The sequence below is a fragment of the Poromitra crassiceps genome (assembly GCF_964638095.1).
Source record: "Poromitra crassiceps genome assembly, chromosome: 11".
Classification (NCBI taxonomy): Eukaryota; Metazoa; Chordata; class Actinopteri; order Beryciformes; family Melamphaidae; genus Poromitra; species Poromitra crassiceps.
The window spans coordinates 37,493,775-37,601,274 of record NC_139643.1 but is presented as its reverse complement, the minus strand read 5'-3'; the positions used below and the strand labels follow the sequence as shown (position 1 = coordinate 37,601,274).

The window sequence follows — 107,500 nt, the reverse complement described above, 5'->3', positions numbered from 1 at the left end:
ATAAATGGATGCAGACAGACAGACAGACAGACAGACAGACAGACACACACACACACACACACACACACACATGCACACCCAGACAGACAGACAGACAGACACACACACACACGCACACACACACACACACACACACACACACACACACACACACACACACACACACACATGCACACCCAGACAGACAGACAGACAGACAGACACACACACACACACACACACACTCACACACACACACACACAGACAGCAGACAGACAGACAGACAGACAGACAGACAGACAGACAGACAGACACACACACACACACACACACACACACACACACACACACACACACACACACACACACACACACACACACACACACACACACACACCTCTCACCTCAAGATATCTGAGTGAGAATGGATTCTATGGGTACCCCCATACCCATGAGTGCAGAAAAGTGAGATATATGAATACTTGAAAAATGTAGTAGGAGCGGAGGGCAGAGTAGAAATGCATTACAAACATGAATATAGTTGTTGCACTTACGGTGTTAACTTTTGTACCATTAGCCTATTGAATAATGATTTTTAAGACTCAATTGCACTGAAATATTGGTATATCATTCAGGAATGTGACACCCCCCCCTGTTAAGTTCATTAAATTAATGGAAGAATTACTAAGCATTTGAATATGAAAAATATAAATGTTGATAACAATGGGTCAAGTGGGCGGGGCTACATAAGGTGAATAGGATTTCATGTAAGGTGTCTTTCTCTGGAAAGGCGCTAAACAAATTAAATGTATTATCTCTCCACCTAAACAGCACAGCACAGAGATCCCCCTATCCCCCTTCTCTGTGGGAAGCATATATCTCAATGGTCGAAAGGCAAAGGCATTCTGGGAAATGTAGGAAATCACCACCTTAAGTAGACCTACTTAGCGAAGGCAGGTCAAGGGAAAGTGGGTACAACAAAAACACAAAAGCAAAACAAATAGCAAGAGATTCAAAGACTGTTAGGGACCAACAATGTATTCTTCTTTATTTTAATTTTTATCTCCACTAGGGGGCATGATAGTTCACTGTGTATGAGTCCATCGTTTTTCCTTCTTTTTCTCATTATCCCAGCTATGATTTACTACAACCCAACATTTGTAAAAGGACAGGGAAAAGTACAGGGAACACGCCTACCTAGTCCTAACTAATCGACAATCAATGAAATCCATGTCTACAATATGTAGACGTAGATACATAAATATCTAGAATAAAATCACATTCCCTCTGCTGATAGTTTGGTGACACGTCTCTAATAATTGATCACCTTGACCAATTAATAATATATCATCTCAGTCCACCGTCATCATTGCTCCAATTTATCCCTGGAAATCTAGTCCATATGACTGGAGGTTTTGGTGACAAATAATAGATGCAGGGACTAGTCACTATATTTAGTAAATTGATGCCGCTTGTGGTTAAATCATGGGTTCCCAACCCTTTTTTAGTCAAGGACCCCCCTGGAAAATACACTTACAGACTACAGACCCCCATCTGATAAAGATTTTGTCCTGAGGAACCCCATCTGAAAAGACTATTGTTGTTGGTCTGCACTATTTGGGGAGAGCAGCGGAGAGATGAAACCTCTCATCACACCAGTCATACATTATCTCCCAGTGCTATTATCTCATAAGTTAAACTAGCTCTCATTTTGCTGGATCCCACTGGGCTAAATGACTTAATGACTTAATGACTAAATGACTTCCAACAAAGAGAGGAAAACTGGGACAGGTTTTATTTTTATTTTATTCTGTCAGTTGTAGATCTCTTATGAACTACAGTAGGGCATAAGCTGTCAACCCTGACTGCATAGATACTAACTCAAACTCAAGCATTTTTTTTTACTGTATCAATTTAGAGCATTTCAAAATTAAAGTCTCAGATCTGTATGTTGAAATAACTACGTATATGTCTGAAGGTTGGGCAGCTGTAAACACACATTGCTAATTTCTGACAATGACTGATATATTTGCGTTCACACTAATGTGACTAACCCAAAAGGCACATGTACAGTATGCACGACGGTAAACATGATCATGCTTAGATTACTGTTGTCCGTAGTCACCCCCCAAAGGCTTATTTTGAGACAGGAAAAACCCTGGGAGGATAACGTCTGTGTACTGTATGCAAGCAACTGAAGCAAGCCTTTTGGAGACTAAGTGGCAGCTGACCATATGTTTAAGAACTCTAAAGTCAATAAAAACATATTTTATATATTGATATTAAGTGGTTTTCCCCTATAGGGGTAAACACTACAGTTGGACTCTTATTTATTGATTTTACAGGGAACACTACACACCCCAAGCCATTTGCTCAAAAGCGTTGGTCACAAATATGCAAAACCTTTCTCTCCAGGCTATCATTTCATAACAGCCATCAGAAGCCCATTTTCTCCAGCCTGCTCTTAAAGGAGAAATTCACCAAAAAACAACGCTGATTTATTTTGCACATGTTCTCACACAGCGTAAAAGTCTAAAAATACTAGAGGACTGTACGCACACTGCCAACCCCCTCTTCATAACTCTCCCCCCAGGAAAAATACTCAAAGCCATTAAAACCAAGACATCTCGTTTCCTCAACAGCACTTACTGTGAAACCATCCAAATAGCCTACTGAATGGCTCCGCAATTCTGAAAAATCTTTATTTTTTGGCATTTTGCCTTTGTTGGGTGGAGCCGTGGGTGGGCGGAGGGTGGCATGCTGCGGGTCGGATTCGATCCCGGGTTGGCCACACGGGGGACTGGGCCTTTGTGGTACACGTTCTACCAGGTGAGCCACCGGGACGCCCCCTGGCTCCCCAATTTTGCACCAGCACTTTACGAAAAGCACCTGTCACTTTTAAGCACCCGGCACTTTAAAGCATCTGTCACTTTAAACTTTAAGTACCGTAAATTGTACCATATACCGAACACTTGACTCTCATGTTTGCATTAGCCCTTCCTCCTGGACTATAATCCTTGGATGTAATGTTTTGTGGGGTGCGGCTATGTGTTATGTCATATTTTGACTGTTATGCTGTGTTTGTATGGTTTTGGTCATGAGCATATTGAGACAAATTCCTAACAGTTGTATGGCAATAAAGTATTGAATCTTGAATCTTGAATCTTGACATATCCGAAAACTGTAAACAGATTTGCAGTCATTCATTTAGTTTGACAGTTATTGGGAGTTTGTTTGAGTTAAAGTTGATGCCAGTGATGTCATTTGTGCATGATTGACAGTTTTTTGACATGTGTGAGATCATGTGCAAAATAAATCAGCATTGTTTTTTGGTGAAGTTGCCCTTTACATCCATCACCAGCATTGCTCTACATGCAGTTCAGCATATCAGGAAAAGCCCATTGAGCACCGTGCTCTTTTTCCAGGAACAACCTGCTTCACGTTAGAGTGCCACACGTCCAGCTGAGAGCTGTCCAGCACAACCACTGTCTTCTGCTTCTGTAACCAGCTGAGAGCTGTCCAGCACAGCACAACCACTGGGCTCTATCGTCCCACTGGCCTTTAATTAGCGCTTAGCGCCAGGCGCAGCCCATATTATTAGGCGTGGACCGGCGTAGTCGATATTTTCGTGTCGGCGCTACACGCGGCCTTAAGCATTATAACCACGCCTTTTAAGCGTAGAATTACTCATAACGTACTCATTGGAGAAGTGCAGTAAACAAATCACAATGTCCCTTTCATGTTCCATTCCACGGAGCGATCCAATCCGGTCAGAAAAGCCCAAAGCGCTCTGAGCTCCCCCCCTCCTGAGCTCCCCCCTCCCTCTTTCATCCCCGTCTGTCTCCATATGCAGTATATTATTCCATATTATTATGCTTCTCAAACCAATCTCACTGCAGTTTAAATACAGCAAGCATGTAAATACGCTACACTATAGCAAGATCAACGTGAAAAGAATGTTCTAAACGCATCGGCTAGAAAAATATAGCCTATCCCTGAATGTCATGATGAGATTAGATTGGTGAAAGTTTGGGCCGATTATATCGTTTTCTCTCGCTACCTTTTCTTCTCCCCCACGTCACTGCACAGGTAGGATAATGCAACAGCCTCTGAATGACAGGGGCTGAAAACTACGGTATAACAACTTTTTTTTTCATCGGTCATTGTGCTTGTCTGATGCGCGAGAGAGAGGGAGTGAGAGAGAGAGAGAGAGGGGGAGAGAGAGTGAGATGGCAGAGGAGAGCTATGCGTAATTACGCACAATAATAACCCCGGCGCACTGAATAAGGCCTGGTTTTGAAAAGCGCTAAACGGTAAATTAACGCCAGGGGGGAAGATAGCGTTAGGCCGGTATTTAAGGCCGAAACGCCCATTCTGGCCTATTCTGGCACTGCGCCACGCCTCTTCGGCGTAAAGCGCATTTCGGGGCCTAAAAACATGATGCTATCTTCCCGAGGCACACGCAAAGCGTGTTTTTTTGCGTTTAACGCCAGTTTAGTGCCTAAGGCCAGTGGGAAGATAGGGGCCACTGTCTTCTGCTTCTGTAACCAGCTGAGAGCTGTCCAGTACAGCACAACCACTGTCTTCTGCTTCTATAACCTGCAACCTTTCTGCTCAAAAGCTTGTTTCTATATCCTCTCTGCCAATATTTTAATCTGCTTTCACCGTCAACCTTCTCAATTTCTTTTACTTGGCTCAATCTAAACTTCTGCTCTAGGACACAAATTTGGGTCATACCACTCTTTATCCAATATTTCCCCCCCTTTTGGTTAAATTGATGCTCCTTAAATGCTTTATATTAGGCTTGTAATATTTGTAAAATATACATTACTAGGCATCTCGTGCTAAAAGTTATTGCATCAGTGATGTCACAATGTCTCCTTGTGTGTGTGTGTGTGTGTGTGTGTGTGTGTGTGTGTGTGTGTGTGTGTGTGTCTGTATGTGTGTGTGTGTGTGTGTCTGTATGCCCCATGATATCACTGATGACATCAGTGTGTGTGTGTGTGTGTGTGTGCCCCCCTAGGACATCACTCATCACTCTTGTCACAATGCCTCCTTGCGTGTGTGTGTGACATCACTGATCAGTCTTGTCCTCTGCGCCCTTATGACATCACTTTTGACATAGAGGCTAACAGGCTCGTTTTGACATAGGCTAGACATCACATCATTAGCTAATTAGACTAATTAAGAAATCCGGCTACGTCAGGTCACCCACATGGGTGCCCTTTACACACCCTGAAGGTTTCAGTCCGATCGCACGTAAAACGTCATAGCTGTGGCCGAACACAGAACTTGAAACAAACAAAGTCTACATACTAAATTGTACATAGATTTAAGCTATATTTAAGCTGGAAACAAGCATAGTTGTCTGAGTGTATACTAAAGATCTATAGTCATTAGCCAATAAGTCACAAAAAGGGGAATCTGAGAGAGTTAAGGAGGATGAAGTGAGGGAAAAGGTTCATAATAAAAACAGGCTGACATAAGTTAATGCAAACAGTAGGCCTGCAGTAAGTTAGTGGAGCAGGATAATGTAACGAGGAGGACAAAACTGTGGGGGTAGACTCTTTATTATCTAAGTGGGATCATATGAGACACTCCACTAACTTAATTTGACATGTACGGGTCACAAAGGTGACTCCATTTATCTCCGGGGTAACTGAAAGAACAACAGTAACATGGACAAACAGGGTGACGGTGAGTTGATTTACAGTAACCTCGCCAGGTGATCAAAGCAAACGAGAGGGGACGAAGGGATGAATGGCTTGGAAAGATGGCAGAGGTTACGTTAATGTCAAAGTGAGAAAACACTCCTCCAGATGGAGCACCCCATAGAGTTCCACACGGGGCTTTCAGGAAGTGTGCAGCGGGTGGACAATTACATACGAGTCGGTCATATGATATGACGCTGGTTATTTGTTGACAAGGTTTGAGGAACAGTTTGTCCTTTCAGAGCGTCCAACACGGCCTCAGGCCTGAGGTGACCCCTCGCCAGGAGGAGATGTTAGGTTGTGGTGTTAACTTATTTTAGTTCACGGGCCACATGGGTCCCAATTTGGTCTCAATTGGGACAAAGAGAATGAATGAACAATAACCTATAAATAACAACACATCCAAATGTTTCCGTTTCTGGGGGCGTCCCGGTGGCTCATCTGGTAGTGCGCGTATACACTAAGGCTTTAGTCCTTCGTGTGCATTTTTTTCACATTTCATGTCATGGCCATCTCTGGTCCTTGCACACCGGTTCTGGGAGCGTTTTTTTTTTTTGAGTGATTGATTCGCACGCCATTATTTTTCTAACCTATCCAGTCAATGCAACCGTGCATACCAACGGTGAAGTTTCGCTGAGCGATATTGCAGTTTTTATTTTTTCAGAAATTCGCTTCCGACATATGTACACATCTGTTGCTGTGATTGACAGGTGGGTCAAAATTCGCCTTGCAATGTTGTGCTGTTTACTCGTGTCGCTCTTGGTGTATAACGGCCTTTCGCCTATCCACTTTGACACTTCTTGTCTTCTCTTTCACCTCTGACAGCTAGCCTAATTATGTGAGATCTGATCTCAGAAATTGTATCAGGGTGGCCGTGGCCACACCTGGCCACCCCTTGGCGGCGCCCCTGTGCTCATGTGACATATTCCTATAGAACACTGCTCCGCCTGCCTGGTGGTCCACCAGAGCATTGCATTTTTATTTTTTATTTTTTGACAAACAGTTTTTACATACACATTAACCCTGAGGAGTAGGCTTCGGCCAATTTTCGGAAATGTCGCGATATTTGGGAAATATCACAAATTAGAATTTTTACTTTCAGAGGCTGTATAGCTCATAGCCTATATTGGCAGGTGTGTGTGTGTGTGTGTGTGTGTGTGTGTGTGTGTGTGTGTTTGTCCATTTTGAAGTAGCCTGTTTTTTAGCATTTCTGATGCTATAGCCTATTGCATGGTTAAATTAGCAAATTTGATTGGGGCGGGGGGGATTGTTGGTATCAGTGAAAGTGGTCCCAGGGAAATTGCTTTGGTTGGTACATAATGGTCTGCAAAGTTTGGGAACCCCTGCATATAGAAAGATATCATTCAGTAGCTAACGCTAGTTAAAAACTATCTTAAATCTTTTGAAATTCATACTCTTACTTAAGCTATTATTAGATTGTCAATGTCATACTTTTTTCTGCTTTGTTTTTTATATGATTTTGGGTCATGAATGTTTCATCCTTTCATTGCATGTAGGCCAGTGATATGAGTGATACTCAACTTGCGGCCCGCGGGCGCCCCCTGTGTGGCCCGCAATGGAATTGCATTTTTTCTTTTTCTTTTTTACAGTGCACCTGAACGCAACATGTTCATGACCAAATGTTCATGTCATTCTGGCCAATACTCGACTTCTGTTATAGCATTTCAGTCTGGAATATGGAATATCTTTCAATAATCTATGATTTAGCTACTAAATTGTCAAATACTGCCGTCTGCTCGCTACCCAGGCAACTTAACCTAACTAACTATCCGGTGTGCACATTGTCAGACTAAACTCCGGCTGACACCCCAAAAACCTACAATCCACTACATAAAAAGGTATATTGTTTGTTTATTAACTGGCCCCTGGCCTTCTATCCTTTCACGAAAGTGGCCCCCGGGCAAAGCAAGTTGAGTATCCCTGATGTAGGCTATTTGTATATAATTTGAGTCTGGGAAACAAAAACACACACACACGCACACCCCCCCCCCCCCACCCCCCCCCCCCCCCCCCACACACACACACGCACGCGCAAATACACGCACGCACACACACACACACACACACACACACACACACACACACACACACACACACACACACACACACACACACACACACACACACACACACACACACACACACACGCACGCACGCACGCACGCACACACACACGCGCACACGCACGCACACACCTCCCCAGTCAGGCAGGCAGGGCGGAAGTGGGTCCATTTTTTTGCTCAGTCGGATAAGAGCGGCTGGAGGAGCTGCTTGCAGCCCGAGCACCACGCGCCCACAGAGACGGGAGCGCACACCGCTTGTTTACGTTCATATCGCCGAGCGAAGACAACGGGAACAACAAGGCCACGGAACAGGGGACGTATAGTAGAGATAGACCTATTCGGTCGTCGCAAACCGAGGGTTTCCGTTTAGAGGACGGCGTTTTTTTCCCATGAAAGCCCTCGCATTCCTCCGCGCAGAGAGCCAGCCAGAGAGACGGAGCGGGGAGGGAGAGCTGGGAAGCGGCCTCTTTACAACCGGGGAGCCCGGTGACCTCGCACGTAACGTTAACATTAGAAGCTTGTATCGGCGGTGTGACGGCTGTTTTCGTTTCATTGGAGGCTCCCGGGCTGGTGTTTGTTTTTGACGCAACACCCACGGACCCAGGGCATACGACGATGTCGGTGCTTTGATGAATAATTTACGGTCTCTCCGCCCGAGGCTAGCGCGAGCTGCTACTACTGAGAAGAGCGACCGTTGGCTGCGCCTGACGCCGCCTGGACGGGACAACCCGATGGTGGACTAGAGAGATAAACCACCACGCAGACCGAATCGGAGCAGACAAAATAACAATTGGGGACATTTTTCGTTAGTCGGTGGGGTCCCGTTTAGAAACGCGGAGCCCCGTAGTCATGTTGAGTCTGTGGGGGAGGAGAGACGGAGCTCCCAGTACTTCGACGCCGATCCAGTGTCACTCCAGTCTGGGCTTTATTTGATGAGCCTCCGCCACAGCAAGACACCAACGGACACTTTTCACCACAGAGCAGAGGCGCTGGGCTTGGCTCCTTCTCATCAAGTTGGAAAGAATGACGAGGATGCTCCCCTTATACGCCTTACACAACTGAATTGCTATGATCTTTGCCGACCAAGTATAGATTTATTTTATTTTTTACCTCTGAAATAATCTTCAAATTATTTGTTTTGAAGAACTGGCTACCTCCTTATTTTGCATCAGGTCAGTGTTATATTTACAGAAAAAAAATACCCGTCAAGCCGATGAGCGCCGTTTTCACTGTTGAACTGACTTTAATGCCCCATGTATCTACCTCAAACACCAGATAGTTTTCTACAGAACACAACAAACCGATGTGTCCCCAAACTAATACCTCAACCTCATTGCAGCATTGCATGTTGTAAAGTGTGTTTGTAGCGCTGCAGATGGCTTCGTTTCCAGACTCGGACCTGCAGACGTGCCCGCTCTGCAAAGAGCTGTGCGGCTCCTCCGCTCCCATTTCCTCCAACTCTTCTACCTCTTCCTCTTCCTCCCATACCTCCTCCTCCTCCAGCCAGACCTCCAGGAGGCTCCACGTCCTCCCCTGCCTCCATGCCTTCTGCAGGCAGTGCCTAGAGGGCCAGCGCAGCCCCGGGGACCCGCTCAAGCTGCGGTGCCCCACCTGCGACCAGAAGGTGTCCATCACTGAGGCCGGGGTGGACTCCCTGCCCTCCTCCAACTTCCTCTTCAGCAATCTCCTGGACGTGGTGGTTAGCTCCGAGGAGCAGATCCAAAACAAGAACGGCCACCACCACCGGGGAGGCGTGGGGGGCGGGGGCTCCTCCGGCTTCCACCACCCCCATGGGGGCCTGCTGCGCCCGCACCACCTGGGAGAGCCCCAGTGCAGCTCCTGTGACGAGGAGAACCCGGCCAGCTCCCACTGCCTTGACTGCCAGGAGTACCTCTGTGACAACTGCGTGCGGGCCCACCAGAGGGTGCGGCTGACTAAGGACCACTTCATCGAGCGCCTGGGGGAGAGCCTCCACCTGGGAGGACGGGCCAATGCCAACAGCAACCCGGGCCAGCCAGGGGTATCGGTGTCCCTGGCCCAGTCCCTACAGAACAACTTTGCCCTGCTCTCCCTCTTCCAGGATCGCATGAGCTTCTGCCAGCACCACGACAGTGAGGTGAGTTCAGTATAAAGGTGTAACACAGAAGGGCTGCACAACCGTCGTCATATGATGAACAAACTGTGGAAATGAATGGGAAAATGTATGCAGGCTGCAGTCTGTCCCATTGTGCCAACTCATTTAGCGGTGGCATTTAAACTTGCCCTACTGGTCCTGTAGCGTTGGTGTTGTAATAGCATTATGTGTGTTGTACAATGTATACACACACACACACACACACACACACACACACACACACACACACACACACACACACACACACACACACAGACCTATATTGTAATAGCATTATGTGTGTAGTATAGAACCATACTGGAGGCCATATGGCCTTAAGTTCAAAGGCAGCTGAGTGGCTCTTCACCTAGTTCCCTGGAGACGACCAGGCACGTGTGCTGAGCTGGATTTACACACACCCCCACATGCACGCACACACACACACACACATACATACACATATGCATAGACACACGCAGAGTCTGGTTAATCTGTACCACACCATCCATCCAGGGCAGAGAGAGGCCCCTCTGCTAGTAACTGCACACATGTTTCTATGACTGTTAGAAGTCCTATCCATGGAGATATTATGGCGCTCTAGTATTTCTCTGATAATGGGAGAGACAAGTTGGAGCTCAGACCCAAAGTTATTTTTTCTTTTTCACGTCCATGTGATCTGAGCAGGGTAACTACAAAGGCCTTTAAAACAGGAAACCACGTCTCCCCCCCCCGCCCCCTTCGTTTAGTCATATGGTCAGGAAAAATAACAAATGGCATTAGTAGGGGGTCTTGGAATGTCGTTTTTTACCACTCCTGGTTTCTATTCAGAAACTCCAGGAAATTCCCTGTGCTGCTACAGAATACAGCACTCCACTGTTAAAATTGAAAGGAGAAAATAATAATTTAGTCAAAGTAGTCCATCAAAAGGGCCTGGGAAATGGCTGCCGTCTGTAGGCGTGGCACAGTCTGACAGCTATGGTAACTCATGTCAATGTCTAGCGTTTCACGCAGAGATCAGCAATATCATCGTAAACAGAAATTCAGCTGGGCTAGTAAATGCCTAATTCCATCTGTGGTTTTCAAAACATTCATTTAACCCTCGCTCACAAAAGATTTCAATTTCAACTTCCTCCTTTGTGGGGGGTGGGTTTCCCTCTCCCCGTCCCCTCCTCCCCCTGCCCATTGCCAGTAAATAGGTGGCTTCACTTTTCCAGTAAGGGCTCCATTTCCCAGTAATGCCTCACTCCTGCCCTGGGGGAGGGAATGACACAGGAGAAGGCTTGGCTTTCTCTACCTGTGAGCACAGAGTCATTGTCCAGCGTACACCAGCCAGGCGTCTGTATGGTCAAACTGCTCTGTGGTTCCTTATCTAGCCTATACTAGGGATGGGCATTTCTAGCAAAAACACTATTCACTGGGCCAAAGTCGACCTTTCATCGAAATTCGCCCACTTTTTTCTTTTTTTGCGAGACAAATGTTGTTTTACGCAAGGTCTATGGAAAAATGAATGGTGGATGAAATCCCATCAAGAGGGTGACTTTGGCACTCTATTGACGTTCAATAACCCAGACTATGTTAGCCACGTTAGCTTAGCTTCCAGAACGAAGCCGAGATAGCCCATGGAGCAGCAGACAGAATATCAGCTGTTCTTCATGCAGTAACGAGCCTTGAAACCTTTTCCTTGTGGCTGAGTGCTGATGTAATGTAGACACCATTTCTACTACGTTTCTACCAAGGAGCTGCTGGGTGCTACTGTCGCTAATGCTCCTTGCGTGAGTGAGTGCGCAGTGTGCAGCGGCAACGTCACATGGACAAACTTGCTGCTCTTAAAGAGACAGGCGCCGGTAAAAAGAATGGAAAACATACTTTTTAAGACAAGATTGTCAAACGATTTTCGACTTTGAATAATAAAAGTCAATCTTGATAATAAAAACAATTACCGTAAATTCCGGACTATAAGCCGCGGCTTTTTTCCCGTTTTTTGGCCCCTGCGGCTTATATAACGGTGCGTCTTATCTATGGATTTTTTCAGAAAAAAAAAAAAAAATACAAATAAAATCTCTCTTTTTTAGCACTCTTTCTAACTATAAATCCACTTCTGTTTTAATTTCCTCTCTTGCCCTCTTTTCACCACACCGCGGACACTGTGTGCACTGTAAAAATAAACAACGGTGGTGTTGTGTTATGTTGTTTTGTTGAAATGTTACGGTAATACGGTAAATGGGAGCTTCCTCAAACAGCCATTCTCTTTCCCGACAATCCCCTCTGTGCCTGACCACTTACATATGGTAATTACGGTAAGCAAACGGCCACTCGGCCATCAACTCCCTCCCCCGACTACCAGGAGAAAATCACAAACTTCGGCGAATTCACACAAAGGAAGATCAAGGAATATTCCATCGAACCGGAGCAGATCATAAATATGGATGAAGTGCCTTTGACGTTCGACCTGCCACTCACTCGGACTGTTAACAAGAAGCGCCCTGGAGGATTCTTTCACCAAAAAAAAGCTTTGCTCGTTCTCGACAGCATGAGAACGAGCAGTAGAAGCAACACTCTCACTTACCATGGGGAAGGTACGACGCAGCTTTCAAGTTGAAAGCAGTCAATCTCGCATTAAAAGAGGGAAACAGCAGCCGCGCGTAACCTGGGCATCGATGAGTCAATGGTGAGGCGTTGGACGGTGCAGCAGGAGGAACTGTCTCAGCACGGAATATTATAGGAGTGTGAAAACATCCACAATCACCAACGGGTTCCAAAACGCTGGACTGCTGCGGGATGAAGAGGATGACGACGCCACAGCTGGCGCTGAGGGCCGTCAGAGGCTTCAGAGGCTGTTCGATGCCGACAGTGACGAAGAGGAGTTCGTTGGTTTTGAGTGACAATGAAGGAGAGAGGAGAGTGGTTGACGAAGCCACCCTGAACCTGTTCGTTTCCGACACTGAAGATGAGGACTTTGGTGGTTTCAGTACGCAGGAAGAAGAGGAAGACGAGGATTAGTGACTTGACTTCTCTGGTTACAGGTTTGCTGCACATATAGCCTATTGTTGTGTGATTTTGTCTGGGGATTAGTGACCTGACTTTTGTTTTGTTTTGTTGAAATGTTAATAAATGGGAGCTTCCCCAAACAGCGATCTCTTTCCCGACATTCCTCTCTGTGCACGAACCCTTTCATATGGTAATTAAACATCAAAACACCCGCGGCTTATAGACCGGTGCGGCTTATAGAAGAAAAAAATAGTCAATTTTGGTCCCGCGGCTTATAGACCGGTGCGTCTTATAGTCCGGAATTTACGGTATATTGAAAATTCAAAATTCATTGCCCATCCTTAGCCTATACCTGGCCTCTCTGATGGGTAGACCAGTTATGGCCTGTCCGCTCCTATCTAGGCGGTTCATGTTTAGTAATGGCGTGTCCAAGGATGCCGTCGAGGGAAAAGCCACTCCAACTCATTTTACCCACTTTTTTGTTTGTGGAAGGCATACACACACTTTTTCAACGCAAGTGAGTCTTACATTAATGCACATAATTCAATATACTGTAATGTTTGAGTCATATGATAATAAAGAGACATACGTTTATTTTCCTGGGGACAGTTTCGAGGAAATTAATGAAAATCACAAGTTTTTAAATTCATAATTGAACAACTGCTGTATTTTTATTTACCACAACATCTAGCTGTCACCCCCTCTTGACACTATGGAGGTCAGAGCATTCACTGCAAAGCTTCTATTGAGAGTTGACACATACTGGAAGACTGTGGTCCTATTTAGCCCCAATTAGGCCACCCCACACCAATTTACTAGATACACAAGATCCCACATCGTAGTTTTTCTTGGAGGCTTTCCCAGAACCTGATGGCTTAGACAGCAACTTGGCATTCCCTCAACTTTGTGCACACCCCTGGGTGTTGAGGGTGTTTTCGTTTTAGCCACAAAAGTTCACATTGTCTTATACAATTGCATGAGGGGTAAAAAAACAACAACATTGTAAGTAACTAATAAAGGCTTTTGCCTGCAAAGCCCAGGACACATATTCTTCTCATCAGGTTTTGTGAGTTGTGGACAGGGTCCAAAATTAACTTGTTTGTCCACCGGCCAAATATGGCCAGTAAATGTTCAATTTGATCAGCCACTCAATAGATTAGGGTTGTTTTTTTGGCTGGTGAATGAAGCAAATCTACCAGCCATTTGTAGATTTTACCAATGCTAACTTTGGACCCTGGTGGTGGGAACTGGTTTATGCAGAGGACAACGGAAGCTTTTCCTGCGAGAAGCAGTTTATCGTACACAGTGAGGGATATCATCAAAGTGTCACATTGTGTGTCTGTGTCTGTTTTCAGGCCTGTTTCACTTGCTGACTCCGGCATCACACTAGCTGAGTTTCCCACCCCATCATCATCAAACACATTTTGTGTCAAATATTTCACAGAGTAAAATATCCATCAGCTGGTTTTGAAGCTAATCAAATCAGTAGGCTTACTCAGTGTAGAATAGAGGTGCTTCAGAAAAAACACATCCGTGACAAACTGGAAAATGTCTTTCAAGAATCGATTAGTCTTGGACAAGTTGTTATTGTTCTTTGGTGTCAGGCTAATGTTGGTCCTATATTTCACATTTATGAAGATGAACATAAAGATATTCCAATGCCCTCAACTACGCTAATGGTCATTCATCCTGGTCGGCGGGGGTGCCTTTTTACAAACATTACAGCATAATTATTTATTATGCATTTACATAGCTATCTATTAATGTATTTATTTATGGGCAATACATACTGCTCAAGCAGGGGTGGGGGCATTTTTGCAAAAGTATAGACATTTTATAGATATTTTCCATTTCATTCATGTACATGTGACATGTACCAGATGGTAGGCTCAGGCTGTGACAGACTAAACAGATGTTCTTGGATGCTAAAGAAAGACAACGTCAACTAATTTACTGTACAGTTGTAAAAAATGATGTGCCCCCACCCGCGTTACCTCCCAATACTGGGGACCGCGCCGTGCGAGTTAAAGAGCTGCATTTTCCAGGAGCTCCCCTCGGAACTGTTATGTAACTCTTCCCAGGAATTCCTCCTGGCTGCCGCTGCAGTAGGTCAGGACAGGAGGCTGGTGCTGGTGATGGCTGAAGCTCAAACACCTATGTAGCAAGTGCGCAGCAGAAAGACGTTTGTCTGCGTGTCCTGTGGGAATGGACTGTTCTGTCTTTTGTACGTATGCAAGAGGGACACACGCACATGCGAGAAACAAAAAATATTTAGTCAACAGTTTTCGAATTAAAAGGCTGTTCCCTTCTGTAGTGAGGCTCTGGTTGGACGGCAAATACATAGTCTCCCATAAATGTGGGTGGGTGGGTGGTGATGGTTATGGTGGGGGAAGGGGTCCTGCAAGGAGAAATGTAGACGGTGTGGAGGTCACAGGGGAAAGCTGCCCTGGCTGCTGGATCCCTTTCCTCTCGCAAGCATTCCTACTGGAGCCAGGGAGGGAACACACATAGAACAACACATACATGCATGCATGTGAGCTCACAGTACATTAATTTATATCTCTCCGTTACCCTCCCTTGAGCCAAGCGATGCATGTTTCAGGTTCAGTTTCCCCAACTGTAACAGAGACGGAGGTTCTGTTTTTCCTGTATGGAGGCAGCTGCAATGAATATCGCACTTATTTACCTTGGTTTTCTCCCAATTCTGTGCATATAATCTAATAATTCACAGCTAATTTACCATTAGGGTGTACATTCCAGTTGAGGTCCATTTGGGAATAGAAGGTAAGGAAAAATTCATATATATATATATATTTTTTTTTTTTGCGTAACTCTCAGATAATGGAACCAGAAACATATAATTGTTAGATCTTTTTGTGTCCACTGTGGCCAGATAGCTGGTGAAACTAAAGGTTTCAGTTAGGAGATAAAGCTTTGTGGGCTGAGCAGGGAATAAGGTTACATCCGGGATAAGGATACGTGTGTTTACACACATGAGTGAATGTGGTGCCTAACGTGCACAGCGTAGATGTCAGTTGTCTCTGGCAGCGGCGGCGGGTCTCACGCTGTGTGTGAAGTGGAAATGGAAAATTGGATTACATCAAAGCAGTGCCCTCCCCTCGCTGTGATGTCACCCCGCCTACAAACAAAACGCACACACAGCTCCATCTACCAGACGAGGCTCTGCGCTAATGATATGATAATCCTGCAAAATGTGACTCCACGCCTCAGATTAAACTGTTGTTGTCACCATGACAACACGCCTGGCTGTGCACGTGCATGGCTGGCTGTCCAGGCGCACGCACACACACACACACGCACGCACGCACGCACACACGCACACACACACACACACACACACACACACACACACACGCACACACACACACGCGCACACGCATGCACACACGCACACACACACACACACACACACACACACACGCCCGTCTTCGTATAGTAGGAGTAGTGGGGGGTTAATGAAGCAGGCTTATAGAGGGGACAAAGTGGTTGCGGGGCGTCCCGTGCCTAAAGCACGGCACACTAGGAGGTTGAGTTGATGGGCACAGTTGAACTAATCACTTTTGACAGTCTGCCTTGCTCTTCCATCCAGTGTAGGAAATGTAAAAAAATATTTCGGGGGCAACGTTTGCCCCCCACTGTCTAAAAGATTGGGGGCATTTACACAATTTTGGGGGCATAAAAAAAAGTAATTGGTGCATAAAGTAGCTCAAGCGTAGTGTGAACAACAGCACTGTGTGTGTGAGTGTGTTCTTTCTTTGTCGTCTTCTTCTGGCAACCGGATTGCAGGTGCTGAGTGTGTGTTAGGGGAAATTAGTTAGGAAATGGAAATTAATTGAATGGAAAGAAAATTATCAAAATCTTGGAGGCAAAGGAAGAGGAAAGAAGAGAATATAAGGTGTTCAACTGCCATGGAGTCTATGTGTTTTACCCATTGATAGTAAATAATGTTAGCCCAGTATAAAAGGTAAAAAAAGGCACGCACATCCAAACGCTAAAAGACCAGGTGCAGGACCGAAGTGCAACTGAAAACAACAAAAGAGAGTCCGCACACTGGTTAACTGCTGTGATGTTTGTGGCGTGTCTGAGGAAGACACTGAGCAAAACGTCACACACTTTGTGGTGATACCATTACCAATACATGGTAGGAGCAGCAGTAACCAGTGCAGACTTTGTGGTTTTAGCCCAGTTTGTCACGTATTTCCTCAATTTCAACTTTTTCATTTCACCACTCTTATCAATCCGTAGGAAACAAGTGCGTGCGTCTAAGTTCCTCTTTTAGCTTGCACTGAATCTCCTTTGATGCTCATAACGGGATGCAGAATTTGTAGAGGTACGCTCTCACACCTCCATGTGCTCGGGTTTGTGATGACCAGTTCTCTCCCTCTCAGGAGCTCGGAAGCACAGAATGTTTGTAAGGAAACCGAACCCAAAGCTGCGGCCGATACAAGGCCAGAGGAATGCCTGTAACTTGAGTTTATACCTCCTGGGTTCTCGGTTTCCCCTCTTGCTCTCTCTGACACACACACACACAGACACACACAGACTGGGTATTTCCTCTGCTGGCTTCTGTCTTTCTCATCAGCGCTCTCTGTCTGCTCTGCTCTGCGTCGGAGACAATAGACATTATGGATGGAGAAAGTCTCCTCAGTGTGATTTAGCAGCTGTTGCCGTCGAGGGCCGAGCCATTACATTTCATCACTTGTGGAAGTATCTGCACGAGTGTGTGGCGGCGGCATTTTCCTTTCTGAGAGCATCTCCCATCTGTGGGTAGTTATCCTCTGAAGAGGTGTGTGTGTGTGTGTGTGTGTGTGTGTGTGTGTGTGTGTGTGTGTGTGCGTGCATGCGTGTGTTTCCAAGCAGCCAGCAGAGTTAGATTATGTGAAGTTGGACTTCCAGAGATTTAATGTGCAACATGTGCCCAGTAATTAGAGAGAGCAGTCCCTATGTTTCCTGTGTGTTGTGAATGTGTCTCGTGTAGAGGAAGGGGAAGTGTGTGTGTGTGCGCGCGTGCCCCCCGGCTTTGATGTCCATCTGAGGACTTTGGCCCGTATAAAGTTTAATGGAAGTTTAAGGAAGGCATTTGTCACATTTTGTCGATGGTCTTATCGCCCATTCAAAAAGTGTAATCCAGTAAATCCACCACTTCCTACCTAGAAGCTGTTGGGCAAGGATGGGGGTTTTAATTGGCCATGAGCCTATTTGACCGCAGTTAGCTGCATTGTGCTGGTGAGACGTTTGACGTTTCTGCCCTCAACGTTACGCCGGGGACACGCTACACACGGCTAGCAACCACCATTTGTGTCTAAAAGGCAGGAAGTAACGCAGGTGTAAGCAGAACATTAACGAGGGCCCCGACACTGGGTCACCGAATGGATTGGAAGTTGGAAACCCTCATTAAGGTTGTGCTTGCACCTGTGTTACTTCCTGCCTTTTAGACACAAAAAGGGGTAAATTGGGTGGGAAGAGAAAAAGGCGAATGAGTGATTCTTCAGGATAGTCGATGGTAGATTTTGTAGTGTGTGAGGGTTATGGACTCCAGCTTCAGAGTCAGACCAGTTGCTACAGTTACAATTATTATTTGTTTTTTACTCATGAAGTGTGAGCTGGTCAGCCACTTCAAATCTGGGGGGCAGTGGTGGTCAGCTTCCAGGTGTGAATGTGTGTGTGAATGTGAACAGGGCACTCTTGAAAAAGATTGATCTCAGTGAGACCCCCCGTGTATAAATAAAGGTAAAAAAAAAAATCTATCTGAATGTAGGGAGGATGTCAATGGCCAATGAGAAATGTGTGTGAGGAAGTCTAGAAACAAAAATGATGTACCTGGTTGGATTGTTCCATCCCCAAATCTAACCCAGTGTATGCTATCCACCATTGGCAAGACAAAAAAAAAAGTATCAGCAAGTTATCTGTCCAGTGATCTGTTTGACCGAGGACTTGTGGGCCTCCAGGTAACTCAAATGTCTTAAAGACATCTTGGACATCTTTGCGTGTTGGACGATACTACATGTCTGAGGCATTTGCTCATGTGGAAGTCTCAGCGTGCTTGTGTAAGCAGGCCATTTCCTCATAAAGGTCATGCTCTTTAGGCTGCCACACTGGTATGCCAGCCATCTGTGTGTGTAGCAAACAATCTGTGGATATATGAAGGCTTCAGGAGGGAGGTGTGTGTGTGTGTGTGTCTGTCTGTGTGTGTGTGATGTCCTTTCAATGCACTATTCAGGGTATCCGCGGGGTCTTGAAAAGTATTAAAAGTTGATAAATCAATTTAGGGAAAATCTATTAACACCCCCAGTATTAAAAAGTCTTAATTGCCATGTGAGATGTATTCAATTTTGTAGCTAATTTGCTGATGGTGTTAAATGAGCATATGATATTGTCCCATATCGATCGCAGACCCCTGAATTGAATTGATATGGTATCATAGCAGACTTTGTGATATCGGAAAATATCGTATCGTTGTCCAAAGAATCTATATAATATTGTATCGTGATGAAACAATGAATTTAACTTCAACATCATTGCATAATATACCCTGACTATTGAAATGAAAACATAAGACTTTTGGTGGGATAAAACAGTTAAAAACAAAAAACCCAGGATGCATGAGATTGAAGAGAACACAGAGAGAGCTCTGTGAGAATGCACTGTGTTGGAGGCTGAACAGAGCGCCGTGTGTTACCTGTGCCTGGTGTCATGGTGGAGGGTCACTAAGCATGTGGGCCGTCCCTCAGCCTACGTGGTGTCACAGTAACTAAGGAGAGCTGGTCCGTGACCGTACACACACACATTTGGCATATGTGCAAAACAGAATACGTCTCGGCCGCCTCACATTTCACTCACAGGCCTTCTTCAGTTCCTCTCTCTGTCATTTGCCTTCTATAGCTCTGACTGACTCCTCCTCTTCTATAGCTCTGACTGACTACTCCTCTCCCCGGGGTGCCAACTTGTCACAGGTTGAATTTAAAAAAGAAAAATCAAGCACTTGAAAGTACTTGGATTTGTAAGAGGTCCTTACAAATCACACAAAAATCTCAAAATTGCCGGGCCAAGCTTGATGCGCTTCCTTCCTATTCTCCAGTATGTCTCTCTGTGCTGTGTCACTGCTGCTCACGATTGCTATGAGTTTATGTTAAGTGTTAATGATTCATTCCGATGTGTAAGCATGACTGGAAAGGAATGTGCATCAGAGGACTTAAGAGACTCGTATATGTGAATGTCTCTGACTGAATTATTGGCCAGTAATTTTGCAATAATTTGCCCTTGAAAAGTGCGTGAAATCTATTTACAAAAGAGTAGTTTCTGCTCTTCACCCTCTCGTTGTTGCTCAAACTCCTTTTTTCCTCTATTCTTGTTCTTGTCTTTTTATTCCCTTCCCTTTCTCTTGGTGCAGTGGTGCAGACATAGCTCAGCTCACATTTCTCTCCTCCCTTTCACTTCTTTTTTTCTCAGGCGCCGAGCGTTTGAGCACACGACACTCCGTCACATGCTCTGCTCGCTGGGTAAGGAAGCCAGCTGACTGTGGTTTGTTTTCCTTCTCCGCTGCCGGGGTCAGCCAATCAGATCGCTGGCTTTCGGCCACCGCCCCCACTCCATGTAGTATCTGGCAGAGTTTCAAAACATCGGCAGGCGTGTCCGTGTGTGTGTGTGTGTGTACATCCGTGGCAACAAGCCAACAGGGGGTTGCCATGGGAGAGGGGCGGGGCGCGGCGGAGGAGGAGGAAGGAAAAGCAGGGATGTGAGAGTAGAAAAAGAGCGATAGAGGGAACAGAGAAGGACTTTCTGCCAGAGAGGAAAAAAAAGTGCGCGCGGGCCAGAGGAGAAGTGAAACGCAACAGGGAGGGAGGTTGAGAAAGAGGAGAGAAACGGGACATGGAGAGAGTTTGAGGAAGAGGAGAGTTGGTGCTTGTGACATCCATGAAAGGAGCTTTGTCTGGCAGATGGTCTTGCTGGGATTGGTAGGAATGTTGGGATTGGGTATTGCACAGATTATCCACCCTGGACATTCCAGACTGGATTTAGCCTGGCGCTGTCTCTTTGGCCTTTTATAGCTGGAATAACACCACATCGCCCCCCTCCTCCCAGTCTTGCTCTGTTTCCTCCACTCCCAATCTCCTGCCCCAGCTACCATACATTACATGTCCCCTGCCCCAGCTAGCATGCATGTCCCCTGCCCCAGCTAGCATACATGTCCCCTGCCCCAGCTAGCATGCATGTCCCCTGCCCCAGCTAGCATACATGTCCCCTGCCCCACCTAGCATACATGTCCCCTGTCCCAGCTAGCATGCATGTCCCCTGTCCCAGATAGCATACATGTCCCCTGCCCCAGCTAGCATACATGTCCCCTGCCCCAGCTAGCATACATGTCCCCTGCCCCACCTAGCATACATGTCCCCTGTCCCAGCTAGCATGCATGTCCCCTGCCCCAGATAGCATACATGTCCCCTGCCCCAGCTAGCATACATGTCCCCTGCCCCAGCTAGCATACATGTCCCCTGCTCCAGCTAGCATACATGTCCCCTGCCCCAGCTAGCATACATGTCCCCTGCCCCAGCTAGCATACATGTCCCCTGCCCCAGCTAGCATACATGTCCCCTGCCCCAGCTAGCATACATGTCCCCTGCCCCAGCTAGCATACATGTGCAGAGTTGAAGTTTGGTTATTGGCAGCCAGATAAAGATGGGGGGGGGGGGGGGGGGATTTTCCTCAGACGTGAAGGAGGCGCACGTGTGTGGGTGTGTGTGTGTGGGTACGTGGGTGTGGGTGTGTGTGGGTGTGTGTGAGTGACTGTTGATACCTAACGCTCTTGACACCTGCTTCTGCCTGATTTGTTGGAATGGGGGGTGTGGGCATGTGGCTGTCAGGCCGCCGCCCATGCTATGACACTACGCCACGGCCCTTTCTCTCACAGCAGAGACTAACACAATGCCCGGCAGTCTCGTCTGACAAGACTAATCCATTTTTAAAGTGTGATGTGAAGCCTGGAGCCTCGTGATATTGATCAGAAACCATCCTGAAAACTGCAATTGCAATGTGAATTGTGATACATGTGGCTTCTTTGATCTAATTTCCCCCTTCAGAGCTTAAATTATGCTTTAAAATTTGTGATAATGAGGCTAATTATTATGAATACCTTACTTTGGTTCAAACGGACAATTCTGCCTTTTTCCGGAAAGCTAACAGAAACATTGTTCCTTCTAAGAAGCAGCATCTTGTGATTTGTAAATTGCTATCATTATTGTCTATTCAATTAGTTTTAATTAATTGTACAGCCCCAGTGAAAACTAAAACAGACAAAAAAAAATCACTTCACAAATTTGATTTGTCATTTTTATTGTACTTTTATGTCATTAACGCTGGTTAAAGCTCTCGATGTGATTCTCTGTGGATGTGATTCTCTGTGGATGTGATTCTCTGTGGATGCGCACACCATATACAGAAAAAATAAACAATCTGTAGTTTGAACAGCCGCCCCCGAGCAGAACTTCCGCCTCCGAATGATGCGTTTTGCATCATTTGGAGGTGGAAGTGCCTGGAGTGAAATGTCGAGCTATCTGCACAGTAAACATGAAGGGAAGGTAAATACCATCTACTAACTACCTACATCGTATTGATAAAAAGCGGGTTGAAAATCAGTAAAGCCTTCGTTACTACACTCTATTAAGCAGGAATCTCAAATGCTAAAACAGGAACTCCCATTCTTCACCGTATATGGCTCAGGCGCCGAGCGCACTGACATCAGCTTCCAAGAATGGCCTATAGCAGGGATACTCAACTTGCTTTGCCCGGGGGCCACAGTCATGAAATGATAGGAGGCCAGGGGCCAGTTAATAAACAAACAATATACATTTTTCTGTAGCGGATTGTAGGTTTTTGGGGTGTCAGCCGGAATTTAGTTTGACAATGTAGTGCACACTGGATAATTAGTTAGGTTAAGTACATGACAGGGCTCCAGAGTGCGTGTATTTACACACATTTTCCCACCTTAAAATCTTCCAGTGCGTGTTATGAAAATATTTATATGCACTGGTGCACCCTGGAATTTGTAGCTTCTTGTTGTAGCGTATTTCTCTCTCTCTCTCTCACCCTGCTCTTCTGCCAGCGTGCGGCGCGGTCAATCAAGATCTCTCACATACTGTAGAAAGACAGGGGAAATACAAAAATAAAACGTTTCAATTGCTTCTGAGTGCTTTAGACTTGGGCTGAATTGTTTTACTTTGAAAATCCGACTGGAAGTCGTATCGTCCTTATCGCTAGTAGAACACAGGACAGTCCGCAGCCAACCATCCAGGTGATTACTCGTGTGCGGCCAGACTCACTCGTACCGGAATCGGAGTCACAAACAGATGGAATTAAAATGTGTCAGATGGTGGTTTTGTACGCGGGAGACAAAGCTACGGCTTCAGCAGACAAGTTCTGACTAACGTTAGGTTGGCTGGCATGACAATGACATCTTAGCGTCTAATGTTAGCATCGCTAGCGGGATGCTAGCTAACTACCAAGCCAATTCTGGGATTACTAACGTTACCCAACATGTAATTCAAGATCGCTAAAATGTGTTGTTGACAATATGACTATGCTGTCTGTTAATTTTAGACCATCTAAGAGCAGCTATGTGCTACGGTTTTTCACTGTCTGCAGTGCACAGTGAGACTATCATTAAACAGCACACTGTGGGATATGTCACTAATCACACAGTAATCATGACCACCATTACATAATGTTAGGCAAACTACGATGACTAAATAAATGGTTATCGAGTCATTCTTATCTGGTAAGACATTCATAGTGCATCATGAGAATGTTAGCCTACTTTAATTGAATTAAACTAAATTGTAATGTATCAGATTAATCAGTGTCCTTAAATGTGCTCCTAACTTTTTCAATTTAGGAGCATAATGTAAGGTGATAATCACATCACAGACACCCAGTTCATAAATGCTGCAATACTTGAAATGCAAAGGCTTCCATCAGTGGGCCATAGGCTCAATTCCCACTGTGTTAACTCGGTTGGTGATAGTGACTTTAACAGACGTTTATTGACATGAAAATCTTTGATCGTATCATTTAATAATTTGCCAATATGTATACAAAATGACAAAGAAGGTAACGCTTAAAATGTATTATTGCTGTGCCAAAAGGCGTGGTGAAAAATGTGGGTGCACCTAAATTATGTGCTGGTGCACCTAAATTAAAATGTAAGGTGCACGGTGCACCTAGTGTAAAAAGTTAGTCTGGAGCCCTGCATGCATAAGTGCCTGGGTAGCGAGCAGACGGCGGTATTTGACAATTTAGCTGGAGCTCAGTCAAACTTTATTTCATGTTAGTTTTTATTGTGAATTCGATTCTAATTCACAATGAAAACTAACGTGAAATTATTAGAAAATGGTCGGGAGGCCACTCTTCACCCTGTCGCGGGCCGCATCTGGCCCCCGGGCCGCAAGTTGAGTATCACTGGCCTATAGTGTGTGTGTATAGCCGTGTTTCCCGCATAATTCAAATCTATTTGCGGTGGTAGGTGGGAGGCCAAATATACTTTGGCGGCCGTTAATATACCTGGACTTCCTGCTGAAGTGAAGTCGTGTAAGAAACAATGAATGCATTTCTGCCCTTTCTTGTTTCTGTCTGTTGAAAGGCACATGAGGAAAAAGCACACACATTTGTGCCTGAGGCACTGACATGCTCTAGAATGGGTTATGAAAAGTCTTCCACACATTTAATCCCCATAATGCCAAAAATGCATGTTTTTTTTTAATGAATGGCTGCAAAATGCATTTGTACATGTAGATGATGTCCTTAAATATATATTCTGGACACTGGAAAGTGGAAACACATTTGCCATTACGCAGATAAATCTATTATGTTTAAGATGTTCAAAATATATTTTTTAATTAATCTACAGTACAAATAATCTTTTTGACAGTTTGGTATATTTTCAAACAAGTAAATAAAGGATTTCTTTCTCTCCAATATGTGACTGCAAATTATTCAACGTGTTCTCTAGCTTGAAGTGAAAAGCAGCCTTCATTGAAGAAGTAATTCACAAGTGGTAGGTAGCATAGCTGAGTGTTCACAATCAGGGAATGTTTGAAGTAGGCAATGTTTGATGGGCATGTTACCCTTCTGAGAAAATGGGGTCCAACTTGCTATGCAGCTTAACAAGGAAACTGCTGCAAAGTGGCATTTGGAGTGGACAGAGAGCCACTGCTGATCTCAGATCTTTCCCTTTTCACAGAAACCCTGTCTGTGCAGAGGGGTGTAGTTCTGTCTGGGCAGTGAGGTGTAGTTCTGTCTGTGCAGAGGGGTATAGTTCTGTCTGGGCAGTGAGGTGTAGTTCTGTCTGTGCAGAGGGCTGTAGTTAGTCTGTGCAGAGGGGTATAGTTCTGTCTGTGCACAGTGTACAGAGGGCTGTAGTTAGTCTGTGCTGAGGGCTGTAGTTAGTCTGTGCAGAGGGGTATAGTTCTGTCTGTGCACAGTGTACAGAGGGCTGTAGTTAGTCTGTGCAGAGGGGTATAGTTCTGTCTGTGCACAGTGTACAGAGGGCTGTAGTTAGTCTGTGCAGAGGGGTATAGTTCTGTCTGTGCACAGTGTACAGAGGGCTGTAGTTAGTCTGTGCAGAGGGCTGTAGTTAGTCTGTGCAGAGGGGTATAGTTCTGTCTGTGCACAGTGTACAGAGGGCTGTAGTTAGTCTGTGCAGAGGGCTGTAGTTCTGTCTGTGCAGAGGGGTATAGTTCTGTCTGTGCACAGTGTACAGAGGGCTGTAGTTAGTCTGTGCAGAGGGCTGTAGTTAGTCTGTGCAGAGGGGTGTAGTTCTGTCTGTGCAGCAGAAGGGTGTAGTTGTGTCGGTGCAGAGGGCTGTAGTTCTAGTTCAGAGAACGTGCTTTTACAGTTGCCAGAGCAGCCTGGATGTTTCTGGCACCACAGTGTGATGTTACTTGGGCCTTGTCCCTTCCCCCCACTCGGTGTGCATGCAGGCAGCGAGTGCTCCAGCGAGGGATATTACTGGCTAGTCAAGCTCGTGCCCTCTCCCCCAGTTCCCAGTACCTATGGAGCGATGGAGGGAGGGATGGAGGGAGGGGGGTGATGATCCCACTGGAGCCTGCCCTGCCGGCACAAGGCCAGTCAGCCCATAGCCATCATGCATTTTGATCAGAATTTAGATCTTTGAAAATGTAACGCTGGGGGTTTGGCCTATATACTCATTTTAGACACAGCAGACATATTACGGGAATATGGGTTTATTATGTTTGACACCATCGGAAAATCACTTTTAAGATTCCTAGCGGGACTTACTGTATGTTACTTTAATAGTGAGTCTATGGTAACATTATTGTACTTTATTGTATTTGTTTTTTTATCTCCTATGGTGTCACTGTAATATTCCTGCAATATTCGTATAGCGACGTATCCCTATAATAGTACATCAGGGACCTATAGCTTTGTTGTGATATTTGTATAATATCCATCTACATGTTTATTATAGAGGTAGGTAGATTCTAGGGTTACCATAGTTCTTTTTCACAAGAGACTATATTAAACAAAGATAAATTACTGGCCCAAATTTGAATGGGAACCAATGGAAATGAGATGGCACTCAAATAGTCATATCGTTCCTCAAGTCCGAAATCCCCTTTGTGCGTTTGTCTGACATTAAACCAGTAGCCAACATAGGAGTGTGTGTGTATCTAAAGCTGTTTCTATACATGCACTGAACTCCTGCTCATAACCGCACCTTAGAACCATTTGTCCGTTTTGAGCGCACTCCTGCGACTCCGGAGCATATAGCACCTAGTCCTAGGCCCTACTCTAAGCTCTGCATCTGTTGTACTACGGCTGTAGTTTAGCAGGTCGCAGCAGAGGCTCCAGCGGGGCCGGGAGCATTGATGACTGAGCGAGCACATACAGACCATAATGTCCCCGTGCTATTTAATAATTTCATGAATGGACATAATTACGTCTTGGCTGGATTATTTGGAAGAGAGCCAAATGGTGAGTAAACAAGTAGCCCTCCCCTAAAAGTTTAATCGTTTCATTTCTTCCATCTGCCAGTTTGAAAAGGAGATACTGCGCATTATAGGTTATTGGGTGATAAGTGCCCGGTATTAACGTTCTCGTAGCCTATATTAGACTAATTAATCGTTCAGCATATCAATCAATTAAACTGCAAACTCATGATCAGCGAGTGAGGAGACTCAGGAGGACAGCCCATAGACATAAGCCACAGCCAGGTTGGAGAGATGAGAAAAGCAACACACCCGTCTCTCCAGCGCATGCTCCGTTAAGGTGGAAATTCGTTCACCAGAAACACATGTTCGTTCTGAGCTTTTAAAATTAGTTTTTGCTGAAATTTTAACCCTTAAGCCAACATGGGTCCGTGTATAATTCGTTTGAGAATTGTTGTGAATATCAAATTTTTTTTTCTGCCCGTGTTCGGAGACACGTGCGCGGCCCTCACATTGCACTCCTCTCTTCTCCGTGACTGAGTTTAGCCTATATTCCCCATGCCAACACATGTTTTAAGCTGCATTGTTTTCTCATCGAGGCAATGTCGAGGAAATATCGGCTCATATTTGTGTCCACAAATGCAGATAGGAGCGTGCATGTTGCCTGCGTTTATGCGTCCCAAGCTTGCCCAGAATGACGTGCCGAACAAATAGGCTATATATAGGCATATTCCCACTGCAAAGTCGATCTCTGAGAATTGAGAATAAAGATCGACTATAAAGGTATAAGAGTAGAATACTAGAGGAATAAATGCATTTGAAACATTTATTTAGATCCAGAGCAGAGAATTGTAGCCTATTCTGTAGGCTACTTTTCATGCGCTGTCCTCTGCAGTAGCCCCAAACCACAGAGCCTCTCCCTCATGTTTAGGAAGTGATAAAGCAGTTTATTGAGTCATGTCTAGAAGGGTAACTGCGGGGGATAGTCGGACCTGAGTCTACGGTTATGATCCACACTACAGTTGATGTTTGGAAGAGGCTTAAGTGTAAAGTAGTGGGGGCGGAGCGTAATGGGGAGCGGGGAGGACGAGTAACATCCGGTGCACTAATGAAATACAATAACTCAGTCCACCCCCCCCCCCCCCCCAGTGTCGCCCAGCACTGCTGCACAGAGCTTTATGGCTGATGGCGACATGTTGGATCCAGCCCCCTCCCCAACAGCCAGAAAACACAGCACACATGATAATCAGGTTTCCTGTGCTCAATGTTTCAATGTCTTGTATGTTTTGCATGCGAGTGAGTGAGTGAGTGAGTGTGCGTGTGCGCGCGCGCGCATGTGTGTTTTGCTTCAGTGTCTTGAGTGTGTGTTTTGCATGCACATGACGTGTGTGTGTGTGTGTGTGTGTGTGTGTGTGTACGTGTACTAGTGTAAGTGAATTGTGTAGGTGAATCACCACCTCACCCTGAAGGCTTCCCCGCCAGCATGCCTTCTGTGGAATTTACAACTCCTGTTAGCGTGACACCACACCTATTTCATGTCTTTTTAAGTTGTTTTTCACATTTCTGTGTGTGTGTGTTAGGGATGGGCGGGAGTACTCGGGTACTCGAGTACTCGTTCATAACGTCAGTACTCGAGTAATGTTTCCGCTGTTCGGGTACTCGCCCCACCCCCCACCCCAATGGTTTGCACGCATCGTCATGTGGATCTGGCTATACAGGCAGCATGGCTGTGTTTCAGACAGGCATAACTGCACGGGCGTCAAGTCAGCCAGAATGTAAAAGTATGTCATCTGCTTTAGGGCTTTCAAAATAAAACCCTTATTGTAACATTGGTTACAATATTAATTGTGAGTAATGCTTTACAGCCACAGTTTCACTCGTAATCGTAACATCACGAGTATTTTGATGCTTTGTTCGTTGAAATACCTTTTTCTCATCCAACGTGCATCCATAAGCTATTTACTTTTGTTTAAGTAATATTACTTTGAAAGTTTTAACCGGAAGTTTCCCAGCTCATCACGAAAATTGACTGGTGGAGATGCCCTCCCATTAATGACACGAGACAGACGCAGCTTCTCCATAACGCACGCCCGATAAAACTCATTGAAAACGTGGCACTAGTTTACTGACTACACTGTCATTGTCCCATAACGTTAGCCACAGGAAATGTGGAGAACGAACCACTTTATTGCTTCATGGTGATCAATATTAGCTGCAGCTAACGTTATGGTCACTGGTCAGTTTTCACTTTTTGGCAGAACACCGGACCTTGTAATCCGTGGATTTACGTTACTATAACACTGATCATAAAGCAGAATGGATTGTACCGGACATGTAGGCCTATTGGAAATGAGCTTTCGCTTGTTTCACAAGTCTGCTCGAACGAAGCGCTAACCAATGCTGCCATCCAACCACCGGAGATCTGAGGTAGGGACAACAGTTGCAGCTAACGTCACCTAATCCCTGTCCTAGTCCACCCTGTCCTCACAAAAAGTGCTACAGTTAGTGCTTTTTCCATGCAAAAATGCAAACGTTATGTGTGTGAACAGCCCCATACACAGCAGATTACTCCTGCACCGTCATTAGCATAGTAATAGATATTCGAAATTAACTGCTTAACATAGCCAAACTTGGGTTAAGCGTGTTTCCACACGGACCCCCCCAACACCCCCTCCCCCCCAGCGTTCATAATAGAAGGAGAGTATTCGAGTATTTAAATTGGTTAAAATGCCCATCCCTAGTGTGTGTGTGTGTGTGTGTGTGTGTGTGTGTGTGTGTGTATGTGTGTCTCGAGTAGAGCTGGGTATTGGTTCAAATTTCAAGAATCGATTCGATTCCGATTCACAAGGTTGCGAATCGATTAATTTCGATTCGATTCGATTCGATTCGATTCGATTCCGATTCGATCAATTTTCAATATTGATTTGGTTAGTGATACCAAAACATGGTTTTTGAGCTGTACCCTGAATTACATGACTGTCCAGTTATGTAACACAGGGGTTTCCAACCAGCCAAGTAGATACATGGGGGAAAAAAGTTGCAGACCTGTTGTCAATTTTAATGGTTTTAGTTACACATATATTTACTCACCACGTGGTGACAAAGGGTAAATAACAGCCTTTTCATCTGTCAATAAAGACACTTTCACAATTATGCACAGTGATTTGATTTCAGCCTATATACCGTAATTTCTAAAAGTAGATATTAATAATGATCAAACATTTCCATTCATGTAGCCTACAGTATTTATGTTTTTGTTTCAACTACAAACATAATTAAACGTCAACTTGAAACTATGTTTCAACTACCACACACAGCACAATATTTTAGCCTGTTTAGTAAAAAAAAAAAAAAAAAAAAAATTTTTTTTTTTTTTTTTTTTTATTAAAAAAAAATCGATCTCTGGACATATGAATCGATAATCGAGGATTAAAATGAAAATCGATTAAAAATCGGAGAATCGATTTTTTGAACCCAGCCCTAGTCTCGAGCGTAGCCCAACGTATGGCATGCTCATGAAATGCCTGGTCTATTCTAGGAGGGTGTGTGTGTGTGTGTGTGTGTGTGTGTGTGTGTGTGTGTGCAATGGTGTAGCTGTATTCTTGGATTGAGAACGTAAGATTTTCCCTGTGTGCGCACAATGTGTTGTTGCTTTTAGGAAGTTTGTGGCATGCTATCCGAGGCTCCTAAATGATGGCTTTGACAGCGAGAGAGAGATTGAGATTCTTCCTTGGAGACCTCTGGGAAGAACCAGTATCCTCCTGTCTCCTGTGCGAGTCAATAATATTGACCAGCGTTCCAAGTGGCCAGTGTGTTATGTAATCCACAACCGTGTATATATATGTGTGTGACACCTCAAGGACTCTGGAGCTGGTGATGACACATAACGCAGCACGTAGTAAGTTTATCCTTAGCCCATTGCTGGAATCCATCATAGGATCTAGTGTCAGTGAAATGCTACTCCAGTGTTTTCAAAAACAGGGCCTCAGGTCATCTGTCGTTTTTCATCTCACCATGTCGCCTCCGTCACCTCCGCCATCAGTGACTGAACACAGGAGAGGTAATGAGAACAGTAATGCTACTTTATCGATGCCTGTAGGCCTACAGGCAGGTGATGCAGTTGGAGAGACGTGGTGGAGATTGGTAGCTGCTTGTGCTCATTATCTTTTTTATGTGTATTTTATGGTTTGTCACCAGAATTAGACGTGTACCAGTGTTAAGCCTACAAACACAATTGCAGCGATTGTGTTTATTCATTTGATCAAATTATGGAGTGAACATTGAACAGTCTTCATTAACAAATATATATACGGTAATAAAAACCATAAACTTGAGTAAAATAGACTAGAACATACTCCAGCTCCCCTCTTTTTGTTTATGCTGGTCAAACACAGCTTATTGACAGACTCTCTAACAGCTCATTCAGACTGGTTTAACAGAACTGTGCGGTGGGTTAGGCCTAGTAAAACAGCAGGAATTATACCATGACCTAACCGCCAGTGCTGCTGTGTGGCCGCAATGCCCCTTCTACCCACACGACCAGTTTGGCATGCCCGGTTTTGAACTGGCCGTTGTGCCTTTAAAAGAATGTTGCAGATTTCCTCATTTAAAACTACATGCGATCGGGGTGACGCAGTAAATAAACAGTCACATTTCCCAATGTCTCCATCATCACGCTGGACGATTGACATTAGCTTGAGATTTCTCCCATCCCTACAAATATATGCAGCTAACTCTTTGGTAACAGCTAACCCACTAGCCAACATTAGCTAACAATTAATGTTATGTGCAAGCAGCGAGACAGTACAGTGTATCAATAGACATGTGTTTGGGCTGGGCCAGACCTGGGCATTATTCGGCCCGGGGCCCAGAACCGGCCCTCATTTTTTCCTTGTTGAGGAAAAATGACTAAAAAAGGATTTTATTAACCATTGATTTTGCCTTGGTGACCTACATTTTGGCCCCAATGCCCCAATACATTTGTATTCATCAAAGGGCCAAATAGTGGCCTTGCCCTAAAAATGACTTGCTTCCAGCACTGTGAATAGTCAACAAAGGCTTTACGTCTAAACAATAGGCACTGTGCCTAATCTGCCTATTGTTTAGAAGTGTTTAGAACAATTCCACAAACAGCAGCACTTTTAAACATTTTTGTCATTAAGGTATCGAAAGGTACAGCTTCAGTTCTGAGTATTTGGGAGCTGAATTGGTTATCCTGCCGCTACACATGTGGTCGTTAGACCTCCAACCAGAATCCATCCCATCTTTGCACCATCAATCCTTCACTCCCCCCTCCTTAACCTCCCCTTGCTTCAGCCCTCTGTCCATCATCTGTCTATCTACACCTCGCTCCACCTCCTCCTCCAGTCCAGCCCAGCTGCATTCCTTCCTTTTGTGTGTCCCTTCCCCTTGGAATTTGGGAGATGTGGAAGAGGGGCGGGGGATGGAAGCGGAGGGCATTGAGTGACGGAGTGGTGCAGAGACAGAAGTGGGAGACAGGGTTCAATAGACGCAGAGACGGCAGGAAGGGGCGAGAAGAAAGAGATCCAAGAGGAGCTTAAGGAGGAGAGGGGAGAAAAGTGGAGCCAGTCAGATAGAGGGGTGTGTGTCTCATTAGATTATTGCGCTCCCCTGGGGAACCACCATTATTGATGGATTGATTGCAGGACCCTCCCCCTCCGCTCAGGTCTCCTGCTATTGGAGGCCATTGATCTGGTGTCTCTCTCTGGGATATGATGGTCAGCGCATATTTAATGAGTCTCCCGTTCGAACCAATCAGCATTCAGACACAGGGTTTAAAGCAAGGCTTAGGTTTGAGCAAAAAGGTTAACGGTGACATTTTCCCCTTCTTTCCTCAAGGGACAGAGGGACGTTTTTGCTCAACCATGATAAGTGCTTCTTCTTTCAGCCGTGGAAATTCCAAAAGTATAATGAAAAAGTAATGTGTTCATATGGAAAACATGGCAATAAATAGGTATTAAAGATAAAGGAAAACTTTAAATGGGAATTCTCAACAAGCATGATACTATGATGGTTTTAGTCTTTCCAGCGGCCGGCCCGGGTTCGAATCCGACCCGTGGTCCTTTGCCGGATGTCATCCCCCTTCTCTCTCCCTAACTTGCCTCTCTGCCTACTGTCCTTTCCACTAAGGGTGAAAATGCCTGAAAAGAATAATCTTAAAATAGATGTAATGGGAATATGAAATCCCTTTAGCACCCTACTCTCCAGATGTGAAAAGATGGTCCAAAATCAGTATTGATCTGTGTTAGGTTTTAATCCCTGTGTGCTTCCTCAGGCATTATGGTTAGGAGTGGGAGAGAAGCTCTCTGGGGTGTTGAGGCTTATGTGTCCCTCCCAGCCCATGCATGCATATGGATGGCCTGCTTTTCATTCATGCTCTTTCTCATTCATTAGCTGTGTGTGCGTGTGCGCCTGCACGCTTGTGTGTGTGTGTGTGTGTGTGAGAACTATGTAATGCATGTATTGATTTGGCGTCAGATGATGGGGACTCAATACACTCAAACGCATACAGCTGTGTTGACCTAGTGAAATCATACATTACACACGCACACGCACACACACACACACACACACACACACACACACACACACACACACACACACACACACACACACACACACACACACACACACACAAATAAATAAATACATAAATATTATGTTTGTGTGTGTGTGTGTGTGTGTGTGTGTGTGTGTGTGTGTGTGGGTGGGTGTACAGTCATTGGTGTATACATACTTGCATACACGCACACACACACAGATGGAGATACATGTTCAAATACAGTTCATTAATACAGTAGAGAGGTTGCAAACACAATCATTTTTTCCCAGTATTTCAGGAATTTATCCAGATTTAAGCTAGAAACTTGCTTCAGCGTAGCCTCGAGTTTAGGATGTTGTCGGTGGCAGCTAGACCTACATTATCTACTCAAACGTCAGCTTGACGAGGGGGTCCCAGGGGACAGGGGAGTCCCCAGCAATTGCAAAATGTGTAAATTGTGTCATTTCACTATGATTTCAATGACTAGAAGTTAGCCCAAGGAGAGAATATAGTGCATATACATACTTGGTCATAGCATTCTCACTCTCGCCTGTTATCTCCCCATCTACGTACATTATAGTATAATTGCGTCAGCTGCGATGAGTCACATTTTGGGGGAGCTGCACGCCACCTACGCTGGCAGGCTCTGAACATGAGTCACAATATTTATCCAGTCAGTCTTTGTTGGAGGTTCGGTCTGTATCTGTAACCATTTTGTTGTTACGGTTTTCTTTTTGGCTGTTAATAATATCTTTAATAGATATTTGTCATGCACCAAAAAAAACAGCTACAATATTTCCCAGACTCTTTCTCCCAGGTTGCACATCCTTTCATTCAGACATAAGATGGGCCAAGTCAACATGCATCCATTGTGCTGGTCAAACACAGGAGCACTTTCAGTGCAAAACTCATCCCACCAGATGCACCACACAGCGCCACAGGACGTAATTCCTGCCTGTGGCCACCAAACTCTTAACTCCTCCCTCAGAGCGTCAGACACTCTGAGTCAGTCAATAGTATAGCCTCGGACTACTCCACTCGATTATAGAGCAAAACCCACTTTTATAACGTATGCCTGATCTGTGCAATAAAACTAAATGTGCAATAACTGTCAATACTGCAATTTGTGCATGTGCAATAATCAATGCAAAAACAAAATCCACACAGGGATGTTCACTTTTCCTAACTGGAACTTAAAGCAGCTTACTCATTTATTATTATTAGTACTGCTGTATATAATATAATGTTACGAACCTAACCTCACATATTCTCACTTACTACTCAACAGTACTTTGATAAGGATTGTAGAGAAGGCACATATTTTTGACACTTTAGTACTGATACACCCACTGCAATCATTTCAACAAGGGATGCCTCCGTCTGGGAGACTGTTGCTAACTTTGATGGTGAATGATGGGACAGTATTTACTGTGTTTTTCAAAGCTCTTTAATCACGATTACATGGTAATCATGGTAACACAGTTTTAAAGATAATGAAAATTTGAAATGGTGCTATTACCGTATGGGAATTTTATCATGGTTTGTCATTAAACTGCTTAACGTTTCATCCCTACCAGAGTGTGAGCAAATGTAGCATTACTCAATTTCTTCTCGGGGATCAATAAAGTCTTTCTGGTTCTGATTACCTAGGAGTAAGGCTGCCACAATTATGGGATCCAACTGCAATTATTTTTCAATGACACCGGCCAATCAAGAATTTTCCTTACATTCAAATCAAGGGAAATGATGTTTGCCAATAGGTCAAAGTTTATATGCTGTGGCACACTGGGTCATTACTGGGATTTAGGTCACGCTGGCTGTTAAATAGCGTAAAGCCTGGGTCAACTACAAGAATGTTCAAGTCCTGCCCGACTAGAGCAGTTCAGACTCAATGCTTTTACCCTCCGGTCAGAAAGCTGTTCATGCTGGGATGGGACAAAGATAGGCATCATAGATGAAGACATGCGATCACACATAATAAATAATGTCATTCAAAAATGTTTACCCATTTCTCCAGAAAGGACTTCACTGTCAATATATACATGATGGCTGTTTGTGGCTTCATTGTGGAGGAGCTACATTTTACATTCACAATCACATTACAGATCTGTCTTTTGAAATGACATCATTACAAGAATAATGTTGATGGGGGATTTTGTATGAGACTTATATTACTTAAAGCCCCCCTCCAGCCAGTGTTTCTACCTGTTATGACAGTGTTTCTCTTTCCCCTACCATTGCCTTGCCTTGGGATGATGATGAAGACGTATTGTACATCAAAACATTAGTCTGATTTCTCCACACCAGAATAAAAGGCATTAACAGTCTGCATTGCAGGACTTCTTCCTGACTTACTGAGAATACAATTATTTAGTAGCCTAAGTAGGGAAGCACCGAAATGAACATTTCTGCCGATAGCTATAACCGATATTAACATTGCTGTTATGGCCGATACCGATATTTACCGATGTCGATGTGATCTGTATAAAAACAAGTTTCTATGATAATCAAATTTAGTACATGCTGACATACATACATGTAAACACTGTGAATTTGGAAAAAGTAATGTCTTTATATTTCTAAAAGACTAGGAAAAGCCCATAAATCATATTTACCAGATTGTTTCCTTTCAATATGAAAGTTTTGGCCGATACCGATAACCGATATTAACATCACTGTTATTTTGCTCATCAGATCGATACGGTATATTAAAAAAATACCAACATCGACTACAACAGTAGATATGGGATCGCTGTGTTAGGTGTTAGGGTTTAATCCCTGTGTGCTTCCTCAGGCATTATGGTTGGGAGTGGGAGAGAAGCTCTCTGGGGTGTTGAGGCTTATGTGTCCCTCCCTGGCCATTGGCCTGTTTGTCATTCACGCTCTTTCTCATTCATTAGGGGGTGTGTGTGCGTGTGTGCGTGTGTGCGTGTGTGTGTGTGTGTGTGTGTGTGTGTGTGTGTGTGTGTGTGTGTGCGTGTAAGACACTAAACTTTGGGATGTATGTATTGATCTGGCCATCTCAGACATGTTTTGAAAAAATTCAAATCAGTCTTCAGCTCTAAACACTAAAGGTTAATCTGACCGACCGTCAGGCCAATAATAAATACATTTTATAATAATAAAGTATAAAAATACAAAATACTTCCAAGATGGATTAAATGGCCTGAGCTAAGTATGAATCTATATTTAAATGTCATCTTATTTCCTATTATTTTATACAATATTATACTGCAAGGTATCAGAGGAAATGTGAGCACTGAAAAGTGCATAATTCCATGCTGCAAAATAAATTTATAATGATTGAAAAGGCTATTCCACTTTTACAGCATGACATTTCATTTCCTTTGTATATGAGGTTATTTGGTTGCTGTGGATGCAGACATCAGCTGTAATGCTGTGTTTTCTATTAGCGTATCCACTTTTGGGCCTCTGCACCCATTTTACACATCCAGCCATGGCATTAGGTGTTCAATCACTTGCTGCTGTTGTAACCTGCGTTGTGTTGACAGTCCGCACAGCAACCCATGTTAAGGGCTTGCCCAGGGGTGGAGGTGGGATTCGATCCCACGATTTCCTGCTTGCAAAGCGCATGTGCTAACCGCAATGCCAAGGGAGTTGGCTCCCTTGGCGGTGCTGGTTAACGGGCCTTTAAATTGGGGAGTCAAGTCAACTCGCTACCACTCGGGACTCACCAGGTTCTCACCGATCTCACCGATTCACTCGGTTACACTATTTTGAGCACATCAGTAACGCCCCCCCCCCCCGCCCCCCCCATGTTTCCCCAGGTGTTCCTGTTCTTCTGTGAAACCTGCTCGGTGCCTATCTGCAGGGAGTGCAGCGTGGGCCGTCACATGGGCCATAGCTTCATCTACCTGCAGGACGCTGTGCAGGACTCCAGAGCCATCACCATCCAGCTGCTGGCTGATGCACAGCAGGGCCGGCAAGCCGTGCAGGTGAGACACACACACAGGAAAAACAACATAGATCGACATCATTTATTTGGTTATTTAATATTTATTTAAAGCTAGAGTGTGTAACTTTTGTAGTGCAGAGCCTTTGTCGTCGTCCGCTTCTGGCAGTGAGAGTATGTGTGCTGCATTTATTTATTTGTTTATTTGTCACGCAAACCCTGGAAACAGCTATCAACGTGTTGCTTAAACGCTCTGAGCAAAGCATCCACGTTGTTTCCACATTACCATTTAAAAGCTCATGAACACACCAAGGAAGAACAACTTCCCAACTCGGGGGAAATGGGAAAATCCGAGCAGCACGTGAATGCAGCATTTGTCAAAGCCAAAGCCTAGCCGTAGCCTTCTCCATTGGAGCTGTAAACGAAATGACTCGTTTCACTTCAGAATGTGGTGATACTTGTTGTCCGATAACTTTTGGAAGGTCTAAGAGAGGCACACATTATTTATTCCCATTCAAGTTAGCAGAAGGTTAAACCTGAAATTAGCCAGCTAGGCTGGGCGGAATTAAGAAGGAATGTCGCCGGACGACAGCAGATTGAAAACTCCAGTCTTCTTTGGAATACAGAGAGTTATGTGGTGCTGATAGGCTTCATCAGCATTGTGGGAACTCGTTTAGCAATGGCTTGAATGTAACGGATGTTCATTATGTAAATGTTACGCACTCCAGCTTTAAAGAATTTTGGCACTGTGCATATGATCATTCATTAAAACTAGGTCAGCTAGGTAGTTAAAATCTGCAAAAAAAAACAAAAAAACTCTAAATCCGAGCCGTATGAGCAGAGAAATGGAAGCAAACATTATAGAGCGTTTGTCACAGACTTGAGTTTTACTTTCATGGCCCTCTGAAAGGTTTGCAGAGACAATGCCACTTTGTGCTACTCTTCACTGGAACTGTAGTAGCCAAGGAAACGAGGACGAACACTAACTACAGCCGGCACAAAGGTTTAATCAATACGGACGGCATCGAACACTATCTTAATACAGAAACAATAGCGTCTTAACAGCTGCTCCATACAAAACCCCTCTCTCCCCAGCATTTACATTTTTAATAAAATAAAAATATTTGATAAAAAAGAAACCCTGGCCGCCGTAGAGCAAAACGGAGCTTAGCTTAACTTCGCTCTGCTCGCCTAGCTCACTAGCCTGTCGCTGTAGATCAAAAATACAGCAGCATACAAAGTCAAAATATCATACTGATTTAACAAAGCAGAGACAGCTTCTGACTGAATAAAGATCCTTGATTATCCGTTCAGATTATACGTCGGAACAAAACGGCATATTCCCTCAAAACATCTAATCAAACTCCTCCATCTCTTTATTAAGTCTCAGCCAGAGGGTGATGCTAGCAGCTGTGTAATCCATCTTCCATCAGCACAGTGCATGCGGCTATTGGAGATGATCAACTTGCATGTGTTTGAGAGTGACCAGGCCTAGGCCGCTGAGAAGCCTGGGGTTAGAGGTGGCCAGCTGGCCTGAGAAGGGGGTGGGTCGCATGGGGTGAGGTCTGGAGGGGGCAGGGCTGAAGGTCAAAGGGGAGGAGGAGGGGGACTGGGGGCAGGGTAGATGAGGTATTTAAAGGATTTCAGAGAAAGGAAAAGGTCCCCTCCTCTTTTAAAGGAGTAGAACACTTGGCCCTCCCCCTACTGACTCACAATCCAATTCATTTCGAAGGGGCTTTGTTGGCATGGGAAACATACGTTTACATTGCCAAAGCAAGTATGAAATTAAAATAAAAAATGTGCGTACAATTAACGATAAACTAGAAATGTGTCAACAGAGCTGTGTAACATTGCAATCAAATGTATAAATAAGAGTAGGTACAATTAACTTACAAATACAAACCGAAAATGGAAAATAAAAATGGAAAAATGGGGACATTGCCGTTAAAAAAATATAAATGCAATCAATCACTCAATCTCTCTCTCAAGCCCCCTGGAGCCTCTCCTCATTTACATAATTGTAGATTGTGTGTTGGCTTCCTAGACCCCCCCCCCCCCCAGGCTCCAGCTGTGTTGTATAAAAGGGGCTTATAGAGAGAGAATGATGAGAGGGGAAAGAGGATAGTTTAACTGATAACAGCATATAAGACATCTCAAGGCACACCCAGAGCCGTATAATAGAAGAGTTCCGACATCTCCATTCACTCCAATGGACCAGTTTTTTTCCAGGAAGTAGAAAGTGGAACTCTTCAGTAAAAAAAGCAGCACTGTCGAGTTGCATCAAAATAGACAGTGTTGTACTTTGAAAGGGTTTTTCATCCCTTGAAATGAATCAAATTGTACATTATCGGCTTTATTTTAGCATGCAAAAGTAGCGCGAGACCTACATATCAAAGAGGCAAAATAGCCTCTATAACACGTGTTATCAGTCTTAGCACTCTAAACTTATTTTTTTATTTTTTTTATTTGCTAATGCTAAATAAAATTTGACAAACGATGGTATTACTCGTGAAATGTTTGTTAACAAAATAATACAGGAATTTGGAACTGTAAAATTGCTACATGATTAAAGCAGAAAAAATGAATAAAAAGCTTGCACACTGCAAGGGCTCCAGTTTCACTGTTTTTTTATTGAAACACTGAAACTGGAGCCCTTGCAGTGTGCGAGCTTTTTATTCATTTTTACTACCGTAAATTCCGGACTATAAGACGCACCGGTGTATAAGCCGCGGGACCAAAATTGACTATTTTTTTCTTCTATAAGCCGCACCGGACTATAAGCCGCGGGTGTTTTGATGTTTAATTACCATATGAAAGGGTTCGTGCACAGAGAGGAATGTCGGGAAAGAGATCGCTGTTTGGGGAAGCTCCCATTTATTAACATTTCAACAAAACAAAACAAAAGTCAGGTCACTAATCCCCAGACAAAATCACACAACAATAGGCTACCGTATATGTGCAGCAAACCTGTAACCAGAGAAGTCAAGTCACTAATCCTCGTCTTCCTCTTCTTCCTGCGTACTGAAACCACCAAAGTCCTCATCTTCAGTGTCGGAAACGAACAGGTTCAGGGTGGCTTCGTCAACCACTCTCCTCTCTCCTTCAGGTGCCATGGCACGAGTCCGATACCTCACGAGTCCGACACCTCACGAGTCCGAAAAAAGAGGCTAACTTCCCCCAGACCCTAACCCAAAACCTAACCTCTCCCACCCCCACGCCTAAACCTAACATCCCCCAGACCCTAACCCAAAACCTAACCTCTCCCACCCCCACGCCTAAACCTAACCTCCCCCAGACCCTAACCCAAAACCATGAGGTGTCGGACTCGTGAGGTATCGGACTCGTGAGGTATCGGACTAGGGGGCAGTCCCCGTGGCGTCATCCTCTTCATCCCGCAGCAGTCCAGCGTTTTGGAACCCGTTGGTAATTGTGGATGTTTTCACACTCCTATAATATTCCGTGATCTTCCTTTGTGTGAATTCGCCGAAGTTTGTGATTTTCTCCTGATAGTCGGGAGGGAGTTGTTCAGTAGTTCTCCCCCGGACGGACAGTCCCTTTTGCCCAGGTTACGCGCGGCTGCTCTGTTTGATCGGCGGCTGCTCTCTTTTAATGCGAGATTGACTGCTTTCAACTTGAAAGCTGCCTCGTGTGAATTTCTGCGTACCTTCCCCATGGTAAGTGAGAGTGTTGCTTCTACTGCTCGTCTTGTTGTGAATATTCCTTGATCTTCCTTTGTGTGAATTCGCCGAAGTTTGTGATTTTCTCCTGGTAGTCGGGGGAGGGAGTTGTTGCCCGAGTGGCCGTTTGCTTACCGTAATTACCATATGTAAGTGGTCACGCACAGAGGGGATTGTCGGGAAGAGATGGCTGTTTGAGGAAGCTCCCATTTACCGTATTACAACATTTCAACAAAACAACATAACACAACACCACCGTTGTTTATTTTTACAGTGCACACAGTGTCCGCGGTGTGGTGAAAAGAGGGCAAGAGAGGAAATTAAAACAGAAGTGGATTTATAGTTAGAAAGAGTGCTAAAAAAGAGAGATTTTTTTTTTTTTTTTTTTTTTTTTCTGAAAAAATCCATAGATAAGACGCACCGTTATATAAGCCGCAGGGGCCAAAAAACGGGAAAAAAGCCGCGGCTTATAGTCCGGAATTTACGGTACTTGTTCACCTTTGAGCTCGGCACCTGCCCAACCTGGTTTTGGATGTGCGTGTTTTCTCTTTGATACTGTTACATGATTAAAGCAACAACACACCCACTTTTTATATAGTTTTAGGCTATATTTGCAACAATAATGTATTGTCACAAAATCCCAAGGCACACCTGCTGGATTTGCCTCAAGGCACACCAGTGTGCCTGGGCACACCATTTGGGAACCTCTAATCTATTATATCATGGTGTTTATCTGCGTCATCCTGTGTGGCACATGTGCTTATAGCTGACATCTATACATCTTGCTCTTATTCACCTTATGTAGAAGAGACAGTCTGGCTTGAGAGACTAACAGGAAGTATAAACACAATCGGAAGTTCTGATTGTGTTTACACTTCCTGTGACTCATAAACCTAGTCTGACTCATATGAGGAGTAATGCTGCCTTCCAGACAACTGGGACCTTCAGATTTTCTGGCCTCCTATTAGGAAAAGTGCGCTGGAACGGCACTCAAAGTGGGAGCTTCCACTTGAAAACTGGGAGAAAAAAAATCTACCCCCACTAGGCTGGGAACCAGTTGTCTGACGTCACACAACAATGGCCGCAACATGGAGTATGTAGTCCAAAGTATTAAGTGCCTTAATAAAATGTATAATAGAGTCTGTTACATTATGTGTCATTGCTGCTCCTCATTTTCATTTAAATATGTTAAATATGTCTACTCGTTGTTAAGCTGTCTTGCTATTTGCCAAACAAAAAAAAGTTTGTCGCGGTCCGCCATGTTTCTTGGTTGCGTTTTGCCTTTGTGCTCTGGAATGCTTTGAAGGTGGGGGGTGGGACTTTTCCACTGGGAAACACCCACGTCCCATGTGTCTGGAAGGCAGCATAAGACTAGTTTGAGCAGGTAAAACAGCTGGCATTTTAAACAGGAAGTCGTGACACAATGAGTCAACTGGGCGGGGCTACATAAGGTGAATAATGTTGACAGGAGCAAGCAAATATTCTGTTTATATATAAATCTGTATGGAAATTAGACCTGTTTTTTTGCCCGTAGATGGATATCTACATCTGGTGCACAATTCTTGAAATTGACGAACCATGGACCTCCATATTTGCGTGACGCAACTCGTGGGTGGTACATTTTGAACAATGCACCAATGCACGCGGAGAGCCGGACTTCCGCCATGATACTATTGGTGCCGCCATGATACTATTGGTGCTAGGGCTGGGCAATATAATCGATACGGCAATATATCACGATATTTTATTTCACGATACTGTATCGATACTTGGACGCCAAGTATCGCAATGTAATTTTTTTTTTTTTTTTTGCAGGCCATGCCATGCCAGGCCTCTGCATCTGGTGATTCCCACCCCTAATCGATATTTCCCATATCGATGCGTTCAGTAACACTCAACACTCAGTAGTTTTGACTAAATTTGTCCACTAACTTATCAGTATAAAGTGATGTACATATTATTACACTACCTGGGTGTTACACAGTGTGTTGTATCTTTAGCTCTATTATTTAATTTTGAGTAAATTCTGTAGAATATCGCAATATGTATCGCATCTCAATATATTGTGATACAATTGTATCGTGACCCAAGTATCGTGATACGTATCGTATCGTGAGATCCTTGCCAATACCCAGCCCTAATTGGTGCCGCCATGATACTATTGGTGCCAGGGGACTTTCTCTGACAAAACCCGGAAATGCTGACTTGTGATTCAGACCCAGAAGCGCGCTGACGTAAGACGTTGGGTCTGACCACGTGAGACTAGTTTGAGGTTAACGTAGAAACCACAGCTAATTGGGGGCAGGTAACCAGTCACTGGTGTTGTATAACTGGAAGGTGGAGCAATGTTGTGACCTTGAAGACTCACCTGAGGCCTGAAACATTGGCCGCTCCACAAAGGTCACGTGACACGCTAGCATGTGGTCCGTCTATCTCCTCCACAGGCTTTGAGCCCCGCCAATCCCTCTCTCGCATGACCTTTGTGTGATTGGGCCATGCTCTGTATCTGAGTGGGTGGGTGCAGCTCTGTATCTGAGTGGGTGGGTGGGTAGGTGCGTGGGTGTGGGTGCATATGTCAGCCAGAGTTCTTAAAATTCCAATACCACATTTCACTTTGGCCCCACTAGCACACCTTACTCAAATGACTTCCTGTCTTAGACTGTATCTTGAATAACTAACTAAAAGTAACAACACATATCTGGTTGGTTGGTTCTATGCTGGACTCTTAACAAAGTTTAAACTCACAACCGTGGTTCCATAATACACATTTGCACTCAACCATTGGCAATGGCCAGTTTATCTGAACTAAAAGCACCAAAGTCCACGCAGGCATAGGAAACACCGCCTACCATCTGGCAATGTGTTACGGTGCTGCTGGCGCTTGGTGTGTGTTTGTCCATTTTGTCCAGGTCACCTCGGGAGTAAACGCTGACGCCAGAGAATGTGTAAACACACACGTACACACCTATCCCCTGGGGTAGGAAATTTCCGCCCCCTCCACACCCATTATCTTCCCTGACCTCTGACCCTGAACTTGTGACCTCCTGGTTGGCCAGAGCTCCCTCTCTCTGCGGTTTGATTGGTCAGTTTGACCTTCTTTGTGTTCCAAGCTGCCACTCTCATGAGAATGTTGAGAGAGAGAGAGAGGGAGAGAGATCATGAGACTGAATGAGACCAAACAAGAGACAGAGAGCACATAATGAGAGAGACAGAATGAGCTAGAATGAGAGAGAGAGAGGGAGAGAGAGATAAATGAATGACAAAGGACAAGGCATTAAGATTGAGTATTGGAGATGGAAGATGAGGAACCTGTCCCGAAAAAGAAAACACTGAGGAAGGACTGAGGAAGGGGTTTGCTATGAAATTTCACCCAGCCTCCTCGCTCACTGTGTATTGATAACAGTCCTCCACCCCAACGTTCCTCCAGGATTCCCTCTCCGCTGTCCCCTTTCTGGGGGCCTGATTTAGCTGACCCTTTAGCTGCCTGACCTCAAATGGCCAGGCGAAAGAGAAAAGAGCCCTGCTGCTGCTGCTGGGCTTTGTCCTCCTGAGGGTGGGGGTGGGCGGTATGTGTCTTAAGACAGGGGTCACAGATCGTGACCTGTAGGGGTTTAGGTGACCTTTGATCCCTGCGGCTGATATCACAAAGGCAGCCTTATCCCACCTCCCCTTCGTCCCTGTGAGGTCCGGCTCACCCCGTGACCTCCCGAAAAACGCCAGAGGAAAAGCTAGATAAAACAGATGGGTTAAGGGAAGGAGATACAAAGAGGGAAAACATGCGCAGTAAAGGCTCAAATCTAATACTATAAAGTTTCTCAGATTTATATGAAAGAGTTGAGTACTGAAGAGTTGAGCACTGAAGAAACTCAGACACTCACTATTTCTCAAGCAACCACATCTAAATTCATAATTTGTAAGTGAATCGGGCACACGGTGAAAGAAAAATTATTTTCAGCAGTACTATACATTACTAGCTATAAGTACTATCCATACCAATGTTACCATGTATGGTAGCATGTACTATGTGGGGAGGAAACAACACTCTACATGACAATTTCAGCACACTACATGCAAACCAAAGTCCAAACTCTAATGCATGTTCCATCTCACCTTTTTCATAATTGATACACTTTACCATCACACAGCATCTTCAGTAGTTTACTCTATTTTCCAGATAATCTTTGTAGGTTAACTATAGAGACACTGCATGAAATAGGCCCCGCCCATCACGGGGGAAATCGCTCCGTTCACTCCCATACACCAGCGTCATTTTCCTTGAATTAAACATAGCTAAAAGGCAAGCTGTTAAAATCGCCTGTTAACGTTTTTTGTACTCCCAAGCAAAACAAGGAAGCCATTGAGAATTGGCGAGAAGAAAAATGTGGATCTAGCTGTCAAGGAAGTAAGTTGGAGTGTTCAACGTCGGAGTGTTCAACGTCGGAGTGTTCAACGTCCGTATATACGATCTTTGTGTGCATCGATCTTTGACCATGCACGCGACATAGGAGAACGCCAGGATTGGAGGGGGGTTTCTGTTTCCCCTCGTTTTGGGCGTGGTTTCTGAATGATGACGTGCTCCGCAGTGTCTCTATTCACCTTATGTAGCCACGCCCATTTGACCCGGTTGTGTGGCCGTATCAAAACTTCCGGCTAAAAATAAAATAAAATAAAATGGCTGGCTGCTCCAATATCATCTAACTCTGAATTAACTAATAATTTAGCCAATTGTATGTAACATACCAAATAAAAGCAAACGGCAATGTCTAAGAATGCAACGCCATGTAACTGGCTCATTAAAGCCCCACTCAGTAAGTTTTCCACTGCGCCCTCTGCGTGCATTAGTATCGTTAACGATATCGCCGTTCAAAGTCAACAAAACACAGCGCCAGAAAGCTCTATGTACATGTTGTGACATCGGGTACTCACCACGTGATGAAATAATAATCCATAGTCCCGTGAAACATCATTTTCGTAGCAAATCCGAATCGAGTTACTTCCTTGTATTCATTCAGACAGCGCTTCCGCTGTACAGCGCATGCGCGCGTCCTGTTTTTTTTTCTTTTTTCTTGCTACGGGACGTGGCAGACAACTTGCTTAGTCCCAGTGCTGGCCAATGGAGGGCGGTGTGGGATAAATAAAGACGAGGGTCTCCCTATTAGGGATGTCACGATACCAAAATTATGAGTTCGATACCGATACCTGCCTAAATATCTCGATACCGATACTGAAACGATACCACGGCAAAAAACTAAAACATCAGGAAAAGTAGTGGAATAAATAGAGGGGACAAAACATGGAACTTAAAACTTATTTTATTGATTTAACAAGGTAATGCACAGCCATGTAGTCATTTTACTACATGCTGGTAGTACTGCCACCACGTGTGGCGCTGAACATGCTAGAACTTTTATTAGTTCTAGCATAGAACTAATACATAGCCCAATACATGTAGGCTAGGTGTTTTTTACAATTAATTCATATATCATTAATAATTGGGATTATTGTAAATATTAGGATAGGTGACATCAGATGACTGCTTACCATGTAAAAGCTTTAATAACACTGGCATTGAGAGCCATAGTGTTATTAAATATTGTACATGGTATGCAGTCATCTGATGTCCCCTCCCCTAAACGTTACATGTCATGACTTGCTCCTTCCTTGGCAGAGATCTGTGCTCCAGCACATTGCCTCGTGTTTTACTGTAAACGAGTAGGCTATTGTGACAAGCGAACTTTTTCAGTGAAACAAGTTCGCTTGTCACACAATACTCGTTGGACTTATTTGAGGGCATGTATGTTTATCGTTCACGTTCGCTAACCTGTCGGTCTTTAAACTCTTTGAACAGGTCGGGGTGCCTGTCGGCAAGATGTTTAGCCAGGTTCGATGTGTTTGATCCTTTCGCTTGCGTCACGTTGAAGCACCTTTTACACACTGGTTTGGATGTGTCCACGGGCTTGCCTTCGCTGTCGGCAACGTAAGCAAAATATTTCCATATTTCGCTTCGTGCATCTGCTTTTTCTACAAGCGTTGGTCGGCTTGCAAGACTAGAAGAAGCCGCTGCCATTTTCGCTGCGTCTGTCCTGTGTGTCGGGGTGCTGTAGTGAGGACTGAACGACTGTGGCCAGAGAGCGAGCAGAGAGGGAAGAGAGGAAAGTCGACACGCCCCCACATGAAGCAGACAGAGTCAGAGACGAGCTTTTTTTCACTTTTCACGAGTCACCATTGGTTCAAGGCAAGGCTGTGTTGCCTTCACGTGAGGTGGGAGACAGGCTCTCAACTGTAATGCCGCTGTGTCTCTCTCCTCCGCTAACAAACACCACGGTCGCACACTGACGCAACCCATGACATTTTTTTAAGTATCGGTACTAAATTAACGTGGTATAGTATCCTTTTTAACGGCAGGGAACCGCGGTACCATACTAATACCGGTATACCGTGCAACCCTACTCCCTATTACAAGTCAATCTACCATGTCCTGTGACTAAAAAGCTCTTATATTAATGTAAAAAATGTCAAAAATCTTACTGATTGGGGCTTTAAGTCTCGCATTCCAGGGAATTACGTTAACGTCTGCGGGTCTTATTGACGTTAGTGGCTCGAGCGCAACTCGGAGGAGAGAAAACTATCTGAAGCTTTCTTTGTTGGAGTCCAGGTATGTTTTACAAGAAAGTGCTCGTCATTGTTGACGATAACGTTAACCTGGCTAACAGTGGATACTCGCTTGCTTGCTGTGTACCGGCTCAAAGTAGTAGGCTACGTTCTTTATTTTACCCCCTTCACTGTCCTCTCCAAAAACAACTCTCTTATTTTGCGCCGTGACCGCCGGAAGTGTTAAAAGGACCCGGAAGAATTTGGCCCATTGTAAGGTCTGAACATAAGGTGAATACTGCACTGGGAGGGGGAAACCATCTACTACTTCTCCCTCTCCCCCATTGTAGCACTCTGACATGCCTATAATACTTCTGATACACAGTTTGGACACAGAATGAGTCGTTTTGGGATTTAGCCCCTGCAGGAAGTCACTGCGTATTGTGTGCTGTGAAGTAAGTGAGCTTGCTATTCTTGACCTGCGTGTTTCCTATTTCCCCTCTGAAGGAGCGGCCCAATGTGAGAAAGGAATAGGCCACGCCCACAGTAAGTGAGCAGGTGTCACTCTGTGCGTTCACTTACCAGGAAGATGTGACATCTAGTGTCCTTGCGTTTTAATGTTTCCTGTCCTCCTGCATCCTGTTCCCTGTCCTCATCTATATACCAGCTGAGTAAGGGAACAAGCCAGGCAGTGGTGCATTAGTACATTCAGAAATCCCAGTGTTTCTCTGTCCGCCCTCCCTCTTTTGGCCTGTAGAGGGAGCTATTTATGTGTCTTTATCAATCTACATCTATGTGTCCTGACTGAGTCGGACACTTTTGCTGCGATTGTCCTAACTCGAACAGCTTCATTTACTGTTATAAACGACCATGTACTTTTTCCAACTGGCTCATTGCTTTGAAAGTCAAGTATAACTTCTTATCGTTGTAGCGATATATCATTTGAATCATTTCCTTTAGTTTTGTCTTTACCAGAGGCACAAAAAGGACGCTTTCCCCCGGTCATTTAGCATCACGCTAGGCTGGCCCTGAGTCAGGACACCGTGGCTCCATGCCAACGCAAACAATGCAGTTGGAGCATTAAAAATCGATTGTCGAATGTCGCCCAAGCACGACCTACGGGCTTTCTCTCATCAAAGTCACTTTCCTAAAGTAATTGGGCATTTAAATGTCCATGTATTCATATGAAATTTGACATATAGGCATGTCTAAATGAATCCCATAATAACACTACAGTAGCTGGCGTTCGCTGAAATGGAAAACACCACAAAAAGATGCATCAGAGCTAGGGCTGCTGGGTTAAAAAAATCGATTCTCCGATTTTTATTTTAATCCTTTGATATCGATTCATATGGCCAGAGATCTTTTTTTTTTTTTCTTCTTTTTTTTTTATATAAACATAGACTATAATATTATAGGCTGTGTGTGTTAGTTGAAACATAGTTTTCAAGTTGACGTTTATTTATGTTTGTAGTTGAAACAAAAACATAAATACTGTAGGCTACATAAATGGAAATGTTTGATCATTAATATCTACTTTTAGAAATGATATAGGCTGAAATCAAATCACTGTGCATAATTGTGAAAGTGTCTTTATTGACAGATGAAAAGGCTGTTATTTACCCTTTGTCACCACCTGGTGAGTAAAATATGTGTAACTAAAACCATTAATATTGACAACCGGTCCACAACTTTTTTCCCCATGTATCTACCGGTCCTTGGCGCAAAAAAGGTTGGGAACCCCTGTGTTAGATAACTGGACAGTCATGTAATTCAGGTTACAGCTCAAAAAACATGTTTTAGTATCACTAACCAAATCGATATTGAAATTAATCGAATCGGAATCGAATCGAATCGGGATTAATCGATTCGGAACCTTGTGAATCGGAATCGAAACGATTCTTGAAATTTGAACCAATACCCAGCCCTAATCAGAGCGGATGTGTCCGACTCTGGACACAGTTCCGCTATATATACAGTACATCTCTTTCTATCTCTAATCTGCAAGTTACTGCAGTGGACTTCCCAGGTTTTTTCCAGCTGTTGCCACATTTGTAAGCCAAATATATATATACCGTATATATATATATATATATTTTCTTGTTTCCCCAGCTGAGCATGGAGAAGGCCCAGGCCATGGCAGAGCAGGTGGAGATCAAAGCCAAGGTGGTGCAGACCGAGGTGAAGGCTATTGTCCTCCGACACAAGAAGGCGCTGGAGGAGAGGGAGTGTGAACTGCTATGGAAGGTGAGCTGCTCCCCTCAAGCTTCCTCTCCAGCCTGCGCATCATTCCCACACTAGGCTGGTTTGACACTCTCATCAATGTTTCCTTCTAGCTTCTTTCCTCCTCTTGTCTTATGCTTAGTGCACCGTGGCTGTAATATCTTATGCTTAGTGCACCGTGGCTGTAATATCTTATGCTTAGTGCACCGTGGCTGTAATATCTTATGCTTAGTGCACCGTGGCTGTAATATCTTATGCTTAGTGCACCGTGGCTGTAATATCTTATGCTTAGTGCACCGTGGCTGTAATATCTTATGCTTAGTGCACCGTGGCTGTAATATCTTATGCTTAGTGCACCGTGGCTGTAATATCTTATGCTTAGTGCACCGTGGCTGTAATATCTTATGCTTAGTGCACCGTGGCTGTAATATCTTATGCTTAGTGCACCGTGGCTGTAATATCTTATGCTTAGTGCACCGTGGCTGTAATATCTTATGCTTAGTGCACCGTGGCTGTAATATCTTATGCTTAGTGCACCGTGGCTGTAATATCTTATGCTTAGTGCACCGTGGCTGTAATGTCTTATGCTTAGTGCACCGTGGCTGTAATATCTTATGCTTAGTGCACCGTGGCTGTAATATCTTATGCTTAGTGCACCGTGGCTGTAATATCTTATGCTTAGTGCACCGTGGCTGTAATATCTTATGCTTAGTGCACCGTGGCTGTAATATCTTATGCTTAGTGCACCGTGGCTGTAATATCTTATGCTTAGTGCACCGTGGCTGTAATATCTTATGCTTAGTGCACCGTGGCTGTAATATCTTATGCTTAGTGCACCGTGGCTGTAATATCTTATGCTTAGTGCACCGTGGCTGTAATATCTTATGCTTAGTGCACCGTGGCTGTAATATCTTATGCTTAGTGCACCGTGGCTGTAATATCTTATGCTTAGTGCACCGTGGCTGTAATATCTTATGCTTAGTGCACCGTGGCTGTAATATCTTATGCTTAGTGCACCGTGGCTGTAATATCTTATGCTTAGTGCACCGTGGCTGTAATATCTTATGCTTAGTGCACCGTGGCTGTAATATCTTATGCTTAGTGCACCGTGGCTGTAATATCTTATGCTTAGTGCACCGTGGCTGTAATATCTTATGCTTAGTGCACCGTGGCTGTAATATCTTATGCTTAGTGCACCGTGGCTGTAATATCTTATGCTTAGTGCACCGTGGCTGTAATATCTTATGCTTAGTGCACCGTGGCTGTAATATCTTATGCTTAGTGCACCGTGGCTGTAATATCTTATGCTTAGTGCACCGTGGCTGTAATATCTTATGCTTAGTGCACCGTGGCTGTAATATCTTATGCTTAGTGCACCGTGGCTGTAATATCGGCACTAGTTTCCGAAGTACTCGGATCGGCCATAGACGTTGGAAGTGGGGGTGCGAGCGGGGGCGTGTGGCAGCATGATGCTTTGATATTGTCCAACAAGCCATTTATTTATTTTTATTTCTGTAATGGCAAATCACTAGTCCTATAATATTCCTATAATACTCTGATATGGACTTACAGTGTCCGTGAGTTTATAGTGACCGTATCATGGTATTCTTGTCTTCTGTAGTCACTATATCACTATAATATTTATTTTTTTATAAATGTTTTATTGATTTAAAAATTTCAACATAACAAAAGAAAAACATAAAAACCACAAACATCTAAAAAAAAACCTATACATATACAAACAGATTCAGTCAGAAAATAATCCCCCTCCCCGTAGGACCCCCCACCCACAAACCCACAAAGATAACTCACAGTACTATCTCTCTACTATCACTCTCCACACAGCAGTTCAGTAGCCCCTCCCCTATTTGTGTGCTATTATTTTGAACAAAAGATGTAACACAACAACTGGTTCCCTCGACACATTTTGTCCATTGAAGGCGTTTTAAGGTAAATGTGCCATGAAAGGGTGTCTGAGGTCATATTTTCACATGTAACACTAGCGGATGTAACGTGAGACAAATGTATGTGTGTTACTATGGTAAGTGTGTACTATTGAGTGTGTGTGTGTGTGTGTGAGTGAGAGGGAGAGAGAGATGTGTGTGTGATCGCATGACCAGCAGGAAGCATAGTCTGAAATCATGGATACAGTGAGGAGGATGCAGGTCATATTTCTTGATCATTGCAACACTGGCTGTCTACTATGGGAAGCCCTTAACCTGATTGATTCTAAGCCGACATTTTAATTGGATTCCAGTCAAGTATACATGAATAGTAGTAGTGGTTGTAGTAGTAGTAGTGGTGGTAGTAGTATCCTGTGTTTTCTGAGTGTCCTGTGGTCTAAATTGAAATTGGCACAAAATATCATCTTCAATCCTAAAAGAATTGTATCAGCCTCCGAAAGCCCATATTGGTCCAGCCCTAGCAAAATGTAGGACTGCACAAGAGGGATTTAAGTGTGTGTGTGTGTGTGTGTGTGTGGGGGGGGGGGGGGGGGGGGGGGGGGACTGAGCTGCACTAACTGGAAAGCCACACAATGCAGTCAAGATATAAAGGGGTGGTGTGTATATTATGAATGAGACACCTAGGGCCTCCCAGGTTTAAGGTTACTCAGAGAGAAAGAGGTTTTTTGGGGGGAGAGTAAGACCCTCAACCCTGAGGCCACTAGCCCCTGGCTAAACCATGCGTCAAAAGTTTGGCTCTCATAAATTGTCACAATACAATACAAAATACTTCTCGTAGAAATATATACTACAGAAAGCCTGAGAATGTACTATGACACAGGCGCCCGCGCGCACACACACACACACACACTAGGGGTGTCACGATACACTCAGTTCACGATACGATACGTATCACGATACTGGGTTCACGATAACGATACGATACGATACGATTTTAACAATATTTTTTTAAACTTGAATAATGACAATATATGACTGGAAAAGTAGTATTTTATTTGAAATGCACAAATACAAAACATGCTGTTGTGGGAAATTGTTATTACAATAACAACTAGAAAAAACATGAGATTGGAGATAAGGCTTATCTTGAAATAGAATGAGTTACACCGTCACTTAGATTTACTTTGAACTAAAAGGTTTCTCAGCAGTATAAATTCTCATTATGCATCTTCAGTTTTTCTTCAAACTCAAACAACAAGACTTTTCTTAGTCTATTTTTTATGCATCTTCAATTTTTCCTGTCAAGTAAACAGTTTTGCCAGAAACTCAATTGAATGGTTTCTCTCCTGTATAACTTCTCATGTGTCTCTTCAGAGACTTGTTCAACTGAACTACTTTCCACACATTGAACTTCAACAAACAAAGACGTTTCTTTGTCTATTTTTGAAAAAAAAAAAAAAAAAATGTTTTTTTTTTTTTTTTTTTTTTTTCACGATATGAGATTTCATCTCAACGATACATATCGTGACGTTTTACTATCGCGAAATTTCGTGGGACGATATATTGTGACACCCCTAACACACACACATACACATAGCACACACAGACACACATACACATAGCACACACAGACACACTTATGTGGATTAAGGTTGTCAAAAGTATCAATCGATACTAAGTATAGATACTGGTACAATACTCATTTGCAAGTTGCAACAGGTCTCAATAGTATTGATAATTATCCATACAAAAATTTTGAAAAGGATACAATACTTATTTGCAACAGTATCGATTTCAGCAGTGCTTTCTCTTAATGAAACATCCCTCCCTATCATTGGTGAGTGGGTATCTGTTCCTTCGACTAACTAAAATTGTTCTGATAGGCTGATGACTAGATCAGGGGTAATCTTTTATCGGGTCTAGATTATGGAGAGGCGTGTGTCTGTCCGTCCATCTGTCTTCATTTATTTTTATAATAATAATAATAATAAAGTTTATTTGTATAGCACTTATCCAAACCAACGTTACAAAGTGCTTAACAATGAACATAAAACAACAATAAAATATACATTGTGTGAAAAAGCAGGTAAAAAAGCAGGCAGTAAACACGATACATAAGGGGGGAAAGTAGACTAGATAAAGAATAAAATATTAAAACGGAGTTTATAAAAAAGCCTTTCTGTATAAATGCGTCTTAAGAAGTGATTTAAAAGACGATACACAACTGAGGAGCCCTAACGGCGAAAGCTCTGTCCCCTTCAATTTTTAAGCGCGATTTGGGGACAGCGAGAAGGTTACTGCCCGAGGAACGAGCCTCTTGATGTGTTGTCACACCCCCCCTCCCCACTACTTTCCTGGGTATCGGTATCAAAGTGAGAGATTCTAGTATCGTGACAACCATAATGTGGATTTAGAGTGCGTGTGTTGCTTTGTGCTGAGACGAGGGGGAAAGCTGTTAATTTAATGTAATACTTGCCAGTCTACCATTAAAGAAAGCCCTTAGCTCTGCCCTTTCGCTTACAGCGGGCCTCAGTGACATCGTAAATACTGCCCTACGTCTTACTCCCTCACATCTGACAGCTTCTGTGTGTGTGTGTGTGTGTGTGTGTGTGTGTGTGTGTGTGTGTGTGTGTGTGTAAGAACTGAGGTCAAAGTGTGACACTGGAGGTTTTCACTTACCCATGTTTCCACTTTAATGCCTCATGCCAGACTTGCAGAACACACACAACACTGATAAATTCATCCCTGTACGCACACTGAGCTTCTCGTTCTTTCTTACTATCTTTCTTTCTTCATTTCTTTCTCTCTCTCTTTCCGTGTATTTCAAATGAGCCTAACTTGGGTCTTTGTCCTCGGTTACCATAAAGTGTAACTCTAGTCCCACAGATGCTAATGACAGTTCTACTTACACCGAGGACTAACAAAGGACCTCTCTCTCTTGTGGACACCCCTTTGTTTCATTCAGGACTCCGTCTCAACCATCAAAAGTCCTTCACCCAAAGACGCCGTCGAGCTATTGTCTTCTATTCTTTTTGTTAGGTGACGGCAAGTAAATGGCCAAGCCCTGCTTCTCAGGTCCTACTGCCCACTGCTTTCTTCTCTCTGCCTGCGTCGTAACAGTATCTGTCTTTTCACTCCAACTGAAATGTATAGTGCTTAGTTAAGTGAAGGTCTTGTTTTGTTGTGATCGGAGTTGAGCCAAAAGAAATGTCTTTCTTTGTCTCCTTCTTTCTCTCCTCTCCGCCAGTCCCCCACCCTAGTGACGTCTCATTGTGTAGTCTGTGTCCAACAAAATACACTATTTTGTTGGTCAGATGATGTGGAGATGGTTTGTAGGAGGGTTATTATTGATGATGTGATGTATTCTATCTGTAAGCCTGTTGCACATTGTTGCCTTATTGTCGGTTATTGCTTTAGGTAAGCAATAACCGCGCCACAATAATAGAAAAGGCCCCTCAAATTCTACAGATATTACTAACAGAGTTGGCCGGGAGGTAATGTAGGAACTATTTTCCTTTGACCGAAGTATACCCGCTAGCTGCTAGCTAGCCTAGTTCCAATATGAAACCGCAGCTAGCAGCAGCTAGTGAGAGTAGTTCGGTTGAAAGAAAATAGTTGCTAGATGAAACCGCTCACAACAAGGTCTGTGGCTTATCTTGAGTAACCGGTTCATTATTTCTGGAAAGAGACATTGCTGTTGATTTTTTTCATATGTATTTTCTTGGCGCTTTGAGCACCACAAGCCGAGTGCCCTCCAGGTCCATTGTATTGGAGGGAAGGCAGGAATCTTGAGGGCCGATATCGCCAAAACTCACACAAAACAATCTAGATAGATAAATAGCACTACGGGTAAGAGGAAGAATACGTATTTGGGGATTTTAGGGTGAGCTCTACTCTCGTGTTCCCTCCCTCTCAGGTGGAGAAGATCCGTCAGGTGAAGGCCAAGTCTCTGTACCTGCAGGTGGAGAAGCTGCACCAGAGTCTCACCAAGCTGGACAGCACCATTGCCGCCGTCAGCCAGGTGCACTACCTTGCTGTGTTTTTATCTTTTATTTTGGTTGCTCTTTTGTTTTTGTTTGCTTGTTCTTTTCTCTCTTTTTTTATATTGTATGCTTTGTTGGGGTTATTATTAATATTGTTATAATTTCTTAGGTAGAGACCTTGAATAAGCCCATTAGGGTTTCCTGTCTCTACCGGCACTATCCACTTGTTTCCTTTTGTCTGTTTTTGATTTTAATATGTGCAAATCAAAACAAAACAGGTGCTGGACGAGGGCCGCCACCTGGACGTGCTGCTGGCCCGGGAGAGGATGCTCACCCAGATCCACGAGCTGAAGACCCTCAGGGGCCTGCTGCAGCCACAGGAGGACGACCGCTTCATGTTCACCCCTCCAGACCAGGTAGGCACGGCAATGACACCAGGGGATCGTCTCCACATGACAAAAGTAGCCTTACTGATGTGTTTAGTGAGCCTGTTTGTAGCCGTAGAGGTTCAGCCACACCGAGTGTTTCTGTTCGTTCTCTCAAAAAGGGACATTATGGTACTGTGGAAGTTAAAGGGACATGATGGTACTGTGGAAGTTAAAGGGACATGATGGTACTGTGGAAGTTAAAGGGACATGATGGTACTGTGGAAGTTAAAGGGACATTATGGTACTGTGGAAGTTAAAGGAACATTATGGTACTATGGAAGTTAAAGGGACATTATGGTACTATGGAAGTTAAAGGAACATGATGGTACTGTGGAAGTTAAAGGAACATTATGGTACTATGGAAGTTAAAGGGACATTATGGTACTATGGAAGTTAAAGGGACATTATGGTACTATGGAAGTTAAAGGGACATTATGGTACTGTGGAAGTTAAAGGAACATTATGGTACTATGGAAGTTAAAGGGACATTATGGTACTATGGAAGTTAAAGGGACATTATGGTACTATGGAAGTTAAAGGAACATTATGGTACTGTGGAAGTTAAAGGGACATGATGGTACTATGGAAGTTAAAGGGACATGATGGTACTATGGAAGTTAAAGGAACATTATGGTACTGTGGAAGTTAAAGGAACATTATGGTACTGTGGAAGTTAAAGGGACATTATGGTACTATGGAAGTTAAAGGAACATTATGGTACTGTGGAAGTTAAAGGGACATGATGGTACTATGGAAGTTAAAGGGACATGATGGTACTGTGGAAGTTAAAGGAACATGATGGTACTATGGAAGTTAAAGGAACATTATGGTACTATGGAAGTTAAAGGAACATTATGGTACTATGGAAGTTAAAGGGACATGATGGTACTATGGAAGTTAAAGGGACATGATGGTACTATGGAAGTTAAAGGGACATGATGGTACTATGGAAGTTAAAGGAACATTATGGTACTATGGAAGTTAAAGGAACATTATGGTACTGTGGAAGTTAAAGGAACATTATGGTACTGTGGAAGTTAAAGGGACATGATGGTACTATGGAAGTTAAAGGAACATTATGGTACTGTGGAGGTTAAAGGAACATTATGGTACTATGGAAGTTAAAGGAACATTATGGTACTGTGGAAGTTAAAGGAACATTATGGTACTGTGGAAGTTAAAGGGACATGATGGTACTATGGAAGTTAAAGGAACATTATGGTACTGTGGAAGTTAAAGGAACATTATGGTACTGTGGAAGTTAAAGGGACATTATGGTACTATGGAAGTTAAAGGAACATTATGGTACTGTGGAAGTTAAAGGAACATTATGGTACTGTGGAAGTTAAAGGGACATGATGGTACTATGGAAGTTAAAGGAACATTATGGTACTGTGGAAGTTAAAGGAACATTATGGTACTGTGGAAGTTAAAGGGACATTATGGTACTATGGAAGTTAAAGGGACATGATGGTACTGTGGAAGTTAAAGGGACATTATGGTACTATGGAAGTTAAAGGACATTATGGTACTGTGGAGGTCAAAGGGACATTATGGTACTATGGAAGTTAAAGGAACATTATGGTACTGTGGAAGTTAAAGGGACATGATGGTACTATGGAAGTTAAAGGGACATGATGGTACTGTGGAGGTTAAAGGGACATTATGGTACTATGGAAGTTAAAGGAACATTATGGTACTGTGGAAGTTAAAGGGACATGATGGTACTGTGGAGGTTAAAGGGACATTATGGTACTATGGAAGTTAAAGGAACATTATGGTACTGTGGAAGTTAAAGGAACATTATGGTACTGTGGAAGTTAAAGGGACATGATGGTACTATGGAAGTTAAAGGAACATTATGGTACTGTGGAGGTTAAAGGGACATTATGGTACTATGGAAGTTAAAGGAACATTATGGTACTGTGGAAGTTAAAGGAACATTATGGTACTATGGAAGTTAAAGGGACATTATGGTACTATGGAAGTTAAAGGGACATTATGGTACTGTGGAAGTTAAAGGGACATTATGGTACTATGGAAGTTAAAGGGACATTATGGTACTATGGAAGTTAAAGGAACATTATGGTACTGTGGAGGTTAAAGGGACATTATGGTACTGTGGAAGTTAAAGGGACATGATGGTACTGTGGAAGTTAAAGGAACATTATGGTACTGTGGAAGTTAAAGGAACATTATGGTACTATGGAAGTTAAAGGGACATTATGGTACTATGGAAGTTAAAGGGACATTATGGTACTGTGGAAGTTAAAGGGACATTATGGTACTATGGAAGTTAAAGGGACATTATGGTACTATGGAAGTTAAAGGGACATGATGGTACTGTGGAAGTTAAAGGGACATTATGATACTGTGGAAGTTAAAGGGACATTATGGTACTGTGGAAGTTAAAGGGACATGATGGTACTGTGGAAGTTAAAGGGACATTATGGTACTATGGAAGTTAAAGGAACATTATGGTACTGTGGAAGTTAAAGGGACATTATGATACTGTGGAAGTTAAAGGGACATGATGGTACTGTGGAAGTTAAAGGGACATGATGGTACTGTGGAAGTTAAAGGGACATTATGGTACTATGGAAGTTAAAGGGACATTATGGTACTATGGAAGTTAAAGGGACATGATGGTACTATGGAAGTTAAAGGGACATTATGGTACTGTGGAAGTTAAAGGGACATGATGGTACTGTGGATGTGCGCTAGGGAAACGCGGTGGAGACAACTCCTTGTTGGAGGGTTAAAAGATCACCCTTCATTTATATCAACACAACTTCACTTCCTAGTTGCCACAGACCACAAAACGTAATCACCCCATAGGGTGTATGGAAAACTTAGTTAGCTAATCTACTAATAGTGCCATGATTGTGTTGTAAACACATGAGAACATGGGCTAGATCGCCATGAATTATCCATAGTGTTGTGAAATAAATTAATGCATAATAATCATGGAACAGTGATTTTTCCACAGACTATAATCGTACCATCAAAATCTATAATCATTGCATACCAGTAGTAGCAAAAGTAGTAGTTAGTTAATAGTATCAGCAGTACTAGTAGGAGTGGTAGTAGACCAGTTTGCCCATGAGGATAATCAAAGTTTCATATAATCTAGTTATGACCTTGACCTTGAAGATATCTGTTGTGTTGATGTTGGGACTGTTATGCTTAGTAATGTTATTGTTATTGTACAGGCTCTGTACATAGCCATCCAGTCCATGGGCCTGATCAGCAGCGGAGCCTTCGCCCCTGTCACCAAAGCCCACGGCGAAGGTCTAAAAACTGCGCTTTGTGGCAAGCCCTCCTCCTTCACTGTGATTGGATATGACCATGACGGAGAGCCGCGCCTTTCCGGCGGGGACACGGTGGCTGCCATCATCATGTCGGGCGGTGACGGTAACCTGTCTGCGGGCGAGGTGACGGACCATCAGAACGGCTCGTACACCATCAGCTACATGCCCAAGTGCGAGGGGGAGCACCTTGTGTCGGTGCTGGTGTGTAACCAGCACATCCAGGGCAGCCCCTTCAAGGTGATGGTGAAGTCAGGCCGGAGCTACGGGGCCCTGGGCTCCCAAGTGGCCGCCTTCGGGTGCGAGGGCGAGGGAGACGGTCAGCTGTGTCGTCCTTGGGGCATCAGTGTGGACAAGGAGGGATATGTGGTGGTGGCCGATCGCAGCAACAACCGCATACAGGTAGAGTGCTAGCTTATTCTATTAACACATTAAAGGGGATGTATTATGCTCATTTCCATTTCTTTATGTTATGCTTTTATTCTGGGACTCCAAAAAACTGCTTATTTATCTTGTACTGCCCCTTTGTGCAAAAATATGGAAAAGCATAATAGTCCCCTTTAAGGCAGTGCTGTGGTTATCAAGACATAAAGTCAGGTCAATCCCTCTGTTCTTCCCACATTCTTTTATCTCAGACTATTATTAGTATAAATCACTGGTGAGCAATCTATTATTAGTATAAATCACTGGTGAGTAGGGGTGTCACGATACACTCAGTTCACGATACGATACGTATCACGATACTGGGTTCACGATAACGATACGATACGATACGATTTTAACAATATTTTTTTAAACTTGAATAATGACAATATATGACTGGAAAAGTAGTATTTTATTTGAAATGCACAAATACAAAACATGCTGTTGTGGGAAATTGTTATTACAATAACAACTAGAAAAAACATGAGATTGGAGATAAGGCTTATCTTGAAATAGAATGAGTTACACCGTCACTTAGATTTACTTTGAACTAAAAGGTTTCTCAGCAGTATAAATTCTCATTATGCATCTTCAGTTTTTCTTCAAACTCAAACAACAAGACTTTTCTTAGTCTATTTTTTATGCATCTTCAGTTTTTCCTGTCAAGTAAACAGTTTTGCCAGAAACTCAATTGAATGGTTTCTCTCCTGTATAACTTATCATGTGTCTCTTCAGAGACTTGTTCAACTGAACTACCGGTACTTTCCACACATTGAACTTCAACAAACAAAGACGTTTCTTTGTCTACTTTTGAAAAAAAAAAAAAAAAAAAAAAAAAAATTTTTTTTTTTTTTTTTCACGATATGAGATTTCATCTCAACGATACATATCGTGACGTTTTACTATCGCGAAATTTCGTGGGACGATATATTGTGACACCCCTACTGGTGAGCAATCTATTATTAGTATAAATCACTGGTGAGCAATCTCACGTTTCTTATCCTCCTTTTGTTCCACTGTCCTTCCAGATCTTCAAGCCCTGCGGTGCCTTCCACCATAAGTTTGGCTCTCTGGGTTCTCGGCCCGGTCAGTTCGATCGTCCCGCCGGGGTCGCATGTGACAGTCAGAGACGAATCATTGTGGCTGACAAGGACAATCACCGTGTGCAGGTATGATAATCCACCTGAGCAAAGAGATGCTCCAATGCGTTGCAGCCACTATATTCTATTGATTTAAATCATTGTTGGAATTTCAATGCATTGATACCATTGACTGTATGTCAGTGATTGATACATGCATGGAAAATCCCTCAAGCCGCAAGCTTGAGGGCATGTGAGAGCATGTCTGCTCAGGCTGCTCAGGCCGTTGTGCTCCACTCCAACCAGAATGCCACACGTCTCCATCTTTACATCGATACTGTATGCTAGGGCTGGCACGGATCAGAAAACCCACGGATCGGATCGCGTGACGGATTTTGAGCCACGGATCACGGATTTTTCGGATCAGCAAAAATATATATATATCAGATTTTTTCTCTCAAAATTAGATTTTCGATTAGATTTTTTTAATACTTTTATAATTCTCTAAACATTTGTTGCCCTGCACAGCTCAAAAAATATTTTTTTCTCATAAGTGACACAATGTATGCTTTTACTCTGAAGGCAGAACGACCCAACTTCCTGTTTTAGGTGGCACTGCTATGCCTAACTTCGTGGCTGTTGCTTGCATCAGTCACATGACACGGGTACAGACCTACAGACCAGACCGCAGGTCAGTCTGGAAATATAACGTTGATGCTACGTTAAGCTACTCAGTGGCCCCACGTGTTGTTTTGTTGTTATGTGTCCTAAGGCAACATTTCACCGTCCGGTGATAATGTGTTTGTGAAACATGTGCGCGTGTGTGTGTGTGTGTGTGTGTGTGTTGTGGCTCTCGTTAATATCTTGTGCAGCCCGCAACACGCTGATCGCATTCCTGTGCTTTTTCAGAGGTGTTGAAATAAGTTTGTGTGACGCTGTCTTTACTTTAGTAGCCACTAGCCACAGCCTTCAGACATACTTTACAGCAGCGACAAGGGATGAGGAAGCTCACTTGTGCTTGCCATGATTATGCCTGTCTGTGTCTGGCTGCGCTGGGCGTTCGCATAGACTAACGTTAAACGTTAAATGAAACGAAAGGGGGGGGGGGGGGGTTCCGCGGACCATTGACGTTCCGAACCGCGTTCCGAACCGTGGGGGCTGATCCGTACGGGTCACGGATTATCCGTGATCCGTGCCAGCCCTACTGTATGCTCATGTTAACAGATAATCAACCTATTCTATTCCTTGTGCTTTTCCATTGCAGTCACTTTGTTTATGTTTGCTGAGTCGATATAAATAAACAGTTACTTTTGCTGAGTCAATATGAATAAACAGTTACGCCTTGTGTCTTCTCTGTCCAATATCTCATCATTACATTATTAAGTTCTTGCACACCAGTGCAAAAAAGCGTTCTTTTCCAAAGTGAATTCTGTATTTCTGTTGTAGATGTGACTGCTCTATTTTGACCTTCTAGAAATGTGTTAAATTCTGTGCTATTTAAAACTTGAGATACAGGGATAGCTCCGGCCGGGTTAGCATCACCTTTAACACAAATAATTAGCGTTTTGGACCCTAAGCCATTTGTTTTGTCTGACAGGTGTTTACTTTTGAGGGCCAGTTCCTGCTGAAGTTTGGGGAGAAGGGTACAAAGAACGGGCAGTTCAACTATCCCTGGGATGTGGCCGTCAACTCTGAGGGTAAGATCCTGGTTTCCGACACCAGGAACCACCGCGTGCAGCTCTTCGCCCCCGACGGCTCCTTCCTCAACAAGTACGGCTTCGAGGGGGCTCTGTGGAAACACTTTGACTCTCCCAGGGGGGTGGCCTTCAACCACGAAGACCACCTGGTGGTCACCGACTTCAACAACCACCGGCTCCTGGTCATCCGGCCGGACTGCCAGTCGGCCCGCTTCCTGGGCGCAGAGGGCACCCGCAACGGGCAGTTCCTGCGGCCCCAGGGCGTCGCCGTGGACCAGGAGAACCGCATCATTGTGGCCGACTCCCGCAACCACCGAGTCCAAGTGTTCGAGCCCAACGGAAACTTCTTATGCAAATTTGGCACGCAGGGGAGCGGCTTCGGACAGATGGACCGCCCCTCCGGCGTGGCAGTGACGCCCGACGGAGTCATCGTGGTTGTCGACTTTGGAAACAATCGCATCCTCAAGTTCTGAAGCCGTTACCTGTCTCTCTACTTTCACATTCTCGCGCTCCGTTTGCCCTTCTGCATAGTAGCCGGCGAAGGAAATGGAGGGAGAGAGTGTGAATCAAACAGACACAACGGGAGGAGAGCTCGAAGGGAGAATTGAGAGCAGGTATAAATGAAGGGAAAATAAAACTATAGATATTTTTTTTGCCTCGATTATATGAATATTCTCTAAATCAGATATCTGTCGTATGTATGACAAAGGGGACCTCTACAAATTGATAATCAGTAGAAAAAGAGCAGTTTTTTTCTTCCCCAGTCTCAGCTGCTCTTAATTCTCCATGGAAGCTCTCTTCAAGTAATCATCTCAGGGAATTTCTCACTTTTCTTGAACTCTTGTACCCTCTGCTCCACACCTACCTCATTTAGCTCTTTATGAATGTACTCATAGTCACTGAGCAGAGGTTTAGTCCGTGAAGTTTTACAAAGAAGAAATGAAAAAGTCTACCTCAATAGTTTATTTAAGAGAGACAAAAAAATAGACTCTTCAGTTGATATTTGCACAGGATTAATGGATTGTTGCTGTGCAGTTGGAATATGAGTTAAGTGAACCTCCTGAATGTTGTTGCTGAGACAATACTCAGACCGCTGTAGAGGCTGCATGATTCATTCTGATTAGAAGGGTTTGCTAGGGTACAGTGGTGTCCTTTGATGTTTGTAGGCTAGTTAGTGTATCTCTTTTTGCGTATGCATCGACCCGTGTCTCTGTGTGGCTCTGTGCAGTATGTGCTGTCACGGTAGCCCTTGTCTCTGTGTGGCTCTGTGCAGTATGTGCTGTCACGGTAGCCCGTGTCTCTGTGTGGCTCTGTGCAGTATGTGCTGTCACGGTAGCCCGAGAAGAGTGCTTGAAGCGATGCCAAACTTGATAGAATCAAAATTAGCTCAGGTCATGGTAGAGACTGATAGATTGAAATGATCAGTAGTTTCCAGGATCTCCCTCTAGCTTTACTGGCTAATTGATCATAGTGGATGCTGACTTTTCCAGGATGAATTCCGTGATTATCAAAATTATAAGGTTAGGGAAACCCCCAAATTATCCCCAAGATGATCCCTGAAATAAGCCCTGTAATTAAACTTATTCCTTTTATATCCAATGTATTCAATTATCCATGCACCCCAACCCCATGCCTGTCCTATAAGGCAGCATGACCAACTAATCTTAGTGACTTTTCTAAAATAAAACAACCTGGGTCATTACTGTCCAGTTTGTCGCATTAACAACTAAAATGCAAAGATCAGTATGCAAGGAGAGCTTTGTTTCCTCCAAAAGGGAGGACCCACCAAAGGATTTAGAGATGAATTTCCCAAGATGTGGATCTGATCGGTGATCGATGTGATCATATTTGAACGACACCTTTGTTACTGAAGGCTGTCAAAAAGTAGTCATCTCAAAAGTAGACATCTGATTGGCCGTCCAGAGGACATAATTGACATGAAATAAAGGCCGATCTAAACAATCTGTTGAATTAATATTGTGGTTGAAAGCCACTCCATTGGCTCTTGGGGCCAGTGATTTAATCCAATCCATTGAGAGGGCATGATCGCCCTGCCCTATTTATTGATGCTTGGAATTCAGGAGTGATCTCCAGATTGAGTGCTAGTAGACCAGTCCTCTAAAGATGGAGGTCTATAGACCAACTAGTGGAATCAACCAAAGGTAGAATTTCTGCACAATGGCCAAGTGTAGATTTGGCATTTAAAGAAACTATAAATCCCCTTTAAATACATTTTTGTTAAATAATCGATGTTGGGAGGTCTAAAGCTCCCAAAACTCAGAGTTGAGTTCACAGTACTGTCGTTAGGCTTAAAACTAGAAGAATAACTAAAGAGAGAAAGCCTGCTGGGGTCATGATGGCTGTTCACATGTCCTCTCACATCTTGCTCATACAAGGTCACTGGCCATGTACGGCTGGTCTTGAAGGAAGACTCTTCTGTCTTCCTTCCAGAGATGTTCCTCTGTCTGCAGAGATGTTTGCTGAGAAGAGAAGAGAGAGCAGATCTCACTGCACCAAAGAGAACCCCTTTACCCCACTGGCCTTTTTCCACCCCAGCCCATCAAATGAAGCCCCTGTTATTCAGTTAAATCCCCTATACTCAATATTAGCATAAATAGCATCTCAAATTAGCCTTTGCATCCAAAACTAATAACCATCAAAAGCTAATAGATACTAACCCTATCCTTACACCTTTGTGGTGCATGCATTGTGGGGTTTTGAATCCCCTTACCCTTTGCTCAATATGTGTCCCACTCAAAGCACTAGACAATTAAGGTTCTGTTAGCCACTTCCTTAGCTTAGCAAAGACTCATGGGACCTATTAAGATTGACTGACTGACTCTCACCTCAGAGGAGGGGGCCAGTCTGCACATGATCAGGATTTACATCCTCATATCTCAGATATCCTTTACCTCAATGGTCATTTTATTTCTTTTCTCTTTTTTTCTCTTTTTTTAATACCTCAACTCTTAAATACCTCAAGTATGTCACATATACCTACTGTGCGTTTGAACCTTCAAATACCTCAACTTGTAACTCTCATATACCTCATTCTGTATACCTCAATTTTTACTCTTCTCTTATTTAAACATACCTCTTCAGATATTTATAAATTACGAATATACCTCATTCTTTGAATCCTCCTGTGTAACAGTACATGTCCCATACCTCTTGGACCAAAGATCTCAGTCACGGTGGTTCTATTTCCAGTTGAAATAAAAGCTGCGTTGTGGTCGTCGCTCTATCTCGCATCCCTGAACAGTTTGTGTTTGTTCAATCTACTGTAAATTGCCTGGTAGACTATGCCTTTTATCATCCAGAAACCAAACGCCTCAGATCTCAGCATTGTGCCAAAAAAAGATATCTCTGAAAGTTCTGTGCCAAACAGGGTTGGCACTCGGACCACACTGTTATAGACAAACAAATGTCATTGGACCATTATATCATATATATAATAATATATATGTAAGTGTTAAATCAGAGTACGCGAGGATACTTTATTTTCTCTGATTGGATGCACTTAGGGGGGCTGGGCCCCATTGATCTTTACCTCATTATGATGAACATGTAGATTCCACTTGTACTTTGTTACTGTGCGCAGGGGGTTAGGGGGTGGGGGGGAGTGGCCTCTTTTAAAGAGTTGAGAAGTTCACCAGTCCGCCTTTGAATGCACAAGAATTACCTCTTACCTCAGCACAATTGACCATGATTCCACAGCAAGGAGTGTGGATGTTGAGATGCTTGGTGTTGGTTGTGGAGGACTGTAACTTACCTTGAGACGAGTCTAAACTCAACCTTTTTGACAATGCAAGCTGTGGTTTAAACAAACACATCGAGTGATTTCGCCTCATGCATGACGATAAGCCTGTTTATTATGAAGTGGAGATATTGGCACATGAAAGGCAAGCCAGTGTGAGTCCACAGACCCTGCTGCTTTGAACCCAACACCTAGCTTCACCCATACTTTATTTTTTGTGTGTGTTTCAGTATTACTCTATGAAATGTTCAGTCATGTCTGCATCAGTCTTTTTCTTTTCTTTATTTTTTCTAAGGTTGCAGAATTCTATCTTTGAGATCCTTAGGTCTTCGCTCTTAAAGAGGAAAAATGTATTTTAAACATTTTTTTTTTTTCATTTGTTGCATGCTTTAAAAAGTCCTTGTATTATACCGACGTCTCTCAGATAGGTGTTGAAAACTCAGACGGGGTGGGTAGCTGGATCTTGGGATGGTTTTATCAAAATATATACCCAAAGATGTGTATGTGTGTGTTAGGGTTGCGCTGGATGGAATTAACCTTTTGACCTTTGCGATTGTATTTCCTGTTCTCTAGAGGCTCTGCAGAGCACAACTTGCTCAGCCAGCCACACCTCCATTCCTGAGATGGGATATAGGCAGACTTTTCAAAGCATTAAATACAGACTTTAGAGATGCTAGTGCCCCTCGACCATTAGTGCTTAATTATCCTTTACTCCCCCTAATATGCATATTACGGATAGACACATTAACATGCTTTGTCCTATCACACTGACCTGCAAGTCTTCTATAGGTACAGCAAGCTGTAAAAGCACTGCTTCCTATTCTCAATCACTCAGTATAGATTTCCTTTCCAAGCAGGATGAATGCATTTAGTCTTTGACCTAGTTATGGACACTCTCTCTGTGTCATGTGAGGAGAAACTAGGTGGTTCCAGCACAAACTTAGCAAGTTGGACTGGCTTTTCTCCCTCCAGTCTTGTAAGAATCCCGGAAGTGTAGTGATGGCTGCTGAGCACATGATTGGGTTACTGCACTCCTGTTGGGCGGGTTTTTATTGGGCCCCTGTAGTTTTGTCCACCATTTTATTTCTGGCCTCTCATGGCTTTAAGAGGAAAAAAGAAAAAGCAAAACTGCACCAAGGTGACGTGTGCAAGGTCATAGACCTCTTTTAATGATTGTATACTCTAAAGAAAAAAAAAGATGGAAAATTTAGAAAGGAAAAAAATAAACTCAGGTAGTTCTCAGCGGCCCTGCCCTGCAGGCGTCTCAGTGAAATGTGTCCCGTAGTGATGATGTAGTGATATCTTTTTTCTGTTATGACCTCTCATTACTAGTCTGATTCTTTTCTGTGTGTCCATTTGCATATTATGAAACACATTATTTCTCAATCGGAAAGAAAAAAAAAGAATAATGCTTTCGATTAGTTTTCCCCAGATTTTTTTTTTTTTTTTTGCCAACTATTTTTCTTTTTTTTTCTAAACACAAAAGTACAAATACTCCACACCACTTGATGCTCATTGGCCCTTTTAGAATGTATTTTTTTTGAAGAAAAGGGCTAAGTGGGATCTTGTTGATGCTCACTCGCCACAACCAGCTGCTCGTCGCAATACAAGACCAGAACAGAGGCCACATGAGATACTCCACAGAATAAACGTCTGTGTAGCTCTTGTTGCTGCTGAATGTTCCAGACCAGCGGTGATTTAGCTGTTTGGTTTGGAGCATCTAGCACCGTCTTCACATTAACGCCAAGATGGGAAGCGTGTGAAAGTCTACTTCTGTATGTTCTCACAGCAGCGGGTTGTGTGTGGAGTGTGTGTTGTTGTGTTTGTGCGCTGCATCTGTGTTGTTGAGCAGAAATCCACTGAATGTATCCTCCTCACAGTCCAAGGCGGGGCGGGCCAGCGGGGGCCAGCTGAGTTTAGATGGGTGCTGCTGGCGCTTCCACGTCCATGCCGCCACGTGTGTGTGTTTCCTCCTAATCTGTAATGAAGCGTGTGCTTGCCACCACACCCTCCCTCCCTCTTAACACACACACACACTAAAAAACGCACACACTGTGCAGAGTGGAAGCGCAGATGTCAGGTCTTCAGTCTAAATATGGCAGAGGAGACTATAATATATCGGCCACCTGCTGCTCTCCCCGTCTTCTGTGGACTTTAAACATTTCCTATGCAGTTTTTTTGTTTACACTTAAATAAACTTGTATTTCTTTGACTCCAGATTGTGTGACTCTTTCTTTGCTCTTCATCACTTACACACATACTAAATGCACTTAATGTATTCATCAGGGTTCCTACGCAAGTATGGGAAATTATGGAATGTGATTTTAGTATTTTCCAGGTCTGGAAAAGTATGGGGGAAAAAATCGTTTTCAGACTATTGTCTATTGTGACTATCTGACTCTTCATTTTTGTAAATAATTAAATTCTGAATTTAGACAAAATAAATTGATAATACAAGCAAGTGTTTCATAAGTCTCTGACTGAGGCTCGAACCCTCAACCTCAAAACTGTCATTTAGTGGTCAAATGTGTCAGACTCTGTAAGCCAATAGTCTCATAAGGTCAAGTAATTTCTGTCAGAGCTTTTCAGGCTTCACTTGAGAAGTTCTTCAAAGTCCAAGCTTTCACTGAGGCTCAACCCCAAAACCTCCAAAGTGTGGTGTGGTCATAGGTGTCATTTACAATGGGGACATGTCCCCACCACTTTTCAACACAAAGTGACACCCTTGTGTACGCCGATGTCAAATATGACAGAGAATTCTGGAAATTTGGATCTGGAAAAGTATGGAATTTTGAAATGGAAAATGTGTAGGAACCCTGATTAATGTGGCTGTTTGGCTGAGGTGAATTGATGCATCAAGTCGTATTTGAGCACAAGGACGTCATTCTTGGGTTCAATCACTTCAATGCTGCCTTCATGCCCCATGTAGGCTTTGAATGTCTCAAGTCTCTCTCTCTTTCTCTCATACACACACACACACAGGAAAGAGTGAAAAGCCCTGAGAAAACCTTGGTGGCGCAGACAGGTGACATCCTGCCCTGCAGTATTAAGGCCTCGGTTACTTTTGAGGTTGTGGGTTCAAGCCTAGTAACTAACTGTACTTCTACTTAAGTAAAAATAATGTGTGTACTTTTCCCATCTGTTTATTGATACCATCTAAAATTTGTTCAAATGCATGTTGACAGATTACATGTGGTTAGAAACTTACAACCACTTGCAATCACAGTTATCATGCCTGCTACTCTAAAAGAAACTTCTGGACTTGCTGAACTAGAAAGTTTACCACAAAGGGACTCAAAGCCTCAGTCTTCTGATCCAAAATCAGACACCTTGTCCATTAGGCCAGGTGGTTTGACTACCGGAACAGGGTAACTTCTTATTCATTTGCCACTAGAAAAAGGTTTTTGTTAAGTGTGTAAGAGCCCTTAGCCTCAGTCAAACCAGCCACACCTGAACAATCACACCCAGGTGGTGCTAATTAAGTGTCTTAAAGTGGTAATCCACAACAGCTGGGCTGCAATGCTGGATGAGGTAATCTCAGTCTTCCTCAGGAAACCTGGGTTACATCGTAACCATCCGTTCATCTCTATGCAATCTAAATCCCATAGAGATAGGCACAGTGCTTATCTCTATGCAATCTAAATCCCATAGAGATAAACCCAGTGTTATTCTATCAAGTCTGGCCCGCTGACTTAAAGATGGATGCAATCAGATTATTTAAACAATCTTTGAGCAACAGTTGTACCAAAGGTTTGTGGCTTTGTGTTGTTATTATTGTGGAAGAATCTTACAAATTGGACCTTGATGGTATGCAAACACGTGGAAAAATGCCCATGGATTCTGTGACCATTGGCCTATTTGAAACAATGTAAGATAAATCAAGGTCCAAATGATTGCAGTAGCTTTGAATTTAGAAACTGAGAATCATGCAGTCTTATTGAGATTGTTTTAGACTAGGGTTCCAGCCCCAAATGTGGCCTCACCCGCAGCTCAGCTGCTGCGTCTGTGTGGCCTCGCCTGCTCTATTGGCATGCGCAGCACACAATTGCTCAACTTTGCATCACTGATGACATCACAATTGCTCGAGGACATCACTGATGATGTCATGGACCTTATGACATCATTACTGACCAAAATCATCACAAATCTCACAATGCGGGACCAAAAACATGTCCAAAATCATAAACAGCCAATCAGAAACAATACTTCAACAACAGACAGGCAGGTCTGTGGGTTTGTCTGTATGGTCAGTGCAGTCGGCGCCCTCCTTTTCAGTATAGTTTATTGATTGATTTATTTAAAAACTTTAATATCTTCAATTAATTAGAAGTGTAATAAAAACAAAAAATTAGTTGTTACTGTATGCCTATTGCCACTTTTATTTAAATACAAATCTTTTTGCTACCCAAAGATGTGGACATCCTGGACTTGACCTCACAAACCTTACCTCAGTAGGCAACTGACATACGCAGTGTGCCACCAAGGCACTGCCACTGCTGCTGTGTTTCTCCTTTGTTGTTGGACAATTTGAGCAATTAATCACCAGAAATGGTTGTGCAGTAATATAACTGAGCTTCTAGCAGTTTGGAGCTTGTGGGTTTGAGCCTCAGTGACTTTTGAGGTTGTGGGTTCGATCCTCAGTCAGTTTTGAATGTGACAGCCAGAGGAAAGAGTCATTTAAAGCCCTGAGAAAACCTCATTCAATCAGTCTGACTTGGTGGCACAGAGAGTAGGTTTGCTGCCTGGCAATATTGAGACCTCAGCCACTTTTGCGGTCATGGGTTCGAGCCTCAGTCACTTTTGAATGGTGACAGGCAGAGGGAAGAGACAAGAGCGCCCGGAGAAGAGCTGTGAGTGTGAAGGGCAGTTGGTGGTGTGAAGGAATAATACACACAGAGACACCGGGGCCAGAGGTTGTGGGTTCGATTCCCGCATTGAATGTGCAATACAGACACAGATGTTTAAGTTCTTCTTCTCTTCTGATTGGATCTCTTCCCAATTCGTCCCTCCCTAACATTTTTAGTCGTTTTCACCAGTGAAAACAGGTAGTCGACTAACATTTGTCCTCATAGTTTTCATCTACGAAATCAACAGTGCTATGGATGCATGTCTCCACCTAGTGGTGCACTCCTCTTCCAAACTCACACACTTTTCCACAACTACACCATGTATCTGAAACAATGTTTACTTACTGTCAATTTCATCAAAGTTTCTGAAGACCATCTCCACGTGATCCCACTCCATAAAGCTGCATTTCCCAATGAAGGGCTGGGCAAACATCACATACTACTGATACATATTTCAATTCAAATACATGTCACTCTTGTGTTAGAATGAGTAAATGGGCATTGCTTGACAGTTTTTAAATGACCCTTGATCAATTCTCATTAATCTTTTTATTTGTCTGTAGGCTACATACGTGCACTGCCAAGAGTAGCGGCAGCATTATAAACAAGCTAAACTGCATTCTGACCAGACTGTAGAAAGAGAGCAGGATATAGCGAATGTGATTGGATGAACGTTTGACGCTAGGCCAATCACAGGCAGAGGGTGCCTCCAGCCTTCGCCATCATCCGGAAAAAAATCTCACGTCAGGGTAGGGTTAATCCTCCCGTTCTCCCCATTCAGCATGGTTAGCTCCTAGCCCAGCCCAGGCACACAGGATCTGTGATTCAACCACCGCAGTAAACACACATCTATGTACCTGCTCTAGAATCTCCAGTCCTGTAGTGTAGAGCCACAACACCGTCCCTTGGTGAGTCAGCCCATTGTGATATATGGGGGGGGTAGTAACATACACCCCCCCAGTGGACAATTAAGAAACTACAGGCTGCCACAAAAAGAACCATGTGCCACTCATGTGAGTCAAAGCATGTGGAAATTGCTATGCAGTTTGTCAGTTAGAGAAATCTGTGGTTGAACTCAATAGTGGTTATTTTTCTAATTCTGGCAAGAAACACTACACAGCCAAACATGTTCTAGTAGAACAATGTATTTATAAAAACGGAACTGTTTTTTTTTACATTCTCGTATTAACATAATACAGACTTAACATAAATTGTATACATCATATACAAGAACATTTTAGAACAAGCCTTATGATTGGACTATGTTCCTGAACAGACTTATTTACAAAACTGTAAAATCGAATGTCAAACAAATTACTTTTTAAGACAGGTGAGAAAAAGAACTCCTGACAAAGCAACAACAATAAAGCTAAACAAAAATATCGTATCCTTTAACACAGATTTCAAAATAAATTCAAAGAATAAAATATCATTTTCTAAAAAAAATAAAATATTGTAAAATTAAGTTCTGGCATCAGTCTTTTTTAAATGGCTTCTCTGCTGACTGCTATGCCATTTTGCCACATGTTAATACTGTATACAGACAGGTGCTCACATAAACACATACATATGAACGTCAGTTTTCCTGATTTCATTGGTAGTATTCCAAGCATTTTCCAAATACTGAAACATGAGTATTTCAAGGGGTTGTGGGGAGGGGCGAGTGCTTGGAGTGTGTCCACACCTCGTTGGCCCATAAGTGGTTGTGGCGGAGCCAGCGTCGAGCCGAAGACGTGTCCATTGTGAACACTTGCTCCTGTGAAGAGTTCACTGCTGTGAAGTGCACAGTGAGTGTGGGTTGGGGGATACCTGCTGCAGAGAGGAGGCGGCTGCCCGCGGACAGGTACTCACTCTCACAGTTCTGAGTCCTGGAAGGGAGGGGGGGGAAGCGTCATGTACATACAGATCACATACAGGCAGTGTAGGAAATAAAATAAAAATATTTGGGAGCAACTTTTGCCACCACTTTCTAAAGAATGGGGGCATAATTTTGGGGGAATTTGAAAAAAGATAGTAATTAGTGCATAAAGTTGCTAAAGCATAGTGTGAACAACAGCACTGTTTGTCTGAGTGTGTTCTTTGTCGTCTTCTGACAACCAACTTGCAGGTGCTGAGTGTGTTAAGAGATGTAAATGGGAATTAAATTAATTGAATGAAAACAAAATTATCCAAATCTTGGGGGCAATTTTTACCCTTTGATCAGTTTTTAGGGGCATTCTGAGATATCTTGGGGCATTTTTGCTCTTGCTCCTGGCTAACTTCCTACACTGCATACAGGAATGCACCAGGCCCTAGTTTTTATACACGTTACCTATTGAGAGTGATGGTGAGAGAGCAGGTGGCGTCTGTGAGGTTGAGTATGTCCGTTGCGTTGATGGTGATGAACATCTCGAAGGTGAGCGCCAGCTCGATCTCTCCCAGTCGACAGGGGACGGTCAGCACCAGGAAGCCGGGGGGAGCCAATACACCCGGGAAGTAGCCCGCACTCAGGGAATCTGAGGAACACGCGTTGGCACAGCCATACAAGAGAGCACATTTTCATACTGTATTCATCTTATATGGCAGTGGTTCTCAAAGTGGGGTCCGTGGACCCCCAGGGGTCCTTGAGGGGGCTCCCCAGCAAAAGGAGAATACTTTATTTTCACTATAATTCCATACGTAACAATGGCAGAACGTATGACTATTTTGGTCATGGGTTTCATACACTTACTCTTAAGAAAACATCGAAAAGCAAAGATCTTATCAGATGGGGGACCCTGGAACATGATCTTAACAAGTGAGGGTTGGTGGACTAATTTGTATCAGTTTAGGGGTCCTTGACATGAAAAAGTTTGAGAACCACTGTTATATGGGACTAATCACTGGAACCAGTTGACTGTTCAAAAGTAACTTGGATTTTTCTTTTTTACTTTATTGTTCATATAAAGAGTAGAAGCATTTTTTAAATATAAAATATTGAGCACTTCACAGTATAAAAATAACATGTAACAACTTGCAGGATGAGGTTAGGCGCGCATGACTCTGATGAAGACACACTTGTCGAAGCGTTAGCCAATAAAGAAACCTCTATACACTTGATCCGTGTGCTCCAGTCTCCTTTTGGATATCCATCTGAAGCCTTAGGGTGTATTCACACCTGTAGGTCATTTGCTTTGCGCCGTGCAAGGACAAAGAGAGAGAAAGAAAGAGGGAGGGATCGGGGGAGAGAGAGAGAGAGAGAGAGAGAGAGAGAGAGAGAGAGAGAGAGAGAGAGAGAGAGAGAGAGAGAGAGAGAGGGAGAAAGTTATTTATTTATTTATGTAGGCTATGTAAACCTATGTATTTATTTAGCCTATTTAGGCTATCGGGAATAGATAGATATCGGGATAGAAGATCAAAGACCCTCGCAAAAATTCTGCTATTAGGCTACTATCACGGAGACAGGATTAGCCGAGACATAGGCTATATTAACACCTGTCCCGTCAGGAATAAAATATTAATAAATAATTTAATAATAACGGACATTTCGAGGAAGACATGCAATCAGTCTGATTGAACCAGACAATCTTATCACAAAGAAGGCTGGCTCTGATTACCACGACTAGTTTTCATTTATTGAATGGAGACCAGAGGTAAGTTGATTTAGTTCAAACTGCTGATGTGATGATGAACAACTGCTCCAAACGAGATACGTAGGTGTGAATACACCCTCAGTCAACATGTAACAACTATTGCACGATGAATTGGGCATTCATTTTCTTCTTCTTTTTTTTTAAGGTACACTATACACTGAAACTTCACATTCTGGCGGCCCCAAGTGGTAGTGAGAGATAACTTTGAATCTTTAGGGTCCATGAAGATGTTGAAGAATAATCTTTCACAGCAGGTTCAACTACTATTAATTATTTACGACTATAATACAAGGCCACCTACAGGGCCTCAATGTATGAGGTTGTTACAGCCCAGTGATTTGGGCTAATAAGAAGGGTGCAGTTTTACATAGAAGTATTGCCTAGACCGTGGTCAAACTACATCTTTGGGTTGGCTTCAGTAGTAAACGGAGATCATTCTGAGATGTGTGCATTCATTCATGTCAATGGTAAACTGGTGTGCATTGCCCTTTCATCTTTGGTAGACAGATGTTTCCAATGGTAACTATGGTAAACATGGTTTGGCCAGGAAATAGATGCCTGTTTGATTTGAGATTTTAGTCTAATAGTGGATGCACTCGCCTATACAAAACATACTAGCCCCTTAAATTCTTTAAATGTAATTTTAAGGAATCTACTCTAACATAACTACATTTTCCACATTTAACAACAGTATATGTTCCCCTGTACCAGCCATGTCCTTGCTGCCGACTTTAACACATTCACTGCCAACAGTTTTTTTTTTTACTGTAGGTAGCTTCTGCCAAGGGTTTTTTTGAGGATTCTGGCTCATCTTTCAAGAGCCGAGGATTATTTTCTGTTAGGATTTTGTGAACACAAAATATCTCAAAAGAACTAATAGAATGTGTGCTTTCTCTGTCTAAAAGAGTTAGTTTGTAGAGTTAGTAGTTATGTAGGCATTAGCAGTTGAATACAGCATGGTTTCAGCGTCTGAAAATTTAAGCTGAGATAAATGCCTTTTTGTGAAATTCGATAGAACAGTCACTTTAACCATTTATTTTTGGCATCAGTAAGACGTCAGACATCTAAACAATAGTTTTGAACAGTAATTTCCTCCATAACAGCAGGAAACCCCCCTCTCCTTCAAACTACTCCCTCCGTGTGTGTTCTCCTCCTCCCTCCGTGGCTGCAGCGGGTGTGTCACAAGCGAGTTTCTGCTGTCTGTGCTGCCTGGCTGCCCCTCGTCGGGCGAGTCTGGATGGGCTTGCTCGTTTCTTGGGGTTTCGGTTGAGAGATTTGATGAAGCTTTTGCGATTCTGGGCTTATTTATGCTGCATGTTTCAAAGTGTGTTGCACCCAGTCTATTTTTGGAACCCCCCACCGTTGTGCGCCACCGTTGTGCGCCAGCGCGAAAGCGTTTTCGCCAAACCATTCTACAGTATGAGAATGGTTTCCTCGCGCTTTCCCCTGCAGTTTTGGCTCGGCTTTTTCTAGTCTGGAGAGCACTGTCGCCACTTAGTGGGTCGGTGGAATGGGTTGTACACGTTCGGTGGCTCCCATATTTTTATAGGAGATGTAAAAGGGTTAGATCCACGTCCCACCGTTTTTTGACGAGATATCTCGTCCACGGCAGTCAACCGCTGGTTTCTGCTTGACGAGATATCTCGTCCACGGCAGTGAACGTGTTAAAAATAAGAAATTTCAGCGAAATTGTGGACCATTCCAAAACATTCCAAAGTAGTATTTTACTACCTGAAGGCTGACATGAACCACTCATGCCATTTACTAGAAGATATAGATTTGTAGCAGATTAACATTTAATCATTCTTGATTACAAATAAAATGTATTTAAACATCTTAACATCTTTTAAATACGTAATAATACAGTTAGTGCCGCTCTGCTTTGTGTTTAAGGCCTGTCAGCTGTCTGAAAATCACTGTAAAGCACAGCCTCTCATGAGTCATGACTTACTGCTTAATGATCCAACACTCGGGTAAAGAGCTAGTCATATCTTTTTATGGGAAATTGTGTTTACGATCTATATTTATTATAGAGCTCAACAGTCACGTGACATGGTCACGTCACCTTTGGTTCCGGAAGATCATTTTACCATTCATGTTTCCGCATCACTTTTCAAAAAATCCTTATCTAAAGAGATTTAAGCTTGTAACCAAGCCAACCAGCCAGCTAGAGAATCGTGACAACAAAAGATTTGATTCAGAGATGAAAAAACATTTAAAAAAAGTGCTGGGTACAAGAGTGTGTACATATTATATTGTAAGAGTGAAGGAACTACTCATCCCATAATCCCTTCCGGCATTTCCGGCCATTAGCGGATGATTGAGCGACAGAGTGTTTCAGCCAATGGGAGAGCAGCAGTGGGCGGGACCCCCGGTCTTGAACGGCAGGCATTAGACATGAACAATGGCTAACATGATCGTATATCGACGCATTTCCGTGCATTAATGTGAACGAACCAGGTAACGGATTTAAAAACGGGTGCCGGCGTTGAAAGCAGCGTGACTCGTAATAGTTGATGGAATATACTCGGTGGTTTTAGGCCTTTACTCAGCAAGCTGTAGCCTAGCCATCGAGAGAAATTAGTGCAGGGCCCAGCATGCTCCACCAATCAAAGATGTCGATATCACACTTTAGAATTGTGGGTATTGTAGTACTTCTCCATGACATCGAATACAAAATGTTAAAAAATAAACAAGGACGATATCGTAGAGATTTGTGGCTTCTAGAGGAACATATAACATCGTTTCACAACTAGCTCACCCGTGGTACGTCCACATTGGGTGGTTACGACAGTATGGGTAATAATCAAAATCTCATGCAGAATGTGAACAGGGAAATACTCTTCCGGAACAGAGGCGTCACGTGACTGTTGAGCTCTATAGTGGAGCAGCACTACTTACGTTTGAAGACTTCCCGTGCACGAAGCCATAGGTTTTGCGTGCCCAGTTTGTGTAGGAGCGTGTGCAGCAGAGTGGGCTCCACTGCCAGCTTCTTTGACAGCATGAAGTCCAACGTGTCTGAGGCTACAGGGAGGGTCTGTCGGTCCACACACACTCGCAGGTGAGAGTTAAACAGAAGACTGTACTTGGAGACATCTACCAAATCTGAGAATAAAAACACACACTTGCTTCCATCATTCTCTTTGTGACAGCTACCGTGAACAAACCTAGATGCTGTTGCTATTGATGTGAACAGGAAAGACAACAAATTAAGGAGATGCACCATAAAGCCAATGTTAACGTTCTGTATTTCTGTCTCTTTAGAATGAAGCTGTCAATGTTTCCTGCATTCAGAACAAGTACATTTTGTCCGAATGCAATGCTTTAAACATATAGGGAGCCAAAGTGAACGTCACTTTTAGGTAGGTAGGTATATGACTGGTATTTTAGATAGTTAGGAATTAGGAAGCCATTTTAGTTAGGTGTTGTATTTGTAATATTTTAGGTAGGTAGGTATATGACTGGTATTTTAGATAGGTAGGAAGCCATTTTTAGTTAGGTGTTTGTATTTGGAATCATATGTTTATTTGCACTATCTATGTCTTAACTTGTACATGTCTTTACGTTTTATGGTGTGCTGACTGTGCACAATGTGTCTCTATGGGAAGAGAAGCCAAAGAAAAATTTCCACCATGGTGGACAATAAAGTATCATATCATCATATCACTTCCTGCCTCTCTGAGCCTACCAGTGTCTGAAAAAATATGAATGGTGGTGAACGGAGAGAGACGTGACTCTTTTTGATCCCGTTTGAAATTTGAATTGTGCCACGGGGTGCACATGTACATTTTCTCAATTTAAAAGTGTAAATAGAAAAAGGAGCTTCTTGATGCTTATAGAAGAATTTAATAAAGAACTAATGTACAGGTATAATTAATCAGTTAATACAAAGTACATCTTCAGAGGAGGACAAGGGCACAAGAGACGCAACGCATTTCAACCTCTGGTCTTCGTCAGGCTGTAGGGCCTTTTTTTGATTTTTCCTTTTCCGTCAATTTAAAAGATAAACTATGCATGTCAAGAAAGTCAGTTTGTCCTGAAACTGAAACCTAAGGTTTAGTTTTGTCAATCGACTACATCTCTCACACACACACAATATACGTCACACCATGAACAACATGGACTGGTGGGAGAGACGTCACTTATGCGACTGGTTGTGCGTAGTCTTTCTGATTTATAACTTATTGTGCCACAGTTTTACCACAAACTGTGACTTTCTTGACTTGCAAAGTTATTGTTTACATTGACAAACATGATGTGTGTACCCCGTGGCACAATTCAAACGGGATCAAAAAGTCACGGCCTACCTCGACGAAGTCAAGGGTGGTGGGTGATTCGCTTGGTTGATCTCCTCTTGTGCAGGACCCAATGCACAATATGTGTATATATACATACATATACTTTTTTTTTTTTTTTTGCAAGTACCCTCATCACATTGTAAATTTGGAGTGTGAGTGTGTGATTTTTTGTGTTTGTTTGTTTCGCCTTGTTTTTGTTTTTTTGTTTTGTTTATTTCATTATGTTTGTTCAGCCTTGTGTGTTATAAAAAAAAAAGGGGGGGGGGAGAAAAGATAACTACACTCTAACCTGTAATATTGTTCTCTGTAAAAATATGTTCACTTGACCATGCACCAATGTGGACTGTACTCCGCCTCGCAATAAAAATATTATAAAAAAAAAAAAAAAAAAAGTCACGTCTCACTCCGTTCACCACCATTCATATTTGTTTCAGACGCTGGTATGCTGAGAGGCAGGAAGTGATGTTCACTTTGGCTCCCTATATGTTTCACTGAACCTGGAGGCCAGTGGGCTCTTAAGGTTACTGGCAATGATGGGAACGTCTTCCCTTGTTTCTGGGTTGGAACTCTACTAGTTTGTGTTTTCTCACCGCTCTGTTCTTTGAGTCCAGGGAGGTTAGAGAGGACCTCTAGAGTGTCTCGGTGAGAAGTTTTCTCGGACAGTTTTCTCAACACATGAGCCCTCTGCTGCAGATCTCCAGGCTCACACGGCCACGAGCACGAACTCAGGAACCACTCGTTATCTGAACAAACACACAAACACACAGTTTGCAAAAAAGCTTCTCAGGCCAAAAGTATAGGTGAAACCGTCGTTGGCATCAACCAATTTGTTATTTTGGAGACTTTGCCATGACTTAAGGTAAAGCACATTTTAAAAATGCCATGTTATTGTATCTATGCAGTTTTTAACTTGTTTGTACATTTTCCACCAGCTTTGTATCATTACAACATCAGTAACTTAGCACACATGACATCACTGGTCCACACCTTAACTCAAATCAACTAATCAAATAACTGTAAAACTAAATGAATGACAGTTTTCTGATAGTACTAATGTTGTAATGATTCAAAGCTGGTGGAAAGTCAGAGTGTTCCTTTAATAGAGAGAGAGAGAGAGAGAAGATACCCCCAAATGATTTTTCTCCTCAATTGTACTTGGCCAAATCCCCCTGCTGTCCGGTCGTTGCTCCACCACTCTGCCGATCTGGGGAGAGCCGTAGACTAAAGCTGCGTTCACACCGACCTATAAAAAGTTTTTCGCTGGCATCGAGTTTACATACAAAGTCAATGCAAACGAGCGATTGAGCGTATATTCGCCCGGGAGAAAAATCGCTGGGCGGCAGAGACAGAGCGTTAGGGAGAAAATACGCTCGTCGCCCGAGATGAAATATCCCAACTCGAGCGAAAATACGCTGGCATCAGTCGCTCGCTGTTCAACGCTGATTGGCTGCCATGTGAGAGCGAGTCAAGGATCACAGTGGCTTGGAACAAACCGCTGGTTTATTGTGTGGCAACAAACCGCATTGACAGGCTGACAGCTGACATGAAGTGAAGTCTGTACTACCGGTATGGAGCTCGCAAGGGGAGCACGCTGATAGGCTTAGCTTGTAAACAACGACGGGGGCTCGTAGTGGACAAACAGCATGACATTGCGTAACGTTATAGCCCCCAGATGTCCGTCAATTCGTGTGCCTGTTAACGAGCGATTTAAACAGAGCGACAGAGCGACAGAGCGATTCCAAAGGGTTGAATCAAGCGACAGAGCGAAAAATAAATATCTTGGTGTGAACACAGCTTAACACATGCTTCCTCTGATATATGTAGTCACCAGCCACTTTTCACCTGATAGTGAGGAGTTTCACCGGCAGGACGTAGCACGTTGGAAGATCAGTTCCCCTCCTCCCGAACAGACACCCTGACTGACCAGAGGCCCTAGAGCAGCGATTCATACGCCAACGACTTCCCACCCGTAGACACGGCCAATTGTGTCTGTAGGAACATCTGACCAAGCCGAAGTACCGCTGCAGGGAATTGAACCCGGGTCTCCAAGGCGGCAGGAGTGCTTTTACCTCTACACCACCCAGACGCCCCTTGTAAGTATCTATTGTATTGTTGCTAGCACCCGTTGTCAGTCTGTCACAGACATATCTACAGCTGGTACATTTGCTTTCATTCCTTTCATCAGCACTTCTCGTCCATTGGCCTGAAGGTGAGAGGCGTTACCTCTGAGTGTATGCAGAGCACACTCCACACTGCCACTCAGCAGGAAGAGCTCGGTCGCCACGGTGACCAGGGAGCAGCGCGACGCTCCGTCCTCGTTCCCGAACAAACCCTTCAGCCTCGAGTAGCCGACCTTTGACCTGGACAGCACCTCCACCACCCTCCGACCCTGCACACACACACACACACACACACACACACACACACACATGCTTGTAAGCGTTGTTGTCTTGTATGGCACATTTTCAGTTGAGTTGAGTTGCTATCGTTCTGTTTTATGCCTGGATCAGACGACAGGATATTTCTGTCTTTCACGATGGTCACCATGTCAGATTAGGCAATCATACTGCCATCAATTCTTGATGTATTTTGGTCAGGAGACTGGCAACACTACAAGTCTGACCCTGACCATTTTCTCACGCAGTGAAAAACAATATTATGCGAAGGCGAAGCGAAAAGAGGACACTGAGCGCAATGGCAGACAAGGCAGAGCATCACAGCACCACAGCAGCAGGAGAAAGCGATAAATAGGATAGAAAATCTCTTCTATTGTGGGTTAATTTATTCCCATGCATGCTGTCAGCGGCTCTTCACAGCAGTACAGTCTCTCTCTCTCTCTCTGTGCACACAGGCAGGTCAGGAGTGAGTGAGTTACTATGATCACATGATGCTCTGTCTGTCCCCCCCCCCCCCCCTGAAAACAAACCGCACAACAAGCTGGAGTCAAGCGACCGCACTGGAACACATCGTACAAGGTTTCAAAACTAGGCCAGAAATAACAAAAGATTACGATTATGTCACACTAGAGACGCCTGTTCGTCATTCCCAACATTCATATTGGATCCCGACGCTGGAAATGTATCGGCCGTGACCAAATCGTGTTAATATCTGGCTGAATTTGTGTAGTCTGATCCCGGCATTACTGGGCAAACACACTGCACACAACCCGTTTGCTTACCTTATCCCATTGATGCGTTTTGTGGTATCTCAACATGAGAGAAACTCCGATTCTGCCTACAAAGCTCTTGATCAGGCTCTCCTCACCTTCGTCCTGCCATGCTGAAACATAAGCATGAGATTTACACTACCTGGGATCACTTCAAACTTGTGGAAAAATTAAACGACTACCATCAACCATGTTATGGATAGAAAATGCTTTCTATCCCTCAAGTAACACAGATTTTTTTTACCTGTCTCAGCGAAGGTAGCAAAGGGCAGGCACAGTTTGTCTTTGGTCTCAGACAGGAGCGCTACGGTGATGCGACCACTGATTTGCTCCACTTTGCTGGGACCTTGGCTGTATTGGCAGATGGACCTGAAGACCACCCCCATCCGCCTCCAATCCTCCTGCCTGGAACAGAGCTGATGGGGAGAGAATATAAAAGCTGAGCTAATTACAGCAAGAGATCAAACATGCCGACATAGATAACATCCTTGTGGACGCCAGCCCAATGTGATCAAAGCCTAGGTTACAATGTTACAATTTCACTTAAGAGTGTATTCTATGTTATGAGAGGAGTGAGCAGCTACTGAGTACACAAACTAACCTCTATTTCCACCATGGCGTGGGCCAAATTCAGCGTCTCTGGAAGGGGCCGGGCGGACTGTGATGGCCTTTGGAAACAATTACTGATGGTCAATAACTACTATAGTATAAAGCTGATCTGACTGACCATGTCTGACATAGACAAGTTGAAGAGCGTCCACTCACTTGTGGCTGCCAGACGTTGGGATGGAGGAGTTAAGATGGACGGGCTGTTGGAACTCAAGAGTGTTTCGTACACACTCCATGTAATCCATACTCAGCACCAGACCTGCATTGGCCATCTGGAAACATACACACAATGAAAACCCGTGTCTACACTAAGACAGGAAAAAGACAGCTCCACATGCAGAAGAGTCAGTGAGGTGTAGCATGCGAGGGTACCTTGGATGTGACCTGCATGAGTTCAGGTATAAAGCCAAAGAGCCCCTTCTCCCTCACAGAGTTAAAGAGGGCCAGCAGGAACTCAGGGCCAGGCTAGCAAGTGAGGAAGAGGGGGAATGGTCAAATAGGAGGAAGGAGAGGAAATAATAATCCTTATATATAATGTACAATATATATAATAATCCTTATTCATATTGTAATTTTCAAAACATAATCACAAAGTACTTGGCCAACAGCTGATTTACGCCTTTTCGTTTGATATTGTATTTTACATCCAACATAAGGCCCTATCACATATCCAGGTTTTCGTTTTAATGCTACATCGATATGATTCGTTGAGACATAAGCTTACAAGTGACATTAGTGGAGTGAACAGAATAGCTTTTGTCCACCATTGAGACCAAGAGTGAAATCCAACAGATCAAGAGGTGACCTTGTAATATTTTGCAATATACTACCCCAGACAGACCGTGACAATTACAGACTGAGAAGTATAAAGCTATGCAATTCTGAACACCACCCTAACAAGCAATGCTACGATGCTAAGTTCTCCCCAACCAACACAATGAAGGAGCTAAAAGCAAAACTGACCATCATCTTGTGGGCCACGCCGACGTTGAGGACAGCGAAGACGTCGGAGACCAATCCGGCTTTGAGCAGAGCCCACAGGAGGGACATGAGGACCGTCATGGAGAAACACACTCCTGGTGGGTTGCTCTGGTAGTAGCCTGTAAACACAGCTCCTGCAGATGATCGGAGATTGACAGGGGAGCCGTGGAGAGGTGAGCAGACAATGTAGCAATGATTACAAATAAGGAGGACCAAGAGTTGGGTTGAGGAGTAAGATGAAAATGAGAGTAAGGGAAGTGACAACTGACAAGTGTGAGTTGAAAAGGAAATATGAAAAAGACATGGAATCAGGGTTGAGAACATAACTGATGATTTCAGGGATGCAACTATTCAATTTGACGAAATAAACTTCAAGATTGCCATTCAAATAGGCAGCTATTTGAACTGTCAAAAAGCCTTAAAGTTGGGCCAGAAGACTTAGGCCAAATGAAAAACTTACTTGCTTTCTGCAGACACATTGGATTCTTGGTGAACCGCATCACAGTCTCAACACAGAACTACAAGAGAGAAAACGAACACAAGCAAATTAGTAGTGAACTGAGGTGTTGTGTTAAGACTATGGCACAGCAGAGGGTGCTGTTGCCCCAGTTATATACTACATCCAATAGTGTTTTAGCATGACATTACTTTCAATCTTCCAGTCACCAACTTTGGGGTACTGTACAACTCTACAATTCACTGGTAACGCAATGTAGACAACAATTCATGTTGCAAATTTTCATTAATTTACACTTCATTCTGAAGTCAATTCTCTACTCAAATTCCTTGTTATTCACACTGATGACGGGAAAAAAAATCTGTGCAGCAGTATTAGAGTATTCATTGGTTTGCAAGACCATTTTCAAAACGCATTGTCAGTGTGCAACTATCAGGCAAAATCTGATATGGTTGTTAATTGTGAGAGCACGATACTTTTTGGTATACATGATGTAAATTGCTTGTAAAAACAGCAGACAGAAATATATGTCTGTGTAAATTGGCAGATCAATTGTGAAGATTTATAGTCGAAGTAACATTTTCACATTAATAGAACTTTTACTTTCTTTTATTAAATAGATACTGCTAAAAAAAGAAGAATTTATAGATTTTTTTTCCGTGATTTAATACTAGTAGTAGTAGATTTAGGAGAACATCTGACTGATTGACTTGAATATACTTGGTTACCCATGGTGCCCTTATGGGCATTACAAAAGCCATTATGTCCTTTCTGTACTTAGTAGAGAAAGAAGACTTTTTGCAATGCTGAAATTTACAAAAAGCGTACCTTCTCGTCCCCCTCAATGGGCACATGTTGGAAGCGACACACCTTGAACCCACAGGACAGGGTTTCACTGAAGTATTGCCAGCAGTACTGAGGATAAAAAGGAGAGGATTGCTGTCGCATCACTCATAACAACCTATCAAATAATTAGCCACAAGTTGAGGTCTAGGGCAAAAGAACAGAAGGAACAAACCCAGATTAAATATCATTAGGAGCCTCCTTTATACGTCCTCCGGCCCAAATTTAGTGAATACAGCCAATATGATTACGGTATTTAAAAATGGAATAAGCACAATACATACATGCATTTCATGGGCATTTTCAATTTCACTGTATGGTTCCACAGTTAAAACTAATTTATCATTTCCAGGTTATGAATTTTGTACCAGATGCAGCACGGAAGAAGAACGGCTGGGGCACAGGATCGGAATGTCTCTGGAACAGAAGGCAATGTACGTCGCACACGTTTGATTGAGTTGCATATCGCAAGTCAATAAAAAGTGCATTTTCACACTTGTCAGACGCAAGCAGATATGGCAAGAATAGACCAGATACGGATAAAGAATTGAGCGGCAGAAACTGCCATGTGGTTTCCCAGAGGGCTTCCATGCCGCTACCGCAAACAGCACCCGGTGGCTGGTTCACATGGGCGCGAGTCTGTTCCGCAACACGCACAGCTTCTGTGTCGGAGCCGGACCACAGCTAGGGGACATTGGGCTTTAGGGTGCTTGCAAAGCAAGACTTAAAAGCTTCCTCCAACATAACTTTCAACCTCAAAAATTCTCCAATTTCATCACTCCTTATATCAATTAGATTTTGAGTGGACTTTTGCTTGGTGAGTTACAGAGCTTTAAATTATTTGCCATAAGGTTTGTTTGTAGCTGTAACTATTTAAAACGTTTTTTTTTAAACTGTTATTCATTGCCGTGTTCTCATCTTTTCTCAAGATTTTTCCACCAACACCACATGATTGATTGATTGATTGAAGCATCAAGCACTCTAGGTGCCCAACCCCCATGGGTTTACAAGACAATAAAACAAAGCACAACACATACTGAATACTGTGCCTTTCTTTGATTTGACAGCACTACTGTACAGTATATGAAGTACAACAAAGGTGCGTTAACAATGTAGTTTGTCTAACCTCAATTTGTTTTAATCATATTCTTTGAAAGTGTCATAAAAATAGAATCTAGGCTATGAACTTTTTATTTTAAAGCAGCTACTGTACTACATGAAGTAAAAATACTTACTGCACTGTATTTCTGGTGCCTAAAATCTGTCATGTTGGCAGGGTTTCTGATCCATGGCCCTGGGTGAAGAACAGCCGAGGAACAGTTATACACAACTGCATCGTGTTTTTATTCAACTAAAAGGAAATTAAATATTTGCCTAGATGATAAAATTATGTGTTAGGTGCTATCCATGCAAATGAGATGTGACACCACTTTCAGTCGTCATCTGTGCCCTCACCATTTTCCAGGGACATGAGCGGGGATGTGGTATTATGCAGGGAGTTTGGTTCCTGGATGTCCTGGTCCCTGAAACATACACAGTATGATTGTCACAACACTACTATATTTTATATACGGTGGGTCCAATGAAAGCAGTTAGAATTAAACAGAGATCTGAAACATGGATAAACTACGGCATACTTTATAAAGGCCATCGGATCACAAAATGTTCTGTAGAGTTTAAGCAGAGCAAAGACCAATCAAGTTTTCAAAAGGCTAAGAGTTTGAGAAAAGAGGTATACAGAATGGTCAAGTGTTATAGTAGACCGTTGGAAATAAGCCTTCTGGCTTTATTGTGTTTTCATCTTCGGTTATTTTTAATCATATCAGAATCACTTTAATTGCCACAGTATGCAAGTTACATACGAGGAATTTGTCTTAGTATGTAACTTGTATGTAAAATGTATGTATGACTGCATTACAGTGTTATGTGTTCTTTAATCAAATACATTCATTCATACTAGTTTGACTGGGCAACAATAATTTTCCTGTGTGATATCAGATACCTTTCAAAGGCATCTTTTACATGGTTGTTGTTGTTGTCATCCAGTTGATCCTGTTCCAAAAGCACAAAAATCATTGTACAACATATACCGCATGTTATATAGCTGGCAACAATCTCTCGTCTCAACAATGCAGTAAATCCAATGTTACCATGGTATTGCTATGGGAATGGCTACTACACTGGGGTCTCCAGGGTCTGCTGTTGCTCTCCTCTGTAAAATACCACAAGATCACAGCATGGTCATTGGATAAAATACACCAAAATTCAAAGTAGACCTTTTTCAGCAGACCTCATTCTCAACGCAGCCTGAATGACACATTGGCCATACCTTTAATATGTGCCGGTAGTTGAGGGCCAGGCCTGATGCTGCAAAATGCTCGAGCAACTGTGGTGGAACTGAGACAAAGAACACACACGTGATGGCACTTTCATTCATTATCACCAATTAAGATTAAACATTGTTTATAAGGAGATGTTATCAAATATAAAGGAAGCCTTACCTTTGTTCCGTCTTAAATGGTGATGACAGGTTTTTCACCTGTCCAATAGTTCTGGTTTTAGGGGCCTGACCAATCCTTGCAGGACCCAGCTTCAAACGGCTCTTGGGCAGATTTCGAAACAGGTCTGGGTCATCCTGGATTACATCTACAAGCAGGATATCCTGTTGATATGCTGAAAACTCGTCCAAAAGGCAGGCTGTGGTATCATCATCTGCCTCTGCTTCCTCTCCTTCATTGGCCGATGTTATAGATGGACTGGTTCCCTCTTCTGAAGGCGGTGGCTGGTGTTCTCCAGGTAACATGTTGGGTTCACTCTCCTCATCACCATCCCGCTCTTCTGGATAGCCTTGGGTTTGAGGCACTAGGCTTGCAATAGAGTGCTTTAGTGGTGAAGCAATAGGAGAGAGCAGTGGCGGAGGTATAGACACATCTAAAGCATTTATGCCGATCACTAACCATGGTTCTGTGGGTTTGTTGAGCCATGGGCTCTCCTTTCCATTTACAGCTGCAAGGCCATTGTTGGAGGGGGAGGGATTACAAGGTTGCTTAGGTCTCAGTGGGTCCCTGCCTGTCAGAACCTCCTCCTCAGTCTCTTGATCTTCTTGAGATAGGATAAGGGAAGATTCATGGGAAGATTCACGTGAATGGAAGGAGCCAGAGGTTGGCGGTGCAGCAGAAGATGGAATAAACCTTGGTGAAGTCAAGTGGGTTTCACGATATAAGTGTTCTATGGCTTTGGCCATGTGTTCAGGCGAAGAAGATGAGGATGTAGTGGGTGGTGTGCAGGCAGAATCGACACCTTTGATTTTGTTCAGTGGAAAGTAACATGGGAGAGACAATGGTGTGTCTGAGAGGGTGTCAGAATCAGCAGGTGTAAATAACAGGGGAGAATCCCAATCCAAATCCCAAATACCAGGTAGTGAGGAAGTTGAGGCTTGGCCAGAGGGGGTAGACAAGTGTGTGTCTTTCTCACTTTCTTCACTGAGTGTAGATGGGGTTGAGACTGTGTCCATACCAAGCTCCCTTTGTTCTCCAAATGAGGAAAAGATAGGCATGTCTGAGGGGAGACTGTCCAAAAAGTATGAAAATGGATTATTCCCCTCCCCATTTTTATCTGGTAGAATGTCCTCGTCTCTCCTCACCTCATCTTCTCCTTTTTCATCTTTTCTATGAGGAGAGAACTCGTGGTTTGTGCCTGGAGAAGAGTCTGTTGCTGCATTTGGGAGGATGACATTGGTTTGTTCACTGGGATAGTCCAGCGGATCTTGGTTTTGATTCACTGCAGCATCGGTGTCTCTAGGGGATGGATAAGTAGGCTCTGCTGGATGGGCTTCAGTACCAGTAGATGTTACAGGGGTCAGACCACTTCGAGGGAAGGGCCAGGGCATGTATGTGCGTGCGCAGGAAAAATACCTTTGTTTGAAACTGGCATAAACTCGCACTCTCTGGCATGAAAATAGCTCCAGTTGGTCTGTGTTGTCGGAGTCATGGTCCACCCCATTTGGCTCTAACGACTTCTGTGCTGGATCATTTTCTCCGGGGCCGGCCCTCTGACAACCAGGTGTCTTGTGGGCACCGTTTTTCTTCACAGGTGTGTCAAAAGTGTCGCTGCTCACAACCCCAAAGTCTAAACATGACTGACTGTCAAGAGACATGCTAGACTCATTCTCTTTGTCTCCGGAGTCCATCTTTGCTGGTTCATTGTGCTCAATGCTTTCTAGATCGGGCGGTGCTGGAGCATTTTCTCCGGGGCTGTCCCTCTGACAACCAGGTGTCTTGTGGGCACCGTTTTTCTTCACACATGTGTCAAAAGTGTCACTGCTGCCACCCACCAAGTCTAAACATGACATAAACATGACTTTGTCTGCGGAGTCCATCTTTGCTGGCTCATTAACTCTTTCTAGATCTGAACTGTGCGGAAACCCCCCATTTCTTATACTATCATCATCAACCTTTATTCTCTTGACTCCCCGGCTCTCTGCTGCTATGAGGTCACTTCCTGCCCCAGGGTCCTCCTCAATATCTCTGTCCGACACGCCAGTCCTGCACTCCCCCTTGCGCGTATGCTTACCTAGTAAGAAAGAAGCAGAACAATTGGCAGATACTTCACTTGTCCAACCCTCTGGGAAATGACAAGTGGCGTGATTGGTCAAAGTCTGCGCAGCGGTGTCTTCTTTCAGGTATTGAACACGTCCATGTTTGTCACGACCTGAACTCGGCCCAAATTGAACTCCAGCTTTTAAGTCCTGTTTGAAGCAATGCACAACCTTGGTCTTGAGCACGTCCGGTAACACATAGCCACAGCCCCGCCTCCACACTTCACATGTCTGGGCTATGTTACAAAGCTTCACTTTAGGGTATTTGCCTACCCATATGATAATCTTATCTTGGATCCTATTGGTCATTGGGGGCTGAATGATGGCATTTGCTTTGTCGGGCTTGAGCTCAACCCTAGGATGCCCTGGCCCTGGGCTAGTGCTTCCTGGCCCTTTCTTACCCCAATTCCTCCCCTTAGAAGTAATGTTACAGTCAGCACACAGACCGCAGCCGGAGGCTTTGACAGCTCTTCTTACAGGCCGCTCTGAACCAGCAAGTCCAGTGGGCTTTGGCTGCACATTTCCCTTTCTATTGACGTCTGCAAGTGGAAACAAGCACTTGTCAAAGGGTGCAAAGTAAACTGACAACAGTTTACATTTGATCTAATATATATCATCTATTAACAAATGCACATTGAAGGTTTATAACGAATTGGACAGCAGATAGAAAAAAAATCAGTTAATAAAAATTATGTAAGCCTATTCCCCTTATGTTCAGCCAATTACTTCCTATTGTGTTTACACATCCTGTGACATTTATATTGTGTTCATTGTTGTTAACTGTGGCCAACACTGCTGAGGGGAATTAAGGTGTGTGCAGACCCCTAAGAGCAGCCAGTGAGTCAGACTGACCAGGTAAAACAGACGACGTTTTGAACAGGAAGACGTAACACAACTGGGTCAAGTGGGCCGGGCTACATAAGGTGAATACTGTGGTATGTTATTTTGAACACAATTGCCCAGCCTCACTGTCAAGCAATTACGTTAACCAGTACTCAGTCTAATACTAGGCAGTCCCACCAGGATTTCATGCTCACAATAATTTAAACAAATTCCCATGAAATTGGTGAAAGTTTGCAATTTTGTCCAATCAACACAATGTACCAGTGATGTATCATGTAATTAATGCCCAAATTACATCACTGGTCCACAACTTAACTCAAATCAACTCTCAATAACTGTCAAACTAAATGAATGCCTGCAAAACGGTTTAGTTTTAAAATGTGTGAGATCATGTGCAAAATATGTTTTTCAGTGAAGTTCTCCTTCAATAGGGCTTCATATTGGTGAGAAGCAGACAGCAACCCAGGCAGCGGTGCAGCCCAAATCAAAGCGGCATAGATCATAAGAAGAGATATCACTCTGGCCCTAAAATAAATATCTTCCTATCCACCTTATAGACCTAAAGACAGCATGACATAACGATCTATCGCTGGCCATAGATTGTGCAAGATACATCGAAAATGGTCATTTGATCCATCTTCAGTAATGTCACTCATGTCTGTTATGTGCCCTAGTTAGAGCCCGCTGTCCGTCTGGCATTTGAATAAGGGCTCGGTATTGGAAAGAAACAACACAATATTTGGGAATACTGATTATGCTAAACTTCAGATAACATTGTGCGGGAGGTACCGTTTTATTGTGATTGCAAAGAGACGCATTTAAAGAGACATTTAAAAGGTCCCAATTCGTGCAGCTGTAACCTCTTAAAAACGTGTGTCTCTGGTCCATAAAACATGATTCTGGATTAATTTGTCGAAACTATAGCAACCCCGTTCGTTCTGACGGAGTTGTCACTTCCTCATCTCGTCGATAACCGATTTTAATATTGCAACATCGGATGTGTGTTAAATATGTTAAAGAATGACTAACATCGGCCGAGACCGATATATCGTCCCTGCATCCCTATTACTTATGTTGAAGAATGTGGCTTTCTTAGGTTGCTTTCACACTGGCGCCCCGGTACCGTCCCGAGCACACTTGTCCCCAAATTGACGCCAGTTTGGGGACATTTGATGAGTGTGAACGTTGCGTTCCATGCCCGGAACTGGGAATCGTGACAGGATCCACTTGAAAAGGTGGTCTGCGGAACGCTTTGGCGTGCCCGGGAACGGAACACTTGCGAATGTGAAAGCTAACCGTTCCGAACCACATAGACAACACACGGGCGAGGATACACTCCAGCTGTTCCGTCCCCGAGCGCAGAAGAAATGTTGTAATGTGAAAGCTGACCAGCAGGGGAGAGGGGAGGGGGGGCAATCGTGCCGGGGCGCGGAACCCTTATAGTCACTGCTGCTAATATGTATGATGAGGACCAAGTGTGAAAATTGTCTATGGTACAGTAATATGTTTAAAATACAAATACAAATCAAGCATTTTAGGCTGCAATAATTAGGAGGGGGCTCTGAGATCCTGGTGGGTCTCAGTACGGGTAGGTCACAAGAACTGCCTAGTACACTGGTTAACAAACTCAACAGACAAGCATGCTTGTCATTATTGCCACACAACACACCATGCAGGGACATGCATGCAGCGACCACATGCACAAATGTGCTGAAGGTTAAATTCAGCACATGGTAATGTTGGATCACCAGGGGTCTTACTAACCTCGTGTCACCAGGCTCTCAACAGAGTGTGTGGAGAGTCCTACAGGGTCTTCCTGAGGGTCTAGCAAAACAATGAAATGTTTAACTTCACAGCAGCAGTATTTACTTCCGTAGAAGTTAATACAATGAGGTAATGTGTGTTTTCATAGGTTTCACTGCTCCCACTGTAACTTATCTCCCACCTACATCAAAAGCAATTTTTGTAGCAATTTCATTTTTAACAGCAAAAGACCATCAAAGTGGTGTCCATTGTCTGCTGCTTATCTATTTGTGGGGCCTCGAAAACGATATTGCGGCCTGGACAGTAATAGCTAGAAGCTAGCGAGCAGTACCTTGGGATGAACACGCTGCACGTAGCGTTAGCTCATTAACGGCATGCATTAGCTCGTTAGCATTATGTCAAGGTTAGCAAGCTAAGCTACCTACAGCCCCACGAATTTGCTGACGCTCAACACAGCAACAACTTACTTGAGAGTCCGCTGGCTGCAGCAGCCGTCTGTGACAGCTCACACCCAGTTGATATTGTATCAACTTTTCTCTGTCCCTTTATTCCTGTCCCTTTTACTTTGACGCTACAGTTCATTCTAATGTTACTACTCCTACCCGACGATTTCACAAAACCAGGTGTTTGATCCGACGGTGTCTTGCTCTGTGTGGACTCTATGGTGAACGGTTCACCTTTGGGTTTCCTTTTCAAAGACATTTGGCGTTTCCCTCTTGATTTTTTTAGACGACCCTGGGCCGCTTTTCCGCTCACCAATATGGTGTTGTTTGAATCAACGCAGATGCACAAAGCAAACCGCAATTCCATTTTACGAGAGATCCGTCTGAGGCTATCCAACCTGCTCTTACTCCTGGTGTTTGGTCTGTCACGGAAATACTTGCCTCTGGTGTAAGGCCCCTCTTGCTTCACCTCAAAATCACTCTCAGAATTATGTCTCTTCTTGGGGGTTAGCTGCACACTCGTCTCTGGGCGCGACGGACATTTCTGCTGTGTCTCTACTGTCACATTTTCTGTGACCATTTGGTCTGCCGAACAGGGCAGGGCAGCTTGACTAGCAACCGGTCCAGGAGCCAGGTGTCTGTCCGGTGGAGCGCCGGGCAGGCCAGCTGTATTCAGAGGCTTGCAGCTTCTTGTTCTTCTCCGCCTGGGCACTATAATATTAACGTCATTTGGCACGACTCGGTTCAGTTTGACCCTGCCGGGGGTCGGGGACATGTTGACAATTAAATGACCGACTGGCGACTACACAAAATTATATTATGTTATACGACGGGGCGCTGCTCGCAAAGTGCCTCCAAGTTGGACATCTAGCGTTAAACGAAAACGAAACTAGCTTAGCTAGCGTTAGGTCAATGCGGCCTAATGACTCCCCGAAATTGAGAACAGCATTCACCGACTCCAACAGACCAAATAAAATTGTTTCTCAACTAAAACACAATCGCCGTAAACGACTCTTAATAAACACGGTTTACAAGTTCTCCATCTGTGTATCGTTATTACTGAAATCGTCGCCTATTGTCTGCCCTAAGCGCTAATCTTTCCCTCAGTGATATCAATTAAGCAACAGCTGTCGTTCACCTGGCAACCGACACACTGCGCATGCGCACAGCTTGTAAAACCTGCCAATATTTAAAATGTTCAAACACAACACTCCTCTTGACTTTCTTATTCATACATGTCAGTTATCATAGCTTAAATGTTAAAGTTTTCTATCAATCATTTTTTAAATTAATGTGAAATTTTTCCAGCAACAAAAACAATTATGCAGCTGTACACCATACATTTTCACCCGTATTTATCTGTTTCAGTTGGCTGCTCACACCCACCCACCCACCCACATACATGTAGGCTATATGCTACCTACATGTACATTAGATTACACACACACACACACACACACACACACACACACACACACACACACACACACACACACACACACACACACACACACACACACACACAGGGAGAACATGCATAGGCCTACATACATAGGCTACATACATACTGTACATACATTATGCGTACCGTCTGGTACGCTGCTGCCACTCTCAAGGACATTAACAGACTGCAGTGCATCATCTGCTGTGCTGAGATGGTGATTGGATGCAACCTGCCATCCCTTCAGGACCTGCACCGCCAAGATGCTGAAGCGGTCTCGTAAAATCGTGGCCGACCCCTCCCACAAATTATTTTAAATGCTCCCCCTCTGCAAGAGACTGAGGTCTGTGTCAAGACCAAATGTTTCCTCTCAATGTGAATTTTTTTGCTGATACCGATAACCATTGCAACATCGGGCCGATGCCGATGTGTTAAAAAATGACTAACATCGGCCGAGACCGATATGAATGCAGATATATCGTGCATCCCTAATCCTTATGTTGAAGAATGTGGCTTTCTTAGGTTGCACTGGCGCCCCGGTACTGTCCCGAGCACACTTGTTCCCAAATTGACCCCAGTTTGGGGACGTGTGATGAGTGTGAACGTTGCGTTCCATTCCCGGAACTGGGAACCGTGACAGGATCCACTTGAGGTGGCAAGTGTTCCGTCAAAGTGTGCCCGGGAACGGAACACTTGCGAATGTGAAAGCCAACCGTTCCGAACCACATAGACAACACACGGGCGAGGATACACTCCAGGCATAGTTGATGACGCAAGACGTGCACTGTTCTGTTCCCAAGCGCGGAAGAAATGTTGTAATGTGAAAGCTGACCAGCGGGGGAGAGGGGAGGCAATCGTGTCGGGGCGTGGAGCCCTTATAGTCACTGATGCTGATATGTATACACAAACCTCTCGTGACAAGAACAGCAATCTCATCAAAGTACATTTGATGCGATTGTGTCTGAGGGACCAAATCTCCAATCAAAATAGACAATTGCTTTATCATTGTCTTGCTGTCCTAAAATGAAATGAATTAATGCTGACATTAAATTATTTAAAATTTTATTGAAGGGCCCCTTTAAGGTGTACTAGAACATTCATGTCATTTTGACATAGGGCCAATAGTACCCAGTCCTGGAAGGGGCACATTCATTCAATTCTTGTTTTTGGATATTGGAAAAACATTTTCTTTGTATTTTGATAATCGATTAATCGTTTTAGTCATTTATATCAGGTAAAAATGCCAAACATTTGCTGAGTAGGCTACAGCTTTTCTCAGTTTCATATTATATATACAGTATATACATATATATATACGCACACATCTATAATGTATATATATAATGTATATATTATATGTACTGTATATTTTCAAATATATCTCTAAACATATTGAATGTACAGTGTATGTTAATTTTAAATGTATGGTAGGGATGACCACGAGAACAGTAAGAATCATAAAACAAGAGAATTTAAAATGAGTAATTGGGACAAAACCATCGACAGTCAATACAAAACCAGTGGTAGTGTAAAAGTGTAAGTAAATAAAAAGGTGGCCAAACTATGAATTCCAATGTAGTTGAACGCAAATAGCATTCATGTATGCTTTTTTCCATAAATGACCTTATTCGTTTTTGATGCAACTTTCATTGAAGTGGTCCATCAGACAGTCAACATTCTCTAGTCTAGTCTACAGCTTATGGAGAACTCACACCACGTAGTGCATAACCTGGGAAGGTGCCGGTTGTTAAGACTGTCTGGTGTTATGAATAGAAACTTGTGAATGCAGTTCAAAGTCAATTTTCAAGGTCAATGGTATGCATTATGGTTTATTTCTGTAAATAAAAACACAGCTTTGATACAGTATGCATTTATGTTGAATGGATAGATTATATAAAGTTGACAAAAGAGTGGTGTTGACAGTTCAGTTCTGCTGGTCCAAGTGTAAAACAGTAAAACTGTAAAACATGGATCTTGAGATGATTGAGGCAAATCTGGAAGACCAGGCAAAATTTGGCAGGTAGTACGGGTAAATCAACCTATTATAGTGTTAAAAAAATCAAGCTGCTGTTATGCCTAGACGTTGTTACTTTATTGCAAAATGACCCCCCCCCCCCAACAATCATGACTCAGGAAAAATTAGCATGGCCATGTGTTAGGCTAGTCCTTGACTGTGAAAATGATTACATTAAAATTGTAATATGCTTCGTCTACCAATGTATCATCAGAAAAATAACAGTAAGCTTTGATGAAGATACAGAAACTATGTCAATAATGTAGACCAGAAATAACAACGCTCAAGGATGGAGTCCTGTGGGACACTCACTGATTGTTATTGTATTGCTGTGCCAATTGATTTACTACAAATTGTTGTCTTTCAAGAATGTACTGTGTAGTTATTAATGTGAAGCCGATATTTGTTCCTTTGAAATGACCTAATTAAGAATCAATTGTTTTGGAAAGAGTGATTCAAAGCACCATTTGTGATGGGTAAACAGATGCAGTCATTCTGAACAAAATACAACAAAGAGTAATTCAATTCAGTCATTACAATGTGATTTCTCATGGAATTCTGAGCAGTTATGATATAACGACAGACATATTCTTGCAAAGTAAGCATTTATTTTTTATTTTGGCAGTGTGTGCTTTTCACTGTCTGTGTTGTATGTATTGAGGGACATGATATACAGTAGTAGTTAAAAAGTTGAGATATCATTTTGTGTTACATATCTTTTATTTCCTGACTTATTTCAGAGAGGACATTATGTCAAGAAAATATACCCCACACATAAGATTTGGTAATACTGTAATCTAATAACTAACTAGTAATAACTAGTAACAAATTAATACATATTATAGAGAGAATACCACCACATTACAATATTTGCTTACTGATTTCATCAAGCAAAGGGCGAGAGGTAAGGGGTGATGGTGGGACCCTGGTGTTGGGAAGTAGCCGGTCCCTGGACTGTGGCGGCCTGATTCACAACACCAGCTGTCCCGCCCCACCAAGCCAGCAGGTGGCACTGCGACGCTGGACGTGGTTTTCCCACTGGGTTGGTGAGAAGTGGTTCCATCTCACTGCGTTGTCTCCAGGGTCTCGGCTCAACCTCCATCTCTCTCTCCCTCTCTCCTAATCTCCGCTATGTCAGTGACAGCTGTGAAAAGAGAACACATGCAAATTAGAATCTGAGGAAACCATTTGAGGTGAGAGAGACAGGGAGAGCGAGAGAGAAGGGGTGGGCTATATGGAAATTTTTGTTTGACTACTATTTTTTCAGGCAGGATCCGGATCCACGATCTTATCACAATTCTTTTTCATGTTGGTCATGTTGTTCGTATTTTGCAAGTTACGCCGGTATGGACCAAAAATCACACCGCTGTATTTTTAGGCTGAATGGCGATACATATCTTGGTATTTTGTAAGAAGTGGGTTAAATGTTCAGTTGTAGGTCAAAGCCACATGTGAGATGTCACACGCACTTTTATTAAAACAAGACTGATCGAAATAAAATGCAAAGACAGGGTTTCCTTCCCTGACTATTGGTGCTTTCATAAAATATTTACACAATCAGATTTTTGATCATCAGTAATGTGAATAATGACTAAGTGGCAAAAGGCAAATAATAGAACAGCTAGAACAGTGTGGTACGTTCAGAAAATAACATCACTTTACTGTAATGCAGCCTTTAAAAAAGGGAAAAGACAACACTTAAGCCATATTGGCATGGTGGTTCAGTGGTTAGCACTGTTGCCTCACAGCAAGAAGGTCCCGGCCCGGGTTCGAACCCCAGTCCGTCCCAGGTTCTTTCTGTGTGGAGTTTGCATGTTCCCCCCGTGTTCGTGTGGGTTTCCTCCGGGTGCTCCAGTTTCCTCCCACCATCAAAGACATGTATGTTAAGGGTTAATACTCCTGTCAGTGCCCCTGACCAAGGCACTGGCAAAAAGTACTGGAGTTGGTCCCCGGCGCTGCACTGTGGCTGCCCACTAGGAAGGAAGGTTCCTAGTAGAGGATGGGTCAAATGCAGAGGATGAATTTCCCCATGGGGATAAATAAAGGATAACGATAACAATATCACGACATTACAAAATCCAAAATCTATGACGACATCTAGTCTCATATCACAATCTCGATATAATATAGCTATATTGCCCAGCCCTAAGAGAGAGAGGCATACAGAGAGGTGGGAAATTTCTCTCGGCTCCTCTGGTCGTCTCCTCTTCAGAGCCAGACATGAGGGATCCCGGGAGCCTCTGCCCCACCTCACTATAGCTGACAGGCATTAGACCACCCACCACCCCCTGCTTCAGCACCGCTGCCTTTGCACTCCGCCGCCCAACACCGCTCTCTATGCAGATTTTATAATCACACTACAGCAACAAGGTGTGTATGTGCGCGCGTACGTACGTACGTACGTACGTACGTGCGTGCGCGTGTACGGTGAAGAGGGATATAAGCTTTTTACTTAGCATATGAAATGAGTTGGGATTAGTATGAGATAAAAGAGTACAGTGAAGTGCAGAGGGAGCGTTAAGAGAGAGGTCACTCATAATTTCGGTTCTATGAACCACTTTAAATCTTCAAGACTGCTCTCACAAGCATCCAAATAGACGGCTGGGCTGAATTGAGTGACAAAAAAAACATTGGCAGTTCCATCGTAAATTGGGCACTTCAAATTGAAATGTTGTAGAATATTAGCATGATGAAAGAACAGGACATTGTTGAGCTTGTATTGATAGAAATGGCTTCATTGTCTGATGGTTATGTGGTTATCCAATGGTCTCTCCAAGCACTAGGCCACCCGACCTCTTAATAAATTACCAGTAGTCAGTCTGGGGACGCAGTCAGTCACACAGGGTTGTGAGTCATCCTCTAGATCCCAGTCTGTCAGTGTAGCAGCTGAAACGAAATCTCTTCTTGCCTAATTATGCTGGAAGTCTCCAACCAATATCTATATAGACAGATGGGCGTTTCATCGTTGCCTTAATTCATGGATTGGGAAAAGATAACTTCAAGAAAAGAGGACTTCTGAAAAGATAACTTGGAGAACTTAAACGCCGCACTCCGCCGCTAATTATTTGCTGATAAGCTCAGACGGAGCAGTTGAAAAGGCACAAAGTGAGCAGAACTCGCGGGACATGAAAGAGGCTCAGATGTCTCGTCAGACTGCAAAATGGTGCCGGAGCAGCGGCGACGACAACTTTATGTACAACAATGTCTCAGCAGGAAATGGTAAATAAATGAATGGCCTTCAGGTACACATCCTCTCACCAACTGAAATGACTGACAGCGGAATATGTATATATGCTGGCTTAGATAAGGGTGTAAGGATGCATCAATGAATTCGTCTTAGTCAAAGGCAAGTATGTATTTTATTTTATTATTATTTGTGCTATAGCCTACTGTAGCAGTTGTGCCTTCCTTTGTTTGCTCTCTGCCTCTCTCTCCATCTTGTTTGGGATGCAAGGCACTGTGGGTGCAGAGCAGTTGTTCTTCCTCTCACACCTGTCTCCTAGCTGTCCGTGTGTTGCTTGCTGTCCACCGAGGAACACGTCTCTAGAGAAAGCTATGTTGTTGTTTTTTTGTAGAATCATGAATAATTCTGGACTTTACATTGGCCCCTTCTGCAGTACATATCTTGTCGTTGAACAGACCTAAAAGGTGCACAACCATTTTTTAGCAAGGCGAGGAGACACGTGTCTCCATTTTGTATGAATTAATTTAAAATGTGTGTGCCGCGTCTTTGCCGAGGTGACAAGATGGTGCATGCACATGTGTAGCTCTGCTCTCAAGTGGAAATGCAACTAGGGGAGACTGATATCATCACGAGGACTAGTGAAGGACCCTTCAATAAGCCCAGTGAAATCTTAGTCATTTGTCATTTTGCCACACTGTTTGGGAACTTGACATTTAGTATCATACAATAGATTGTGAGGTTGGAATTGTAAGGTTCCATCTTACTTTTTCTACAATCAAAATTTAGTTATCCACATATGCATGATTTTTGAATGTTACTGTACTTAATGCTTGTGTGGTGTTATATTTATATATATATATATATATATATATATATATAGAGAGAGAGAGAGAGAGAGAGAGAGAGAATTTAAGTTACATTGGTGCAGCATTGATCTATGTGTATGCAATTATAACTAATAACTATGTGTATCTGCTTTATAGCTTATTATGTAAATATAGCCAACATAACTTAATTCTTCTCTATATCAATATATATATAACCTATTGGGGATAAATATTAAAAAGGAAAATACATGATCTTTGATGTTCATCTCAGAAATGCACTTCCCCCACATACAACCTTACAATTCCAAGTTGACAGGATCACAGATGCCACTTGTTTAAATGCATATCACCAGTATATTTGTCTCCGTTCAGCGTTCAGTGCTGTTTCTTTGTGACGGTGTCTTTTTCCCGGGGCCGGTGTGCGGCTGATGGGAACGCGAGCAGCAGCTGAATTCCTTTAAATAGCCCTGCCTGCCTCATCATATGGTTGCTATGGCAGCCAGCCCCCAGCTCCGAGATAACGTCCAGCACGCGCTCGGAGAGACCTCCTCCTCCACCTGAGTGCTATAGGATCCACACCGCGGCTTGTGCAGGAGACTCACACAAACCAATATACAGCCACTTAACGGGCCAATGGAACATGATGGGGGGTTTTTTTGTGAACGCGTCGCGTACGCATTTCGCAATCGCCGACATGTGAGAAACAATCGATATTCGAGCCGTGCTTTTGTGTGCGTGCGTGAGATCAATCCGCCGTCTTTGTAGCTTCTCTTACAGGGTGAGAGAGGGGAAACCGAAATAGATGAGCGAACAGATGGTACAAGAAACGGGGTGATGGAGAGAGAAACCAAGGGTGAAAAGGAGGACGAATGATCTGTGACATTTTGGAGAGAGCGAGACAGAGAAGTGAAAGATACTCTTAGATGGGATCCCTAGAAGAGAGAATGATGCTAGATGCCAAAAATCTTTCAAAAACGTCTCTTTTCTCAATAATTCCTTCTTTTAGTCTTTTTTAACCACCTCTATCCCATTCCCCTCCCCGTAGAGCTCTAGCATCCCCCCCCCCCCCATCCTTTGTCTTGTGTCCTCTTCTCGTCCTCCCTCCTCGGTTCTTACCCAAAGCTCTCAATTAGTCAAATGTTTAGTCGGGGGGTCAAATAGGGCATTAACAATGCAAGATTTCATGCAGCCGGTGTGTGTGTGTGTGTGTGTGTGTGTGTGTGTGTGTGTGTGCATGTGCGTGTGTGTGGTGGGCATCTACTTGTGTATACATGGATGTAACTCTCAAGTTGACTTTGTCCTGAATCTCCCCTAAGTGCACTCAGAAAACCATTGTGAGGCTCAAAGGTGTGAAATCAATTGGGAGAGAGAGAGAGTGAGTGAGAGAGAGACGGGGAGGGGGGGTTTCAGGGTATCAGCAGGCTTTGAGAAAGCCAAATGGAAGACTATTTAAGAGCTGTTTAATGCTATGTAATTAAGTTTAAGACTCATTTAACCAAAATAAAAAATCTAATTCAACATGGCTGATGAAGGTCCTGGAAAGATAATTGTTTTATGGCATGAAGTGCAACATGTTTGGCATTAATGTATTAATACTATTATTGTATAATTTCGGTTTTGTATTAATATCTAAGAGCTGATATGCATAGTGCATACAGTATGGGCCAACTTTGCCATGACCAATTGAAGTGCAAATACAGCAACAGAACTTAAGAAAAAAAATTAACACAATTGCCTTATTTCATTTGCCTAACTGGGCATTCACACAGGGGTGATTTTCGTAAATTTGCGCAACGAGATTTCATACAAAGTCGATGCAAATGCGCGAGTAGACTGGATTTCGCCCCGGGGCGAGGCAAATGAGGCGAGTGATGTGAAATTTAGCAGTGCGAATGACGTGTTATTTGCCTCATCGGCCATTCGCTGGAGTTGCAATTCTTCAACTTTGGCGAATAAATTGTGCGTTCAAACTCGCATGAGTGGAGCATTTTCTCGCCCTGGTGTGAACGCATGGTTACTCTCCCATTACACCTTGATTTGAAATGTAAAGATTCTGAATAGCACCATCTGATTTTATAGGTGCAACAAAATTAATTAAAAAAAAGCATTACATCTGGTCGGGGGCAGGGGTAATTTAAGAACTTTGTAGGCTTTTGAAGGCCTTAAATTCAGATATTTCAATAGTTTCTCAGACCTGCAGACACCCTGACCGATTCACTGTTGTAAAACATAAAAAAGGTTGACCATGATTACGTTGCCTTTTGGAGAAATAAAGTCTTGGGACAAACTCAGTATAGCCAGGTACTGTATATTTCCAACTTACCATGGTGCACCTGAATCTATCTATGTCTATCACACAGCAACAGCCTGATAGACTGTCTTCACAAGCGTCCTCTTTGTCGACTCTTTCTCATGGAGCCTGAAAAGGGAAACACATCAGGATTAAGACTAAGAGGGTAAATCAAAAAGACGTCTGTGATTTCACCGTGCAGCTTTATGCGTCTTCAAATGATTTCAGGGTAAAAGAAAAGAGGGAAAAAAGGAAAATGTAGAATTTAAGAGAGGAAGGCAAAAGAGAGAGAGAACAAAAGTCGATAAAGATCCACCCTCAATTTCCTCTTAAAACACACAGACAGGCTGATTGCGTTTGAGAGAATTGGGCGCGCCTCAGCATCTCCTAATGCGTCTGTAAATTGAGTTGGAAGATGAGGATGTCTGTTGTCTGCACTTGGGATGGGAGCCAGCCGGGTAAGAAGCTTCGCTGTGGAAAAGCATCCCCTCTCTTCTCTGTGTTTTAGACCCGCACTATTAACCAACAGACTGGTGTCAAACGGCTAGCCCCCATCACCCCGGGGGGAAACAAACGGCTAGCCCCCATCACCCCGGGGGGAAACAAACGGCTAGCCCCCATCACCCCGGGGGGAAACAAACGGCTAGCCCCCATCACCCCGGAGGGAAACATCACCATAGTCAATTCTCTGGCTTTCTATGCGATCTTGGCCTCTGTGCGTGTGCTGCCTTGGCCTTCTCTCCTCTATCCCTCACATCTGAGCGCAAACGGCAGCGCAAGAGGAACCAACTGTCCTCCTGAATGATGATGCATTATTTTAGGCATTAATGTTATCGAGTCGCAGCACGCTGGAAGGGTGTAAGGTGGCAGCGGCCGCATAAATAGGAGTGACTTGTGCTCTGTTCTCCACTGGTCAGGTCTGAGAGCGGCGGCGGCGATAAGCACGGTGACTGAGCGTGTGCCAAGCCTCCATTTCCTCAGAGTGCGTGTCTCTCTACGGCGCGTCTAAAAGGCCCGTGGCCAGACGCTGTCCTCATGTTGCCTTTACCCAAAGATAAATATCAACACTATCGTGAAGACAAATGAATAGGACAAAAACACTAAGAAAAAGACTGAAATAATCCTTTCCAACTTTCTGTTCTTCCCTCTCTCTCTCTTTTAGTACCATGAGGTCTTTTAAATGGGACCTGATGGTCACTGTAGATGGGACGTTGGTTGCTATCCTGCGCTGCATACTTGCACTAAAGCCAAATTCCTCGTTTGTAATCTAATTACTCACGATGGCTATTAAAGTGAATGTTGAATCCTCCCTGTATGGGCTCACAAATGATTTGCACTTTATTCCCAGTTTCTTATCATTCCTACAATAATTGTCAGCTAATTGTCAACTAATATAATCCTCCTGGGTGCATTTTTCACTCCATTAAAAAAAGATTAGACATCCCAAGTGATGATTGCATAATATAATAGTAACCATTAACCGTTTTTTGTTGTATCATCCCCCGATTTGAACCTCATGAATTAAACAGGCCAGGTTCATCATGAGATCTGATTATTCTGCCTCTCTCACATTCATAGACAGACGCTTATTATATATACTGTGTGCGTGCGTGCGTGTGTATTTTTTTGTTATTTATTTGAATAAAGCCGAATGCAAGCTGAGGAACAGGAATGAGGCTCCCTGCCTTTAGCCGCGCCTTGAGCCCTGGACTGCTGTATTAATAGACACTAAACTAATGGCTCCATTATATTCAGGGGCGTATCGGAAGAGAGAGAGGAAGAGAGAGAGAGAGAGAGGGAGGAAGAGAGAGAGAGAGAGAGGGAGGAAGAGAGAGAGAGAGGGAGGAAGAGAGAGAGAGAGGAGGAAGAGAGAGAGAGTGAGAGAGCGAGAGAGATGCATTATTCAGTCTATGAAGAAAAGATTCCAATCAATAGCAAATAGCAGAGGTGTCTTGATGTGGCAGGCACTCACATTCACATGTGCCCCCCCCCCCCCCCCCCCCCCACACACACACACAGTACACACAAATGCGTATGTACACACACACACACACATATGTACAGTACATACGCATGCGGACACACCCTGTTGCGGTCCTTTGCGTGTGAACATGTAGCGGTGCTCTGCCCCTTTATTTTATCCCTCCACTTCCCTGTCTGTCCTCCCTGCTCTGTCTGTCTGTCTGTCCTCCCTGCTCTGTCTGTCCTCCCTGCTCTGTCTGTCTGTCTGTCCTGCTGCTCTGTCTGTCCTCCCTGCTCTGTCTGTCCATCCTCCCTGCTCTGTCTGTCTGTCTGTCCTCCCTGCTCTGTCTGTCCATCCTCCCTGCTCTGTCTGTCTGTCTGTCCTGCTGCTCTGTCTGTCTGTCCTCCCTGCTCTGTCTGTCCATCCTCCCTGCTCTGTCTGTCCTCCCTGCTCTGTCTGTCCATCCTCCCTGCTCTGTCTGTCTGTCCTCACTGCTCTGTCTGTCCTCCCTGCTCTGTCTGTCTGTCCTCACTGCTCTGTCTGTCCTGCCTGCTCTGTCTGTCTGTCCTCCCTGCTCTGTCTGTCTGTCCTCCCTGCTCTGTCTGTCTGTCCTGCCTGCTCTGTCTGTCTGTCCTCCCTGCTCTGTCTGTCTGTCTGTCCTGCCTGCTCTGTCTGTCTGTCCTCCCTGCTCTGTCTGTCTGTCCTGCCTGCCCTGTCTGTCTGTCATGCTCTGTCTGTCTGTTCTCCCTGTTCTGTCTGTCTGTCCTCCCTGCTCTGTCTGTCTGTCCTGCCTGCTCTGTCTGTCTGTCTGTCCTGCCTGCTCTGTCTGTCCTGCCTGCTCTGTCTGTCTGTCCTCCCTGCTCTGTCTGTCTGTCCTCCCTGCTCTATCTGTCCTCCCTGCTCTGTCTGTCTGTCCTCCCTGCTCTGTCTGTCTGTCCTCCCAGCTCTGTCTGTCTCTGCCATTTGATTTAACAGCGCGGCTTGACAAAAGCATTAGAACCAGCGGCGGAGATGTGTAAAGCCTACCCTTGGCTGTCACATTCAAGACTTGGTGCACACACTCACACTCACACTCTCCTGTGAACAGACACACTCACACAGTTGCGATAAGGCCTAAGCGCTGGTAGTCATTTAGTTCAGCTTTGTCTTTTTACAGCGTCTCCCTGATGAACTGCAGAAAACGCTCGCACTCGCAGTATTGCAATTATTAGCACAACACCACAGCTTTAACTTAATCCAGCGATGCTTATAATCTGTGCTCTGTGTGTGTGTGTGTGTGTGTGTGTAGCTTAATAGGAATGGGAGAAAAAGTGGATATGTAAATGACAGAATGCTGCTTATCTGTACCAAAGTGTGTGTGTGTGTGTGTGTGTGTGTGTGTGTGTGTGTGTGTGTGTGTGTGTGTGTGTGTGTGTGCGCGTGTGCGTGCGTGTGTGAGAAACGTACCCACCTCCCATCCTCTGAAATCTTAGCATACCAACACAGCTTTTTGAGGCTACTATTTCTTAGGAGCAATTATTTTAGAGTAACGCAATAAGACAGAGAATTAGCTTTTTTTTTTTAGCGGGGATGGGGGGGGGGGGGGGTGGTGTAAGTAAAATGAACTATTGAGGACCTTAGAGGAGCCAATGCTCTCTCGCCCCCTCTCTCTCTCTGTGTCACAGGCTACAGCATATAGAGAATGCATAGATCAAAGCTACCATCACTTGTTATCCCCTGTAAGAGTGAAACCATTGTGTTTTGTGCTACAGCACCACTGCTCCATGTCCCTTGACTTGGCCTATTTACTGTTATAAATCTGGATCCTATGGATGTCTCTCTCTCTCTCTCTCCCTCTGTCTCTCTCTCTCTCTCTCTGTCTCTGTCTCTCTCTCTCTCTCTCCCTCTCTCTCTCTCTCCCTCCCTCCCTCCCTCCCTCTCTCTCTCTCTCTCCCTCTCTCTCTTAAGTGAGAGCATTATTTGATTGTGTTGCCTTTAGTTTGGTTTAAGTGCAGATCTATGAGCGTTTGAGTTCCAGTGCCCGGGAGCCGTAGATGGGCTTGGCATAGAGGTGTGCCAAAGGAGCACTAACCCTGATGACTCCTGGAGGTTGCCAGTTCTGGGCCGGGCCGGGCCTGGCTGGCTGGCTGGGTGGGTGGGTGGCTGGGTGGGAGTTTGGGCAGATAGCAGGATATCTGGGTGGGTGGCTGCTGGGCTGGCGAGGCAGAGAGCTGTAAAGAAACAACAAGGTCAGCTGTTTGGCAGAACACATTCAGCACCTTACTGCCAGTCTGGGAAAACGCCGACGTTCTCAAGATGGTGGTCGTGAAGCTGAAAGGAGTCCGCCGACTCCCGGGCGCCTAAAGTGGAGTGCGCCGCTTTCATTTTCAAAGCCAAATGTACAATTTCTTTTATATAGGCGCGCTAGGAAACATTGTCCACTGTTAAGGCGGTTCGACATAGCGCCTCCTACAGTGATAATGATGTATTAACAGAGATCTTCTCCGGTGAGTGGAGACTTCCCCCCTGACACAGAACAGCCAGGAAAAAACCAAAGCAGGATTACGCTTTCATAGACCTACCACAAATGCACATGAAGGATATGCAAACACATGTGCACGCACACACACGCACGCACACACACACACACGCGCACACACACACACCTCAGACCTACACACTCGAGTCGGCCATCACAGACAGCGTGCCGGCATGGCAGCCATTTTGCAGGGCTGCTCTGGAATGTTCAATTAGGGTAATTGTTGCTTACGCCGTCGTTTCCCAGCATCACAGACATCATATAGGCAAAACAAAGTGGCATTTCACTACGCAGAGCCGTAACGCAATTCAAAAGGAAGAAGCCTTATCCAACATCTCCTCGCAGAGCAGCGGCCCCCATAGTGTAACGCACTACAGTATGTATATGACTGACGGCCAGCATGTCACTTATTGTGCAGCCAT

At 43.7% G+C, this 107,500-nt stretch overlaps 1 protein-coding gene across 1 annotated transcript; it reads left to right on the top strand.

The window, feature by feature from the left end:
• Nucleotides 1-9,150: 9,150 nt before the first annotated feature.
• Nucleotides 9,151-63,098, top strand: trim71 (tripartite motif containing 71, E3 ubiquitin protein ligase; the record flags this gene model as incomplete). The annotated part of the gene is made up of 8 exons (XM_083646817.1): nt 9,151-9,891; nt 37,188-37,355; nt 49,693-49,827; nt 55,624-55,728; nt 55,969-56,106; nt 59,331-59,828; nt 60,878-61,018; nt 62,526-63,098. 8 exons carry the CDS (start codon nt 9,151-9,153, stop codon nt 63,096-63,098), a joined length of 2,499 nt encoding a protein of 832 aa, XP_083502943.1.
• Between the last annotated feature and the right edge of the window lie 44,402 nt (nt 63,099-107,500).